The sequence below is a fragment of the Peromyscus eremicus genome, chromosome 10 (assembly GCF_949786415.1).
Source record: "Peromyscus eremicus chromosome 10, PerEre_H2_v1, whole genome shotgun sequence".
In the NCBI taxonomy this organism is placed as follows: domain Eukaryota; kingdom Metazoa; phylum Chordata; class Mammalia; order Rodentia; family Cricetidae; genus Peromyscus; species Peromyscus eremicus.
Genome location: NC_081426.1, coordinates 88717922 through 88862100, shown reverse-complemented (window position 1 = coordinate 88862100; position 144179 = coordinate 88717922). Strand labels below are relative to the sequence as shown.

General features: G+C 41.7%; 2 protein-coding genes and 1 non-coding gene across 16 annotated transcripts in view; 2 read left to right on the top strand and 1 right to left on the bottom strand.

Moving 5' to 3' along the window:
* The window catches only part of Cops4 (COP9 signalosome subunit 4), a 45178-nt gene extending 2481 nt beyond the window's left edge, over window positions 1–42697 (bottom strand). The window contains exons 1-10 of one of the 5 annotated variants that reach the window (XM_059274799.1): window positions 42404–42693; window positions 22542–22621; window positions 21901–22052; window positions 21048–21151; window positions 16943–17096; window positions 16544–16694; window positions 11277–11447; window positions 8016–8105; window positions 7308–7423; window positions 4333–4417 (exon numbers count right to left, since the gene is read on the bottom strand). In XM_059274799.1, coding sequence (XP_059130782.1) covers window positions 4333–4417; window positions 7308–7423; window positions 8016–8105; window positions 11277–11447; window positions 16544–16694; window positions 16943–17096; window positions 21048–21151; window positions 21901–22052; window positions 22542–22621; window positions 42404–42576 — 1276 coding nt within the window. In that variant the 5' untranslated portion in view covers window positions 42577–42693. Of the gene's footprint in view, window positions 1–4332; window positions 4418–7307; window positions 7424–8015; window positions 8106–11276; window positions 11448–16543; window positions 16695–16942; window positions 17097–21047; window positions 21152–21900; window positions 22053–22541; window positions 22622–42403 lie in introns of all 5 variants that reach the window. The other 4 variants (XM_059274800.1, XM_059274802.1, XM_059274801.1 and 1 more) reach the window with 4 other exon arrangements.
* A 20178-nt stretch (window positions 42698–62875) lies between these two features.
* Window positions 62876–135810, top strand: Lin54 (lin-54 DREAM MuvB core complex component). Of its 10 annotated transcripts, none has more exons than XM_059274790.1 (13): window positions 62876–63004; window positions 82593–83308; window positions 88225–88348; window positions 97594–97736; window positions 110911–111127; window positions 118862–118935; window positions 119252–119449; window positions 122037–122128; window positions 122793–122864; window positions 124192–124294; window positions 124444–124581; window positions 129582–129784; window positions 133007–135807. In XM_059274790.1, the coding sequence occupies exons 2-13, from the start codon at window positions 82625–82627 to the stop codon at window positions 133206–133208; spliced, it is 2250 nt and encodes a 749-aa protein (XP_059130773.1). In that variant the 5' UTR covers window positions 62876–63004; window positions 82593–82624; the 3' UTR covers window positions 133209–135807. The 10 variants fall into 10 exon arrangements, with proteins under 10 accessions (XP_059130773.1, XP_059130778.1, XP_059130776.1 ...); XM_059274795.1 differs by having other exon boundaries at window positions 62878–63004; window positions 82593–82645; window positions 133007–135806; XM_059274793.1 differs by lacking the exon at window positions 62876–63004 and adding an exon at window positions 63236–63690 and having other exon boundaries at window positions 133071–135810.
* LOC131921312 (small nucleolar RNA SNORA7) lies at window positions 109408–109547 on the top strand. The gene has a single exon (XR_009381940.1). It is a non-coding gene; the product is annotated as a small nucleolar RNA SNORA7 (small nucleolar RNA).
* Window positions 135811–144179: the final 8369 nt, after the last annotated feature.

Below are 144179 nucleotides of genomic sequence, written 5' to 3'. Positions count from 1 at the left end.
TGTAGGCAAAACACCCATTCACATAAAAATAAATCCTAAAAGAGAGAGAGATTCTTTTGCTCAATTTAAGTAAATGTATGTGTGAATGTGTGTGTGTGTGTGGGGGTGAGGGCATGCACACACAAGTGTATGATGAATGAGGCAGGGCAGCTCTGTGGCGTTTTCTCTCCTTCCAGCTGTGTGCAGGTCCAGGAATGAACGAGTCTCCAGGCTTGCACAGCAAGTTCCTTACCCACCACCAATCTCACTAGCCTCTCCACCTTCTGGAGACAGGAGCTGATGTAGCTAGACTGTCTATGGCTAACTACCGCCCTGCCAGCACTGGATTACAGGCGCATGGCTGCCATGCTTCTTTTTTTATGGGTGCTGGGGTTAAACACAGGTCCTCGTGCCTGCATGTAAGCACTCACCTACTGAGCCATCTCCCTGGTTCTAACCCAATATAAACAGATGTGAATCCTCTTTTCTCTTGGTGACACCTTTGTCCTATTACTCATTACATGTTCTGCTCATCCCTTATTCCCAAGAAGCAGGACACTGACTGTTTGGGTACACCACGGAAAATAAGACAGAATTAATGCCTAAACAGGGAGCATGGTTTGTGAGCAGATGCACATGTTAGCCCCACAGTTAAAAATAAGATTATTCTAGGAGAAATTCGGGGTGACATAGGAGCACATGATTTAAAGTTACACCTAGTGTGCAGGGATAGGACGATCACCCATGAAGACTGCTGATGCAAACGGAGACCTGAGACAAAGACGGCAGCTAGACAGGGTGGTTGGTTTTTGTTTTGTTTTTGGTTTTTTGAGACAGAGTTTACTCTGTGTAACAGCCCTGGCTGTCCTGAAACTCGATCTGTAGACCAGGCTGGCCTCAAACTCACAGAGATCCACCTGCTTCTGCCTCCAGAGTGCGGGGATTAATGGCGTGCGCCACCACCACCCGGCTTTTTTTCTTTTTCTTTTTTCTTTTCTGAGGGTGGATATTTTGCACTACATGATGGGAATGGGAACCGCAATGCTGGAAAAACTAAAGAAGATCTGCATGGACTGACAAAAGAGAGCTACAAAGGACCTGGTGGGGATGTGGGGGCTTTTAGACAGGCCACGTGATGTAGACCAGGTTGGCCACAAGCTCAAGATCCTCTTGATAAGACTGCATGCTTCCATCACCACACTTGGTGTCTTTGTTTTCTTTATTGCAAAAGAAGACTCATTTTATTTTATGTGTGTGAATATTTATCCTCTATGTATGTATGTGTACCACGTCCATGCCTGGTGCCTACAGAGGCCATAAGAGGGGGTAACCAGGAACTGGAGTTACAGATGGTTCTGAGCCACCTTGTGGGTGCTGGGAACTGAACCTGGGTCTGCTGCAAAAATAGCAAGTGCTCTTAACTGCTGAGCTATCTTTCCAATTTAATTTTCTTTTTATTTTCCTGCTTTAGTTTGTTTTTAACTGAAATAGAGCTACATCACTTTCTGCCCCTCCCTTTACGTTTTCATTTTTTTTTTAAACACCACAATCACTCTGGCTACACTGGAAAAACTAGACTGGAAAGGAATTGTAGACAAGAGAAAAAAATCCAGAGGCTAGGACAGCAGTGTTCAGGTAAGCTAAATAGAGAATACAAAACTATTTGTATTCAGAGGGTAAAAGCACTTTCAGGTGAGCACGACTTGAATTCAGTCCCTAGGACTCACAGTGGACAGAGAGAACTCACCACCGAAAATTGTCCTCTAACCTTCACACGTTCTAAGGCGCACACACACACACACACACACACACACACACACACACACTAATAACAATAATTACATTTAACTTTTTTTAAATGTTTTTTTTGAGACAGGGTTTCTCTGTACAGCCTTGGCTATCCGGGAACTCATTTTGTAGACCTGGTTGGCCTTGAACTCACAGAGATCCGCCTGCCTTTGCCTTCCAAGTGCTAGGATTAAAGGCGTGCACCACCATACCCAATGGACTCCTGACCGTACTAGGAGCTATAATTATAGGTAGGGAAGGTGAGAGAGTTACAAATAAGAAATTGAAGAAAAAGTGAACATGCAGCTTTTGATGGCTAGCTATAGTGGACATGTGTTCATCCTAAATGCCTGTTAGGCAATCTGGTACAGACACCTTAAAAGTGAACTAGAGCCATGGGGTTGAGAATGGGGAGAAACTGGTCCATGTTAAATCCAGCCATTCCCACACAGATAAGCTGACAGAACCAAAGGGAAGGGATCACCCACAGAGACCCAGTGCTGAAAGCAGGAAAAGGCCTGGGATTAAGCCACAAGTCCCTGATGTTAAATCTAAAGGCATCAGCAGACTCCACAGAGATGACTGCAAAGGAAGCTGGACACACAGGGAAGAGTGTCAGGGCACAGTGGTTGTGCTGCTGTGCTCAAAGGGGTCGTGATCCACAAAGGAAGCTGAGATAGGAGGAGCTCCACAAGTCCGAGGCCAGCATGGGCTACACAGTGAGTTTAGGTCAGTGTGGGCTACAGGGTTGCAGACTCTACTTCAGAAGAAAAGGACCTTTGCCTACGTGGGAGGCCCCTGTGTATTTAAATACAATGGAAAGGAGTCAGCAGAAATGTAAAAAGCTGAAAACAAACCAAGTGTTAATTCCAGTCTTCTAAAGCAGTTCTTTTTGGTGAGTGTGTGAAGAGGAGGGTTAGAGAAGCGGCCCTAGGGACAGGTGAAGGGTGGGTGGGGCTAAACCCTTCTTCAGTGTACAGTGGTATCGGTCTGGTTCCTGCCTCTCCACCAGCGACACTAACTGAAAACATGAAGGATAAGGAAGGTTTCCCTGGACAGCTGGAATAAAAGGTCCCTAAGTTCTACTGGTGTCCCAGGAATGCCGAGAGCTGGAGAACCAGTGTTCGCAGGGAAGAGCACACCAATTGGTTATCCAATGCCGAAAGGTCAGCCCCAAACAAACATGTATACAAGTACATTATCGGACCGAGCAGATTATATTTAAAATTATATATGTATCTGCATTTCCATATACAAAAATCACAGCAATTAATGAAAAAAAGAAGACATGAACTTGAAAGAACAAGGAGGGTATATGAAAGGATGTGGGGGGAGGAAAGGGAAGGGGGACTGTTGTAATTATATTATAAAAAAAAAGGTCAATAGGCAGGTTAAATGTCCTAGGGAACCAGTGAAAACAGAACTGAACAAGGGGATCACAGGATCCAACCTAATCAGAAAGAGAAGGCAGAAAGGCCAGCACTTGTTGTGGGGTGACTTTCTGTACACTGAGTATGTGTTGCTCTCACTGGTTGATAATAAAGCTGTTTGGCCAATGGTGAGGCAGAAAAAGGTTAGGCGGTACATTCCAACTGGAGACGGAGAGGAAGAGGGTGGAGTCAGGCAGACGCTGAGAGCCACCGCCAGGAGAAGCAAGATGTGAGAGAACAGGTAATGCCATGAAGCCACGTGACAAAACATAGATTAATAGAAATGGGTTGAATTAAGTTATAAAGTCTAGTTAATAATGAGCCTGAGCCATAGGCCATACAGTTTGTAATTAATATAAGCCTCTGTGTGTTTACTTGGAACCGAGCGGCTATGGGACTGGGCAGGACACAGGAAACCTTCTAGCTACAAGCAACACTAGAAAGAAGTAGAGGGTTGGGCAGTGGTGGCGCACGCCTTTAATCCCAGCACTTGGGAGGCAGAGCCAGGCAGATCTCTGTGAGTTCAAGGCCAGCCTGGTCTACAGAGCGAGATCCAGGACAGGCACCAAAGCTACACAGAGAAACCCTGTCTTGAAGGGAAAAAAAAAAGAAGTAGAGGTCAGCACACCAGTGGCCCTCCTGGGTCAAGGAGGAGTTGTACAGAAAACAGAGTGACAGAAGTGCACTACCAGTGCCCACAGCCGACCACATCCATCTGTGCTGAGAAAGGTCTCTCAAAGGAAAACCTCACAAGTGAACAATGTCCCGGCCCCAGATGTAAAGTGGGACTAAGAGCTGGAAGTCAAGGGTCCACTTCCCTGCCTACCTACATTAGCTCACTGAGCTTGAGGAGGAAAGGCAGTTGTCATGCCATGTGCCTCACACATGGTTTGAGTTCAACAAAGGTTGGGTGACTAAATGTGCAAACTGATACAATCTCAGTTAAATTTTTCTTGGCTTAGAAATGTCGAGATAAATATATTCATAAATATAACCTTTAAAATTATTTAAAATTATTTCTTTTGGAATAAGCTCATTGAGTAATAGGTTTCTGGGTCAAAAACAATTCAACATATTTGAATCACAAACAGCTCATTGCCATTTCACTGTAATGAGAATGCACAAAACATCTTACTTTCAAAATGAACTATTCCATCAATCTGGTCAATAAATCCATTCATACGTCCTTCTGTTATCATTTGAGATGCTATCTTTTCTGCCTATTAAAAACAGAAACAGAACAACCTCTCAGAAACTGAGATATCACATAGAACAACCATTCACATATACTCAAGTAAAAGCCTCTGGCTTACCTCCCTGTCACTGTGTGCTTGCCTGTTATTTGCAGGGCAACATGTCTTGTATTTCTAGTTTCTTACCCCAATGCTTAAGTTAAATGGGACCTATTTCACTGTGTTAGGAGTTATCTGTCTGTTTTGGAAACAAGGTCTCACTATAGAGCCTGGCTGACCTAGAACTCATGATCCTCTGGTGTCAGCCTCTCAAGTGTGGAGAATATAGACATGCCATACTTTTGCTGGGCAAGATTCTAGCCATTTTTTTTTTTTTTCAAGACAGGGTTTCTCTGTGTAGCTTTGCACCTTTCCTGGATCTCGCTCTGTAGACCAGGCTGGCCTCGAACTCACAAAGATCCTCCTGCTTCTGCCTCCCAAGTGCTGGGATTAAAGGCATGCGCCACCACTGCCGGACAATTCTAGCCATTTATATCAACTTTCTCCTCTACTTAAAATCAAAATATCAAATTTTCTTTTCTTTTTTCTTTTTCTTTTTTTTTTTTTTTTTTTTTTTTTTTGATGAGGAGTCTCATAAATCCCAGGCTGGCCTCAAGTTGCTATGTAGCTGAGGATGAACTTAAACGTCTAATCCTCCTGCCTCCACTACTCAAGTGCTAGCATTACAAAGAGTGTACCATCAGTCTAATTTTTGCAGGTAAGACTGACTCCAGAGCCTTGTGTATGCTAAGCAGACACTCTACCAACATAACTGCAAAACCAGCCTCAAAATTTCACTGAGATCCAAATCTTAAAAAGATAAAAAAAAAAAAAATGTTTAAACTGCAGGTACACAGTTCTGCTACTGCCTTTGCCCAGTGCTGCCTTCAAAGCACTACACAAATGAGCTCAGTGGCTGAGCGCTCTGGCTGCTCTTCCAGAGCACGGGGGTGTGATTCCCACATGGCAGTTCACAACAGTCCGTAAGTCCCAGGGGGTCCAACAACCTCTTCTGACTTCTACAAGCAACAGCATACATGTGGTGCAGAGACACACACACACAGGTAAAACACCCATACACATGGGGCTTGAGAGATGGTCAATGGTAGAGAGGGTCTGAGTTCAGTTCCCAGCATCCACATCAGTGGCTCACAACTGACTAATTGTAACTCCAGTATATCTGAAGTCCTCTTCTGGCTTTCATGAGTATACACAAACATAAGCAGAGCATACATATAAATAAAAATAAATCTTAAAAAATCCATACACATAAGATAAAATAATTAAACATCCTAAAATAAATAAATAAATAGTTCTGGGGGGAACAGAAAAACTTGTTTTTCTTATATCAATTTCTGTGTATTCATTACAAAACACTTTGGTGTTTGGTCTATGTAGCCAAGACAAGCTTACTACCTTCCTGTCTCCTCCTCCTGAGTCCTTCGATCATAAGATGTCCCATATTCAGCTATTGTTTAAAAAGACCAAGAACCAAACAAAGATACAGACGTTCATATTCACAAAGGAAATGAAGAGGATTCTAAAAGATAGAGAGGCAAAAGCAAAATGCTCTAAAGCCAGCTCCTATTGCCACAGTTAATGTTTAGTACACATGAGCAGATTAGATTGTGACTGGTCATTTTGTTTTGTTTGGTTTTGAAATGTGTACGGATGTTTTGCTTGCATGAATGTCTGTGCTCCGCATGCATGCCTGCTGCAAGAGGCCAGGAGAGGGCATAGGATTCCCTGGAACTGGAGTCACAGATGCTTGTGAACCACTGTATGGGTCCTGGGAATCAAATCCAGGTCCTCTGCAAGAAAAGCCAGTGCTCTTAACTGATGAGCCATCTCTCCGGCCCCTGACTTGCTCATATTTTACAGACATCCTCACAATCAATACTACATCATCCTACTGACTGATTATAATCTATTACTAACAATATATTCACTTCCCCTAGTCTCCACAAGAACCATCCATCAACCCTGAGAAGAGAGCTTCTTTGTCTTACTCTGTAGCCATCTTCCTACCTCAGTCTCTAAAGTGCTGAGATTATAGGTGTGAGCTACCATTCTTGGCTAAGAAAACATCTTTTAAATGGCAACTGTAGTCTCAGTTCCCAAATCAATCCACTTTCTTTACCAAACGTGTACATGCAAAGAATTGTCAGAAAATCCTGAATTAAGCCTGGTATACACACACCTGTAATCTCAGTAATTGGGAGGTAGAGGCAGGAGGATCCAGAGTTTAAGGTCATCCTTGGCTTCAGTCTCTTACTGAGTTTGAGACCAGTCTAGGCTGCATGAGATCCTGTCTCAAAAAAAAAGAAAATCCTAAATTAAAACTTCACAATTATATAAACTGCATGACTTTACTCTCAGTATTATTTGAAATTAAGATGATGTTTCATACACAATAACACTATAAATACATTTGGCACTGTGTAGGGATTTGTGTATGACCAACCAAATCCAAAAAATGAAATAAGATTCCCTAGTAAGTCAGTCAACCCCTTAAATTAAGCCAAATGCAGAAATCACAATAGCACATCTTGGGGTCAGAGTCAATCCAGGGCAGAGAAACAAGGACGCACCATCTCCATCTCACACTTCAGAAAGATGTCCTTATGGACAGAGTGTAACTTGGGACTTCTCTAAGATGTCCATTCTAAGGAACTGTCATGAAACAGTCTGAGAGCTAAAACCACTAAGTTCATGACAACAGTACTTCACCATTTAAACAGTCTCTTCTACTTACCCAGGGCTTTAAACACGCAGCTTTTGTTGTGCTGGCGAACATTATCAATTATGCATTTTTTCCATTACTTCAATAGTTTTGGGTTTCAATTCCCTGTTATAAAGTATCGAATTAATAAAATACCTTAGCTGCAGGGATCTCTAAAAGCGCTCCAAGTTCTTCAAAGGTGATATTGTTATACAATTTGCTTGCTGACAACAAATTATGCTCAATAACAGCTCTGTCCAAGATGCTGGAACCTTAAATAAACATAAATAAACTCATTAAATGTTTGAAACTATTTTATGCTTTAAAAAGATATACCTTTATTTTTTTTTAATTTCTAGGCATGTAATAAATCATTAAAGTCAGTGTTACTTCTCTGATCAAGACATTACTAAATCTTGCATTTGATATAATAATAATAATAATAATTATTATTATTATTATTATTATTATTATTATTATTATGGTTTTCCCTGACAGGGTTTCTCTGTGTAGCCCTGGCTATCCTGAAACTCACTCTATAGACCAGGATAGTTTCAAACTCAGAGATCTGCCTGCCTCTGCCTCCCGTGTGCTAAGATTAAAGGCATGCACCAATATGCCAGGGTACATTTACCATTTTAGTTTGTATACAATTAAATAAAATACAGTCTTTAGAAAAGCAGTGTGACAGCTAATCTTCAACAGCCAATCACACATGGAAACCCGTCTCTGGGCATGTCTGTGAGGGTGCTTCCAGATAGGTTTCACTGAGCGAAGGACCGCCCTGAAAGTGGGCATACCATTCCCTGGGCTGGGGCCTGGACTGAATGAAAAGCAGAAAGCCAGCAGAGCGAGCATCCTTACTGTCGACACTAGGTGACCAGCCATCTCCCACGCCTGCCATCATGCCTTGCACACTATGGTGGTCTGTATTCTCCTTCCTGTCTTCAGCTGCTTTGGTCAGGTATTATGTTGAGGAAAGTAATACAGTGAGTAATTAGTAACTACCAAGGATGGATTTAGCCCTTTGCACTGGGGCTTTGCTTCTAGCTGACAAATCTATTACCTTATCTTTTTCTGCTTCAAGCACATACTTTTATTAGCAAACAGCAGTATAACAATCATGCAATGTGCTCTGGGAGCCTCATAAAATCCCTCATCCTAATTTTTTAAGGTTTATTCTTATCTTTAATTATGTGTATTCAGGGGCATCATAATCTCTGTGGCTGAATTACAGGCAATGTGAGATGTGGGTGTTGGGAACTACCACAGGTCCTTGGGAAGGACAGTGCACACTCCTAACTGCTGAGGCATCTTCCCAGCCCCCCATCGCATTCTTTTGGTCACCCATAAACACCTTACTGTGAGTCAAATGTGAGACATGTCCCAGGGGCAGGATCAGCTACTTTTACCCAGAGCTCAGGAAGAGAACCTCACTTTAAGTTAGGGTTCACTAGTGCCTTGTGAAGCCCTGGCCTCAGCCCTGCCTGCCTCCCTGGCTCACTCAGCTTTTGTGTCTTTGTTGAGCGTTTACTACAGATCAGGAGCTACAGCAGGGATATTCAGAGACCTCCAGGGAAGTAGTCTACAAAACCCTTTCTTACAATTGCCCACCATCCCTGTCACAATAAAGAAAGGAGGAAAGGAAGAAAGACAAAAAGACGAAAAATGATCACACCAAGGCTGGGGATGTAGACTGGTACAGTAGTAAAATGTTTGCCACTGAAGGCCACGAAATCAACCCCAAGCCCAAAGAAAGGGAAGGAGGGACAGACAGTGGAAAAAAGAGAAGACTGTACCTGTACGTGTACACACACACACACACACACTCACACACACACACACTCACAAAACAAACAAACCAACTAAACAAAAAACAAAAAACAAAAGCCTTGTACACAATAGCCCCAAAGTGGAAACAATTTTCTTGTCCATCAGCCCACAAATAAGTAAAATGGCACATCCACATAATAGAATATTATCTGGCAATAAAAAGGATCGAAATACTAATAACATGGATGAGTCATTACACTAAATGAGAAAGCCAATTATGAAAGGCCATAATAATATTATTATGATTCCATTAATATGAAATGTCCAGAACAGACAAATCTATAGGGCAAAAATATATTGGTAGTAATGCTACATGACTCTAGAGAGAGAGAGAATAAACAGAAATGTTCATGAAAGGTAGTTAAAGGGATGGCTCAAATAGAAAGCCACAGACAAGCATGTTGTCTCCTGCACAGACCCAAGAGTCACTGCTCTTCAGGGATATTTGAGTATACCGTGGGGGTTTGAATAGGAATGGCTTCCATAGACTCATGTGTATGAATGCTTGGCCCATAGGGAGTGGTACTATTAGGAGGTGTGGCCTTGTTGGAGGAAGTGTGCCACTGTAGGAGTGGGCTTTTGTGGTCTCTTATGTGCTCAAGTCATGCCCAGTGTGATAGTCTCCTTCTGCTGCCTGTGGATCAAGATGTAGAACTCTCAGCTCCTTCTCCAATACCATGTCTGCCTGCACACTGCCATGTTTCCCACCATGATGATAATGGACTGAACCTCTGAACTGTAAGCAAGCCCCAATTAAATGTTTTCCTTTAAAAGAGTTATCATGGTCATGGTGTCTCTTCACAGCAACAGAAACCCTAAGACAATATTTTTCCACTTACCTTTTATGACAAGAAAGCTCAAATTCAAATCCAAAGATCAACTATGTTAATTCTGGAAACTTTCTATCTAGCTTTTAATTAATTTATATATCAGGCATTTTTTTGAAAGAAACCATGGCTGTTTAGAATATACAGAGGGTTAAAAATTCAAAAGGTAAAAAAACCAATCAAAACATGAGGAATAACTTCAATTAAAGCACATACATATTACTCATAGTTGGGCTACAAATTTAATTTTAATATTTCTAGAAGCAAAGCAAAATACGAGAATTAATTTATTAATTCACAATGTGTTTGACTAAGATAAAAGCTAATTGCTTAGAAGTACCAGAAATAATCCTACAACCATAAAAGAATTTTTCTGAGATTCCACATAGAGAAAATAGCGTGAAAAAGAAAATCTTGGGGTGAGACATACAACTCAGTATGTTAAGGACCTGAGTTTGAGTTGCCCCACAACCACACTGGGTGGATTACAATGGTTTCTAACACTAGCTGATCCAACATTATTTTCTGGCCTTCCCGGACATCTCCACATACCAGGCATATACTCATACTGACACACACATATACACATAAATAACAACAACAAAAAAGAAACCTTAAAAAAGTCATTAAAAGAAATGTCTTTAAGTAGAATGAGGGGGAACACCTGAGTGCTTCTTAAAGTAAAATCAAATACAGAAAATACAACAGGTCACTCATCTGGCTAAGTTCCAAGGAGTAAAGACTGGATAAAATGTCACCTTTCCACTAGCCCCAGTGTAAATGACTCCTCACAACTAATTTCTCTTTGGTATAGTGACAGTGAGTCCAAGTCAGTGGGTCTAGCTGACATGAATGTTGAAACTGTTCTTTGCATGTTTCTCCATGTTTACATCTATATGTTTAGTATCATGGTCACTACAGCAAGTACTTTAAAACATCTGTAGACAAAGGTACATAAAATAATTAATATTAGGAAGAAAATATTTTAAAAAAATTTTCCTAGCAAAGACATTCTGATTTAAGTAAACATATCATTTAAGCAGAAAATACAAAGGAACTCTATACTAATTAGTGAACTCTGACGAAACTTAGGCAAGCCACTGAGCTAAATTTTGCTCTTAATCAAGAATGGATAATTATGCTCTATTACAGTCTGTTATTTAATGTTATTTACTAGTGGCTTAAGCTTTTTAAGATCCAGGTGCCATAGGTATTCTCTATAATTTTTTAGTTTTCACAAAAAAAAAAAACAGATAAAAAAGAAAAAGCATTATTTCACAAAATGCTCTCTAACAGGGACTATTTTAGAATATACCACAAACCTATGTCTGTGTTTAACATCCTCATCCGTCAACAGTCCTCCTTGTATGAATCAGGAAACATTACTTGAAATACTAATCTAGCGTACTCCTACTAGTCTGTACCTAAGTGTCCACCGCGCACACACGTAAGACACGGCCATTACCGTCGGCTGTAGTCGCTTTCTGGTGAGGCATCAGCATCGCAGCAAACTCTTGAAGCTGGTTCCCTCGGATGATTCTGTCTAGGTACATTTTCTCTAGGATCCCATACGCAGCAAGCTGCTGGCACCGTTCATCCTTAAAAAGAGTAGCGAGCATCCGAGAACGTTGCTGTCCTGGGGAAACACAGGACTATCAAATATTCTGTTTCTTCAATGACAAAATCATCACATTCTACGACGCCACTTCTGCCTGCTAAAATACAATCCCCGTTACAGATATGCAGTATAACATACAGAATGTTCTAGGAAAGTCACTGCACCACTTAGTTAATGCTCAGCTGCTGCTTCTATGGGAGATACAGAATTGGGTTCTTCTAAGCCCATAGGTAATTTTTTGTCAACCTTAATCAATCTGCAACTTTGTTTCATGTTTCTGTTTAGAATCTTACTTAACATATACTGTTAATTCATTAGCCTTGAACTCACAGCTGACACTAATTCTGCCAAAATAAAGTTTACAGGACACTATTTTGTGACACAGAATCTCTACATCAGACTGCCTCTCCTTAGGAACACTAGAGGGCAGGGTAGTGCACGCCTGCAATCCCAGCACTCGGGAGGCTGGAGAACAAGGACGGCCAGAAGATGGAGGCCGGGATTGCAGGCGTGCACTACCCTGCCCTCTAGTGTTCCTAAGGAGAGGCCGTCTGATGTAGAGATTCTGTGTGACAAAATAGTGTCCTGTAGACTTTTAAAAAAGAACTGAGAGTTTGGGTTACTTAAAAATAAATGTTAATGAATAGATATGTTCACCAACAAAAGACCACAAATAAATGAGGATAACTAAATAGTCACATAAAAACTATATACGCCCAGCATGGAACACCCTTCTGTAACCCCAGAACCAGTCTGAACTATGCAGCAAGTTCTGGCCAGCCAAGCTGAACACTAAGATCTTGTCCCAGAAACAACAATAAATTCTTCTCTGCTAAGAAACAATATTCAGTTTCAACTTCTACATTTAAGGATCTTTATACAGTTGATGACAAAAGTACCAAGTGAACAGAAATATTACTGTCAATAACCCCTTCCCTTTACAATATAACTCTAGGTTTGTAGAATAAGAATGTAGCCACAAGGACACCTACTAGCATCCAGTGTCTAAATCTTGGTATTTGTCCTGGCTAGCTTTACACCAACTTGACACAAGCTACAGTCATTTAGGAAGGAGAAACCTCAACTGAGAAAATGCCCCACTAGACTGTTCTGTAGGCAACCCTCTGGAGACATTTTCTTGACAGTGACTGATGGTAGGAGGGCCCAGCCCACTGTGGATGGGGCCCTCCCTTGGGCTGGTCCTCCTGGATGGTATAAGAAAGCAGGCTGAATGAGCAATGGGAACAAGGCAGTAAGCAGCTTCCTCCATGGCCTCTGCTTCAGTTCCTGGTCTCCAGGTTCCTGCCTTGGCTTCTCTCAATGGAATAGGACCTGGATATATAAGCAAATAAACCCTTTCCTCCTCAAGTTGCTTTTGGTCCTGGTGTTTTATTACAGCAATAGAAATCCTAACTAAGGGGCTGGAGAGATGGGTCAGGGGTTAAGCACACCGGCTGCTCTTCCAGAAGACCCTGGTTACATTCTCAGCACCTACATGGCAGCTAACAAAAGCCTATTAAATCCAGTCCCAGGAGTTCAGGTACCCTCTTCTGGCCTCTGTACACACAAAGTTTACATGTGGTATATAGGCATACATGCAAGAAAAACACTCATACACGTTAAATAAAATAAATGAGAGGAAATAAAAGGAATCCTAACTAAGATAGCATTCCATTAAAAGAAATAAAAATATTTATAAAATAGATCTTAAGGCATGATTTTTAGCATGTTTTTTGTTTTGTTTTCCAGTGCTGGGAACTGAACACATTCCTAATGTATAGTAAGGTTATTTTTTATGTTAGAATGTAGGGAAATATTGAGAGACTAGTAGGAACATGTCTAAGTCATACTGGGACAGTGGAGCATCAAAAAGTATAACAACTCAGGAGGCAGAAGAACTTCTGTGAATTCAAGGTCAGCATAAATAACAATTATAACACCATCAATGAATAAAAACAATCTCAAATATCTAAGAAAGACTCAGGCCTGGGGATGTAGCTCAGTTGGTAGAGAGCTTGCCTGTCATGCTCACCCAAGTGTGAGCCCAGAATTTCACAAACGAGGCGTGTAGTACATGCCTGTAATCTTGCCACATGTCCTCTTATTAGTTATTAATTTATTTGGGACAGTTTTGTATGTAGGCTGGCCTCAAATTTGTGATCCTTCTGTCTCCATCTGTGGGATCACACCACTGTACCCAATGAGAACATGTCTTACTACCTTGTTTGACAAAATAGGAAGAAATATCCATCAGGCAGTTCTGCGTGTACAACAGCTGTCCCAGAGAGGCACTGCAAGCTTAGTACTCTTACTGCACAGATCCTTGAGATAACCGAGGGACAAGGTATGACTAGTCAGGGGGTGTGTGTGTGTGTGTGTGTGTGTGTGTGTGTGTGATTCTGAGTGAGAGCATGAGTGTGCCACAGCACACAAATGTGGAGGTCAGAAGATAACTGTCAGGAGTTGGTTCTCTCCTCCACTAGGTGGGGACTAAACTTAGGCCACAGGCTTGCATTTTGGAACCATCTTGCTAGGCCCTGGTACTTTTTTTATAAATGAACATATAGGACCGGGTATGGGAGGGGAGAGCTCTTACAGCTCAGTAAGGGCGCTTGCCCACTATGTGCAAGGCCCTAGGTTGAATCCCAGCACCACAAAATACTTATCAAAGCAAAATGAGCAAAGTGAACCTGTCTGCAACAATAATAGAAACAAGCAGTGGTATTTGAAAATTAGAGTTTTCAAGTACAATTTAAAACTTATACTTGTTTCTATGAGCTTGATAGTTTTTTTTATACTTGAAAGTTTTTCTGATAAAATCAATAATAATATATTCAAATGTAATTTTTATAATGTCCACTAAAACGTGTCAATATTAGGAAGTTTATATAATTCAGGGAGCCAGTATTTTCCAAATCTAGTAAATGATGGTAAAAAATTCTGCCAGGGTAGACGCTTTCAAAGTGCGAGACAAAAAGGCTGGGTGAGGCTCATGGCTGTAATCTCCACGCTCAGGAGCCAGAGTGTAGGAGCAGGTCTAAGGTCAGAAGGTCAGCCTAGTCTAAGTAGGGAGATGCTTTCTCCAAAAAAAAAAAAACAAAAGGAAACAAAGAAGAAGAAAGAAAGAGAGAGCATACAAGGCAGACCAAAGCTCACCGGTGGTGTCTCAGATCCCACACAGCAATTAAAGTACAGGAAACTACAGCATTTGTCATGTTAAATACAGTATCAAAACAGTATACCCACAATAACCTTAAAAAGTCATTAGAATGTGCCTCAATTCTGGGCAATACACCTGGTAAGCTAGATTTCCTTCATGCACTTAAAATGGCTCATCGAAATAGTGCCTGGAGGAGTACCCAGCACAACTCATCTGTGCTCTACTAACCCAGCCATCTGACAGCTGCAGAACAACTGCAGAAAATCCTGTGATGTGCTTAGCATGCATGAGGCCCTGGGGTCCTTCCCAGTCTCTCTCTGTGTACATACACACACACACAAATAATAATGAACTTATGCATGGCAAGGTTTCACAAAGTCCATTATAGGCAATAAATTGGGGAAAAAAATTATCATTTTCTTTTATACGTGAAGAGCTTTTACAACTCAAAAAGAAAGAAAAAGGGTCAATGGACATGCAAGGAGCCAGGTGTGGTGGTGCACACCTTTAATCAGGTGGGACACTGACGATTGAGGCCTGCCTGGTCTACAAAGTACGTTCCAAGACAGGCAGGGATACACAGAGAAACCCTGTCTCAAAAAAAAAACAAAAAACAAAAAACAACAACAACAACAAAAAAAAACCTGTTAATACCTGTGAAAAATCAGGTACTCATGAACATCTTTGTTTGGAGTGTATTATCACAGCACAATGTACATTTTATATCAAAAGATTAAGAATATGTACCTTTGGACTTGGAAGTTTAACCTATCCATAAACTCATCCCTGTGCATAATTGCTGCTGCATACAGGTGTGTCCAACCTTTTGACACTGTGAAATGATGTTATCAACTACAAAGTTCACACCAGAGAACCATGCAATTGAGTTACAAAAACAAAAAAACAAAAAAACCCCTCATACTTTAGGTGAGTTTACAATTTCATGTTGGATCACAGTCATAGCTATCCTTGGCTGCATACAGCTTACAGGCCACAGACTGGATAGGTCTGGATGATAAAATAAAGCAATAGAAAATCAAAGTGAATTTATATACTAACATGTAACAATCACTGATACTTAGTTGAAAGAAAAAGTAAGTGGTGGCTTAACCCTTTATCCTAGCACTCTGGAGGCAGAGCAGGTGGCTGTCTGTAAGTTCAAGGCCAGCCTGGTCTATATAGGGAGCTCCAGGACAGCCAGGACTAAATAAAGAGACCCTGTGTCAAAACAGAAGAGGAAAATAAATGAGAGTTCTAAGTATGTCATGAGCTCTCAACTTATTAGAGTTCCTGGAGGATTAGAGAATGGTTAGAAAAGTCACAGCTTAGAACTAACATTCCTTCACAACAGTCTTTTCTGTTTAAAAGCTGTGTGCTTTATATGCCACACTTTAGTAAGTGTTGATGTGCAGAGGAAAAGAATGAATGCTAGGTCTAAAACTGAAGCTCAAAGGGTTGAACAACTCAAGGGCAGAACACCTGAGATTTTTTGAAGACTGTATTACATTTCTTTATTTTGTATGCATGACATGATACACCTGTGGAGGTCAGAGGATAACTTTCAGGCATGAGTTCTCTCCTTCCACCATGGGTCACCAGGCTTGGCAGCAAGCCCCTGTATTGGAGGGGTCATCTTACTCACCCAATCTCTAGATTTCATCTCTGCTTTCTCCTCAGTAGTTCTCATTTAATTCAGCAACCAATTTTTTCTTCAATGAAATTTTAGAAATAAACTGTTACCTCTTAACTATTCCTAACACGTGGTTTACAGGCTGATTACATTCACCTTAAATTTTTAAGATGAATCGTTTTGTTCCTGTTTTTGTTTACATGTTTAAACTCACCTTAATTGTACAAAGACACCCCAGAAGAAGAGTCCCTTGCTAACTAGTCCAACAAATACCTTCCGAGTCACTGAGCAGACCACCAACCTGTGAGCACAGCGCACGCGTACCTGCTGATGCCAAGATGGTGCAGTGCAGGGCGTGCTTCAAGGCCTCGAGTCTCTCACTCTCGTGGACTATGGTCTTGTAAGAGAGTTCATTGTATCTTTGGGCAGCTTCAATAAATTTTCTTCTGTAATCAAGGACACGTGCATAGCATACCTGCGGAGGAAAAATGCTCCAATTAGGGGAAACTGGAAAGACAAAGTGTCATAGTTAGGGGAGGAAAGGGTTCACTTGATTTCTGATGACTCTAGCTTGTGTCAAGTTGACACAAAATCAGACAGTACACACAAAGAAAAGAAGCAAAGGAAATTTCTCAAATTTATAAACATTCATCAGATGTTTTGAAACATCTTGGTATATAATTCATCAATACAAAATTAATTCCAAATTAGCTCATTTGTTACCTTATAATGTATTTGTAACTGTTCATTGGTGGATTCATTCTGAAGCAGGGATGCTCGATTTATATAAGCCTCAGCCTGAACAGGATCATCATCCTCCAGATACAGTCTAGCAATCTTTAGGTAAGTCTCCAGCTTATAATCTACATTGTACTGTCTAGGATAAATAAAAAGCAAAAACGGACAGACTGAGTATTTTGTCAAGAAAATTTTTAACAAATAATAAAATTATTACTGTATTACATTATAGAAAAAAGCTAAGATTCCTTGATCTTTTATATTTTTATCATCACTGGTCATATCATAGCCGCTCCTAATTCTCAGATAGTCTCATAGAACAAGTACACAAGTGCCAAGTTTCAGGCTTATCAGACATTGCTAGTGGAACTACACCCAGGCTCAGCCTGCCTGGACAACAATCTGGCATTAATTCCCCAGCTATCCTCTGAATTCTTTAAATTGTACGCCTTTAATCCACTATACTTTACTTCCAGATACCAAATCTTAAAGACAAAAGGGGATGTAACTACAATAAGTAACAAGAAGTAACTTGTAAAGTTACTCATAATTACTTATGCTAGGAAAAAATGAAAATCACTGTATCGGATTTATAGGAATGAAGCTGTGGTGTGTGTAAAAAGGTAGAAAAATACGTAGTGATAATCATTACTAGGTGCTTATAGACACCATCTTTTTTTTTTTTTTTTTTAAGTGAAAAGGCGGGCTATGGCTGGGCATGGTGACACACACCTTTTGTCCCAGCAATCTGGATGCAGAGCAGGCAGATCTCTTTGAGTTTGAGGCCAGCCAGGTCTACATACAAGCCAGGACTATATAACAAGACCCTACATCAAAAATATAAACTCTGGAATACAATAGTATGTCAAATATCATTAAAATGTATTTCTGCTATCCAAGTAAAATGCATTTTTATACAGACAACAAAATCTCATCTCGACTTGGGCAGTGGTAAGGGTACAGGTGGCTTTCAGTCCCTTCCTTCCCCACTGGTTATGTTTTATTCCAGGAATGAAGAACTGGAGACCTCACATAACTCAAAACTCATAATTCAAGATTAATACTCATAGAAAGGTAATCTTTTGCCAGGCGGTAGTGGCACACGCCTTTAATCCCAGCACTTGGGAGGCAGAGGCAGGCGGATCTCTGTGAGTTCAAGGCCAGCCTGGGCTAAAAAGTGAGTTCCAGGAAAGGCACAAAGCTACACAGAGAAACCCTATCTTGAAAAACCAAAAAAAAAAAAAGAAAGGTAATCTTTTCTATTTGCCAGCCAAAGCAATAATACCTTGTGGCAAGAAAGAAAAAAAAAGCCACTTAAGTCGGTAGAGCATGGGACTCTTAATCCCAGGGTCGTGGGTTCGAGCCCCACGTTGGGCGCCAGTTGCCCCGGCCAGCGGGGTGTCAAGGGGGCGACCCACCTGTGGGAGAGAATGAGAGGGATGGGGGAGACACGAGAGAACGACAGCAAGACAGAGTGTTCTGATCAAGCTGCAAATTTTATTCTCCTCAGCAAGGCTTATATAGCATGGGAGGGGGCAGGAAGGAGGGAAGGGGTGCACGATGTGCCGTACGTGCAGGTGAAGGGGGACGTGCAGGTGAAGGGCTACGTGCAAGTCGTGCAAGTCGTGAGGCTGCTAGGTGGTAAAGTCACTGGTCAGGGCCCATTGTTCTGTTGCTATGCTACCTGACCTGCCTGACCTGTTCCTTATCTTTGGGGGCATCCGGTTTAGGGTAGGGGCTTGTTCTCTGGCTTAGCTAGTACTTTTCCATGGTCCTTGTTTGGTCTCTGACAGACTCCCACCCTGAAATTAATTCTTGTTTTGATTGTTGTGGGGAAGGGACAGACGATGGGAAGCATGTCTATGAACTGAAATTGTTTGTTTAGCTTATTTATTATCAACAGTTTATGTTTTCCCACTCACAACTTAAACTGATATGAATTGTTATATCATGTTAAGCTTCTTTAATTTTTCAATTTTCTATCAGGTAATCTATCCACTACTTTAAACATCAAAATGAATAATGTTTAAGTTCCCGTTTATCCAAAGTCAGACTCCTCTCTTTCCTCCCTCTTCGGGTTCCCAGCCCCTCTGCAACAGCAGCTGATGACTGCACTTGACCTAACTGAAAAGCAATCCGAGGACTTGCACAAACTCCACTAGTACACGTGGCCTGTTCTCGGTGTTCCTCACATCCCTGCGACAAGTCTGCCCACCAGGGAACAGCTGGCATTCTGACGGTTACAACGAGGCATGGCAGTGCTGCCGCCCTGAGAAAGGAGAGCCAGTGCTGCTGACCTGCACAGGACAGCCCTAGACAAAGTGTGGCAAGCCAAGAGGATGCTTGTCTAAGACGCCCACCCTCCTACTAGATTCCTCTCTTTTATACTCTTCCTCGAGGTTCCTTTGCCAATTTCTCAACATCAATTTTTTGTTTTTTGAGATAAGGTCTCTCTATGTAGCCCTGGCTGTCCTGGAACTTGCTCTGTAGAGCAGGCTGGCCTTGAACTCACAGAAACCCGCCTGACTCTGCCTCCAGAGTCCTGGGACTAAAGGCGTGCTTCACCATTCAAATCTTAATTGGATCATAAACTAAAAACCTCTGGGCTGGAGAGATGGCTCAGAGGTTAAGAGCACTGGCAGCTCTTCCGGTGGTCCTGAGTTCAATTCCCAGCACCCACATGGTGGCTCACAACCATCTATAATGAGATCTGGGTGCCCTCTTCTGGGGTGTAGGAATATATGCAGACAGAACATTTGTACATAATAAACAACAACAACAAACCTCTAACCTTCACTGTGGTCTCCTACACTAATTATTGTCTCCTTTTTTTTGAAAACTCCACCAGAGAGCTGTCTACATTCACTTCTCCAATCAGGCTTCAGTTCTCCTCAGTCTCACCAATACTTCTCGTAGACTTGCCCGCCCCCACACCTGAAGAATGCTAACCCCAGCCAACGTTAGTCCACTCATCATCAGCATGGTCTCACGCCTACTCTTTCCCTCCTTTGGCGTCTAGGAAGGAGCACATTCTACTGTTCTCACCCCAATGGACAATCCTTCCCACTTGCTACGACTCCCTCCAGTCAATTCTCTCTTAAGGTCGGAGTGCTCCAGGCCACAGTGCTCACTCCTCTTCTCTAACTACATCCTTTACCTCCCCTGGAAAGGTATCAATCCAATCTAGTAGGGAGGCAACGGCTCCCAAATGTCTACTTGTAACGAAGAATGCTGCACTACCTGCAGACTAAAATACCCTACTCACTACTAGTTAACTTAACCTAGTTATCACAATACAAAATGTACACTTGAATGCCCCTTACAACCCACTCCCTACAGGGCACGGCAACTCCATGTTTCCAACTGCTCAGGACTTGACTATCTATTTTGTATATTCCACAGGGGAAACTAAGCAAAGCCACAGGCAATCTCCAGAATACAGCATTTCTCAGAACCTCCTCCTCAGCTGTGGCTGTGCATAAGCTTAATATCACTACTTCTACTACTGCTGCCAACAGTTTATTCTCTACCAGTAGTCAGTGATTCTGTAAGACAGCTCACATCATGTCACTTGGCTGCTCAAAATCATCTAATGGCTCACTCTCATTTTCCTTTTTTTTTTTTTTTTTTTTTTTTTTTTGAGGGAAGATCTTACTATGAAGCCCTGGCTAGCCCATTACTCACTGAGTAGACCAGCCTGGCTTAGAACTCACAGAGATCTGCCTGCCTCTGCCTCTTGAGTGCCCGGCCTTCTCATTTTTCTTTGAATCAAAGTCCTTACAAATGGCTTCAAGAACCCATCGGCTCTGATCCCTAGTACTGATTTTATTCTCGTCTTTCTCTGTGTTCACTCTACTCACACTGGTATCCTTATTCTTAAGAAAACACTACAAGTACGCTGACACCTTAAGACCTCTGTGTTAACAACACAAAGTGACTTGTCACACTCTGCCCTCGGACAGCTCATAGTCACTTCCTGAGAAGCACTTCCTACCATCTGACATACGTATTTGTATCTTCTACATTAGGAGTAAGAAAGAGTGTTAGTGAGCACTTCCACACGTCCATCCAAATCCACTCTTTACTATACTTTTGTCCTGTTTCCAGAGGAATCCCCACCAACACTTGGGCTGCATTTCTCCAGTCTTCTTCTTTCTCATAGATGGATGCAAGATGCTGTCTTATGGAAGCAACCTGGAATGAGAGAGATGTTACTCTAACAGTGCTCTCATTCAATACAGTAAGCTGATAAGAATGCACAGGTTTATGTAGATCATCCAACTTTTTCTGTCAAGTGTGCATTCACAGAATATCAAAATAATGAATTGAAAGGACACATTTCTACAATGTGGATTATGGCAACATTTTGTTTTCAGTATTAAATTTTGCTTTTGTGTTGCAACATACACGACGTTGGAGTTTCCCTATGTCTTTAATCTTAACTTGCAAATAATCTTACTAGGGCTACTGAGATTGCTCAAGATAAAATGCAACAAAGGCCTATAATCTGAGTTTGAGCCCCAGAATCCATAGGCAGGCCAAAAACAGAACTAATTCTACAGAACTGTCCTCTGACCTCTACCTGTGCATGGTGGCACATGTTTACATACCCACATATCACATAATAATAAATAAAATTAAATAAAAAATCTTTACTAGGGCTGGAGAGATGGCTCAGAGGTTAAAAGCACTGGGTGCTCTTCCAGAGGTCCTGAGTTCAATTCCCAGCAACCACATGGTGGCTCACAACCATTTATAATGAGATCTGGTGCCCTCTTCTGGTGTGCAGACATACATACAAACAGAACACTGTATACATAATAAATAAATAAATCTTAAAAAAAAAAATTTCTTCCAAAAAAAAAAAATTACCAGGAATTAGGAACTTCAGTCTCCTGATTCATTGAAACAAAGTAACAAAATCTCCAACTCTAGACTTTTACCTGTTCCTCAAAGGAAATGACTCGAGGCTGGATCTTCTCCAAGGTGAAGTGATAGATCTCCTTGGCTGTGCTGTCCGGCAGGTTAGGGAGGTGTGTGCAGAAATCTGTCAGCAGTTGCCGTGAGATCACAAGACTGACGTTCTCATTCACCACTTATTAAAAATAAGATGAGAAATATGAAACATGAATAATCCTGTTTCCATTAAGCAATTAAATTTCACTTAAAATTATCATTTAAAAACTCTACGAGGGCAGCTTTCAATATATTACTCAGAGACTTATCATCTCATGCTACATAATTAGTTTCCTTATGCTGGATTTTACTAATTAGATTAACGACCACAAGGCAGGAAAAATATAGTAACTTTTCTAAGAAATGGAGAGACTGGGGAAAATTTATTTCTTGAAAATTTTACACTTTTCCTTTTTCCTCTTTATTTTTGTACAAAGGGAAAGCAAAGAGCATCTATACCTTAATTGGGGTTTTCAATTTTGAAGATAATTCAATTGAGAAATAACCCAACTGTAAGCGGTTAAAAGTCTGGAATAAACAATCTCAAAGCACATTTACAACAGGCTGACGAGGCTTTCAAGAACTACTCAGTAACAGAAGACAAGCAGGACACTTCTGGTCTACTCACTTGCTTCCACAAAAGCTTTCAAAGCTTCTAGTTGTTCTGTCCCAGATAACTGGATGGCTTTTTCCAGAATCTGACGATACCTAAAACAGCATCACATAAAAATAACGAATGTTTAGTTCTACTTGTCAACTTGAACTGATCTAGGACCACTGATCTAGGAAGAGTCTCCATGAGGAGTGTCTTAGACTGGCCTGTGGACACTTCTGCCGGAGACCCCGACTGCACTAACTAAAGGTGAAGACCTTCCCCTGCTGGCAGCACTATTCCCTAGGCAGGGGATCCTGAACACAAGAACTGAGAACGGAAGCTGAGCACAATCACACATGCACTTATTCTCTCTCTGCTCTTGACTGTGATGTGGAGCAGCCTCAAGCTCCTGCTTCCTTCACTTCCCAGCAGTGATGAACAGTCACTTGGAACTGTGACCTGAAATAAACCCTTTCTCCTAAGTTGCTTTCACCGTATTTTATAGTGGCAACAGAAATGAAACTAAGACATTCACTGTCTAATAAATAAATTCCTAAGTTTGTTTATTCATCTTATTGTCTATCTGTTTCTGGAGTTCTGAGTCAGAGTTTGACTGTGATATAGGTTCAAGCTGGCCGTGAATTCTCTACATAGCCCAGCTAACTTGGCAACCTTGAGCTTCCCAAATGCTAGGATTGTGGGTGTGCCACCATGCCCTGCCTATTTATTCATTTCTACCACTAATTTTAACACGTACTCAGTATTTTCAATTTACCCTACTTTCCCTCATTAATCCATAGTTGGCAGTTTTCTTTACAGTATACTGAAAAAAAATCTATATTTTTTAAAGTTTCCAGCCCATCACAAGAAATACTAAGCCTCAGGACTGGTGAAACAACTCAACAGATAAAGTTACTTTCCACCAATTCTGACACCTGAGTTCCATCCCTGGGACCCACACACTGGAGAGAACTGATTTCCCAGAATTTGTTCTCAGATCACTACACACACACACAAACAAATAAATAAACAAACACAATCTTAACAATCTGGGGCATGAGCGGGGGATGGGGTGGGAAGTTGGGGTGCGGTGTGGATTCAAGACAGGGTTAGTTCTCTGTGTAGCCCTGACTGTCCTGGAACTCACTCTGTAGATCAGGCTGGCCTTGGAGATCCGCCTGCCTCTGCCTCCTGAGTGTTGGGATTAAAGGTGTGCATTACCACTATCACCCGACTGCAATCTTAACAATTTTAAAAATAAACACTAAACCCGTAATTCTAAGGTGCTACCTCTAGTTTTTAATATTGGGTACTAGATTTTTTTTAAATTTTCAAGCCCATCAGAAGTAAATTCATAACTCTGTGTTACTAGCTCTATATAACTGAATCTAACATGCCTTTTTCTTGAAAATTCTCATTTAAAATTAGAACTAAAACACTAATTTTGGGGCTGAAGACATAGTTCAGCTGTTAAAGGCTAGGCTCACAACAATAGAATACCAATTTTCTTTCAAGTGTCTTCTTTGTTTAGTTTTGTTTTGTTTTTGAGTCAGGGTTTCTCTGCATAGCCCTGGCTGTCCTGGAACTCTTTTTGTAGACCAGGCTGGTCTTGAACTCACAGAGATATGCCTGCCTTTGCCTCCCAAGTCCTGGGATTAAAGGCATGCACCACCACACCTGGCTCTTTCAAGTGTCTTTAAAAAATGAGCTACATTTTTCTTCAATTGTATGTTATACAGACACACAAGACCATTATTTGAGGTGACCAGCTTGTCAACCTCCTGAATCTAAGATCATCAACAATAAGATAATATTGACTAGACAGACTGAATGTCTTAGTATGTCCAAAACAAACTCCACCAAGCCCAATGCACTAACAGAATGATCTTTATGTTGTCAGATGTCTGCATTCAGTTCTAGTAACTGGTTTACTATCCATCACCACATACGGTTCAAATTGACACTATAATACAAGAGAAACGCTAAAAGTAAACAGTAAGGATTACCAGGCAACAATGAGTTCCTTCCTAAAACACAAGCCCTAGAGGACGGGAGCTTCACCACTGAAACACACTGTCTTGAAGGGTATGTGGTACCAAGTGAGCAGATATAACATTGTACTTCTTAAACTGAGTCAGTAGAAGAGGGCTAAACTTTATTATTTTCATCTTTCATCTTTTTATTAATGTTTAAGATTTTTTTATTTATGTATCTGTTGGTGTGAGCATCTGACACATCTGTTGATGTGAGCATCTGTCACATGAATTTGAGTGCCCATGGAGGCCAGGAAAGGACATCAGATCATCCCTGGAGCTGGTTACAGGTGGTTGTGAGCCGCCCAGTGTAGATGCTGGGATACTAACACCAGTTCTCTAGGAGTAAGTGACCAGCACTCTAACCAATGACCCATCTCTCCAGCCCTCTCTTTTGTCTTTTTAAAAACATTAACTGCCAGCAGTGGTGGTGAATGCCTTTAATCCCAGCACCTGAGAGGCAGAGGCAGGTGATTTCAAGGCCAGCCTAGTTTCCAGAGTGAGTTCCAGGGCAGTCAGGGCTACACAGAGAAACCCTGTCTCAAAAAAAAAAAAAAAAAAAAAAAAAAAACAAACAAACAAAAAAAAACCCCAAAACCAAACCAAACAAACAGAACAAAAAACAAACCATTTACTATTGAGCCTCGTGCGATGGCTCGCAGTTAGGAACATTGGTTATTCTTGCAGAGGACCAGGTTCACTTCCCCATACCCACATGGTGGCTCACAACATCTGTAACTCCAGTTCCAGGGGTCTGACACCCTTCCTGGCCTCTGTGGACACCAGGCACATGCACAATGCAGAAACACATGTAGGAAGAACATCCATACACATAAAATAAGTACACATAGAAGAGGACCACTTTGTTGAGCTGGTTTTCTCCTTCCCCTTTACGTGGGCTCTGGGGATCAAACCCAGGTCTCCAGGTTTTCCTAGCAAGCATCTTTACCCACAATCCAGTTCAATTACACCAATCTTTTTTTTTTTTTTTTTTTTTCCTCGAAACAGGGTTTCTCTGTGCAGCTTTGCGCCTTTCCTGGAACTCACTCTGTAGCCCAGGCTGGCCTCAAATTCCGCCTACCTCTGCCTCCCGAGTGCTGGGATTAAAGGCGTGCACCACCACCGCCTGGCTCCATTCTTTATCTTAACACATTATTTTTAAAAAGCACTAGTTAAAAACATTTTATTTGTTTCTGTTTTCTGAGCTAGGATCTCCCGTTATAGTCCACGTTGACCAGGAACTCAGCATCACCTTGGCTAACCTCAGAGACTCCTCCTTCCTCAGTTTCCCCAGTGTTTGAACTATAGGCACAAGCCAGCATATCTGGCTAGTTAAATGCATTTACAAACATAACAACATTTCAATAATTCAGAAAGTGGTTCAGAATGAAGCCTAGAAGAAAAACTTGCATAAATAGGACCTGAACTCATTCAGACTGGTGATATATTTTGTAAGGCCCATTTTCAAAGCCACCATCCAGTTTCATTCCCAGCTCATCCAAAATCCCCAGCCCTAGTTACAGAAAACCACAATGGAAGCAGGTGTGCTAGCAGGTGTAAGAAGGAAAGGTGTAGTTAGAAGATTTCCTGTGTCCTGGCCGGTCAAGACAAATCTCTCCCACTCACTTCCCCCAAGTAAACACACAGAGGTTTATATTAATTATAACTGATTGGCCATTAGCTCAGGCTTATTACTGACTAGCTCTTACACTTAAATTAACCCATAATTCTTATTTATGTTTAGCCATGTGGCTTGGTACCTTTTCTCAGTTCTGCCTTATCATCTTGTTTCCTCTGTGTCTGGCTGGTGACTCCTGACCCAGCCCTCCTCTTCCCAGAATTCTCCTCATCTGCTTGTTCTGCCTATACTTCCTACCTGGCTACTGGACAATCAGTGTTTTATTAAACCAGTGTACTAGGGCATTATCCCACAGCAGAAAGGAAACAGTGAGTCTTTAGAGACAGAAGTGTTACTTTATGTATTATTAAGTCTGACTCTTTAAGGGATAGGACTGATGTTAGAAAACTAATTCTTATGAATATCTCATCCTAGCTTTCTCACTTATAGTATGCACACACACACAAATTCATGTATACACAAATTATTTACATATTTATTGATCTGGGAACATTTTCATATAGGTTATGCTTAATGATGTGTCATTTATTTTTTGACTGATTTATTTTCAAATTCGATTATATTCTATTAAATCAAAGTTATAGCTAAGGCTTATATTTACATACTTCTAGAGTATTTTATACAAGCTAATATTCCAAGATGAGTTGTAGCTGGAGTATTCCCTGCCTGGCCCACAGTCAGGATAAATCTCCCTCACCTGCCAGTCCCACAGCCTCAGACCCAACCAAGTAAACACAGAGACTTATGTTGCTTTCAAACTGTATGGCCGTGGCAGGCTTCTTGCTAACTGTTCTTATAGCTTAAATTAATCCATTTCCTTTAATCTATACCTTGCCACATGGCTCGTGGCTTACTGGCATCTTCACAAGCTGTGGCGGCTGGCAGTGTCTCTCTGACTCAGCCTTCCACTTCCCAGCTTTATTCTCCTCCTTGCCCCGCCTACACTTCCTGCCTAGCCAACGGCCAATCAGTGTTTTATTGATTAATTAGCAACACATTTGCCATACATCCCACAGCAATGAGTACTTAGATAAACTTGCTGCCTAATCTAAAGTTAAAATTTTCTGATGCCAGGTGTGGTCACCCACACCTTTAGTCCTAGCACTTGGGAGGCAAAGCCAGGTGAATCTACATAAGTTCGAGGACAGCCAGGGCTACACAGAGAAACCTTGTTTCAAAAAACCAAACAACAATAACAAATTGAGATTTATTTACTTTTACTTTGTGTATGGATGTTTTGCCTACATAGATGTCTGTGCACACCAAGCATGCAGTACCCACAGAGGCCAGAAGAGGGCATCATGTCTGGAACTGGAGTTACAGATGGTTGTTAGTCAACATGTAGGCAGGTACTGGGAAATGAACCTGAGTCTTCAATAAGAACAGTGTTAACCCGAGCCATCTCTTCAGCCCGATTACTCTAAATTTTAACACACAGTTTCAAAACTTATTAGTCTGTACTAGTAATAGGAAGAACAACCAAAAGCAAATGAAAGTTTTCAAATAAAAGTTTTCAACTGACCCAAATGCCTGCTTAAACTAGGTGTGATGATGTGTCTATAACCAGCACTTGGAGGCAGAAGCAGTAGTAGGAACGTAAACTCAAGGCTAACCTGGGCTACAAAAGGGGACCCTGTCTCAAAAAAAACCCAAAGATAGCATGTAAGATTTTATGTATGGTACCAAAAAAATTTACAAATAACTTTAGTCTATGACAGTCTTATAGCAGAGAAGGTAACAGTAAAAAGTTTAGCAATGTGTAGTAGCACATGGCCTGTAATCCCAGCTCCTGGAAGTCTCAGGTAACAGGGTTAAGAGTTCAAGACCAGGGGGCTGGAGTTGGCTCAGCAGTTAGGAGCACTTATTGCTCTTCCTGAACTTGGTACTCATCACCAACCAGGTGCTCAGAGCTGCCTATAACTCTAGCTCCAGGAGATCTGATATCCTCTTCTGACCTTCCTGGTCACCTGCACACATGTGACATATACACACTCAGACACACAAACACAATACATATAAGTTTAAAATAATTCATTTTTAAAATGATTGGTACAAGTATGTACTATTGGATTTCCATTTACAGTAATGATGAATATGTGACTGGACCAACTCTCTGTTAAAAAACAACATGACTAGATTGGAGAGATGGCTCAGTGGTTAAGAGCACTTGCTGCTCTTCCAGAGGATCTAGGTTCAGTTCCTAGCACCCACATGGCAGCTCACAACCATCAGTAACTCTATTTCCAGGGGACTGATGCCTTCTCTGGCCTTCAAGGGCACAAAGCACACACACATATACCTAGATGTAAGCAAACACTAACATACATAAAATAAAAATAAGCATCCATTTTTAAAAAACACAGCCAGGGGGCTGGAGAGGTGGCTCAGAGGTTAAGAGCACTGTCTGTTCTTCCAAAGGTCCTGAGTTCAATTCCCAGCAACCACATGGTGGCTCACAACCATCTGTAATGAGATCTGGCACCCTCTTCTGGCCTGCAGGGATATGTGCAGACAGAACACTGTATACATAATAAATAAATAAATCTTTAAAAAAAAAAAAAAAAAACACAGCCAGAAAGGCTCCTAACCCCCCTGTGGTAGTTTGAAAGGAAATGGCCCCCAAAGAGAGTTGCACTATTAGGAGGTGTGGCCTTGTTGGAGTAGGTGTGGTCTTGTTGAAGGAAGTGTGTCACTGTGGATGCAGGCTTTGAGGTCTCATATATACTCAAGCCATACCTGTAGCATGAATTCTAATTGGTCTTAATAATCAAAACTCAGTGTCAGATATCGGGGTAAATGCTAAAAGATCAGAGAAGTAAAGGAGCAGCCAAAGTCACCTCTTACCTCCACTACTCCTTAGACTGAAAAGGGGGCCGAGCTCCTGTCTCTGCCCGTCTTATATTCCCCTGTATACTGGAGCTGCTTGTGCAGGGGTTAGAGGTGTCTCCCACCCGAGTCACCACCTTGCCATCTAGGTTTTCCTCTCTTTTTTCCCTAAGCCTCTGAGCGAGCTTGAGACGTATTCTGTTGCAGTCTCTCTGCAACAAACTCCACAGGTGCTTGGGCTCAATATACTGCCAGAGTGGCCCCTCACCACCAACCAGTGCTGCTTTTAGGCAGTTCCTGCTGCACATGTTTCTTCCTCATGATTCCTTGTGTGCCTTTCCATACAGTGGGTTCCCTCTCCCGGTGGGTTATGGGTTTTCCCTGGACCCCCTCCTCGGGCTGCTGCCACACAAGGTAGCTGCCTTGACACCCGCTCCGGCTTCTACTGTTCTAAGCAACAGCAGTCAGCCTGACACTTCATCGTTATCTGAGTCGGCAGCAGATTTGGGGAGACAACTGGGAATTCTTAAAGGGAGGAATTAGTTAAAAGAGAGAGATTTTTCCAACATTAAAAAATGGGAAATACAGCAGGACATGGTGGTGCATGCTTTAATTCTAGTACTCGGGAGGCAGAGGCAGGCGGATCTCTGGGAGTTTGAGGCCAGCCTGGTCTACAGAGTGAGTTCTAGGGCAGTCAGAGCTGTTACACAGAGAAATCCTGTCTTGGAAAACCAAAAAAAAAAAAAAAAAAAGGGGGGCGGGGGAGACACTATTACAATGAAGGGAATTAGGTCTGATAATATGCTGGATGATTTGAAAATAGAACAATTAAATGACAGCATAATTAATTTAGATGGGATTTATGTAATGTCACTTATAAACATTATTGGTTTTATCATTTTTTTATCAATAAAAAAGTTGGTTAATATGAGTGCTAAGATACAAGTTTTAGAAAAACTTATTTAAACAGATCATAGAGATAATCAGACCCAGACAGAGGAATTTAAGGGAGAACCAATCTCAGTGTTGCATTATAAGGTTAGAGAGAAAACAGCCTAAGGTTTTCAAACAACCAACTTTAATTTATCCAGCAACCTTACAGGAATTGTCAAATGATAGATATCCCTAATGCTGACTGAGTAAGAGCTGAATGGACTCCTGTGGAAATGTTAGATCTGAGGAGATTCAAGGAAGCAATAGTCTCATATGGCATGCAATCACCTTTTGTGAAGCAGATGTTAAACCATGGTCAATTTGTAATAGAATTATTATCTCAAGATTGGAGAGACTTGGTTACAGCAGTCTTGGAGCCTGGTCCTCAATTACAGTGGAGGACCTGGTGGAAGGATGAGGCTAAGAGCCTTCAACAATGAAGTAGAGCTGGGGGTATGGAAATGTCCCAAGATCAACTTCTTGGAGAAGGTGATTATGCTAATGTAGAAAGGCAATCTCTATATGATGACCACATTCTGGCTTTATGCCACGCAGCAGCCTTGAATGCTTGGGACAGAATTGAAGAAGCAGAAAAGAAAACTGAGTCATTTACTAAAGTTATACAGGGCCGAAAAGAAACTTTTACTGATTTCTTACAAAGATTGACTTCAGCAGTAAATAGAATGATACCAAATTCAGAAGCTAGACAAATAATAATTGAATCTCTGGCTTTTGAAAATGCTAATACACAATGCAAAAGGGTAATTAGGCCATTAAAGGCAAAGTCAGCACCCTTGGAAGAATGGATCCGAGATACAATTAACATTGAATCTCATAACCATGATGATGCTTGGATAGGAGAGGTGATTTCCAGAGGTTTGAAGAAAAATCAAAATGTCAAGTGTTTCAATTGCAGTAAACAAGGCCACCTAAAAAGGGATTGTAAACGGGGCATTCCTAGAAACAATGTTCTTTCTAAGCAAAATCCAAACAGAACACCCCTCCCTTCTGGATTATGCCGAAGGTGTGGCAAAGGCAAACATTGGACTAATGAATGAAGATCAATGAGGGACAGTCAAGGTAACCTGTTGCCATCAGAAAATGCCTTGAGGGGTCTCTCGCAGGCCCCCATGTCAAATTCAGTTCAGTCATTTCCTGTCATCATGGAGGAAACTCCTTCCCAGAGCAATTAAAGAACCTAATGCTTATTGTAAGAAACCACACTGCTCTGGATGATAGACCAGCTATAGAAGAGAGAACAAAAAATTCAGGAGAAACCATAAAGCAAAACGAATAAAGATTAGATTTGAACAAGAGAGATCACTTACTTAGAAGAGATGATAGTTCATCAAACAGCCTGGCTGTTTAATCTATACTAACCTATAAAACTAACAAATGCTTTTCATTTGATCAGATATAACTTGCCAAAAGGGAACCTCCCCAAAATTAGGGTTGAGGAAGGGTTCTGTTTTTGTCTTTCAGAAGAATGAAGGCATTCAGATAAGGAATCTGAAGAACACTGAACAAACAAGACGTGAAGAAAAAGGACAAATTATCCAGAAAAAAAAGTCCCAAGAAAAAGAGTAAATTGGCCTAATGATGTGTCACATATCCAACAGGAAAAAATTTCATAAATCTTCCCAAATGTTTGTTTCTGCTATTCTGTACAAATACAAAATGCAAATGGTCTTTTTGTAGTCCCAGTTCAATTGAAAATCAAAGCTGGCTTTGAAGTTGGAGCATGGTTCTCTCCTTCTCTAAACCCAAGCATGCTTGTTAAAGTAAATCCAAAATCTCTGTCTCAAGTCGAAGAGCCACCTGATATGGGACAGAAGAAAAACCAAAATTAGGGACTATTCTATTGCCACTAATCTCATGATCCTTTGGTTTTATTTCAACTCTGTAAAGCTTTTCTTAAGGTATATTATCTCAAAATTTATAAGATTAATATATATATATGTATTTTAAAAATTTTGTCATGACACTAATAGTCATATAAAGTACTAACTAATTCTAGAAAAAAGCTTCATCTAGTTTCCTGTACATGATTTCAGGTTTGAGTCTCTATCAGGTAACTAGGAATTAAGTTTTTGTACTCTGGATGTACATAACAAATATTCATCCTTTAACCTCTTTGAAATCTACTGCATATGACATTTAAAATGTTTAAGTTTTCTGCAGTGAACCATGACCACACCTAACATCGACCTATGAAGTCTCCAAAAGGATCATGGGGCCCCACAATGACAATTCCACCTGCACTGTGATAATGCCACTAAGCTGACAAAAGCCACCTAAAGATCGGCTTTAGAATACAAACTGCTCAGGACAATTTTGAGGTGACTAGCTGAGATGATCCAGCCTCACAGACTACTCTAGCCAGGACTTGAGACAAGACCTGCACTTTTCTATTACCCAGAGAATGGACAACAAATAATAAGGTTACCTCTCCCAGGACTTGACAATTAACCCAAATTTTTCTTCTCAGGATCCCCTAAAGATGCCATCGCCCCAAGCAGCAGGAAGTAATTTTAAGAAAACAACACCCACATTCCCAAGAGGTGGTGTAGGTAGTTTTTGGTCTTTCAATGGGTTATGGATAATTGTCATTGTTTAGGGTGGTTGGCTACAAGTTGTATTGGTAATGGTCAGGAAAAAAGCTGAACAAAGGAGATTAGATTCAGGGTTCTTGTTTTGAAAAGAAAAAGTGGGATACAGATATGATAGGATAAAAGGATAGGTTATTAAATCTACTTTTAAAAAGCAACTACTTGTTTTAAATATTTTACATTGATATGGATCTTTGTATATTGACACAAATTTGAGTTATTTTTGTTAGAACATACTGTATATACATTTCTACTGTTGTTTAAAATATTATACCTATACAACTCATCTAATAATGTAATGCAAATTTCTAGTCCTTGAAAGTTATTATTACAAACTATTTAGAATAATAAAGAAATGCAGGTTAATAGTCACCTATTACAATCAAACTTGTAGTCATGTTAGGTATGTTTTCAAGGTTAAACAGATATATTTTAGATAAACAAGTGGTCTTCAAACACTTCAGAGATCTACAGAATATGGCATTTGAGATGTTTTATGCCGGGCTGTGGTGGCACATGCCTTTAATCCCAGCACTCGGGAGGCAGAGCCAGGCGAATCTCTGTGAGTTCGAGGCCAGCCTGGGCTACCAAGTGAGTTCCAGGAAAGGCGCAAAGCTACACAGAGAAACCCTGTCTCAAACAAACAAACAAACAAACAAACAAACATTCTGGGTTCAGTCCTCAACTCCGACAAAAAAAAATGTTTTAATAACATAGGTTCTTTTTGTTTTTTAAATGACAATGAGACATGTCTACTCCTGGCAGCACCAATATACTTCAGAGAAGATGATGAGTATCGAAGAAACTCCATATGCAGTTTACTTTCTTTATGGCAAAAGTTAGCCACTGGGCAAAAGAGCACTCTTGCCTCGACTGCTGACAGTATGCTGTCCAAATTGGACAAGCAGGACATAAAAGAAAGTGACTGCCAAACTTTGCTAAGACAATATGAGACAGCCCTTCAAAAATCCTGCTTCACAGATAAGTCTGTCAGATATGTTAGGCCTGTAGGCCGAAGATGGATGCCCCAACGTTGCAGAGGAACCTTGGGTGACTATCCAGGCCCCCAGCTGTCTCTGTCATTTCTCACATTTTTGGAAGTCACTTGCTTGCACTTCCTGCTTACTCAGGTAATATTTCCTTCTCTGGTCTCTGATGGAGTTGAAGACTAGATAGTTATAGTTATGGTTTTCCTTGTTAACAAATTCAGAAAAGAAACTCACTAAAGAGGTATAAATGTTTTAGGGTTGAGAGGCATTAAAAGACAGTTTTGGTGATGTAAGTTAGAATAGAAATTGAATTAGATACAACTTTTTGGACTCACCAAGATGGAATAGATAATGAAGTACTGTCTCTGAATTTGTCAAATGTTTATGGACTAGACATTGTTGATGCATTTATTGCCTGTGTATACTGTATACAGTTATTGTACTTACTGTATATAGTTTTTCTTATATTAATTGTAACCTTTTATTTTAGACAAAAAGGGGGAAATGTGATATTTTGTTTGTGCTCTACCAAAACTTGCCTGAAGATCAGAGGGTGGGGCTGGCCATTAGTTAACCACAGAGGTCTAGAGGTCTGTATAGACAGGAGACAGGAAGTGATAAGGCAGGCAGAGATAGGAGCTCAGCTCCCTTTTTGGTCTGAGTGTTGGGGATTATTTTAAGGTATGTTACTTTTGTTTATGTTGCATTTGTTTAACTCTGTGAAACTGTGTTACTGTGCCTGTCTAAAACACTTGATGGTCTAATAAAGAACTAAACAGCCAATAGCAAGCAGGAGAAAGGATAGGTGAGGCTGGCAGGCACAGAGAATATATATAAGGAGAAATCTGGGAAGAAGGAGGACCCAGGGGACAGCAAGCCAGAGTAAGAAACAAAAAAAGGTATACAGGAATAGAAAAGGAAAAACCCAGAAGCAAAAAATATACAGAGATAATTTAAAGTTAAGAAAAGCTGGCAAGAAACAAGCCAAGCTAAGGCTGGGCATTTATAATTACAAGTAAGCCTCCATGTGTGATTTCTTTGGGAGCTGGCTGGCGGGGTCCCCCCAAACAGTAAAAAGCAAAAACAAACAACAACATCTGAGGAGTTGTGGAGGTAGGAGGTGACTTTGGCTGCTCCTTTATTTCTCTGATCTTTCAGCATTTACCCCAATATCTGACTTCAGGTTTTGATTATTAAGTCCAATTGGAATTCATGCTAAGCATGCCCAGTGAGACAATCTACTTCCTGTTGCTTACGTATTAACATGTAGCAGCTCTTTCTCCGGCACTATGTCTGCCTGCATGCCACCATGTTGCACCATGATGATAATGGACTAAATCTCTGAAAATGTAAGCCACCTCAATTAAATGTTTTTCCTTTATTGAGTTGTCTTGGTCATGATGTCTCTACAGAGCAACAGAAACCCTAACTAAGACACACACACACACACACACACACACACACACACACACAACACAGGCAATTACCATTGCTGTGGTTTCTCCACTAGAATTAGATGGTAAGGTGCTATTGCTGAAAATCACACATGCTCTGGTTACAAGACACAGATATCAAGCTGGGCTGGAAGCTTCCACTCTGCTGGTTAACCCTCACCGTGACAGAAGGTACTGTTGAAGAAAGAATTGTCAACAAGTCTAACTTAGCTGTGGACCTTGTATTCAACACTACTGACTGGCCAAGCAAGGTATGCCCATTGGCATAATAATGCCAAGTCAATAATGGAGATAACCAACCACCTTCTGATTGGATTTTACTTTTGTGGAGGGAATTCATGTCTGATAGTGTAGACTGAGTCAAAAGCCCATGGCTGGAGAGGCTATAGGCCCTAGTAAGGAAGCTGCTATAGGCATTTTGCAGACATATGCCCATCAAACAGCCTTCAAAATAATTATGCTTATTCTATAGATAGTGCTACTATCATCTTTAGTCAGAACAGCTTCTTTTTACAGTGGGTAGTAGTAATTTATAAAGACTCACACCTGGTTATAGAGTGATTAGGATAAATGACTGTTGAATATTCATCAATGTATGGGATTTCTACACCACCCTCTCCAAGGCTCAAGGAACACCCCAGTAAAGGGAGTGGAAAGACTCTAAGAGTGCCAGTGAGCTAGCTCAGTGGAAGAAACACCTGCCATGCAAGCCTAATGTCTTGAGTTCTATCCTCGAAACCATGATGGAAGGAGAGAACTGACGACTTCAGAAATTTGTCCGCTGATCTCACGTGCACCTGCACACATGTACGCACGTGCACACAGTTATAAATAAGTAAATGGAAAAGACATGGGGAACAGGGAAAAAATAAGAATGTAAAGGTGACCCACAGCTTCTTCCTGAAGGCATTTTCTAGTCCTCAAAGCAATGGAGGGAGAAGTGAGGTGGTAAAGACACTTCCAGTACAGAGAAAAGGGGGGCTCTACTTTGGAGCACTCTGTAAGTCTGCGGGAAATAGTGAAAAGCAAGTTGCTGTTTCTGGGAGACTCATTCAAGTTCTTTGTCTGCCAAACAAGGAAACGTAAGCACCTTGAAATAAGGTACAAATTCAATACCAAGGATTATCTAGAGGGAAAAAAATCTGAAGCCCTTTGTCTTAAGACTGTTAGGTGCTGAGAAAAGGAAATGAACATTTTTTGACACACAATTCTGGATCCAAATTGTCTCTAAAAATAGCTTTGAAAATAACTTGCCAAAAGACAAAGATTAGTAAGGCACATGATAATATTAACAAGCATCAACAAAAGTAACAATCAATGCAACAACTAGGAACTTATGCTGAAGCCAGAAAAACTGTAATACAATTACACTAGGGAGATAAGGTAAGCTCTGAAGCTCAACAAGGAAGTAGGAACTGTATTGTGTCGTTCGGAAAACAAACCATCAGAAATTACAGAACTGAGAAACACTATAACCAACTTAAATACTCAACAGCAAATGAGACAGCCGAAGAACTTATCTAGAATGAAGCATAGAAATAAAAAAATACATGAGAGAGAAGATATACAAGTTCCAGTACATTGTTCTGAACAGAGGTTTCACTGGAGTCTAGAGGAGAAATAAGACAGAACAGAGGTAATGAAGAGGTATTACTTAGACCACAAATAGTGGCTAATGCCTATAATCGCAATACTTGGAAGGCTGAGGCAGGAGGATTATAGTGAGTTCAAAGTCAGTCTGAGCTATACAGACACTGTCAAAAAGGGGGGGGGGCAGGCAGACAGGGAAACAGATAATCCAACAAACATTCTCAGAACTGCTCACAGATCTAACCCATTGGGCTTCCCAGTGAAGCTCAGCTGAGTAAGTTTGAATATTTTCAAAAGGTGGCCACAATTCTTTCACTCCCAGTATCTATGTCCTTTTGCAATTTGACTTTGTAGTTTTTCACATAAATTAAAAAAAAAAAGGAGTTTATTTCCCCACCACATTCTAAACTTAACCAAGAAAATGTAGCAGAAATGAAATGCCCATTCTGTCTTTGAATGTGTCATTATCTTTGGAATCTTGTTGTCACATATTAGCTAAGCAACTCACAAAAGCAGAGCAGTGCACCTGGTCTGCAGCTCGCTGTGGATGCAGTCAATGCACCTGGTCTGCAGCTCGCTGCGGATACAGTCAGTGCACGTGGTCTGCAGCTCGCTGCGGATGCAGTCAGTGCACCTGGTCTGCAGCTCGCTGCGGATGCAGTCAGTGCACCTGGTCTGCAGCTCGCTGCGGATGCAGTCAGTGCACCTGGTCTGCAGCTCGCTGCGGATGCAGTCAGTGCACCTGGTCTGCAGCTCGCTGCGGATGCAGTCAGTGCACCTGGTCTGCAGCTCGCTGCGGATGCAGTCAGTGCACCTGGTCTGCAGCTCGCTGCGGATGCAGTCAGTGCACCTGGTCTGCAGCTCGCTGCGGATGCAGTCAGTGCACCTGGTCTGCAGCTCGCTGCGGATGCAGTCAGTGCACCTGGTCTGCAGCTCGCTGCGGATGCAGTCAGTGCACCTGTTCTGCAGCTCGCTGCGGATGCAGTCAGTGCACCTGTTCTGCAGCTCGCTGCGGATGCAGTCAGTGCACCTGTTCTGCAGCTCGCTGCGGATGCAGTCAGTGCACCTGTTCTGCAGCTCGCTGTGGATGCAGTCAGTGCACCTGGTCTGCAGCTCACTGTAGATACATGCAAATGCTACTGTTTTAAGTCACTGGGTGACTATATATAAAGTTAGGAGTTCATAATATCGGGCTATATGCTGGCTTGACTACTATGTGACTTCAAAGTTTCTTTGTATGTGTGTATTCCTCCCCCTGGAGTTCCTCCCACTCTCAGAAGTCCTTTCTCACTTTTTCTAAATAAAGCTGTTTACTTTGAACAAATAAAAAGTACATTTTCTGCTCTTTCCTCCATATATAATGCTAATAACATTATCTACTTGCTCCATAGTGTTTGCACACAAACAGCATTTATTCTGGACATGGGAATCACTAAAACTGTCCTGGAGGATTAACAGAGAACCAAAGAACTTGAGTTAGAAGGGCCTTTGAGGTTACTGTCTCTCTGCCACTGCAGACACTCATCCATATGCTCATTTTGACACGTCTATTCCATTATTATTAAGAAAATTCTAATCCAAAGTCTACCTCGCTGGAGCAGAGTACACTCTTATTTTTTTCGTCTGAAAAAGTCTTCTCAGAAAGCAAAGGCAACTGAGAAGTCTTCTATTACTAATAACTTCTTTAAAATGAAATGTTAGTTGGTCCTGGCAGGGCACATTTGTAAACCCAGTTTGGGGGAGCCTGAGGCAAAAGAATCAGGAAGGAGTTTGAGGCCAGCCTGGGCTACGAGAAACCCTGTCTCAAAACAACAACCAAACGAACAAAAAGAAATGTTTAAACTGCAAACACCTCCCAGCCTTCTCTGGATTCCTCCCACACTCTAGAACTGGAAGGAAGAAGTTTTAAGGGTTGTATTTTCATAAGGTTGATTCAACAAAGACCTATAACCCATGCCCTGATATCTGACCTCAAAGAAACAACATTTTAAAAATAAACTATATTCTGGGAAGTGGACAAATGAACAAACAATCTAATCTATGTCCAAATAAAGGTAGGCTATTGCTGGGCCCAGGCAGACCAACTAAGCAAGCTCAGTGTGGGGATGGGTGTGAGTATGTGAGCAAGCATCCCGAAGTCACATCTAAATCAAATGTTGGAGACCAAGTAGGTTAGTCAATTGAGTTAAGACAGATCATCACAACAATTATCTTCACAGGGTCCCTTTCCAGTACCTCTTTCTCTTCTAAAGGTTTTGACTTTTGGAGTTTCTAAGATAGGGTCTCATTATATAGCCCTGGCTGTCCTAGAACTCAGAGATTGATCTGCCTGCTTCCAACCCCCAAGTGCTGGAATTCAAGGAGTGCACCACTACCCCTGGCTTCTAAAGCTTTTCTTGAAAAGAGATTTATTTACTTTTACGTGGTGTGTGAGTGTTTTGGCTGCATGTATGTCTGTGCACCACATACATGTCTGGTGCCCTTAGAAGTCAGAAAAGGATCCCCTAGAACTGGAGTTATAAAGGGTTGTGAGCCACCATGTGAATGCTGGGAACTGAACCCAGGTCCTCTGCAAGAACAGTAAGTGCTCTTAATAGCTGAGACATTGCTCTTCCAAAGCTTCTAAAGTAAGAGGTAATAAATATGCATGTTATATGAAAAGAAAAGGCAGCCTATATCTGCAACAACAACAATAAAAAATGCTTTTTATATGGCCAGTTTCTTATACTAAATTTGGATAATTGTTAATTCAATTGTCAGAAAGCACTTCTAATTGAGTTTTTGTTTTTTGTTTTTTGTTTGTCCGTCCGTCCGTCGTGCCCCCCCCAAAAAAAAACAGGGTTTCTCTGTGTAGCTTTGGTGCCTGTCCTGGATCTCGCTCTGTAGAACAGGCTGGCCTCGAACTCACAGAGATCCACCTGGCTCTGCCTTCTGAGTGCTGGGATTAAAGGTGTGCACCACCACTGCCAGGCCTAATTGAGTTTTTAACAAGAAAAGCAATATAGTCTGGTTGGTTAAAAGCGAGCTTTTGAGACAAACCTGGGTTCAATTAGTTCTGTCCCCTCCTGGCTATTTACTGATTTAACAATATTTCTTGAACAGCACACTATATGGGAACTGAGGGCATCAGTATTAGAAATCTTGTACTTCATAATTCCTTAACGTGGAAGCTTTTGTTTCTCAGTTCCCAATATAAAAACCTTAGATGGACAGATGTCATAGTGCTTCACAAAGGTATGTGGCTGGTAGAACTGTTTTTTAGGAGGGTAAACATCCAAACACATTCTTTTTGGTTTTTCAAGACAGGGTTTCTCTGTGTAGTTTTGGTACCTGTCCTGGAGCTCACTCTGTAGACCAGGCTGGCCTCGAACTCACAGAGATCTACCTGGCTCTGCCTCCCAAGTGCTGGGATTAAAGGAATGCGCCACCACCGCTGGCCCCTAACATATTCTTACTCAGATAGTACTGGGTAAATACCCAGGGCAAGGCCAAGAATATTCTAGAAAGCAGCACTGAAGGCTGGAGAGATGGCTCAGTGGTCAAGAGTGCTTGCTGCTTTTCCAGGGACCCTGAATTCAATTCCCAGCACCCCTGTCAGGTGGCTCACAACCACCCGTAATTCCAGGTCCAGGGGATGACGCCCTCTTTTGGCACCCATGGGCTCCTGCACACAGATGGCACTCACACTCACGTACACATAAATAAAAATAACAAAATGCATCTTAAGACAAGAAAGAAAGCAATATTGAGGGAGGACGCCCTAGCTAGCTAGGACTGCATGGCCTACCATTTACCAAGCCAATTACTTAAACTCACGTGGTAAACTGCCACAGTAACAGTGACTCACACCATCCTTGTCCATATTCCTTTGCAGTATCACTTAGCTACTAAAAAGTTAGTGGTACATTCCATTTCCTTTCCCCTTGAACTCCGGGCTGGTTTTGTTATTGCTTTCATCAGTCTTACAGAGTTGATGGGAAACTTCTTAATTAGCCTCAAGCCTTGCAGCTTCCATTCTCATACAGGTAGATCACTCTGATGGAGGAAGTCCCAGAAGAAAGCCAGAGCCAAACTATGGAATGAGCATAAAAGACCCCGCCAACAATCAGATATCTACACGAGCCCAGCCCTAACAGAACTGCCAGCCAAATTAATCTGCATAACTGAACCAGGTAAGATCAGGGATACAACCCAGGCAACACCAGAATCCTGAGGGGAAAAGTACTTTTACACCACTAAACTGTGAATTGATTAAGCAGCAACAGACAAAAGAAACAATCCATTGGAGGCATACTGCTGTTCATCTCCACTTCAGAGCTTATGAAGTAAATAGTAAGTTGAAGTTCCAGAATTCTTTCCAGTTGGAAAAGCTGTGTCTTATCTGATAACTAATTACGTTTTCTGTAATATAATGGAAGAGCAAAGGAAATACAAGAGAATACACAAGCTAGCTTTACTTTCATCCAAATCTATAAAAAAGTATTAATATACGCAAAAAAAAAAGACTGAACAATGAAGACATAGTCAACTATTTCCAACTCTTGGAATAAGTCTGTTTGTATTTACCAAATGCTTAACAATAACAATTCTATGACGTTTTCTATATACCAGAGACTGAATCAGTTATTTAAGTGTGGTAAGTACATAGACACACTCATTTTTTTGAAATCAGATAAGACTAAGTCTCATTAGATTATACTACCATTTTTTTTTTAAGCAGAAAAATGAAGCATAAAGTAGTTAAACCCAGGGTATAACTAAATTTACCAGCGAAAAAGCAGCACAGCCGCCACACAACATACACAGCATTTCAGGCCTGAGCAAGAGTATTCCACCAATTAGACCAACGTGCTCTCAACAGAAAGAGCCGGGCACGTCCTTAATCCCAGGACTCAGGAAGCAGAGGCAGGCGGATCTCTGAGTTTGGGGCCAGCCATGTCCACAGAGTGAGTTCCAGGACAGCCAGGGCTACACAGAGAAACCCTACGTCGAAAAACAAAAAAACAAACGAACAAAAAACGCCTTTCCGCAGAAAGCAAAGCTGTGAAATCTACCAAAAGAGAACGACTTAAACGGTTCTACAACTACGTGGGGGAGCTGACACGTCTCCAATTCTGACGTGGAGCAGACCTTAGCATTCTACGGTTTCACAAAATTCCTAAGCAGCCTATGGAAACATCACTGTTCCTGACAACCGAGGCCTAGGACAGTCTGCCCGTGTTCTCTTCGACGGAGCTGGTGGCAGACTGAGCACCCAGACCAGAAGGACCCCCACACGCTTATGAACTTGAGAAGTGCTGGACGGTATGACAGCGGCCATACCTCCTCGGCCCCTGTCATCCTGGAAAGCCTTCTCGTAAAAACAAACAAACAAACAAACAAACAAACAAACAAAAAAACTCTGCCTCGGATCCTAGAATATAAATTTATCTCCAGCAAGGCGAGGGCGGAGGCGGCAGCCAACCCAAGTCAGACTCGGTGTTGCTGGGCTGGCCAGAGACGCTAACGAAGGCGGCCACCGCCGAGGGAGCCCGCCGTCATCTTTCTCGCCACGCTTCCAGAGGCCAAAGGAACCCACAGAGGACGTTATCAAGGACTTGAGAAGCTGGCGGCCGGCCCGGGGCTCAGGGCGGTCAGGACCCAGCACACGGTCCCTTGCAGGGCTCCGCTGCTCCCAGCATTTACCGCCACAGCCGACTTGAGGCCCGCCCCCCTGAGCCCGCAGGCCTACCACCTCGGCCCCACGCCCGAGAGCCTCCGCCACCTCCAGGAAGGTAGATGGTGGCTTCCCTCCCACCTCTGGACTCCTAGGAAATACTCACTTGCCCGCCAGATCTTTATGAGAGCCGCTCGAATTCATGAGCTGGGCCAAATCCTGTCGCACGGCAGCCGCCATCTTTCTTCCAGCGCAGCCACGGCGGCGGGACCTCTCGCAGCCAAAAGGGAAACGAGTGTGGTCCTCCAGAACGCAGACAGAGGGAACCCGAGGTGCCATAGAGTAGCGTCTTTACGGGCCAGAGCGCCGGGTAGGGGGAGCCGGAATTAGCTCCGCCCTCGGGCTTGAGTGACACGAACCTTCTCTCCTCCCGTTTGAGACCCGCCCAGGCCTCTCGAGAGACGCCGGCTCTCACGCTCCGACCTGGGATTGGCTGAAGAACCTGAAGGCGTGTACCTTGTGCAACTGCAGTAAGGGCCCGGCACGTTAAAACTACGGCGTTGTCAGTTCCGGGTCCAAGGATTATCGTTCTCCCCTTCTTTCTTTAAGACCTCTCTTAAACTACCTGTGGTAAAGAACGAGCTGTGTGTAGTTTTTATTTCCAAGCACTGTAGTCCAACACTGAAAAAACAAACAAACAAAAACCCCAACACACCCTCAAACACACACACAGATAATTTACCTGGGAGGGAATACACCATGATTAAGAAAATGACCCTTCCAGGACAAGGCTCCACCATTTAGGTGTGCCGGTGTCTGCGTTCCCCCTCCTCCCACACACACCTGTGAGAAATTCAGCCTGCATACTTTGTGATAATGGTGGACTTTCAGCTCATTCCCCTAAAAAAACAAACAAACAACAAAACAAAACAAGGCCAAGCTGTAATACCAGAGCTCCAGAGGTGGAGGCAGGAGAATCAGGATCAGGAGTTCAAGGCTATGTACCTGAATTTAGTGAGTTCGAAGCCAGCTTGGACTACGAGAGACCCTGTCCCACAAAAGTCTAAGATATAGATTTCATGTACACACACTCCCTTTTCTCTGTTACACCCTGTATCTTTTAAAAGTATTGGTCACATATCCCACTTTGTTCAGAACAATGCTATTTTCCTGAAGTAATTATTAGTAATACTGCCTTCGCTTTAGAAACTGTTACTTGAATAACAAGTTATATGGTCATCTTACTTTTACATGAGACTGCGTTAGTACATTATTCATGTATTCTTACAAAACTTTCCAAAAGTACAATCAAATTAATGTAAGACTTTGTATTCTCTTCTTTTCACAATATCACAGCTTGTTGGTCTGCCTTTGGTGTTTTCGCTTTTCAGGCGATCTAGCCATGTAAGTCCAGTTCTTTTTTTATCATTATCCTTAAAAGTAGAGATGATAAATTATATTTAGTCCTTATTTTTAATACAGCAACAATGATGCAGTGAATAAACTTATATATGCATGATTTAAGATAGCTGCAAGTAAAATATACTCCCGAAAGTGAATCGAGGTACACACAGTTTTCGGCAGATATTGCCAAATTGCACTTTGCCAGGAGGATTCTAGTATTTTGTCCTCCAGTCAGATATATTTAGGATTGCAATGCAATTTCTTTTTGTTTTTTGTTTTGTTTTGTTTTGAGACAGGGTTTCTCTGTGTTCCCCTGGCTGTCCTTGAACTCCCTCTGTAGACCAGGCTGGCCTCGAACTCACAGAGATAGGATTGCAATTTCTTACAGACTTACCTACAACAAATACTAAACTGAAGCATTTTACCATCCTGGTATGTTATAAATGGCATAGTCTCTCTATTGGAAAGGGCACAGAACAAGGGAAACAAAGGAAAGTAGAGATTATCCACACCAATACAATCATGTTCTTTTGGCAAGGATGCCTAGCATCACTGAGACTGGAAACTTACTTCCCAATAAGGTTTTTAAAGGGGGGCTTATGCCCACAAAATGGTAGATCAACAGAACTCTTAAGGACTGCCTAGAGAACTTAGTGGGACCCTGTCTAAAAATAGAAAGTAAAAAGAAGGCTAGGGCTGTACTTTATACCTAAGTGGTAGAGCATTGGCTTACCATATATGAGGCCCTAGACTAATTCCCAGTCCAAGAGTGAGGGAGAGGAAAAAATGAAGGAAGAAAAAAGAGAGAGAGATGGACCCAGGGGATGAGGGATGGAGGAAATTGGCAGGCTCTACTACAACCTGTCCATCTGACCACCTAAATATCTGTGTGTCCTTTTCACAGTAGAATAGCTTCCTTCCTTCCCTGAGGAAGAGAGTTCAGCTTCCCACACAGTGTTAGAAGAAAAAAAACCTACAACAATTTAAAGATCTTCAGTTGGATATACTTTTTATTTTAGAATCAGGCACTTTTCAAAATAGAGTAAATGTTCCAAGAAGAGGCACATAGTTGTATAGAAACCACCACTACCACCACCCCCTAAAAAAGAAGACACAAGGAAAAGTGAGCCTGGCATAGGAGCTGGTGCCTGCAATCCCAGCACTCAGGCAGCTGAGAGAAGGGGACTCACACAAGTTTAAGGCCATCCTGGACTACATAGTGAGTTCCAGACTAGTCTGTACCACACACAGACTGAGATCCTGTCTCAAAGGGAAAGAAAAAGTGGTTCGGCTATTTCAAAGTTGTTTTCTTTGTAAGACAGGACCAAAAATATAATTTGAAAAGTCCCAAGTTACTTTGGGTTGATTTAGTTTTTTGTTTTGTTTTGTTTTTGAAATTGGGAGGAGGGTTGTTGTTTTGTTTTTTTGTTTTGTGAAAGTATAAAATATTGAAGGAGTTTCATCAATATGCTAATTGAAATTGTTTGACAATCTCTTTAATTGTATGTCTCTGAAGGTGAAATAAATAGCTTGATGATATACAATTCTGTGAGTCATTCTATTTTTGAATTATAGTCTAGTCTTTAGGGGCAAGAGTGGGAGCTTGGTCCAAAGCAATGGGATTCTGTGATTTTATGTGACATGTTTACATCCGCTAAAAGTCTAGGATGTTAAAACGAAACAGAACAAAAAGGTCCCTGAGGGACTGGAGAGATGATGGCTCAGTGATTAAGAACACTTGCTTTTCTTGCAGAGAACCTGGGTTCGATTCTCAGCATCTATATGGTGGCTCACAACTGCCTGTAATTCCACTTCCAGGGGATCTAATACCATTTTCTGGCCTCTGGAGCTCCCACACAGAAGTGGTACACAGAAGCTCATACAAGCAAACACACATACACATGAAATAAAAATAAATCTTTCAAAAGTAATTTTTAAAATACCGGCTGAGGGGCTGGAGAGATGGCCAGTGCATACAGAGTTTAATAAACAAAGAGTTTGGATTCCTAGCACCCACAAAAAAAAGTTAGTCTATGAGAGGTAAGTCCTGAGGGCTTGCTGGCCAGACAGTCTAACAAAAGAGCAAGCTTGCAGTTTTGTGAAAATAAGGTGGAGATGGATGTAGGAAGACCACTGGCCTCCACATGTGCACGCATGGGTGAGTGCACATTCACACACTAGTGTAAAATCATAACAACACAGACTCACTCTCAAAGTTTCTAATTTACTATACAGCTTATCAATCTCCACCTGATTAATTTTTTTTTCCTTTTTGAGAATGCTCACCTTTTCACTTAACCAAACCCTCTTTGGCATATTGGGATTGCCAGTATCATTGCCTGTTGCACTCTGGGGGCATTTATTAAGTAGAATAAAGATCACTTGAATGCAGGGAAGTGATAGTAGAGCTGATAATCAGGACAGCTACTGAATGATTGACAGAAGGGTGGCATACACATTGCCGACTCACTGAGCAAAGGAATGATTCATTCCCCAAGTGGCACTGAAAAGAATGGCCAGAGAATTTATCATACTACTTAAAACAGTGCTCAGCTTAAAACCTAGGGATTGTTTGCTTTTAGAATTTTCCATGTAACATTTTCAGACTGAACTACAGGTAATTGAAGTCTCTGAAAGTAGAATCAGGAAGGTGTGGCACAAACCTCGACCTTGTCGTACCTCAAACACGCCTTCTTGATCTCATTGGGATCAAGCGTGTATGGTGTAGTGGGTGTGTAAGGTGTAGGATGAAATTAAGAGTTACTATAAGTAGATGTTGACGTTCCTTAGGGCTTGAACAACCGAGGTCTTTTCTGTTGTTTTTTTAAATATATATTTTTTTACATTTTATTTAGATTGTATGTACGAGTGGTGACGTAATAGGTGGTGACCGTGGTTGTTCTGCTTCTCTGATCTTTCAACTTTCACCCTGATATCCGGCTCTGGGTTTTTTATTAAAAGACCATCTAAGATTCGAACAACATATGAGTGCTCTGTATGCCAGAAGAAGGCATATAGATGGTTGTGAGCCACCATGTGGGTGCTGGGAATTGAACTCAGGACCTCTGGAAGAGCAGCCAGTGCTCTTAACCTTTGAGCCATCTCTCCAGCCCCTCTGAATTTGTTTTTAATATGGTTTCTTTGACTATTCAGAAAGCTCTAATAGTTTGCTTCCAGACAGTCCTGATGCCCAATGTTCTTTCTAAAGATAATTGTTAAACCTGCCCTAGTTGATTCATTCCATACTCACATTCCCTCCCCCTCTTCCCTCCCCCATCCTACTTTAACAGTTTCCTTTGTAGTTAACTGTCTGGGCATTCCATTGCACTGATGCGGATCTCCTTGACAATATCATAAGGGTAGCAAACATCAGCATTACAAACCACAGATTTGGCAATTTCCAGAATCTACTGGTTCCTGAGAGTTCTCTGGCTAAGGATCGGTACCACATCTGTCAAACAAAGTTGACAATCCTATCAAAAGTGACAGTTCCAGGGCTGGAGAGATGGCTCAGCAGTTAAGAGCACTGGCTCTTCCAGAGGTCCTGAGTTCAATTCCCAGCACCCACATGGTGGCTCATAACCACCTATAATGAGATCTGTTGCCCTCTTCTGGCTTGCAAACATACATGCAGGCAGAACACTGTATACATAATTAATAATTAAATCTTTTTTAAAAAGTGACAGTTCCTCTGTGTTGAATGTTTTCTGTTTATTTCTACCCATTGGTTGCTCCTTGAGGGAATCTGAAGATGGTTGCTGAAGCAGGAGGTGTGACTTCCATGTGGGCTCCCGTTAGAATGGCCAGTCCCCCTGTGCTTTTCAGACTCACGCAGTCACCGTTTGGATGACACCCCAGGATGTTTTCCCCCTGAAAACAGACAAGGGGAGGGGGAGCTGATCTCGGAGAATCGGGAAGATGTGGCACAGACCTGGACACTGGTGTGCCTCAAATACACCACTTTGATGTCACTGCGGTCAAGTGGAAGTGGTATAGTAGAAGTATCCGGTACTGAATGAGTCCAGATTCTGAAGAACATTGCATCTAAGCCACAGATCAAAACCAACATTGTGTGTGTGTGTGTGTGTGTGTGTGTGTGTGTGTGTGTGTGTGTGTGCAAGTGTCTGTGCAGGCGTGTGTGTCTGGTGTCTTCTACCAATCTCCACCTTACTTTTTGAGGCAGGGCCTCTCACTGAACCCAAAGTTCACCAAATGGCTTGACCAGCCAATTGATGATCCACCTGTCTCTGTTCCCAAGGGACTGTGGATTTGAACTCAGGTCCTCATGTTTGAATGTCAGGCACCTTACCCATTAAACAATCTCACTAGCACCAATATATTCTTTATTGTTGTTGTTGTTGTTTGAGTTAGGGTTTCATGTAGCTCAGGCTGGCCTGGAATTTGTATGTAGCTGAGGATGATCTTGAGGTTTTGATCCTCTGGCCTTCACTCCCTAACAGCTGGAATTATATGCACATGACACGACTCCTAGCTAGGCAATATACTCTGTGTGTGTGTGTGTGTGTGCGTGCTCACAAACACACTCATTCATTCGAGGACCCACCTACCAAGGCCAGGACATGTGTACATACTCAGCTTTTACAAGGGTAGGGGGTCCTAGCATGTGAACTCAGGTCCTCACAGGTACCCAACTGAGCTGTCTCCTGAGCCAGAGCCAATGCATTCTTGTTTTTTAAATAATTTATTTGTATTTTATGTACATTGGTAGTTTGCCTGTGTGTATTGAAAGAATAAAAAAAAGGAAGGTGAAGTGAGCACCTTTCGGCGGACCCTGCCAAGGTACGCCACTAAGCAAACACTCCAGAGTTAGTGCAAGAGGTTTATTGGGGGGGAGGGATGAAAGAACTAAAGGCCGTGTCAGAGTGGGGACATGAGAGAGGCAGACAGACAGACAAGGAAGAAACAGGAGGAAGAAGAGAGGATAGAAAAGGCAAGAGAGGGTTTGGGATTTAGCTCCTAGCAAGTGTAAGGCCCTGGGTTCAGTCCTCAGCTCCGACAAAAAAAAAAAAAAAAAGAGGCAAGAGAGCAAGCACGGGGGGGGCACTTTTAAGGGGGTGCACATGTCACATAGCTAACGGTGGAAAGGCACTTGGCCACAGGTGATGCCATAACTGCTTTGGCAGAGGCAGGCTGCTGCCGGAGGAAACTAACATGTCTGTTTGTGGGAGGGTGTTGGATCCCCTGGAACAGGGGTTACAGACAGTTGTGAACTACCATGTGGGTGCTGGGAATTGAACCCCAGTCCTCTCTATGGTTAACTAATGGCTAGCTCCACCCTCCTTCAGGTAAGCTTTGGTAGAGCACAAACAAAACATCACCACATTTCCCCTCTTTTTGTCTAAAATAAAATGTTATAACTAATATAAGAAAAATTATATGCAATAAGTACAATAACTATATATAAATATATACAGTCAATAATTACATTAACGATGTCTAGTCCATTAGCATTTGACAAATTCAGAGAAAATACTCCATTTTCTACCCTATCTTGGTGAGTCCAAAGTCCTGTACCTAATTCACCTTCTGTCCTAACTTGCATTGCCGACCTATCTTTTGATGTCTCTCAACCTTATACACTTTACACCTCTTTTGTGAGTGTTTTTTCTAAATTTGCTAACAATACTATAATTATAACTATGACTATCTAGTCTTCAACTCCATCAGAGACCAGAGAAGGAAATTGCAAGCAAGCAACTTCCAAAAATGTGAGAAATGACAGAAACAACTGTGGGGCCTGGACAGTCACCCAAGGTTCCTCTGCAATGTTGTGGCATCCATCTTCAACCTACAGGTCTAGCACATCTGACAGACTTATCTGTGAAACAGGATTTTTGAAGGACTGTCCCATCTTGTCTTAGCAAAGTTCAGCAGTCACTTTCTTTTATGTCCTGCTTGTCCAATTTGTATAGCATACTGTCGGCAGTTCAAGGCAAGAGTGCTTTTTTGCCCAGTGCCTAACTTTTGCCACAAAGAAAGTAAATTCCATATGGAGTTTCTACAATGCTCATCATCTTCTCTGAAGTAGATTGGTGCTGCCAGGAGCAGACATGTCTCAATGTCATTTTTAAAAAAAGAACCTATGTTATTAAAACATCTTAAATGCCATATTCTGTAGATCTCTGAAGTGTTTGAAGATCACCAGTCTATCTAAAATATATCTCTGTTTGACCTTGAAAACATACCTAACATGACTACAAGATTGACTTGTAGGTGACTAACTACTAACCAGCATTTCTTTATTATCCTAAATAGTTTGTAATAATAACTTTCAAGGACTAAAAATTTACATTACACCGGGCAGTGGTGGTGCATGCCTTTAATCCCAGCACTCAGGAGGCAGAGCCAGGCGGATCTCTGTGAGTTTGAGGCCAGCCTGGTCTACAGAGCAAGATCCAGGACAGGCACCAAAACTACATGGAGAAACCCTGTCTCGAAAAGCTAAAAAAAAAAAATTACATTACATTATTAGATGAGCTGTATAGGTACAATACCTTAAAGAAGAGTAGAAATGTATATACAGTGTGTTATAATCAAAATAACCTTAAATTTGTATCAATATACAATGATCCATATTAATGTAAAATATTTAAAACTAGTAGTTGCTTTTGGTTTAAAAGTAGATTCAATAATCTGCCTTTTTATTCTATGTCTATATCTCCCCTTTCTTTTTAGAATGATGTCCCTGAATCTAATCTCCTTTGTTCAGCTATTTGCCTGACCATTACCAATAACAATTTGTAACCAACCCTCCTAAATGATAACAAATATCCATAACCCACTAAACAACCAAAAATCACCCAACACACCTCTTGGGAATGTAGGTGTCATGTTCTTAAAATTACTTCCTGCTGTGTGGGGGTGATAGTATAATTTAGGGGACCCTGAAAAAAACTGAGTTAATTTTCAAGTCCTGGGAAAGCTAGCTGTATCATTTGTTGTCCAGTCTCTGTGTAATGGGAAAATGCAGGGCTTGCCTCAAGTCCTGGCTAGAGTAGTCTGTAAGGCTGGACCATCTCAGCCAGCCACCTTGAAATTGTCCTGTGCAGTTTGTAGTCCAAAGCCAATCTTTAGGTGGTGTTCGTCAGCTTAGTGGTGTTATCATAGTCCAGTTAGAATCATTATTGTGGGGCCCCATCATCTTTTTGGAGACTTCAGAGTTCAGTGTTAGGAAAGTTTATCTTTAACTGCAGAAAACTTAAACATCATTAATATCAAAACAGAAAGTTTAAATTTTAAGATAGTACTGTACCTAAAGAAAAGTTTTAAAGAATCAAAATAAATTTGAGGGATAAGAGATTTGTGACAATAATGGTCCCTCAATTTTGGTTTTCTTCTGTCTCATACCAGGTGGCTCTTCTGATATGAAATCAAGACTCTGAATTTTCTTTTAACAACATGCTTGGGTTTAGAGAAGGAGAGAGCCATGCTCCAACTCCAAAGCCAGCTTTAATTTTTAATTGAACTGGGACTACAAAAAGACCATTTGCATTATGTGTCTGTAGAAAACAGTAGAAATAAATATTTAGAAAGATTTATGAAATTTTATTTTGTTGGACATGTGATTTATCAATAGGCCAATCTACTCCTTTCCTTGGCACATATTCTCTGGATGATTCATCCTTTTTCTTCAGATGTCTCATTTGTCTTCAGTTTCCTTAGCTGGATGCCTTCATTCTCCTAGAAAGACAAAAACAAAACCCTGCCCCAACCCCAACTTTGGGGAGTTCCTCTTTTGGTAAGTTACATCTGATCAAATGAAAAGCATTTGTTAGTCTTATAATTCATGCTGGTTGATACATTAAGTCCTTTAATTGCTCTAGGAAGGAATTTCTCCCACAGTGAATGATTGAACCAAATTTGACATGGTGGCCTATGAGACATTTCCCAATGGAAAAGGGTTACCCTGTCTGTACCTTGTTGATCTGCATTCATTGGTCCAATGTCAGCATTTGCATACTCCAGAAGGAAAGGGCCTTCTGTTTGGATTATTCCTAGAAAAAACTTTGTTTCTAGGAATGCCGTGTCTACATTCCCTTTTTAGGTGACCTTGTTTGCCACAATTAAAACACCTAACATTTTGATTTTTCTCCAAGCCTCTGGAAATCACCTCTCCTATCCAAGCATCACTATGGTCATGAGATTCAATATTGACTGTATCTCAGATCCATTCCTCTATGGGTGCTGATCTTGCCTTTAAAGGCATAATTTCCCTTTTGCATTGTGGATTAGCATTTTTTAAAGCCAGAGATTCAATTATTATTTGTCTAGCTTCTGAATTTGGTATCATTCTATTTACAGCTGAAGTCAATCTTTGTAAGAAATCAGTGAAAGTTTCTTTTGGACCCTGTATAACTTTAGTAAATGACTCAGTTCTTTCCAACTTCTTCAATTCTGTCCCAAGCATTCAAAGTTGCTGCACAGTATAGAGCCAGGGTGTGGTCATCATATAGAGACTGTCTTTGTATATCAGCATAATCACCCTCCTCAAGAAGTTTGTCTTCAGAGATTTCCATACCTCTAGCCCTACTTCATTGTTCAATGGTTGTAACCTCATCTTTCCACCAAGTCCTCCACTGTAATTCAAAACTAGGTTCCAATATTGCTGTGACCAAGTCTCTCCGGTCTTGGGGGACAATTCTGTTACTAGCTGACCATGAATTTAACATCTGCTTCACAAAAGGTGAATGTACACTATATGAGACTATTGCTTCCTTAAATCTCCTCAAATGTAACATTTCCACTGAAGTCCAGTCAGCTCTTACAAGCCTTGGGGATATCTGTCATTTGGCAGTTCCTTTATGGTGACTGGATAAAGTAAGGTTGGTTGTTTGAACACCTTGGGCTGTTCCTCTCTAATTTTATAATGCAATGCTGAGATTAGTTCTCCTTTAAATTCCTCTGTCTGTGTCTGTATTATCTCTATGATCTGTTTTAGTAAGTTTTTCTAAGGCCTGTATCTTGGCACTCATATCAACCAAGTGTTTTAGAGATAAACCAAGAATTATCAAACTGATAATCTTTATATTCCTGTTTCCTCCTCCCAAGTGCTGGGATCAAAGGCATGATCCTCCTAGTGCTGGGATTAAAGGTGTGATCCACCACTGCCCAGTTCTGTTTCTCTTTTAGACTGGTTCAATCTGGTTTAGCCCAGGGTGGCCTTGAACTCCTGATATTCCTGCTTCTTCCTCCCAAGTGCTAGGATAAAGGCGTTTGTCACCACTGCTGGCCTCTATGGTTAACTAGTGGCTAACTCTGCCCTCTGATCTCCAGGCAAGCTTTATTTGTCAGAACACACACACAATATTCCACAACCATTGTTACAATTGACGACAGCCAGAGTGCTAGGGATGCTCTTTCTATTGTATCAGTGATTTTGTCCTTTTCCTTGGACAGAACTAGAAAACATGTATTTTAAAGGTGAAATAATGCATGAGTTCATACAGATACTTCCAATCCTAACCTTGTCATGTTTACACCAGTATCTTCTAATATTCACAGCTAGAGTCCCAGTTAACAAGTATATTAGGAAACCGAGATTAAGGATACCTCATAATCATTCATTATATTTGCCTCACACTAGACTTCCAACAGCCTCAGAGTATATACTAATACTACTACAGAAATATGATTAAGAGAACTATTGAGGGGGTAGTGGGATGCCTCAGCAGGTAAGGGAGCTTGCTGCTAAGCCTGATGACCCGAGTTCAATTCCAGGGACACACATGGTGGAAACTGAAAACCATGGCATGTGCATACTCTCACACATACACACATAAAATAAGTAAATCGGGCCGGGGCTTTGGCTGAGTGGTTCAGAGCACTTCTTCTTGAAGAGGACCAAGGTTTGAGTCCCAGCACCCATATGGCAGCTAACAAATGCCTGTAACTCCAGTTCCAGGTGATCTGATGCCCTCTTTTGATCTCTACACTATATGCGCATGGTACACAGATATACATGCATACAAACACCCATATACATAAAATAAAAATAAATCAGTGTAAAAAGAAATTGTAAGTTATTGTTCAAATGTAAAGATGTGTAGCTGTTTCACCTTGCCTGCCTAAGGCACCTGATTGGTCTAACAAAAAGCTGAATGGCCAATAGCTAGGCTAAGGAGGGATAGGTGGAGCTGGCGGACAGAGACAAAAGAGAAGGGGAGAAAGAGAAAGAGACCCCAAGGAGCAGCCAGAGGCTGGCTAGCGAGGCAGGGGCCAGACAGACATGGAGGAAACAGAAAAGTAGGACATACAGAATGGAAGAAAGGTTAAAAGCCCTAAGCCAAAATGTAGATGAAGAGAAACAGGTTAAATTAAGTTATAAGAGGTAGTGAGACAAGCATAAGATAAAATCGAGCATTCACCACTAATAACAAGTCTCCATGTCATGATTTGGGGGTTGGTGGTCTGAGAAAGCCTGCTACAGTAAGTATAATTTTTAAAGAGTGAAATACTTTCCTGTAACCTCCCCTCCTTTCCTTTGGTGCTCATTGGCTCTCACAAACAATCAAGTGGCTAGGAGAACAGACTAGCATTACCGCTCCCAGGTTCCCATTTTAAAACTGAATTATAGCTACTACTATGAACTGTTCTGCTCTTCATTTTTGTTTTAAACTGGGTCTTGCTGTGTCCTGAACTAGTAGCAATTCCTACCTCAGTCTCTTGAGTGTTGGGATTACAGTGCTTACCACCCATCATGCCCAGGTACTTTCTTCCTTCCGATTTGTATGTATTCTTAGGTCTACAGGTGGTACGTATTTAATGCTTACCATCAGCTCATATATTGGTATCTCTCTAGTCATTTTAGTTTTCTGAAACAAGTTCTTTATTTTATGTGCATAGGTGCTCTGCCTGCACGTGTGTCTGTGCACTACTTGTGTGCCTGGTGTCTGCAGAGGCTCGAAGAGGGTGGTGGAACTGTAGTTACAGACAGTTGTGAGCTGCCATGTGGGTGCTGGGACCTGAACCCCAGTTCTCTAGGAGAGCAGCCAGTGCTCTTAACCACTAAGCCATCTCTCCAGCCTGAGACTAGCTCTTTATTAGAATTCTCAGAAAGACTCATGGGGAAATATATTTTTCCATGTTCTTGGATGTTGTTACAGCTAGTGTCTTATCTATTTGAAAGTCATATGTGTTAGGTACTATAAACTGACACACTTTTGTTGAAAATCTGAAGGTATTTTCTTCCTGGAAAATATCTGATGAGGGTCTAATTTCATTGTCACTTGTTTGTTTACTTACTTTCTCCTTAAATGGTCACAGGCTCTTTTCCTCTGAAGTCCAGGAATTTTACTAAACAATGTGTCAAAACAAGGTTTCTTTGGTTACTTTGGTTTTGGATTTTTTTGTTTGTGGGTTGATTGCTTTTGCAGACTCTGGTTATACACCCCAGGCTAGACTTGAACTTTCAATCCTCCTACCTCTGGCTCCCGAGTGCTGGGGCTGATTACAGACATATGCCACTATGCCTGACTCTTTGGGTTTCTTTCTTCAGAAACTATTACCATCTAGGTTAGTTCTTTATCTTTCCACTTTTCTTCAAAATCTCTCAAGGATATATTTACATGTGTATGTGTGTGCAGAGGCTATAGCTGGATTTACAGGTGGCTGTGAACTGCCTTAGTTCACTGAGTACTGGGACCTGAACTCACGTCCTCTGCAGGAGAAGCATGTTCTCTTACTGAGTTCTCTCTCCAGCCCTTACTATTTCTCTTTTGGTATTACTTGCTTTGTTATTTACTCTTGGTTTTCTTCAGGTTTAATCCTTAATTTTTTTTTCAGTGCTAGCAATCTGAACGTAGGGCCTTGCATATGCCGGGCAAGTAGCTAAGTCTTGGCTGTATCCTCAACACTAATCTTTAACTCTAAAGTGACATTTTAAATTATTTTCCAAGTCCTGCCTCTCATGTAAGTCTTACTATGTTGTTACAGTCAGTCCCACATCATTTTCTTATCCATTTTGGTAGTATGGAAGTAGATTTAAAAAAAAAAAGTTTGCGGGGCTGGCAATATGGTTCATCAGGTAAAGGCATTTGCTGCCAAGCCTGACAATCTGAATTCAATCATTGGTCCCCAAGGTGGAAGGAGACAATCTACCTCTGAAAGTGTCCTCTGGCTTCCACAGGCACACATTCACAAAATCAGTGCAATGTGAAAAACTGGGCTGTCATTTCAGTTTCTTGGATGATTACTATCCATCTTCTAACACTCACGAGTAAACATTCTCTGGTATTCAACACAAGGCTCTGCTACTTCCTCCTTTCTAGACCCTCAAAACATTGCTGTCTCTTAGATTTAAACATTTATCTTTGCTATTTTTGTTATTTGTGATTGTGTGTGTGGGGGCTGGGAGGCAAAGTTCACAACAACACTGCAGAAAATCTACAAAAGCTGCATCCACTCCTGCACACGCCAGATGCAGCTCAGCTGGCCTCAGAGTCTCCTTTCCCAAGCAACTGTTACTGTATAAAATCTTGAGGGAGGGGCCTTGTGAATCTTGTAAGTTTCAGGAGCTTCCTGAGACCCAAGAATGTTATTTATTTCCTGAGATTGGTAAGTTTCATTTACTTTCTGAGCCTTAAGCAGCCTACATTCAAGAAATAATGTTTCAATTCGAAGGAAGTAGTTGCAACACGTGGTCTGTGAGGCCCCATGTAGCCTCACATGATTTTCAGGCCTCAAGCTCCAGAATTCCACAATTACAGCGTGTCCCAACTAGGGTTCCTATTACCATGATGAAACACCATGACCAAAATCGAGTTGGGGAGCAAAATGTTTTGTGGTCCATCACTGAAGGAAGTCAGGACAGGAACTCATCAAGCAGGCCAGGAACCTGAAGCCAGGAGCTGATGCAGAGGCCACACAGACGTGCTGCTTACTGGCTTGTTCCTTGAGGCTTGCTCAGTCTCCTTTCTTATAGAACCCAGGACCAGCAGCAGCCCAGGGATGGCACTACCCACCATGGGCTGGGCCCTCCCTCATCAATCACTAAGAAAATGCCTTACAGCTGGATCTCATGGAAGCATTTTCTCATGGAGGTTCCTTCCTTTCAGGTGACTTTAGCTTGTGTCGTTGACATAAAACTGGCCAGCCAGCACAGCTGTCACTCTTGTTTTAGCATTCACTCTTATTGATCCCTAACAGGATTTCCATGAGAAGCGTGCTTGTGAAGGTTTGCGTGTCCACCCATCTCTGTCACCCTGACCACTCAATGCAACTTTCCAGTTTTTAGCTTCCAGGGTTTCAGAAGAAGCCAAAGCCACCCAGTCCCAGTGCTGTGCTGCCTCTCACCTGTCCCTTCTCTTCTCACATCTTAGTAACTTCTGTGTTCTAATATCAGAAAGCTCTTCTGTTTGTAAAGACTTACCCAGGACATGCTTAGGTGTGTCCTTTTTCATCCATCCTGCCTGGAACACAGACAGGTGTAAGTCTATATTTGAGGGACAGACATTTCCTAGAAGCATTTAATTGTCACCGTTCTGTTTTCTGTTCTTTTTTCCAGATAACCATTTATTGGTCTGTTTAGATTTGCCTTCTTAGTGATCTGTATTCTTCACCATAATTTCTACCTTATACACACGTCTGCTTTGTGTCTTAGGATATCTTTTGCAGGCAGGTGTGGTAGCACACACCTTTAATCCCAGTACTAGGGAGACAGAGGCAGGCAAAGTTGTTGAGTTCGAGCTCAGCCTGATCTGCATAGGGAGTTCCAGGCCAGCCAGGGCTACATATTATGACCATGTCTCAAAAAAAGAAATCTTTTCCATGTCTCCACTGTGGGGTCTCCCTTTTCCTCACGGTCCGTTGGCCGCCAGTCTGAGAGGACAAAGGGAGCAGAGGCAGCGGGCAGGGCTTTGTAGGGTTGTGAGTACAACAGAAATAGCCTTCCAGGAGTCAGCTTCGGCGAGACAGCTCAACTTCATCCCAGAGCGAGGGGGATATACAGGATGGGGACAGCAGCGGGGACCTCACCTGATAGGTGCTCATATATGCTTCCTTTGCACTTGGCAGCAGGGTCCCATCATACTGATGGGGGAACACCACCTAATTATCACATGGGCAGCAGGGGAGAGCATTTACAGGGACCTGTGTCAAAGGTTACACTTAAGTCAGACATCCAAGCTCAGGGAGCTTCCAGAGAAGGTCAGGCAGAGAGGAGGAAGCCCCTGCAGGAGGAGTCTTCCGTTTTGTGCCTAGCTCGGAGAGCCGTCCAGACCTGGTGAACTGTAACCTTAAGCAGCAGGGCCTTCCAACATCAACCTAGTAAAGAGAATTCAATAATGTAATAATTCTCCTTCAACATATGAATGTAGTTTTCCTTAGAAATCCAGATTTGGCCAGGCAGTGGTGGCCCACGCCTTTAATCCCAGCACTGGGAAGGCAGAGGCAAAAGGATCTCTGAGTTCGAGGCCAGCCTGGTTTACAGAGTGAGTTCCAGGACAGCCAAGGCTACACAGAGAAATCCTGTCTTGAAAAAAAATTACTAATTTTATGTCACATTGAGCCAATTTTTACCACTAAATGAGTTTGTCATAAGCTTCCAGAAATCTTCCAGTCTTCAAAAAATTTGCTAATAAGGGATTATCAGGTGTTGTATTAAACAGGGTAATATGCTAAGGCTGGACATGGAGGCACATGCCTATAATCCCAGCAGCTGGGAGGCTGAGGCAATGAGACAGGCACCAATCCAAGGCAAGCCTAGGGCTACACAATCAAGAGCCTGTTTCAAAAAAAAAAGTCAAAGTGGAAGGTAGCATGTCCCTGTTGACTGCGTCTGTAGAGACTTCTCGGACTTCAGACAGGGGCTGTCACAAGCCAAGGACATTCTTTTTTTTTTTTTTTCCAGTTTTTCGAGACAGAGTTTTGTTATGTAGCTTTGGAGCCTGTCCTGGAACTCGCTCTGTAGCCCAGGCTGGCCTCGAACTCACAGAGATCCACCTGCCTCTGCCTCCTGAGTGCTGGGATTAATGGCATGCACCACCACCGCCTGGCCGCCAAGGACATTCTCGATAATCTTTTGGAACTGACCTGTGGTAAGGACATTTTATTAACTCATACTTTGTAACTAGTATTACATCTGGTACAAAATAGGTACTCAGTAATATTTTGTTGTTTGTTTTTACTCTTTTCTGCCACCCAGCTTCCAAATAAATTACAAATGGAGGCTTATTATATTACTTATGAATGCCCGGCCTTAGTTTGGCTTAGTTTCTAGCCAGCTTTCCTTATCTTAAATTATCCCCTCTACCTTTGGCCTCTGGGCTTTTCCCATTCTCTAACTTCTGTAAATCTTACTCTTACTCTGTGGCTTGCTGTGTAGCTGGGTAGCTGGCCCTTGGAGTCCTCCTCCTTCTCTGGCTCCTACATCTTAGATTCCCAATCCCAGTTTTCTCCTTCTATATATTCTCTCTGCCTGATAGCCCCGCCTATCTTTTCTCCTGCCTTGCTATTGGCCAGTTCTTTATTAAGCCATCAGGTGTTTACACAGGCACAGTAGTAACACAGTTTTACAGAGTTGAAACAAATGTAATATAAACAAAAGTAACACACCTTAAAATAATATTAATATATTATTATATAATAAATTAATATAATAATATACAGTAATATACTTAATTTTGTTTTCTAATAATCCTACCCAATGCTTACCTATATATTCCTGCTTTTATTTTATTTTTTTCTATTCTATTTTCCTCAGAATTGCTTTCAGTTGGACCTGAGGGTTTAGCTGAGGGGTAGCATACTCCCTAAGCACTCAGTAACTGTCCCCAGCATCAGTTGTTTTTCTTTTTCTAAAAAACTGAAGATCGCTTACAATGTTTCCCCCAAGAATTGCAAAGCCATCATAGAAAGATCAGCGTAGTTGGCTATCCAAGTCACCAATCCCAACGGTGGGCTGCACAGCGGAGGAAACGAATACATGGTTCACCTGCATGCTTTATTTTTGTTTAAGTAAACCACAAAAACTGCAAAGAGAAAAATAACTGAAAAAACAAAACCCAGAAACCCAAGAACCGGGGGTGAGGACACTGAGTCCTCCGTGGACAGTAGCTGCCTAGTCCTCACAGCTACCAAATGGCAGGCCGGGATTTCAGCCCAGCCAGTGGATCCAGACATCAACTAACCTGAGCTATTTGTGATTATTTTTTAATAAATCCTATTAGTCTCGACAATATTTATATTTCTCACTTAAATTTTTTAGCTTAGTCACTATGGAAAATATTAAATAGCTGTTATATCTCTGCATTTTAAATTTTACATTAATTCATTTGTGGGGGGGCACGTGTATGCCACAAAACACATGCATATGTCTGAGGACAGCTTGAGAGAGCTGGTTCTCTCCTTCCTTGGGAGTTCTAGGGGTCGAGCTTAGACTGTCATGCTTGGTAGTAAGCAGCACACCTGTTGAGCCGTCCCACCAGCCACCACATCTCTACTTATTTATCAAGTACTTTTTGTGGATGTTAGAGACACGGTCTCACTGTGTAGCTCTGGCTGTCCAGGTGTGCTTTAGACTCACAGAGATCTGCCTGCCTCTGCCTCCCACGAATTCTGGCGTTAAAGTTGTGTACCACCAGGCCAGGCTTAATTAAGTTCTTGGTAAGAGTACTCTTGAAATAACGGGGATGCCACTGCCATTTTGTTGTAATAGCTGATGTTGCTGCTTTTAGCTGTAGTCTTTTTTTTTCTCTCTATGTAGTTTTGGTGCCTGTCCTGGATCTCACTCTGTAGACCAGGCTGGCCTCGAACTCACAGAGATCGACCTGGCTCTGCCCCCGAGTGCTGGGATTAAAGGTGTGTGTCACCATCGCCAGGCTTAACTGTAGTCTTGATCCAAGGAAGGAAACATTGTCTCAGTGTGTGTGACAGGGGTGGTGTCTCACTAATTAATCCAGCCTGAGTGCTGGGTTCAAACTCCCAGTGTTCTTGCCTCAGCCTCCAAGAAGCTAGGATATGGGTGTGTGCCACCCAGCCCAGCTAAACGCTTTGCTTCTTGGTCTTATATGAACTTCATTTACTTATTTTTAAGATTTTATTTTTATTTTTAAATTATGTGTATATCTGTGTGTGTGTGTGTGTGTGTGTGTTTGTGGTATGTACGCATGAGTATGGGTGCCCTTGGAGGCCAGAAGAAGATGCTGGATTCCCTGGAGCTGGAGTTACAGGTAGTTGTAAGCCACCTGATATGGGGCGATGGAAGATATTGGGTCTTCTGCAGGAATATCTGGTCCTAACCATGGAGAGCTCTCTCCAGCTCCTTCTAAGAATTGTAATAATCAGCATATTTGCTGAGTGTTACATAATGCATCCCAAGATATCATGTTTTTTCCTTTTAATAAATTGCACCAGTCTATTGACTAATGGAAGACTATCATTCTCCACATAGACTAAATACTTTGTCATGGTGTGCGCTCTTTTTACTACCGGATTGGTAACACTGATAGAATTGTAATAGTCACCTTAGTCTTTGTAACAAAATCACAGTAAAACCAGAAATGTTTCTCTAATCTTTAGGGTCTGTTTTATAGTAGTGATATCAGAATTGTGCTAGCCCTGGTGGAAGGGACTCAGAATTTTTCTATCAGGGTGCGTGTGTGCATGGTGGGGTAGGGTGGGATTTTCTCCTTAAAGCCAGCCAAATTTGGGAACTCCATCTCTGCCCTCTTCCTTCCAGAGATGCCCCACAGTACTGCTAGTCTCTTGACCAGGATTTCTGGCTAGTTCTCAAGGTTTCTCATAAGCTGAGTTCACATTACTGATCCCCAATAAAACCTGTGTGTATTCTCCAACATTCTCACTGTTGGAGAATTCTCTCTAAGCCTGTGCTAATTTCATCCCACTGGGTTTGCTAAAGTGTGGTTATAGCCTAACAGTTCAGGCCAGTATCTTGTAGCTGCTCCACACTGGTAGCAAGAATTCTACTTATTTAACTGTCTGAATCCTGGGAAGTTATTTTTATTATCAGGAATATTTGGTTTTAAAGTGATAGCTTTAACATAACTCTCACCTCCTCCATGCTGTTCCGCAGGTACTCATGTTACCTGCATGGCTTCCATAGTCCTTTAGCGACGCACCTCACAGTTGTACATTTACACACTTAGGTTTTCCGTTCTTTCTTCTGTGTAGTTCTTGTCTGGCAGAGAAGCTTGCGGAATACTCTCAAGGACTTTTTTATTTCTTAGAATCATATAAATATCCCAGGAAGTGAAGGAAAAGATGATTTGTAGTTTTTTTTTAAACTCTTTGCTCATTGGGGGCCCAATACCCAGCTCCCAAATAAATACACAGAGACTTACTCTTACTTATGAATGCCTGGCCTTAGTTTGGCTTTCTAACCAGCTTCTCTTAAATTATCCCATCTACCTTTTACTTCTGGGCTTTTATCTTTCTCTATTCTATATACCTTTCTTTCCTTCTTACTCCATAGCTGGCTGGGTGGCTGGCCCCTGGCATTCTCCTCTCCTCTTTGATCTCCTTCTCTCTCTCATTTATTCTCTCTGCCTTCCAGCCCCGCCCATTTCTCTCTCCTGCCTCGCTATTGGCCATTCAGCTCTTTATTAGACCAGTGACGTGTTTTAGACAGGCAAAGTAACACAGCTTCACAGAGTTAAACCAATGCAACATAAAAGAATGCAACACAACTTTGCATCGTTAAACAAAGATTCCACAGCATAAAACGAATGCAACACATCTTAAACTATATTCCACAATGACTGAATACAAAGAATCCATACTGTATTCGTATAAGATGTGGACTGTCTTGCAAAACAAAATATCAAAAACTCCCTTTCTAAATAAGTTTAACTCTGCCTGCTCCTCTCAGGAGCTTTTTGGCGCTCCTCCCAAAATTCATGTCTAAACCCTGAAGAGATTGGCATTCGAGAAAGGATGTCGACTCCCGCCTCACTCAAGCTCATCCCCAAGCGGGGGCCCCGCTGGAAACCGCACCTACTGTGGTCTTGTCACAGAGCCAGGAGCCTGAACCTGGGGGTGTTCCCGGCCTTGGCTTTGACAGCGGCCCCAGGAGGAGTCACGTGGAACGCGAGCGCGCTCCCCACCAGCCTTGCGCAATGACGCGGCTCGGGTTGCCAGGGGGCGGGGCGGCGCGCGGAAGGGGCGGGGCGGAGGCTGCCGGCGGAGGCGGGGCGGCGCAGGGGCGGGCGGGGCGGCGCGCGGGCGGGGCGGGGCGCCCGGCGTATTATGGGATGCGGCGGTGGAATGGCGCTGGGCGCGTGATTTTGAACAAACCCGGGTCTGTGTTTCGGAGGCGCCGCCGCCGCCGCGGCTGCTGGGAGCCCCGGGAGCGCGGCGCGAGGAGGAGGCGGCGGCGCCGCCGGCTCGGGTGAGTGTCAGCTCCGGAGAGCCGGGGCTGAGCGGCGGGGACCGGCGCCGGGCCCGCGGGGAGGTGGCGCGAGCCGAGAGCGCCGGCCGGCTCCCGGGCAGCTGGGCCGGTGGGCCGCGGCGGGCGGAGGGTCGTCGGGGCGCGGCCGCGAGCCGCTGGCGCCCGAGAGCGCGGCTGTCACTCGGCGGGGTCGGCGCCGCCCGCTCCGCGCTCGGGAGGAAGGGCCGGGCGGCTGTTGACAGGCTCTCGGCGCGGCCCGGGAAGCAGCCACCGGCCCCGGGCTTCTGGGAACCGGTTTTGCTGCTGTGTCATTTCGTACCAGCGCCTCCTTTCGCTGCTGCCCGCCGCCGCGTTCTTCCTACGCCCCTTTGTATGGACTCCTCGGGGTGTGTGTCCGTTTCCCTCGCGAAGCCCACCAGCCAAATGTCATAATGTCCCCGCGGTGCACGGGGGAAGGGAGCGGGCTGGGACTCAGCCTGGCCAAGCAACGGTAAACAACCATCCGAGTGCCGGTGGACCCGGCTGTTGGTGGGGGAATAAAGTTGAAAGATGAGGAAACTGGGAACCCTTTATACGCTCAGCCTCTAGCGGGCTGTATATAAAAACGCGCCGGGAGTGGGTGGGAGACAGCACTCGATTAAGCCAGAGCCTGCTGACTTTTTATATGGAGTTGTCATTCAAACAAGGTAGGGAAATGAAATGGCTTCTGCTTCTACCTTATTCTTAGGTAAACTTAAGACAGTAGAATAGCCCTGTTAACAACCCTGAGATTCAATTTTAGAGCTTATGTTCTAGCTGAATGATAAAGGAATACAGCTTTTGAATTGGCAATTATTAAGACTTTCTGAAATTAAACCGCTAATTTTTGGAGAATGCTGGTCCCATTAAGAAGCTTTGCAGCTTATGTGTTCTTATTCCTTAGATGAATAAGCATTGCTTGTATCCTCTTTTGGCTACTTATTAAACTAAACTAGGAGAGGAACTGGAAGGGGTGGATAGGTCATTCCGGAATCTTGTTCTAAAGCAAGCTGTTTATTTTCACTGCATTGAACAAGTGTATCAGCAGCAGATGGTTCTTAATTTGGAAACTTAGATCCTAAAACCATTTGGCAAGGGATTCTAGCGAAGAGCTGTGTTTCCTGTATGTTAGAAGGCGATCATTCATGTTTCGTTCATGTCTCCACAGTTGGAATTAATCACTTTAATTCAATACACTTTAAATTTAGTGGCACTTGTACAACTTAAACCAACGACAAATTGACGTAATGGTGTTGTTCATGGACAGAAATGGCCACAGTTAAGTGGAGAGGGAAATAGTTCAGAACTTTATTCTCTTAAAAATTAAAAAAAAAAACAACAAAACACTGTAGGAACAGCACCTGTAATTAAGGGATGCCTGAGAATCAGACATGCATATGGAAATAGCTATACTGTCAAAGTAGTTCTGTGGGTGGAGTAGAATGCCAAAGTTGGTGAGTGACGTTAAAGGTCTCCGTCTCCGAAATGTACACAAAACACGGTCTACCATCTCAAGTGTTTTTCTGGAAATGAAAGAGTTTGGGGTCTTTTCTGTTCTTGTGTCAGATTCCACATGGCTTGCCCTCTTAACAAATATCTAGGACTTGGAATCTCGCAGGTATCACGACTTCCATTGGCGTTCCTGCGGGGCCCGCAGGAGCTGGGTGTCTGGTCCTGGGGTGCTGGGTCTGGCTCGGCTCGCCGGTGAGCCCTAGAACCTCCGGTGCGCGTTTGAAGGTTGGCGGGGCGGGCGGGAGGTTTCCCCGGATATGTGGGTGTGTGCTGCTCGGGAGGGCGGGCCGGGGCGGGAGCAGGAGGAAGGGGGAGGTGACTGGCGGCGGCGGCGGCGGCGGCCGGGGCTCGGCTGTCGGGGGAAGCTGCTGAGCTGTGATGGTGATGACGAGGTGAAAATGGCGGATCTTTCGAAATACAATCCCGGCCCCTGACATACCAGAGGCGGCAGCCGCGGCGACATCGCCACCCCGGCTCCCTCCTGGGTCCCCGGGTACCCTGTAGTGCTTCTTTTCGGGGAAACTGGGAAAGGAAGCAGCTGGACAGAGCTACCGTGCACTGGCAAAACAAGCACTGCCCGGGCTCGGAATTGCCCGGGACCTTCTGGAGCCCGCTCCTCAGAGCCGGAGGGTGGAGAAAGCAGCAGCCTCTGGAGGTAGAGGAGAAGGGGGGTACCCGGGGGCTCTCTGTCTGCAGAGCTCTTTATTTGGGAGCTGGGGGAGGAAATGCGTTGCCGATCAAGAATGACTTGTCCGGAGTGCAAAGAATCAGTAGCCTCCTAATGACATCAACATTATTTTTTTGAGTATCAAGAGCTGAGTTCCCTTACACCTAAGGCTGCTGCTGAGGCCTAGAGGAACCGCTAGTACTTATCATGATTTTCTGATAAGATACTTAAAATATCCACTCAGTGGGGGTTGGCTGATGGTGTTCAGCAGTTCAGGGAGTTGTGTTTCTTTGGGGGAGGCAGAGCATTGGCATTTTCTTCCACATTTAATGTTGGTGACAGAGCATGGTCTAACTTGTTGGGGTGTGGGTCCTCACCTATTTTTGAACATATGGACCACTGTTGTAGCAATCAAAAAAAAATTTATATGGCGCTGTCATTCTTGGGGTGGCACCTTTGAACCGGCCACTTGGCAAATAACAGTTGATACTGTAAATCATATTTTCTGCTCAGTTTTAAAGGGAATTTCTTCTCTGTCTCCATCTAATTTCATAAATTCAGAGAGCAAAGTTATGGAAGATTTTATAATAGGCTGTATACTAAAGTGAAATTCCATTCTGCTTGTGAGTTAACCTTTACTGTCAGGGACATGAGGCTTGATGCAAGCCTTGAGCACGTTAACCTGATAAAGATACGGAAGCCTGTTAGAGTGCAGATGCAGCTTCTTTGTTCAGGTAACTAGAGCACTGTCACCTCGATCTTAAGGCTTGATTGACCTTTATAGTGGCCCCAGCTTACTTTTGTCACCTGAGGGTCCTTACTGTCCTAAGTGTGCTGCTGGGTCCTTAGCCAGTCTCCTTGCGTACAACAGGAATGATACTGAAATTTTATACACTGATTTGGGGTCCTCCTTATTTCTTCAGCTTAAGTGGTAGAAGGTTGGGTCAGTGACCTTGAATTATGAGAGTAAACAGGTTGATATTTAAGAATTGCCTACTAGTTATATTTATGAGTAGCAATGGATTTTTCTTTCTCAGGTTGTCTACAAAGTAAAATGAAGTATTTCATATATTAGCATATGGTATATTGTGTATATACAGGGCAAATATCTTGTCTGAATGTGTGTGCATAGTTTGGACTTTGGCTTTCTTCACTCACTGCAAGAATGAGAAGCCAAAGAACGTTTAAAGCAACTATTTGAAAGGTACTTAGAAGATTTAATGATTGTTGTTCACTAAAAATATAATTTGAGGGGCCAGCCGACGGCTCAGCATGTAAAGGCACTGGCCATGTTAGCACTCCTAAACCTGAGTTCAGTCCCCTGGGATGCACACGGTGATAGGAGAACAGCACTTTCCAAGTTGTTCTTTGACTTCCTCATGGCAAGGGTGCTCCCCCAACAAATAAGTCAATGTAAAGACTATGAAAATTGTGCCTGAAGACATAGCTCATCTCTTAAGAGTGTTTGTACCTGTCCCAAGTTCCCAGCACCCATGTGAGGCAGCTTCACAACTCCTTTGAGCTCTAAGCTCCCGGGAATCTGATGCCTTCTTCTAACTTCCTTGGGAACCTGCACACATGTGGCATATACACGCATACATAAAAAATGAATCTTTTTTTAAAAAGAAGAAAACATTACACACACACACACACACACACACACACACACAAAGTTTGATCTTGCATTATTCAGTAGAAATCTGTTTTGTTTTTTTTTTAATTAAATTATGCTGCAATTTTTTGGTCCACATCAATTAGCTTACTTAGTGAGAGTAAGTATTTTTAAAACTTAAAATGCTTTGTTATTTTTAAATGGGGTCTTGCTGTGTAGCCCCAGATAGCTGTGTGTGTGTGTGTGTGTGTGTGTATATATGTGTGTATGTGGAGGTGTTTTGGCTACATGTATGTCTGTGCATCGCATTCATGCAGTGTCCTCAGGCCTTGAATACTCTGGAGCTGGGAATACAGACAGTTGTGGGCTGCTGCCATATGGGTACTGGGTCCGTTGGAAGAGCAGCTACTGCCCTTAACTGCTGAGCTCATGCATGCTCAGGCTAATTTTACCTACCAACTCTGTTGTCTTTTTTGTTGATTCTTAGTGATTATCCCCCATCCCTCTTCATATTTAGTCTCTTTCTGTAGCTAGGTTGGCCTGAAATTTTTATTGGCACAAACTAGCCTCTAACTCAAAATGGTCCTGTCTCCCAAGTGCTGGGCTTACAGGTATGAGCTGCCATGTCTGGTTTGTGAAACCTTTAAACTACCTTTTCTTTGAGACAGGGCTTCTCTAAGTAGCTCTAGCTGTCCTGGAACTCACTATTTAGACCAGTCTGACCTTGAACTCACAGAGGTCCACCTGCTTCTTGAGTGCTGGGATTAAAGACATGTGCCACTATACTCATCTGTGATTACCTTTAAAATTTTTTTCTTTTTTTGAAATTATAATATAATTACATCATTTTCCCCTTATCTTTCCTCCCTCCAAAACCTCCCGTATACCCCTTCTTGATCTTTTTCAAGTTCATGGCCTTCTTTTTCATTAATTCTTGTTACATAGGTGTGTGTGTGTGTGTGTGTGTGTGTGTGTATGTATGTGTGTGTTTGTGTATTTCTAAATACATAAGTACAACCCACTCAGTCTATATAATAATTATAGTTATTTGTATGTATATGTTTTCAGGGCTGACCTTTTGTTTTGGCTAACTAACTGAACTGGTATACTGTTCCCTAGGGAAGACTATTCTCCCTATCTCAACATTCCTTAGGTAATTATCTTTTTTTTTTCTTTTTTAGTTTTTTTTGAGACAGAATTTCTCTATGTAATAGCCCTGACTGTTCTGGAACTCTCTTTGTAGACCAAGGGGTAATTACCTTTTAAAGCTCAGTGTGTGTTGGCTTTTTGTTTGTTTTCTTTTGTTGTTGTTTCTCAAGACATGGTTTCTCTGTGTAGCCTGGCTGTCCAGGAACTCCCTCTGTAGACCAGGCTGGCCTTGAACTCACAGAGATCTGTCTGCCTCTCCCTCCTAAGTGCTGGAATTAAAGGCACTCGCCACCACTGCCTGGCACTAGAGCTCAGTTTTTAGATCATTTTAGTAAGGAAAATTGCCTATTAGTAATTTAAGTGTATTTGAATGTCTGAAAGTAGAATTTGCCTCTGGAGAAAGTCAGGTATCTGTTTTGTTTAGAGAGGAACAATACAGATGTTTTGCTTGTTTGGGTTGGTTGCTTCTTTTGGAGACAGGGTTTCACTGTAGCTCAAGCCAGTCTGGAACTGGAGATTCTTCTTGCCTCAGTTTCCCCAGTGCTAGGATTATAGATGTTTGGTATCACACCCACTTTAGAGTTTCATCATTATTTGTCAAACTGGTGAAACATCCCTAATCTGATCCAAAATGTTCACTCAAAAACTTTTAGGTTTTAGAGCATTTGGATATTAATGTAGGGTAACATTAGAAGGAAGAGCTATACATATATCCCCAATGTGAAACTTGAGAGTCTAAAACACTTCTGATACCAAGCATTTTGGATAAGGAATAGTCAGCCTTTATTAGGGGTTGCCTATGAGTCCTATACTATGCTAGGGATATAGGAAAAACTAATTTAAATATGACTGATTGCCCAAGAGGGCTTTCGGTTTAAGAATTGTTGAGGTAAAGTTGAAACTATAGGCTAAAAGGGGCCTTACTGAGGTAGGCTCTGATCGCATACGACTTTTGAGTAGAATGGCAGCCTCACGAATATACCTAGGGACATAAAGGAATGTTTATGTAAGATGCACTGGAGCTGAGAGGAGACAAGTCGAAACACCATAGTGTACTCCAGGCTGGGTGGAGTAACGCGTGCATAATCTGCATTGTACATACTACAATACAGACTAATATTTCTATGGAGGTGTGTCAAAGATTAAAAGATCTATTTTTAAAAATTAATTTACTGTTTGTGTGCGAACTCACATGCTATGGTCCACATGTGGAGATCAGAGGACAGCTGGAGAGTTGGTTCCTCCATGTGGATCCATGGATCAAACTCAGGTCATCAGGCATGGTGGCAAGCATCTTTACCAGCTGGCTGCTGAGCCATTACTCCAGCCCCAGATTAAAAGAGCTTAAGCTTTTTTTTTTTTTTTTTTTTTTTTTTTTAGCATCACATTTTGGCATGCTTTATTGAGAAATATAGAAAACTAATGGCCTAGAGAAGAAAAACATGCAAATAAAGAGAAAAATGAGAAAAGATATACAATGAATGGCTGAAGAAATGAATGTAATTTAAAGGAGATGGTATTTAGCTGGATATGGTGGCACTCACCTTTAAATGCAGCACTCAGGAGACAAAGGCAAGTGGATTTCTGTGAGTTTGAAACCAGTTTGCTCTATATAATAAGCTGTGGGCCAGCCAGGGGCTACACAGTGAGACCCTGTCTAAAATAATAACTTTAAAAAGATGTTTGAAGAAAAGTTATTCGGAAACTATTGACCAGTGTTCTTTTCCTTTTTATTTATTTAGGACATAGTGATGACCTTACTGGGTATCAGTAGGATATGAACATGGGAATCCAAGAGGCTTGCTTAGCATCTGTCTTGGTCTGGATTCAGGTCGCTGTGATAAGATACCTGACGAAACCGTTAATTCTAACTCACAACTCCAGGCTTCAGTCTGTCATTGCAGGGAAGTTAGGGTGGTGGGAACCTGAAGCAGCTAGCCATATCGTCCAGTATTTGGGGTAGGGGTGTCACTTCTCAAATTGGTTCATGCTATCTTCTGGACATACCATGGCCATTGCACTCGTGACTCAGCAGCTGTGCTTACCCGCACGAGACTGTTCCAGAACGGAAACAGTCAAGCATGGTGAGGAAAGCAGGGTGGCAGAGCACAGGCGAGGCCGGCTAGCAGTCTGGAAGCAGAGGCAAGTGTTGATGAAGGAGTATTAAATGCATGAAAACAGAACTTAAAGGGAGAAGCAAGAAAGAAATGTGGAGTTACAGTGCACCCATGTCTTCATAATGACCTTGTGAGTGAGTGTGAGATTACATGTGTAATGGCTGGTTTTGGGTGTCAACTTGACACAATGTAGAGTCATCAGAGGGGAAGGAGCCTCAGTTGAGGAAATGCCTCCATGAGATCCAGCTGTAAGGCAGTTTCTCAATTAGTGATCAGTGGGGAAGGGCTGAGCCCATGGTAGGTGGTGCCATCCCTAGGCTGGTGGTCCTGGGGTCAATAAGAAAGTAGACTGGGCCGAGCAGTGGTGGCGCACGCCTTTAATCCCAGCACTCTGGAGGCAGAGCCAGGCGGATCTCTGTGAGTTCGAGGCCAGCCTGGGCTACCAAGTGAGTTCCAGGAAAGGCGCAAAGCTACACAGAGAAACCCTGTCTCGAAAAACCAAAAAAAAAAAAAAAAAAAAGAAAGAAAGAAAATAGACTGAGCAAGCCATGTAGAACAAGCCAGTAAGCAGCTCCCTTCCATTGCCTCAGCATCAGCTCCTGCCTCTAGGATCCTGCCCTGGTTTGAGTTCCTGTCCTGACTTCCTTCAGTGATGGACTATGGTGTGGCAAGTGTAAGGCAAATGAACCCTTTCCTCCCCGGCTTGCTTTATTGTCATGGTGTGTCATCGCAGCAATAGAAACCCTAACTAAGACAACATGATAAACATTGAGTAGAGCCAAGATTGGAAAATAGGTCTTCTATGTGGACTCCTAATAGAGAGTGTGTTGTCTGAGATGAGGTCCTCTACATAATCCATGCTGGCATTGAATGCATGATACTCCTACCTCAGCGTTCTGGTGTGTTTCCTCTGTGGTAACACTCTGTAATAAGTTCTTTAAAATGTAAAAGTGTAGCCTTTTATTTCCATCTATATTATTTTAAACTTTTAGATACAATTTACATTGTCACTGTGCTAAATCCAATCTGTTTATCTCTGCTGTGGACTTTTTACTGTAATAACCCTTTAACTGTCCGTTCAATATAATGCGGAGATGAGATTACCTCTCCCAGGCTACAGCTATGGTGGTTCTGTTTGTTGAGTTTTATGCTCTTCAGGGCTTAATTTCCCAAACTTTCTCAAAGTCAGAAAGCAATAAGCACCTATTAGTTAAACTACTGATAAAACTGTAAGTTAGTTAAAAGTTAAGGTTGTGGGTTTTTAGATAGTATTATCAGAAGATATTGTTGAAAATTTACTTGAAAATAATTTCTCATTTTGTTTAACATGACTTATGGTGGTGTAGATTTCTTATTTAAAGTGCTGTAAAGTCTCAGAGTAGTATATAAACCTGCCTTACACAGTTATTTGCAAAGCTCAGTATAAATAATGGTAGTTTTTATGGTACTCCTTCTCCATGGTTAGTTTATTCATTCTTCACATTTCTACTGAGAGGCTATTGTTTGCCAGCTCTGTTAGGCCCTAGGATAGGAGGGGATTTTGGTGAGGAAATCCAGTAAGTCCTTTTCCCCCGTAACTCACATTCTAAAGAAATGAAAGGGTAACCAAGTTATAGACAAATAGACAAGAATTTTGTGATGGCTGTAGATGCTATGACGAAAACTAGGGTGTAGGATGTAGTGCCTGGTGCTGATGAAGGTGGTATTTAACAAAGGGCATTGAGACAGAGTCAGAAATCATTAGACTTTTTGAATTGAGTGACTCTGATTGGACTTAGAGCAGTCAACCATTTTCAACTGTGAGGGGGTAAAATATTGACTTCCAGGAGTGTATTTTTGCCTTTAGATGCTTAGAACATCCATGCTATGAACTGTGAAGCTGCTGGAGGCAGGGGGATTGCATTTTATGTTCTGGTTTCTGCCCCTCCATACATTGACTGGGAATAACTATTGTGTAGGTTAGCAAACTGAAGCTCCTTAATTTCCTTGGCCTTTGAAAATCCTCTTTCCTTGGACTCGACTTCAACATTGATGAAGACACATATGCTAGCACATAGCTTCCATTCCTAGGGATAAAATTAGGTGATGAATCATGTAACTAAAGGGCCAAACCCTTTTCCTGCCATGCTCACAAGCTCTGGAGGATTTGTTTTAGTGAAGGTTAGTATGCCCTGCATGTGACCCTAGTTGAAATATGTAATGATATAAGATGCTCTAGAGACTTTTGAATGGCTTCTGAAGGTAGCCCTGGCTCTAGAACTTTGTGCAGTCCCTGATTACTTACAGACTGACCAAATCAATTAAGCGTTTCTTATTAGAAGCTTGAACTCCCAGTTCAAAAAGGCATACACGGCTTCTAGTCCTCTGTATTGCATGTGAGTCTTCGCTGTCTTGTTCCCCTGTCTTTCCTCTTTTCCTTCTTCCTCCTCGGCTTAGCCCACTCTGGAGTCTGGCTATGTGACTCAGGCTGGCTTTAAAATTGCCTCAAAATAAAAATCCTCCTGCCTCCCAAGTATTGGGATTTCTAGCATGTACCACCATTCTGTGCTATTCCAAATCTCTTAACAGGATGAATGTGGACTTAGTTTTTAATAGCGGAACTTTAAAGGATAGGACCACAATCATATTTAGGAACCTCAGTACACTCTCTCAGTGGTTATTAAACAACAGAACAGTTGGTTTTATATTTTTTATTCGATAAGTTGCTTTCCTTTTTTCCTTGCTATATACATACAGTCCAGGCTTGCCTGAGACCCGGCAGTCTCTCTTTTGGGGTTAGAGGAGTAAGTGTACAAATACGGCTGACTGAACATGAGTAAGGATATGGACTATGCAAATAATACTCAAAGTCAACTTGACCTAACATTTTAGAACACTACCTTTAGTTTATGTGTTCAAGTGCACAAGGTGAAACATTCACCAAGATAGATCATAACTCACTCCCAAATCTCTTATTTCAAATTATGTAAATACTAGAGTTTCTGTCTTCATTGATACAAGATACATAGAAAAATCTCCAAATGTTTAGGTATTAAATGCTATCTATTATCCGTGTGTCAAAGATAAAATCACAAGGACTATTAGAAAATATTTTGAAGTGAATAAATGATAGTAGAAATTGATCTTAATGGAACGCATTTAAAGTAGTGTTGGTATTCTTTGGTTTGTTTTTGTTAGTTTGTTTTTTTATGTCTTAATGGCTTATTGTAGGTATAGAAGGCTTGGGAATCAATCATCCTGCCCTTGAGAACTGTAACTCTGGGAGCCAATGTGGTCTGGGCTGCACTATCCCTTTGCTTTTTAGTAATGTTTTCTTGCCATTTTGAGGAAGAAACAAAACAAAGCTTTGTCAGTGATTTGAACCACAGCTTGAAAAATTATGTTTTTCTGGAGAAGGACAGATAGCAAACATTTAAAGTTTTTCAGGTATAAACTTGCTCATATATATTATCCCTCAATCATCTAGAAATTTAACATACAATAACAAAAATATCCTTAGGATGAGAGTGATGTAGATAGATCAACACTGTGGGCCTCCAGGCTGGGCTTCCTAAGCCCTTGACTCTTGTTGCCATTTGAAGATTCTGGAGAAAGGAGGTCAGATTACACCTGAAGCACTCACAGGGGAGAAGGGAAGCATCAAAGACAGCATTGAACAAGGCTAAAAAGGACAACTGAAATCTCCAACTAGACTACCAGTACGGAAAAAAGGGAGAGAGCCAAATACCAGTGGGAGGAATGGAGAGAGGACTTTTCTACAGAGCCTGCAGATGTTGAAAGGAAAGAATATTATATATAACTTTAATTATATATAATTAAATATAATTATATAGTGCTAATAAACTTGGCAACTTAGAGGAAGTACACGAATTCCTTCAAAAACACAAACTATCAAATATCAAAGTGACTCATAAAGAGTTTATCAAAGATATTAAATTTATAAGTTTAACAAAAAAAACCTTTTTTGTAAGCCAGGCACAGTGGTTCCTTTCTATAGATGTTTGCCAGGTTGAAGCAGGATCACTTGAGGCCAGCCTGTGTGCATGTAAGACCTTGTCTCTAGAACAAAAACAAAAGAAAGCTTCCTATGAGCTGTGTGTCTCTATGTGTCTTAGATAAATTCTAAGCAACATGTAAGGAGGAAGTAGACAATTCTGTGCAGACTTTTTCTGAGCAGAGAATGTGCTCCACTTCATTTTGTCAGGCTAGCATTATTCCCAGGCAGATGCTACAAGAAAAGAAAACTACAAACCAATACATATCATGAATATAGACAAAAATGCTTAGCAGAATATTAACAGTAGAATTCGGCAGTTTATACAGAGTGTGATTGAGAATGTAGAACTGGATTGGTAATAAAAGTCAGTTTAACTTGCAGACTAAAGTAGAAAACCATCTGATTCTCTTTTTGATAATTTTAGAAAAAGCATATGGCAGAATTGTGTGTGTGTGTGTGTGTGTGTGTGTGTATGTTGCTGGAAATTGGACATTGGGCCTTATACATTCTAGACCAGTGTTCTACCAGTGAGTTCTGTTTTCACCCCTCACCCTTCTGTGACTGCACCTTGATATGGACATTGGTGGATTAGTTATTTTTTCTGTGCTATGATACAATACCATGACCAAAGAGCAACTTAAAGAAGGATGTTTATTTTAGCTTACAGTTCCAGATGGCGAGTCCATTGTGACAGGGAAGGCATGGCATAGGAGCAGGAAGCTGGTTGAACACATTTCTCTCCATATACAGGAGGTGCATAGAGCAAGCAGGAAGTAGATGAGGCTGTTAACCCTCAGAGTCCTCTCCCAGTGATGTACTTCCTCCAGCAAGGCTGTATCTATCAAAGTTTCCATAACTTCCCCCAAACAGCCCAACAGCTGGGGATTCATTATTCATACCTGAGCCTATGGGGGCCATTGCTCATTCAAAATCCACTACCCAAGTTAGCCCTGAACTTACAATCTCTCTGCCTCATCCTCCTAAGTCCTTGGATTATATACAAGAACCACCATTTTTCATTTAAATTTTTTAATTATTTTTACTTCATGTATATGGATGCCTTGCCTGTGTGTATGTCCATGTACCATATATGTACAGTGCCCTCAGTCCAGAAGAGGGCATTGGATCCCGTGGAAATGGAGTTACAAATGGTTGTGAGCTGCCATAGGTGCTGGGAGCCCAGCCCTGGTCTTCTGCTAGAGCAGCCAGTGCTGAGCCAATTCTCTAGGCTTGTTTGTTTTTTTTAAACGATAGGCAAGATGGCTTAGTAGATAACGGTGCCTTTGGCTGTGCCTCATGACCTACATCCAGTCCTAGTGATTCCCATGGTGGAAGGAGAGAATCAGCTCCCTCACTTTGTCCTCTGATCGCCACACTTTCACCATGGTACTTGTACACTCACCTCACCACCACACAAATAAATATAATAATAACAAAGATCTTTGAAAAAGTCAGAAAACAGAATGGAAGCTAACATTTTCAACTTGATAAAGGAAGTCTGAGAAACCTACAGATAAACAAATAAGATTGGAAAGCAGGCAAGGATGTCTGTTTTAATTCCCCTAAGTCATCATTTTGTGTGATGTCACAGCAAATATTGTAAGGCAAAAGAAATAAAAGGTGTGCAGATTAGAAAGGAAGACTTACAGTTGTTACTTGCAGATGATATTGAGCATTTTAAGTAATCTACATTGAAAAGCTACTACAGTAAGTGGGCTTGGGATGCAGGATCCATGGACAGCACACAAAAACCAATTGTATCTCTGTATTAGTGACAAACATTTGGAAAGCAGGGGAAAACCATTTACAGTAGCTTAAAAACATAGAGTACTTAGGGCTAGGTTAAACAGTATGTAGCAGATGTATACACTTGGAGTATAAAACATTGCTGAAATAGATACCAGGAGAGGACTCTGTGGGTCTTTGCATTTCTGTACAAGTTGCAAAGAAATCAGAGACAGCTGGACAGCTGTTTTTTTCCCCTTTTATTATTTATTTATTTATTTATTTATTCATTCATTCATGTATTTATTTATTTATTTATTTATTTATTTATTTATTTATTTATTTATTTATTTATTTATTTATTTATTTATTTATTTAGTTTTGAGACGGAGTTCTGCTGTGTAACAGTTCTGGCTGTCCTGGAACTTGCTTTGTAGACCAGGCTGGGCCTCAAACTCATAGAGATCCGCCTGCCTCTGCCTCCTGAGTACTGGGTTTAAAGGCGTGTGCTACCATTGCCCAGCATCAGCTCTTGTTTTAAAAGATCTTTTTATGGTGGTGCATGTCTGTGATCCTAGCTAGTGGGTGACTGATGCAGAAGGATCCCAACTTTCAGATTAGCCTGAGCTACTTAACCAAACCCTGTCCAAAATAAAATAAAGCTAGGAATGTAGCTCAGAGGCTATATTTGCCTGTCATGCACATGAGTCTGGGTTGTTTCCACCAAAACCAAAAGCAAATGGCCTTGATGATACAGTATCCCTCGCTCCTGTAGCAAAGGGTAGCTTTGCTTATTGTCCAATCTAAGAAAAACACTATCTCCCTCTGCGAGCAGTAGGGATGCCAACTTCCTGTATGTTGGGCATCAGCCTGGGCAACCCCTTTGTCTTCTCAGTGGGCCTGGGGGTCTAGAGGAACTGGCTTCCACATGATTCTCGTGCTTTTCCTCTTACTACTAAAATCAACAAACAAACAAACTTTGTCTCAGACTCAGGACTTTATGGTTTCTGCCTCTGAAGCAGTAACTGGTTACTTTGTTTCCTTGCTTGCAAATTGCCTATTTAAAAAAACAAATCTCCCACCTCAGTTTGGGCTGTGGCTCCTGGAAAGGAAGGGAAAGATAGGCCCTTGTGGGCTAAGAGAAGGATGAGTCTGGTAGTGAGTGATGTCATCTGTGAGTTAGACAAGAACAGCCTGGACGGAGAGGGTTTACCTGTTGAGTAATCCAGGCTCAGCCGAGGAGTGGAGCTCACTGGATGGTGCTTACTCACTGTACACACTCAACTCCATGCCCCTAGCCGAGGAGTGGAGCTCACTGGATGGTGCTTACTCACTGTACACACTCAACTCCATGCCCCTAGCCGAGGAGTGGAGCTCACTGGATGGTGCTTACTCACTGTACACACTCAACTCCATGCCCTTAGCCGAGGAGTGGAAGCTCACTGGATGGTGCTTACTCACTGTGCACACTCAACTCCATGCCCCTAGCCGAGGAGTGGAGCTCACTGGATGGTGCTTACTCACTGTACACACTCAACTCCATGCCCCTGGCTGAGGAGTGGAAGCTCACTGGATGGTGCTTACTCACTGTACACACTCAACTCCATGCCCCTAGCCAAGGAGTGGAAGCTCACTGGGTGGTGCTTACTCACTGTGCACACTCAACTCCATGCCCCTAGCCGAGGAGTGGAAGCTCACTGGGTGGTGCTTACTCACTGTGCACACTCAACTCCAAGCCCCTAGCCGAGGAGTGGAAGCTCACTGGATGATGCTTACTCACTGTACACACTCAACTCCATGCCCCTAGCCGAGGAGTGGAAGCTCACTGGATGATGCTTACTCACTGTACACACTCAACTCCATGCCCCTAGCCGAGGAGTGGAAGCTCACTGGATGATGCTTACTCACTGTACACACTCAACTCCATGCCCCTAGCTGAGGAGTGGAAGCTCACTGGATGGTGCTTACTCACTGTACACACTCAACTCCATGCCCCTAGCTGAGGATTGTAAGCCCACAGGATGACACTTTAGTTGTTGTACACATTCAACTCCATGTAAGTTAAGGAGCCTCCAAAACTTGTTGTGTGGGGACTTCGGCAGGTGGCAACGAGGACATGGAGCTTTGTGTTGATTGAAAACCACAGGACTTTGGTTGGGCTGCAAGAGTGAGTTCTTAGGATTGAAAGAAATGCCAACTTTGCTTATAAATGTGGAGTCCCAAGCTTCATCTATATCCTGATCTGAAGGAAAGAGGTGGATGAAGGTTGGGATGAGGTGTCCCTGTCATTAAGAAAGACCAAAGTCCATCCCTATGTGTCTACGCCCCATTTTAAAGTACATTGTAAAGAAGAGACACAGTTGAACTACTGTGAGTAGTTGTATAGTGTGCCTTTCCTTGCAACATGATTTGAGATTGATCTTTACTGTTGCACTCATTACTAGTTCTCTTCCTTTTAACTGTTAAATAATACTCTACTGCACAGATCTCCCACGCTTTGTATATCCATCCACTTAACACTGGGCATCGGAACTTTCTCAGTTTGAAACTGTTGTGGATAACCCTGCTGTAAACATTAATTAAGTTCAAGGTTTGATGGCTGCGACTTTCCATTTCTTTTGAATAAATACCTAGCGAGAGTAAAGAGTCAAACTTTTATGGTTCTGTTAGATGCAGGCACTCTGATTACCTCATTCAGTAGGGAGGGAGGGGTAGAGCATCCAGGTCATGGTAGGATAATGGAGAGCCTGTGTGGCTGTGGGTGGGGCCCTCTGTTGTGTGTGGTAGGGGCTGTGGCTGTGGGTGGAGCCCTCTGTTGTGTGTGGTAGGGGCTGTGGCTGTGGGTGGGGCCCTTTGTCATGTATGGTTAGGATTTTCACTGAAACATATGCCATTGGTGTTGGTATTTTGTGAGCCTGTACTGTGAATGCCTGTAAACCTGTCAGTGTTCATGGAGCTGTGTTCAATACTCAGAGTGTTTATGGCTCTGGCTGTGTTAAAGTACCCAGTTCGTGTACCATGCCTCACTTCTCCACTTTCCCCAAAGTCTGCAAACCCTAGTAATTACTTTCAGCTACAAATTATTTGTGACTGATGATTTTCCAGCATATGTAAAGAACTCACTCAGCTCAATAAGAATCCTAAAAGCTAGCATCTCCCCAAAACAGGTCTTAAGGCTGGTGTTGCTGAAATTACAGGCATGTGCTACCATGTCCCAGCTATTAACAAAGCGCTCTCTTCTCTCTCTCTCTCTCTCTCTCTTCTCTCTTCTCTCTCTCTCTCTCTCTCTCTCTCTCTCTCTCTCTCTCTCTCTCTCTCACACACACACACACACACACACACACACACACACAATTTGCAGGTGAAAAGATGATCAGCATTGTTAGTATTGTTGTCAGTGGTAGAGTATATACAAGGCAAGCACAGAAAAAAAAAACTAGATTCCTCATTTGCAAGAAATGTCTTTCTTTTTCTGATTGACTCGTTTAATGTGATGATTTCCAATTACTGAATTCTCACCTATAGAAACAGGAAACAACACTTTAGGAAAACATGCAGAAAGGATTGGAGCTGTAACTCTGTATTAATAGCTCTTGTGTAGCCTGTGCAAGTTCCTATGTTCAATCCCTGGTTCTATTCTTTAAAAGAAGATAGAACAGTCTCAGTACATTGTTTAAAAATACGGAGGTTGGCCTGATGTGGTAGCCCACACTTCAAGCCCAGCATTTGGGAGGCTAGTGGATATAATAACATAGCCAAATTTCATGCCTAATGAATTGTAACCCAAGGGCTGGTGAAGTAGCTCAGGACAGAGTGCTTGCCCTAGAGCTAGTCCCGAGAACCACATAAATCCAGGCGAAGAAGCACATGCTTGGAATCCCAGTACTTGGGAGGTAGAGGCAGGATTCGAAGTTCAAGGTCATTCTTGTCTACAAAGGGAGTTCAAGGCCTCCCTTGCCTACATTTAAACCTTTCTCAAAAACTCAGCCTTTTTTAAAAAAAAATATAGGCTTTGAAAATAACTGACTAGAATGCTTTCCTAGCCTTCATGAAGCCCTGGTGTGATGTCCAGCACCACACAAACCAACATGGTGACTCAAACCTGTAATCCTAAAATTTAAGAGATGGACGCAGGAGGATTAGAAGTTCAAGGTCATCCTTGGCTTCAGAATGTAAGCTAACCTGAACTGTGTTCTCATGTCTCAGAGAACAAGCCCGCACTCCTGCCTCAGTGTGGCTGGAGAGATGGTTCAGCAGTTCAGAGCCACTGGCTGCTTTTGCAGGGCACGTGGACTCAGTTCCCAGCACCCATGTGTTGCTCACAACTGCCTCCAACATTGTCTTCTGGCCTCCACAGCACTCATGTACACGATGCAATTACATATATGTAGGCAGAACACGCATACACATAAAGGTAAATAAGCTTTTAAAATACAAAATCTTAGCAATTCTCTATTTAGATATTTATTCAAAAGAAATGGAAAGTCGCAGCCATCAAACCTTGAACTTAATTAATGTTTACAGCAGGGTTATCTACAACAGTTTCAAACTGAGGAAGTTCCGATGCCCAGTGTTAAGTGGATGGATATACAAAGCGTGGGAGATCTGTGCAGTAGAGTATTATTTAACAGTTGAAAGGAAGAGAACTAGTAATGAGTGCAACAGTAAAGATCAATCTCAAATCATGTTGCAAGGAAAGGCACACTATACAACTCCGTGTGTCACGGGGATCGAGCACACAAGGGCCCCGACTCACAGTAGTTCAACTGTGTTGGGTTTTTTCCCTTTACAACAGTGGTTCTCAACCTTCCTCATGCTGTGCCCCTTTAGTTCAGTTCCTCATGATATGGTGACCCCAGCCATAAAATTATTTTTGTTGCTACTTCATGACTGTAATTTTGCTTCTGTTATGAATAGTAATGTAAATATCTGATATGAAGGATTCGAGGCAGCTGTGAGACCCACGGGTTGAGCTTTACCTACAGTGCTAAGGGGGAGCTGGAAAAAGGGCTCAGCAGGTAAGGTTAGGAGTGCCTATTGTTCCCAGAGAACTGGAGTTCATTCCAACACCAGTATGGGGTGGTCCACAACAGCCTGTAATTCCCTCCAAGGGATCTGACACTCTGCTGTCTAGTGGTTTGGGAGGTGTAATATATATTTGACTTAGCATTTTATGATAGTTTTTCTGGAACAGCATCGTATGCTGAGGAACATCTATGCACGATTCCCTGTACATGAAGTTCTAGTGTGAGCAAAAATGCAAAGCTTTTCTGATAGACAGCACTTATGTAGTGTGGGCTTTCAGGACAGGGAGTTAATTGTGAAGGATTAGGCTTATTTCAGTCTCCATTTAAAAACACCAGTGGTACAATGTTTATGATAGTATAATTTTTCAATTAAAATGACTAACTTTGGAACCATACAAACCAGAGTTTGAGTCTTGTCTCTAACATTCACTAGTTGCCTTGGGCAATTTTTTTTAACCTTTCTCCTTTTTTTTTTTTTTTTTAATCTGTAAAATAGGGATGGTAATGCTACACACACACATCAGGTTTGGGGAGGAAAATTACGCCATTTTTGCCGTAATAAGATCTCTCTACTGATAGCTTATTTTGGCAGCAGCAATATTTGCCATGGCTACTAAGTAGTTTGCTGTTTGTATGTGTTAGTCTTCTTTTGTGTAGCACAGGCTGCCCCAACTGTGCTGTCCCCAGACCTTGCTGCAGTCCTTCTCCCTCAGCTTCTCAGGGCTGAGGTTACATGCATGATCCACGCCAGCTGTGTGTGCCAGCTACTCTTAAGTTTTCAATGCTTGTCGTATATTTTAAAGAAAATAAGGTGAGTGTGGCCATGCCACCTGCGGTGCTAGCACCCAGGAGGCTGAAGGGTTAAGACAGCCTGCTCCCAGAGGAAGAGGAAGAGATGCTGATTGGGTTCTAAAGGGTTTTGAAGTTCTCTGAGCAAACACTTCACTGCTGTCTAGTCTATCTACATATACTGGGTTGTCTTGAATACATGTTGATACCGGAATTCACTCATTTTTTGAAAGTTCTGATTTTTAGCTAAAAGCATTACAGCTGATTTGTCCATAATCTGGACTTATTTTTTTTCCCATTATGGGGACTGGCTATATATTCTTTTTTATATATATTTTGTTTTTATTTTATATGTATATGTTACCTGCATGTATGTATGTTACCTGCGTGTGTGTGCTTTGTGCCTGTGGAAGTCAGAAGAGGGCCTTGGATCATCAGCAACTGGAGTTCTAGAATGTTGTGAGCCACTATGTGAGTGCTGGAAACTGAACACTGCCCTCTACAAGAGCGACAGTTGCTCTTAGTTGCTGAGCCATCTATCTAGACTTGTACATTCTTAAATAGTTCCCCTTTGACACTTTAAATGGCAGAGGACTGGAAAATCTTTCCAAAGAAAAATTCTCTTAGTATGAAGCTAATTGATTAGACTTAGGCCACGTAGTCCATTTGATCTCCATTCATGAAGTAGAACCATCTAGAAACTCCTTTGACATTTAATGGATGTTTATAAACAGGGTATTGCTATACATGTATAGGACCCAGACAGATCATTGAAGATTTAAAGATATTTCCATATCTTAGATTCTTAAAAGCTATGATTTGTGAAAATGGTGAAATCTAGATAATTATCAGGAATGTCCTTCATTTAATTATTTGCCAATTTCAGCACTGTTGGTTTTGTCATTTACGTTTTTCTTGAATGTATTTTTAAAAATCTGCTTAAAACCTGGTAACGATTTTCCCCTTTTCTTCCAGCACCTGGGCATCTTCCTAGAAGCAGAGTGATCATGGAGGTGGTGCCGGCCGAGGTGAATAGTTTGCTTCCAGAGGAGATAATGGACACTGCTATAACTTTAGTGGATGAGGATAGTATTGAGGCTGTAATTGTGTCATCCCCAATTCCCATGGAGACAGAACTGGAAGAAATTGTCAACATAAATTCTACTGGTGACTCTACAGCCACGCCCATTTCCACGGAACCAATCACAGTGTACAGTAACCACACTAACCAAGTTGCAGTGAATACCACAGTTACTAAAGCAGATTCTAATACCACAGTGAAACCAGCATTTCCAAGTGGCCTTCAAAAACTTGGTGCTCAGACTCCTGTGACTATATCAGCCAATCAGATTATTTTAAACAAAGTATCACAGACATCTGATCTTAAACTTGGCAATCAGACCCTTAAACCAGATGGACAGAAGTTAATTTTAACAACTTTGGGCAAGTCTGGTTCACCAATTGTTTTAGCACTACCCCATAGCCAACTACCCCAGGCTCAGAAAGTTACAGCTCAGGCCCAGCCAGGAGACGCTAAGTTACCACCGCAGCAAATTAAAGTAGTTACCATTGGAGGGAGGCCAGAGGTGAAACCTGTCATTGGTGTCTCAGCACTGACCCCAGGAAGTCAACTGATTAATCCTACAACTCAGCCCTCTGTGTTACAGACCCAACAGTTAAAAACAGTACAGGTAAAAACAAAAAAGGGGGCCTATTGCTTAAAGTGCATGTTAAAAAAATTAAACTGACTCAAAATTGTGTTTATAGGGTTGTTAATTGTATAACTTTTAATGAATTCTTTTGAATGTTTTAAGATAATTGTGTGGATTTGTTTTGTTTTTAAATTGGATATGTCTAATGCTCATGAAATTTTTTGCCAGAAAACTTACAGCAAACTAAATTTTGGTTAAATTTCTGAATTGTTCATTTATAGCCTTTTAAGCATTTTATAGATAGTGGTAGTTTGGCTACAGGGGTATTATTTTGCTGGCATAAAGGTGCCCAACTTACTGCAAAGCCATGAAGTAATCAGTCTTTCTTTTTTCTTGGTTAGTTCATGACTAAAGGCTAGGACAGCTTGGCTGTCCTGAGAACCCTCGGAGGCAGCAATAGCTGATGCTTGCAGCGTTTGTCTCTTACTGGGGACTCACTGTCCGTCACCATTGTTGATGTTTGCAGTCTGAGGAAAACAGTGAATATAATGGAGCAGAGCACAGGGGTTGAGTCATCCCTGTGCTGTCCTACTGGCTGTGGAACTGTGGGTAGCTTGCTCTCTGAAGTTTTTAACCTTAGCTTAAGATGGCTACTTGATCATTTAACAAAACAAAGCAAAGCAATATAGTATTACACAGTTCTCCAAACATTGAGGATCCTTCAGAATGGTACTTAATAGTATGACTAGTGCCCTCAAATAGAAGATTACCAGGTCATACATTGAATGTTTTTCAGTGTTTTTTTTTTTTTTTTTTTTTTTTTTTTAATATGGCCAAAAAAAGACTCTTTACGCTACCTTCAGAGTGCTTAGAAATACAGTGATTCTCTTAGAAGAAGGAGACCACAGTACATTCCATGTTTGGAAGAGTTGTCTTTTAAAAGAAACCAGAAGGCAGTCCGTTGTTGTGGCTCCCACCTTTAATCCCAGCAGAGGCAGGTGCATCTTTGAGTTCAAGGCCAGCCTGGTCTACAGAGAGACAGCCAGGACTACACAGAGAAACCCTGTCTTGAAAAACCAAAAAAAATAAAAAATAAAGAGAAAAGAAACCAGAAGGCATGAGTGAAGCAATGTCACGGGAGAGAGTGTCAGGAGAATTGAGAGAGGCACTTCCTCATAGCTGACACTGACATTCACCTTTTGGTTACTGTGTGGGGAAAGCTTAGAAACTTGACTTCTCAGGATCTGTGCATTCAGAAGCTTAAGCTTTCTGGAGCCCTGTGCCTTGCTGTGTCCTTTCTGCTGCTGTTTAATAGTTGATGCCCCTGCTTCTTTGTCATTACCTCTCGCTGTAATCTATCTATTTTGCTGAGGCACTCTTGAATGAGATAGCCTAGCCTGTCACTGTGAAGTATCCTGTCCTTAGTGTTGAAACCTGTTTTGATTGGCTTTGGAGGTGTGGATCATCATGATCTCAAAGAACTAATGATAGAAATCAGTGTACAGATACTGTTTCAATAACTGATTTATTTCTATCCACTAATTTCTTACTTTAGTTTTCTAAGTATTGACAATAAAAGACTCCGGCCTAATACTCACTTGTTTTATTGTCGTTGGTTTTATAAAACCAGATTCCATTTGTTTTAAAAACTTTATTTTTTAAAAGAGCATATAATAGAGCCGAGCATGGTGGAGCATGTCTTAATCCCAGCACTAAGGATGTAGAAACAGGTGGATCTCTGTGAGTTTGAGGACAACCTGGTCTACATAATGAGTTCCAGGACAGCTAGGAGGACCATAAACCAAAACATAAGTAAATTAATTAATTAAATAATTAAAAAAAACAAGGAAACCTATTTAGAGTATTTTCTAAGTATCCAGTTGATTTTAGGTAGCTCAAATCTTTCTAACTCAGAAGCAACTTATGAACCCCTAAAACACTTCAAAAAAAATAAGTAACTACACATTTATAGTTTTCTACATTAGGCCCCATAATAATGAGGTTGTTTCGAGGCATATATGTATACAAATCTGATTTTTTCCCCAGAATGTCCACAGCATCATTTTAAGTTTGCTGTGGGTACTGAGGTTGTTGAGTGTGAGCAGCAGGCAAGAATGAAGGAGACCCATGTTCAGAATTAATGAAGGTAGCTGTGGCAAGGTGATGGTAGGTGTGTAGTCATACTTAATTCCAGATAGCTAACCGTTGTCCCGGATCTGCAGTGCCTAGTATGTGAGAGCAGTAAGCAGCGAGCAGTCTGGGACAGCATAGCCCCTTAGTGGCTCCTGAATGTGTCCAGCCTGATGCTGAAAGTTATTTGCATGAGATATTGGCTTACTTTTCTACCTTACTTGTAAATTTTAATTTTCTTTTCTTTTTTTTTTTTTTTTTTTTTTTTGGTTTTGCGAGACAGCGTTTCTCTGTAGCTTTGGAGCCTGTCCTGGATCTCGCTCTGTAGACTAGGCTGGCCTCGAACTCACAGAGATCCACCTGCCTCTGCCTCCCGAATGCTGGGATTACAGGCATATGCCACCACCACCCGGCCTCATTTTTATCTTAATTTGCTAATTCCATAAATTTATTGAAAATAATTCTTTAAAAAAATTTAAGGTTGTCTTTTTGTTTAAATTTATGTGAATGAATGTTTTCCTTGAATATGTATGCATGTATGTTTGTATGTATGTATGTATGTATGTATGTATGTATACCATGTGTGTACCTAGTTCCCACAAATCCCAAAAGGCATCAGATCTTTTGAAACTGGACTTACAGATAATTGTGAGCCTTCATGAGGGTGCTGGGAATGGAACCTAGCTCCTCTGCAAGAGTAGTAAGTACTCTAAACCACTGATGAGCTTTATGCATGCCAGACAAGCACTCTCCAAATGAACCTAGGCCAGGAATCATCCCTTTTTCACTTTGATTCCTAAGCTACCCTAGAACAAAAGTATAAGTAAAATAAAACTTGAATAAAGAGTCATTTTCAAGAGCATGCATAAAGCCCTGCATTCCATATACGCAACATAAAGCCAGGTATGGCTCATGTCTGTAATCCCCATGCTTGGAGGTAGATGCAGAAGGATAAGGAGTTCAAGGCCAGCCTAGGAAATGTGAGGACTTGTTTCAAAAACTAATTATGGTTCCTTAATGGATCTGGGAATTGTTATTTTGAGCCGTGCTCCACTAAAGGAATACAGGCCATAAGAGCAAGATGAGATCGTTTGTTTGAATAATTAACTTGCTTTTGGTTCCATTGTTTAGACTTTTTCCTGTTTGGTAAGCATATAACATATAATGGTGAAGGCCAGGAAAGGAGGAAGTACTTTCAAGTCTTACTTTTAATAGCTAAGGTTATGTGTTTCTAAGACTGTCTACCTCTGTGGTCACTAGTACTGTGTGTATATGTGAGATTCCATTTTGCTTTAGAGCCTTAGTAAAGACTGGAGGAGTGCTTCCCTTCATGTCTCTGGATGGCATCAACTTTCTAAAGTATAATTAATTTACTCAGATATGTCATGGCTTGCAAGCTGTGTCTATTGTTATACACTAATGGATTTCCTTTTTTTGAAAATATGATTTTCTGTCAGAGGTACTTGTGTCTCTAATAGGTTCTGAGTGTAAGAAAGTAACATTGTGAGTGTAAGATAGCATGCTATGTAATCTGAGCACATGGAGCTGATATGTAACTGTGATCAATATTATTTCTGATAGGTTGCTGTTATTCATGTTGGTCATGTTTATTCATTTGAGTTATCTCCAGTAATAAATAATACTTTAGGGTCTCATTATGCGTATCTGCCAAGAGGTAAAGTATTTAATGTTCTTCACACACTAAACTTTGAGTTTTATGCCAGGTAAGTTTCTGCTCCTTCCTTTTATGTCCTTGAGTTTTGTGACAATTTCACTGTAAAAACATTGATCTTGAGTATAGTGGCTCACACCTTGGGAATTTGAAGTCAGCCTAGTCTTCTTAATTAGCTTCACGAGAATGACCCTGTCTCAAAAAATGAACAAAAAATAACTGTACCACACTGGTACCTCTGTCTTCTTTGACTTGTGGCAAATTTTAGTTCAGGTCAACAATGTGCCCATATTTTAACTTCATGTTGGATATGAGTTATAAATAATGTATGGATAGTCCCTTCAAGGAGTTTAAAGTACAATAAGTACTATTTTAGTAAATATGTTTCAGAGCCTTTTACAAATCTTTGTTCTACTAAACATGTCTCTTTGTAATTGACTTCAGCTGGTTCAGTTCTTCCTTTACTCTTGGTGTGTGTGTGTGTGTGTAGCTGAAAGTTTGCTAGGCATGGAGATGTATGCCTGTAATCTCAGTAGTTGGAGGCTGAGGCAGGGAGATTGCCATGAGTTCAAGGTGAACCTGGGCTACATAGTGAGCTCCAGGCCAGCCTGAGCTGCTGAATAAGATCCTATCTCAAAAACAAAACAAGTGAAAAAGAGAGAAAGTGAAAAGAAAGAAAACTATTGAAAAATTATTACAAATCTGTAATATGTAATAATTTACATCTTGGATCATAGGTGAATGTAGCCATGCATATGTGTGCAGCGATACTTCACTGTTTGTATTGTATGTTTTGAACTCTGTCTTTTTGTTACTGGATAGCTTATTTGGAAAACTAACATTGTGCATAGTGTTTCACTATTAAACATTATTATTATTACTAAACTTTACTATTATTTTCTCCATCTGCATGTTTCAGAGAGACTAGGGATTTACCCTGAAACTAGAGGTATTAGGACACATGTGATTGCAGATATGATCATACTAATATTTTGGTGAATGGATTTGTTTTAATTGTTTTATACATTAATACATAGATAAATTTGCTAAATGACCTGACTTTACGTGTACTACTGTGTATGAATCTTGTCTAACTTTTACTGCATAGATTTTTATGGAAACAGATGTCTTCATAGTTATTTATATGTTTCAGATCGCTAAGAAGCCTCGAACTCCAACCTCTGGTCCAGTGATCACGAAGCTGATCTTTGCAAAACCAATTAATAGTAAAGCAGTCACAGGACAGACAACTCAAGTGTCACCACCAGTCATCACAGGTTATGTTCCTTTATAGTCTATCCAGCTACATGGATGTCTCTCTTAGAGTTAGAGAAAGCTGTTCTGCCGCCTCCTTCAGATGTTTTCAGTGCAGCAGTCGTACCTTAGGCAGTAGTGTTTTTGCATTCTTTTTTATTGAAAGTAAAGTTTTTCATACAATATATTCAGATTACAGTTCCCCTCCCCCAATTCCTCCTGGATCCTCATTCCCCTCCAACTCCTCCCAGATCATCCCCACTTCCCCCAGATCATCCCCAAGCTCCCCCATCCCAGTTTCTTTCTCTTTTAGAAAACAAATAGCTTAACAAAAAACCAAATAAACCATACATACATACACACAAAAACAAAATTTATGAAAAGCGAGATGGGAAATCATAACCCAGTTCCTCTGGCTAAACCACCTCTCCAGCCCCCACATGCAGTTCTTTATGAATGTTATCAAACAGTAGTTACTTAAATAATAACAGAATTTAAGCTGTATTACATTTACCAGCACTCTCCTTAGTGTGACCCAGTTCCTTATTTTTTTTTTTTTTTTTATCTTCAAGACAGGGTTTCTCTCTGTAGTTTTGGTGCCTGTCCTGGATCTCGTTCTGTAGCCCAGGCTGGCCTCCAACTCACAGAGATCCGTCTGGCTCTACCTCCTGAGTGCTAGGATTAAAGGCGTGCGCCACCACTGCCCAGCCCCAGTTCCTTTTTATTATAGACTTAAAATGTGTCATCACCAGTAATCATTTTGGATATGCAAACTTCAGGTGTTTTGTTAGGAATGTAGTTAAGATAGTAGAAAAGTTGACTATGCCTAAGACCTTGGTATCAATTCTCAGTAATACAGAACAACAAGAAAATTCCAAATAACAGCTCTGCCTGATTAGTATGGATACTACTATGGATGCTATTGTTCAGTTTTTGGGTCATTTATAATATGTTACAACTTAATCACAGATTTGCCTTGTAATTGCAGACAAAATCCATAGAGATAGATATCTGTTGTGTTATTAGAATTATTGGTGCTAAGTTTAGTTTGCAGAGATAATTTCATATTTGGGGAGGGGTGCAGGGGTAGGATCTTGCTAGCTACCCTGGCTAGCCTGGCTAGCCTGGGTAGCTCTGTAGCCCAGACTGGCTTTTGAACTCAAAGTAGTCTTTCCTCCGTAGTGCTGGGATTATAAGTATTCATACAGTGCCCAGCTTCATTCCTTCTTTTGATTAGTTCTGTATAGCCTTTAAATTGTTTTATATGTCACATTTTAAGCTACCAAAGTAATTGTCCTGTATTATAAGTAGTAGTAGGTTATATCATTTTTATATTGCAACTAATGCTGTTTCAAAATATGTTAAGATTGTTTTTAAATGGGGAGTTCTCATTGAAGATGGATTTACCTATGTATAGCTGGTTTCTCTAAAATACAAATTTGATCTTGTCACATCCATGCTTAAAATAGTCTTTGCTTTGTTCATTTCTTGGCTTTGACCTATTCAGATGCCGGTGTTGACGTAGCTGTTAGGACCTATGGATGATAGCCTTTTCCCTTTGCCCCCGCAGCCGAGACCTGCTGAACTTGTAATAAGAGATCTCGGCACTGGGCTCAGCAGCAGCTCCCTTGCACTGACTTGCTCATTTTACCTCTCGGCCACTCCTCTTGGAAGTCTCCTGGGGTTTAGTGAGGCACCTTCATGCCATCGTTTTCATATGTGTCCCCTCAAGTTTGATTATTTCTATCATGTATTTACCTTTCTGTTGTAGTTTGTTTGTTTTTGAGGGTCTCACTATGTAGTCCTGGTTGGCCTGGAACTCACTCTGTAGACATGCTGGCCTCAACTCACCTCCCAAGTTCTGGGATTAAAGGTGTGTACCACCACACTTGACATATACTTATCTTTAATTAATTTTTTTTAAACTGGCTTATAGTCTGTCCCCTAGTTATACTCTATTATGATACCTGGTTTCCTTTTTTGTCTCCCCTATGCAGTTAGGATTTTTCTTGATAGTAATTTTCTCTCCCCTCTCCACCCCCCTTTTTATATCGAGACAAAGTTTCTCTGTATATCCCTGGCTGTCCTGGAACTCACCCTGTAGACCAGGCTGGTTTCGAATTCACAGAGATCCACCTGCCTCTGTCTTCCAAGTGCTGGGATTAAAGGCATGCACCAACATTGCCTGGAGATAGTAATTTTTTGTTTCTTTACCATTTAGTTCTTTAAGAATTACTTTATTTAAAAACTGTTTCCCAGTAAGGGCCCAGTGAGATTACGTAGCAGGTAAAGGTGCTTGCTGCCAAGCCCAGCGACCTGAGATCAACGTTGCTAAAGGAGAGAGCCAGTCCTAAAAGTTGTTCTCTGACCTCCAAGTGTGCACCATAGCACATACATGCACATACATGCATGTCTGTGTGCATATACACAATAAGGAATATTAAAATTTTCCCGCATTTAGTGACTAGCTCAGTGGCATTGAGTATATTCACATTATTGTGCAATGTGTTGTCACCCTTTTTCATCTCCAGAACTTTTCAACTTGCAAAACTTTAAGTCATTAAACAGTTATTCCTCATTCCTCCCTGTCTCCATCCCTGGCATCCACTGTCCTGTTTCATGTAATTTTAAGTATGCTATACCCCTGTCCAGGTAAAATCAAAGAACATTGATCATGTGATCTTGAGTATCCTATACCCCTGTCCAGGTAAAATCAAAGAACATTGATCATGTGATCTTGAGTATCCTATACCCCTGTCCAGGTAAAATCAAAGAACATTGATCATGTGATCTTGAGTATCCTATACCTTTATAACATTGATCGTTTTGTCCTTGGCTTCTTCACATACTGTAATGTTTTCAAATCCGTCTGTGTTAGGGTGTGTTTGAATTTACTTCCTTTTAAAAGGCAGAACAGAGTATAGTGTGTATGTACAAGATTGATGGTAGTTCTTTTTTGTTTGTCGTTTTGGCACTGAAGCTGTTGAGGTCGGTGAGTGTTACTGAGTGAGCATGTGTATCTTAAAGACAGTGTAGTAATATGTAAAAGCTATTGGAAGATTGGGCTTTCATTCTTGGCTCTTGAGTTGATTTTCTCTGTGATCTTGGATAAATGTATCATTTGTTCATCTTGTGGGAGAGTGGTGTTCACACATAGTCTTCTCTAGCCCAGGTGGGGCTCAAAACTTACTGTGTAGCTGAGGCTGACCTTGAGCTCCTGATTCTTCTGTCTCCTGTCTTCCAAGTGCTGGGAATGCAGGTGTGGGATACTATACCTAGTTTTGTTTGTCTTATTTCTTTAAAATATGAATATCATCACCTCACGTGATCATTGAGATGGTTAAATGAGATTAGCGAACCCTGTTACGAGAGCTTCTAAGATGGTGGGTTACTTCATGGTAGCAATCTTTATTGTTGTGTGAAAACATCCACTAATGAATTGATCACTCTTAGAATGTGGGCTGAGCTGGGCATGGTGGCATGTGCCAATATTCTCATTTGGAATGCTGAGACAGGAGGATTACTGTGGGTTTGAGATCATTGAGTTCCAGGACAACCTGGGTTACAGACAGACCTTGTCTCAAAAAACCAACCAAACAAAAAAGTCTTATAATTTAATTTCAAGGTAAAATTATATTACTTGTATGCTTCCTTGAATTTGCAGAGTTTAAGATGAATAGTGTTAAGGGTTAGATTAGAAAATCATAAATGCCCTGAATATGGACGTTCATATCTCTAATCCTCACATTTTGGAGGCTGAGACAGGATGTTTGCTGTGGATTCTAGGCCAGCCAGAACTCAACAGCATGATCCTGTCTCCAAGGAAGAGAACATGACAGCAGCCGGCATGATACCCAGTGGGCACAGGCTCCTGCCGCCAGGTCTCACCACGTGGGCCTGGTCTCTGAGACCCACATGGTGGAAGGAGAGAGCTGACTCACCCAGGTGTCTTCTGATTTGCACAAGCACATCATGGCCTGTGAACAACCAGACGCATACCACTAAATGAATAATCCAGCAGATTCCTCAAAAAGAATAACTTGAGTTTTAAAGTATATCATGAAATATTCAAATATTTGGCCAAAGTTATGCATCAAGCTGGATTTGCCCTTGTGCTGTATCACAGATTTTCAGAAGGGACCTCTTTCCAACCACAGCATCAACAGCTCATTTGTGTTGTTCATCCTAGGAGGGCGGGACTTCCCCCCCAAGAGAACATCAAGGCTTTATTGGCCAGTTATGTGGCAGCCCCACACTGCCAACTAGGCACCAGGATTTAAAGAGCCTGTGATCTCTTCCTGAGGCTTAAGAGCCAGAGAGTCAGTCTTGGGTGTAAGTTTGATGTTCACAGCCATTAGGAGCCAGCGTGGCACCTGGGAGCATCTATGCAAACCTGTAGTTTCGCACTGTTGGAGAAAGGTGAGGGCTCAGGTCATCCTTGGTTATACTGTGTAAAATTCTAGGCCAGCCTGGGCTACCCAAGAGCCTGTCCTGGATTCAAACCCTAAAGTAGAAACCCGAAATTCCCTTTGTAGCTAAGGGTCTTTCTTTTCAGGGTTAGTCTCCATTTAATGTCCATCAGGAGTGGTACAGGAGTAGGAGGAATCGGATTCCCTCCTACCCTAGCCTGCCTCACACAGGGAGGGCAGTACACCAGGACCCACACTGTAACACATGTGCTGATCTTCGCCTTGAGTTGCCTGTGAGACCAAGCTCCTGGAAGGCTTGTTGGGAGGGAGGTGTACTTCCAGGGCCCTCAGAGAGATAGGAGAACACACATCTTCACACTCATGTTGTGGCATGTGCACATGTGCAATAATAAATCCTATTTTACAAACAAAATTGTACACTTCATAGCTTACATTAAATCTTGTAAAGAGTAGCCATTTAATATAGGGTTTGTAGGCTGGGGCATAAATAACTTGGTGATGGAACACTTGTCTGAAGTGCTAGAGCCTAGGTTTGTTCTACAGTAACCCACACCTCTATCCCAGAAGGTGACATCTGTGAGCAGGAGCATTGCGTGGCTACTTGTTCTGAATTCCTACTCTGGGACACAGGTTATAGCTGCTGAAGCGGTCTGACGGTGTGCCCATCTTGCCCAATCCCTGAGGTGCTTCAGCACCTCCACTGACCTCCTGGGTAACTCTCTGTGCCCAGCTGCTGTCAGGGACTTCCACTCTCACTTCCCTGTCCCTTTTCCTGTACCTGAGCACAAGGGGACGACCTCCAGTTGGTGTAAAGGGGCCCAAGAGCACTCTCCACAGCCTCATTTCCCAGGAGAGTGCTGGCTCTCTCCCAGCAGCAGGCCCAGCCCAACACTGGAGTTGCTGTCCTAAGGCAGGGATCTGTGAATGGCACAGTGGACTGCAGGAGAGAGGAAGCAGACTGTGGCTTCTGTTTTCTTTCTTACCTGCAGTTTGCTTTAAATTTTAAAATAGTATTGTGTCGGTAGTGTGGGTGTGTGGAAATCAAGGACAGCTTTTAGAATAGGATTTTCTGGTTTTTCTTTCCAAAATAAAATGAGAATTGAACTCAGGTCATCATCAGGTTTGTGTGGGAAGTGCCTTTACCCACTGAGCCATCTTGCCAGTCCTCTGCAGCATAATTTTTGCCCTGTGTTAAGTGATTTTCCCCTAGAACTAGTTATCTTTAAGATCTGAGATTGTCTATGAGTGTGTTTTCTGAGGGGCTGGAGAGCTGGTACAGTGCACACTGCTCCAGTTCGGCTTCTGCACCCACACAGGCTGCCCACACTTGCTGTCCCTCCCGCTCTTCTGCACCTGGGGCAGTCACTTGTGTGCACAATGCATACTTAGACAAACACAAGGCTGGAGGTGTGGCCTAGTGGGGCAGCAACTCTGCCTACACACACACACACACACACACACACACACACACACACACACACACACACACAGTTTTTTTAATTTTTAGAGAAATTAGCTTGATGAAATTTAATTACACTCTTCAGTTAAGCAAGCATTAGATTTTGACCAATCTTACTTTATAAACCCTCTATCCCTTCCATCCATGTATTGTTTTAAAGCAATTTCAGGTACTAAATTTTTTCCTGTAAATTACCTAAATCTACAACATAAATATGTTTATAAAGCCAACCATAACAATATCAATATTCATAAAAACAAGTGACCTTAACGGTAGGTTCTAAATATCATAAAATACCACTACCAATTTCAATTTAATGAAATCATTTTGATGTTAATATTTTCAAATACTTAAAGAAATAGTGTTTATTATTGTTGGCTATGCTGTTTTCAATTTTTTAAGTTTTAAAAAGATTTTTACTACATTCTTTATCATGCATATCAAAACTCAGGCTGAACAGTGTTCTGTATTGCAAAGAGGATTTATTTTTGTACCCAGCTTTAAGTCTTTGGTTACAAGTTCAATAAAAACTCAGACAAGCCAGGTGGTGATGGCACAAGCCTTTAATCTGAGCACTTAGGATGTAGACAGGTGGATCTGAGTTCAAAGCCAGCCTGGTCTGCAGAATGAGTTCTGGGACAGCCAGGACTACGCAGAGAAATCCTGTCTGAAGGAAAAAACAAACAAACACCAAAAACATCATACAAATGCTACAATATGTACAATTGTTAAAAAATAATAAAAATAAAATCTTTTAAAAAAATGAATGTTTCCGGAAAGATAATACCCATTTAATATGAAGTATTAATACCTAAAGCAATGAGCATTTTTACCAAACTGTATTGCTACAATAACTTTATAGTGATGGTTGTGGGCTTATTCCTCAGACATTCGCTTTGCAAAGCACACACAGAAAAACATTTAAAAGTAACTCTAAATAGTGTTAAAATTTTAAAAATCACATTGATTGGTTGGTTGGTTGGTTGGTTAATTGATTGATTAATGGGGTGGATGTATGGAGGTCAGAGGACAACTTGTGGGAATTGTTTCTCTCCTTCCCATGTGGGTCCCAGGAGTCAAACTCGGTGTTTTTTCCCACTGAGTCATTTCATAGGTCCTAAAATGTTTTTAAATTAATAAATTATGATAAAATTCGATTCCCTTTTTAAAACTCTTTCTGCTGAGTGCTGATGGCCCCTTTCGGGTAAAGGAACCGCCCTTGTAATCATCTCCCTCTCTGCCCATGCTAGCCGAGGTTTGACCCCACACCTGGGCTAGAGGAGTTGCAGAGATCATTCCATTATGATCTCCACTACTTTTTACATACTTAGACCTTCCCTCTGTGGCAGAGCATTTGATCATCCTGCCCTCAGTGACTGCAGGCTCACTCATGTTGAGAGAGGATTCTTTTTTTTTTTTGGTTTTTCGAGACAGGGTTTCTCTGTGTAGCTTTGCGCCTTTCCTGGAACTCACTTGGTAGCCCAGGCCGGCCTCGAACTCACAGAGATCCGCCTGGCTCTGCCTCCCGAGTGCTGGGATTAAAGGCGTGTGCCACCACTGCCCGACGAGAGAGGATTCTTAATAGAAGATTTTTTTGTCAGAAGTTCTTTCATAGTCCTGGGCTTAATGGCTTTTTTTTTTCTTCCTACTTCTATTCATTTCATGTGGCCAGTTGGTTTTGATTCTTCAACTTGGCAGCCTGAGTCAGTCAGGATACTCTTGATTTTCCTGCCAAAATAATCTCCAAATTGTTTCAAAGAAAAGTTTTTTTTTAATTACTCATACTTCAGAATTATCTGAATGTCCATTTGTAGTTCAGAAGAATCTTCTCATGGTCGCTACCACCTCAGACACAGTGGAGGAAAGGGGTCCAGAAGGGCTTGTGTCGGGCCGTTCTGGCCCAGAAATGACATTCCCAGTTTATTCATAACTCAGGTCATGGTAGTCACATGACCCTAATTAACCTCAAGACTGGAAAGAGCATCAGGTCAGAGGTGCAAGTACAGTGTGCTCCAGATGGGAGAATCAGAATCCTTGGTGAGCAGCAGCAATGATTATTCCATGGACTCCTTCAGGAGTTCAGAGCTCCAGGGCTGGGGCTGACCATAGGTGAAGGCACGTGAGGGAAAAGAGGATCAGACCTTTGGAACTAGAGGTCTAGAACGGCTTTGTATTCTCTTCTCACCCAGGATAAAACTTCCTGATATTTCACTATTGAAATATGGCTTCCAGTTCCCTAAGTCATCCAGACACCTTGCATTTCCCCAGGGTTGTTTCAGAAGAGTTATTATCCAAGACAGAGCGAAGTGTGGGATCTGGCCAGGGCAGCTAGATGAAATTTTTCCTTCCCTTTTGCTGCTCTAAAATCAGTGTCCAGGTTTGTCCATTCAATTATAGCTTTTATTTTTACGTGTGTGTGTGTGCGCGCGCGTGTGTGTGTGTGTGTGTGTTGTCATATTTGTGTGGGTACCTTCAGAGGCCAGAAGAGGGAGAGCATCGGGTCCCATAGAGCTGAAGTTACAGGGAGTTGTGAGCCACTTGATGTGGGTATTGGGCTCTGACCCTGGTCCTCTGGAAGAGTAGCAAGTACTGTTCACAACTGAGCCATCTCTCTGGTTCCCAGTATCTTTTTTTTTTTTTTTAAGTGTCTGTATGAGTTTTGTTTTTGTTTTTTGAGTCTGATGTATTCCTGGCTAGTTTATTTCTATGTAGCCGAGAATGACCTTGATCCTCAGATCTCTGCCTTCCCAGTAGTGTCCCATCTTTCCTGGATTATGAGGTTCTAGGGAGAGATCCATGGCTTCCTGCATGCTTGGCAAGCACTCTGCCAACCAAGCTGCGTGCCAGCAGAACTGTGGATCTTAATTTTGCCCTGCAAAATTAAGTTCAAAAAGGAAGACAGCTGTGGTACAGGTAAAGTTCAAATAGGAAGACAGCCATAGGCCAGGTGAAGTTCAAATAGGAAGACAGCCATAGGCCAGGTGAAGTTCAAATAGGAAGACAGCCATAGGCCAGGTGAAGTTCAAATAGGAAGACAGCCATAGGCCAGGTGAAGTTCAAATAGGAAGACAGCCATAGGCCAGGTGAAGTTCAAATAGGAAGACAGCCATAGGCCAGGTAAAATTCAGAAGCAGACTCAGGGCATAAGTCCTGAGTTGTCTCAAGCTCGCTCTCTGATGGATATAGCTTAACTGTGTTTTGGAGCGTGTTCTTAGGTAATCCTTAGGTTTACTGGAATTCATTAGGGTCTCACTAATGTCTCTAAAGTCATATATTGGTATATGTGAAACTAAAGCCCTTGTATATGTAGGTTATTATCATGTAAGTGTTTATAACTATTACTAAATCCATCAACTGATGGGCTGCCTCTCATTTGCAGGTAGGGTTCTTTCACAGTCTACCCCTGGAACTCCATCAAAGACCATAACAATATCGGAAAGTGGCGTTATTGGATCAACTTTAAATTCTACAACACAGACACCAAATAAGATAGCCATCTCACCTTTGAAGTCACCAAATAAGGTAAAAAATAAAATCAGTCACAAATGCCAGATATTGTGATTGCTGCCTTTATTGTTTTACAAGAAACTTCAAATACTTTAGTTTTCATATATTCCCAAGCGGATATAGTAACTCAGTGAATACAGGATTAATTCAGCAATCAAATTGTTTTCTTTCTTTTCTTGCTTATTGTTTAAGACTTGGTCTACTCTGTAACCCTGGGTGGCTGGCCTAGGACTCAACGTCTCCTGCTTCTGCCTCCCAGGTGTGGTGATCAAGGACCCCCCTCTTCCCCGCTCCTTTTCCCCCCTCTCTCTGAGCTATATCCTCAACCACAAGCAAGGAGTTTTTGCTAGTAAAGATTTTATCTTAAACGCTTGGTGCCAGGTGGTGGTGGCACATGCCCTTAATCCCAGCACTCAGGAGGCAGAGGCAGGCGGATCTCTGTGAGTTCGAGGCCAGCCTGGTCTACAGAGTGAGTTCCAGGACAGGCTTCAAAGCTACACAGAGAAACCTTGTCTTGAAAAACCAAAAACCAAAAGAAAACAAAAAAAACACTTGGTAACAGAATAATCATTGGTGATTTTTATGGGCCTTATGAATATAGATACTTTTTTTTTAAATAAAGTATATGATGTGGCTAGTTATTCTTCAGCTAGTATTTAGCAAAATTACTCTTGGGTAGTAATAAATATATGTAGTAAGCTTGTAGTTATAAAATGCTAAAGTAACCGTTTCTTTATGGATATGTGAGTTTTTTGCTAGATAATATTCAGTACTAGAAAAGGATATTAGATGTTGCTAAGCATATTATCGGTATATTTGAAGCTTAACTACAATTTATTCAAAGTATTTGAAGGCTTTTCATGTTTTGTTTTCATTCTAAGGTGGCAAGTATCTAACTTCTCTAAGACATACTGGTGTCATTATACCAATGTAGAAAAGCATACAAAACAGGTATATTTTAGAAGTCACTTGGGTGGAAAATGTTTTTTGTTTTTTTTTTCCCTGTGAGATGCCACCCTATGATTCTGGAAATATATTGTCTTTTGTCCCTGACTTTTTCCTTGATTTACAGCTCTTCATAAATTAAACAACATTGAATGTTTGCTTTATATGATATGTAAATATGGTATCATACAGCTTATTAAAGTAGGCATCCACATGCAATAAACAAAGTTTTCTGCAATAGAGTGGAGTCAGCTTATTGTTTCATGCATAATGGTAAGCCCTGGGGCTAAAACATAAGTAAGGGTTTTAACTTCAAGGAGTTCAGTAAGAACATTAGATGGAAGCATGAAAAGTTGTCTACAGAATTTTAATGATTACAAGTAGACTGGTTGTGTGTGTGTGTGTGTGTGTGTGTGTGTGTGTGTGTTCATGACTAAGGTTTAGACAGAGAAGGCTACTCTTGTTTTGTTTTGCCTTCAGTCTCTATAGCCTCGGCTGTGCTTGAACTCAAGGCCTCTCTCATAACTGTGAGAGATATAAATTGAGGAAATACACTCACAATTACAGAACAAAGTAGACAGCTGAACTTGTCCTCTGATCTGACCAGGAGCTAATCCACCTCACAGGCAGGAGCAGGGAGAAGGGGCATGTGACTCTTCTCCAGCTCCTTATTAAAGGTCATGTAATTGTGTAGTGGTATTTGCTCCGCCCATGACCTTGGGCTATACACAATTCTGCAGATCTGAGTTAATGCCCAGCAAGAAAAAGAAATAAGGGATTAAGGTGAATGTGCAAACTTATCACAGTTGACTCATTTACATTAATATGCACATATAAAATGTAAAGACCACACCACAGTTGAGCTGTTAGAATTAAGGATTAAGTTTAGCAAGATGACTGGACGTATGGCCAGTGTGTGTTGTTTCTTCAGGACTTGGGGTGCAGCCCGGTTGGTGCAGGTGCTTGCCTAGCATACATGAAGCCCTGGGTTTGGTTCCCGCAGTGAATAAAAGTGTACATGATCCCACACACCTGCAGTCTTAGTGGAGGCTGGTGGCCCAGAAGTTGGAGGTCAAGCCAAGGCTCAGTTTGACACCAGCTTGGAATCATGTCTTAAAAAAAAGTGTATGTGTGTATGTCTGGACCCCACCCCCCCCCCCCCCCCGTGTGCAAGACATATATATATATAAACTTCTGTCTATTGTACTATATTAATTTGCATTAGGTACCTACATATATATAATATATATATTATATATATATATATAATTTAAAAAATTATTTTGGTTCTGGGAATTGAACCAAAGTATCATACATTCTGAGCCCATGTTTTATCACTGAGCTGTATGCTCCCTGCTTCATTTAACCAGTGTTGTATAGTTTTTATTGTAGAACTTTGACTTTTCTGGTTGAATGTATGCATCAGTATTGTGGGGTTTGTGTTAGTTTTGGTGACTGTTGTAATGTGGTCGCTTTCTTGATGCTGTTTTAGAGAGCTTGCTGCTCTTGACCTGAGGCAGTACTGGCGGGTTTTATCTGCTGATGGCCTGTCCTGACACTGCTGCATTTCTCACTTAGTGTTCGCCAGGTTTTCAGGTTTTCTGGCAGAGCCATCTGTTTGCATGTGTAAGAGCCTGTCGTCTACTGACAGTGACAGTCTGACTTCCTCTCTGCTGTGCACGTGTTTCTTCCTCTTCCCGCACTACTCTGCACGGCACTTGCAGCACTTCATCGAGTGAAGAGTGAGAGGAGCTTTTTCCCCTTGTTTGAGATGTTTAGAGAGGAAGTTCTTGCTTCTTCCTCATCAGAAAACTAGCTGTTGTATTTTTGGGTATGGCCTTATGTGTTTAAGTATGTTCCTTCTGGTCCTTGAAAGCCCTATCCCAAAGGGTTACAAGGTTTCATAACAATCTTTTTTTCTTTTGTATCTGTTGAGATGATCACATGGTTGGTTGCATTACATTTATTGATTGTTGCTGTTTCTTCTCACTTTGTAGTCCAGGCTGTCCTGGAGCTCTGTGTAGCCCAGATTAGCCTCCAGCTCAGGGCAGTCCTCTTCTCTCCCTGAATGCTGTAGGTGATACTTCTAAGGTGCTTTGTTGTTGATGTCATAGTTACTGTTTCGTGGTACTGGGGACCTGGCTTAGGCAAACACTGTGTCAGTAACCCCTACCCCTTGCTCAGTTGGCTAGTAGTCCGTTGAGAATTTTTGCATCTGGATTTGTCAAAGATGCTTGCCCATAGTTTTCTTTTGTGGTTGTATTCTTATTTACTTTTGGTGTTGCAATAGTACTGACGACATAGAATATCTTTGGAAGAATTCTTTGATTTTTTTTTTTGTACTAATTTAAACAAATTTGGTATATGCTGTAAATGTTTTAGTTGAATTCAGCAGGGAAGCTGTCTGGCCCTGTCCTTATCTTCGAGAGGACTGAAGAAAGGATTTGGGAAACTGATTCAGTCTCCTTGCTTGTTACTGGTTTCTTCAGGACTCTGTGTTTTTCTTAACAGTTGTTGTATAGGTGTTCTTGGTCATTCCTGGTGATGACTGTATTCCTGGGATGGCTGTTGCAATCTCTCCCTTTTCCCTGCTAGTTTTGTTTTCTTTCCAAGATGGGATCTTATTGAGTAACCCAGTGGCCTCATGCTTACTCTAATAGCCAGGTTAACCTGGAGTTCGCAGTCTTCGTGCCTTGGCCTCTCAAGTGCTGGGACATGCATCCCAAAGCTTAGTAAGGCTACCTCCCCCTATGTCAGTCACACTTGTATGTGTGAGTAAACCAGGAATTGCTTCTCTCTTCTACCACATTGTCCTAGGAATTGAACTCAGGCCCCCAGGCGTGTGGTAAGCACCCTCACCCACTGAGCCATCCCACTCACTTGCCTTCTGGACTTTCCTTTCAAGTCTCATTCCGTAGCTCAGGCTAGCCTGGAACTCTTCCCAAATATTGGAATTACAGGTATGAGGCACTGTGCTCAGAAGTGCTTTTTTTTTTTTTCTTTCTATTGAGATAGGGTCCCTCTGTTAGTAACCCTGGCTGTCTTGCAGCTTGATATGTAGACCAGGCTGGCCTGGATTTGCCTCCTTTCTGCCTCCGAGTGCTGGGATTAAAGGCATGTGCCACCACACCCAGGGGTCTCCATTTTTATCTCTGGCTAAGCATTTATCAGATGTATTTTTTAGAAGAACTATGACTGTTGTAGCTTTAGTTTCTCTTGCATTTTTATTTTTGCTTATTTACTTTTGCTGAGATCTTTGTTATTATTTTCTCCTAACCTATGGTCTGGTTTGTTCCGTTTCTCGTTCCTTAAAATGTAACATAAGTTGTGTTTTGATATCTTTCTGGTTTTTGAAATGCTGTATTTCCATTTTCATTTTTTCAAGAAATTTAAAACATTTCCTCTTGGTTTCCATAATCTGTTGGTTATTTCAGAGTAATTAGGATGATGTGGTGGTACACACCTGTAATCTCTGTACTTGAGAAGCTGAGACAGAAGGATGGAGACTTCAAGGCCAGCCTGGGCTAAGTATAAGACCATCTCAAAAAAGAAAATAAAGAGATTGCTTTTCATGTATTTATATGATTTTCAAAATTTTATTATCATACCGATTTCTAGTCTTGTTGCATTGAGATTGGAAAAGACATGAGGTGTGATTTCAGGATTCAAATTTTGTTGAGCTTTTTCCCATGACTATATGATGTGTCTTGCAAAATGTTGCACATGATAATGAAAAAAAAAGTATAATTTGTAAGGATTGGATGGAGTGTTGTGTTGGTGTTTTTAGGTCATTTGGTCTAGGCTGCAGCTTGAGCGATGTTTCTCTTGGTTTCTGTCTGCATGGCGTTGCTGCACTGGGGTGTTGGGGTCCTCACTGGGACTGGGGAGTCTGTCCCTTCCTGCTCTGACACTGTATCTGTGTATAGCTACAGTTGTCCCTTTTTCCTGATTGCCTCGTTATCCTTCTGATGGTTTGGTTGTCAGACAGCGGTCTTCCTTAGTGCCCCTTACTGTTGGTGAGTTGAAATCTGTTTTACTTCACAGAAATATAGCCGCTCCCACTTCTTTTGGATTGTTGGCTTGGAATACTCCTATTCTGCCTCTTTGTGTTCTTTTGTGTTCGAAGTGAAGTCAGTTTCTTACAACAGTGTGTGCTTGGGCCTTGTTTTTTCATCCAGTTAGTTGGTGTGTCTTTAATAGGAGAATTTCACATTTAAGGTTAGTACATGCAGGTAATGTGTTTTCTCTTTCTCTCTCTCTTTCTTTGTTTGGTTTTTCGAGACAGGGTTTCTCTGTGCATCTCTGGCTGTCCTGGAACTCACTTTGTAGACCAGGCTGGCCTCAAACTCACAGAGATCCGCCCACCTCTGCCTTCTGAGTGCTGGGATTAAAGGCGTGTGCCACCATTGCCTGGCATTTTGTTGTTTTATTATTCTTTCTCTCTCTCCTACACTCTTCCTTTATGGTTAAGTAATTTACTATAGTAATGTGTTTTGATTCCAGATTATTTTGGTCTCTATTGAAAAGTATTTCTTTATGGTTACCATTAAGCTTACAGTAAAACTTGTTTTGATTTTAACAAACTATTTTGAAATTATTTCAGCGTAAGCTTATCAAAAGTCATAAAAAGAAATACAGAGAGTATATATGCTGTTACAAATTGTGTCTGGCATGGTGGTGCATGTCTTTAACCCCTGAGTTCTTGAGGCAGAGCAGGGGGAGCTCTGTGAGTGTGAGGCCAGCCTGGTCTACAGAGTGAGTTTAAGGCCAGCCAGAGAGGCTCCATAGAGAAACCTTGTTTCTAAATAAACAAGTAAATCTTGCATCCATAGGGCAGGGTAATGGTCCAGCAGGTAGAAGTCGTTGATGCAAGCCTGGTAGCCTGAGTTTGTTCTTCAGGACCACATGGGAGAGGAGGAGAGAACTGACTTCTGCAGGTTGTCCTCTGCCCTCCATACTAGTGCAGTGGCATCTACATGTGTGTGTACATCACACACATAAATAACTACACATAAAAAACAACACAAAATGGCATTCTAGTGCCTGGGAGGCTGAGGCAGGGGGATTGCCACAACATCAAGGCCAGGTTAGCCAGGGCTACAATTAAGACTCATCTAAAAAACAAAGAAGGTATAGAAGTACTATAGAAGAATTTCAAGAGTATAAATATAATAGTCTGTCTCTCTCTCGTTGTCTTTGTTTCTCTCTCTTTCTCTGTGTGTGTGTGTGTCTGTACTTGAAACAGTCTCACTGTATGGCTGTCCTGAAACTAGCTATATATGAAACCATACTGGCCTTGAACTCAGAGATTCCCTGCTTTTGCTTCCGAGTGCCGGGATTAAAGGTGTCACCCTCTTTGCCTGGGTAGTAAAAAATTTTAGATGCTATGGAATTCAAATACAAGTTTATAAAAGAAAAGATAAAATACAAAATTTTCACTGCTATACATAGTCTGTGTTTCAAAGTATACAGTGGATAATCAGTTAATTATCAACAATATCTTACGATACCAACACAATTACCCTGATGCTCCTGGAAGATTGAGGCACGAGGATCCTGCATTCAGGGCCAGTCTGGGCAACTAGTGAAACCTTTGTCAGAGAAGAGGTGGAGGAAGATGGCTCTTAGGTTTAATGGAATGCACTTTCAAAAATGATATAACCATTTATTTTCACATGCTACTATTTAATAGACTAGAAGATGGCATTAGGCTGGAATTTACAATTGGCTGAGTAAAGCTTCAGTCTTCCACTGGGCTGAAAGAGAAGAAGACACAGAAAAAAGGCACATGAGGGAGGCTTTTACAGAGCACACCAGAGAGTAAGCACTTTACTGGGTAAAATTCAGTTGTATCACTTTATTTTATGCCAAGAGGAACGAAGATATGTCTGACTTTATGCTTAAAAAGCAGAAGTACAGATTTTTAGTAAACAACGAGTGGTCTTTAATATTATAATTATTTGTATTTTTTACACTGAAGTGCTACATTCACATGGGTAATTGTCCTTAGCTAAGCAGAGGTTAGCTGGGAGGTTAAACAATGGTAAGGGCTTCCTATTATAAGGAATTGTCATGCTTAGTTGTCGGTGGCTGTTGAGGTCTGCGGTTTTGTGTGCCCTCTGCTGACACCATGGCAGCCACTGAAGAGCTTGTGGTAGGTAGGTGACAAAACTGAATGCAAGTAAAGCAATGTGTCTTGAAAGTATTGATGTTGTGGTTAGAGTAATTGATGCAGAGGTACAGGGAAAGAGGGAGAGATACTGACTAAAGAAGCAAATGGAATTCTTAGCCCAGAGTGTTTGTTTGCTAGAGTATATTGCAGTTGGCTTGTTTATACACTTTAATAATTGCCATTTCTAAACTAAACATATTATTTATGAAATTTTATTTTAGGTTCGTTTATCTTATTTTATGTTTGTGATGTTTTGCCTGCATTTATGTATCTGTATGTCTGGTGCTCTCAGAGCTCAGAGTAGGGTGTTGGATCCTGTGCTGGCTGATTTTGTCAACTTGACACAAATCTAGACAGATGTGGGAAGAGGGAATCTTAATTGAGAAAATGCCTTTGTAAGATTGGCATGTAGGCAAGTCTGTAAGGCATTTTCTTTTTCCTTTTTCTTTTCTTTCTTGCTTTTCTTTTCTTTTTTTTTTTTTTTTGGAGATAGGATTTTTCTGTGTAGTCTTGGCTGTCCTGGAACTCGCTCTAGACCAGGCTGGCCTCGAACTCAGGAATCCACCTGCTTCTGCTTTCTCTAGGTTTGGGTTACCATGCCTGGCTATAATGACTTTTCTTGATTAATGATTGGTTTGGGAGACCTTGCTCCCTGGGGCAATGCCACTCCTGGGCAGATGTTCCTGAGTAGTTTAAGAAAGCAGGCTGATATCATCAGAGAAGCTTCCTCCTGCAGCAGATGGGAGCAAATACAGAGACTTGCAGACAGACATTACACTCATCCCTAAATGGCATGACTCCATCAAATCCCTCCCCTCAGGGCTCAGGGAACCACATGGAAGAGGAGGCAGGAAGAGTGTAAGAGCCAGAGATGGGATGGTGGACATCAGGAGAACAAGGCCCTCTAAATCAATGTGAACAAAGCTCATATGAACTCACAGAGACTGAGGCAACATGCACAGGGCCTGCACAGGTCTGTGCCAGGTCCTCTGCATATGTATTATGGCTTCCAGTTTAGTGTTTTTATGGGATTCCTGAGTGTGAGAAGGAGTGGGTCTCTGATTCTTGTGCTTTCTCTTGGGCTCTTTTCCTTCTGTTTGTCTTGTTTAACACCAATATGATTGTTTATGTTTTATCTTAATTATATTTTACTATGTTATATTTTATTTTTTCTCTTAGAAGCCTTTCTTTTTAAATGAGAGATAGACAGGAGGTAGATCCAGATGGAAGGGAGATGGGGAGAAACTGGGAGTAGAGGAAGGGGAAACCATAACCAAAATATATTATGTGAGAAAAAATATTTTCAATAAAGGGAAATTTAAAAAAAATAAAGGAAGAAAGCAGGCTGAGCAAGCCATGAGGAGCAAGCCAGTAAGCAGCACTCCTCTGTTGTTAGTTGTTTTTACTCTTTGGGCGGCCTGCCACCCAGCTCCCAAATAATCACACACAGAGACTTTTTCTTTCTTATGAATGCCCGGCCTTAGCTTGGCTTGTTGCTAGCCAGCTTTTCTTAAATTATTATATCTCCCTTTTGCCTCTGGGCTTTTACCTTTCTCTATTCTATATACCTTTCTTTACTTCTTACTCTGTGGCTTGCTGGGTGACTGGCCCCTGGTGTCCTCTCTCCTCCTTTTCTCACTCCTTCGATCTTCTCTTCCCAGATTTCTCTTCCTATATATTCTCTTTGCCTATATATTCTTTTGCCTTGCTATTGGCTGTTCAGCTATTTATTAATTAGACCAATCAGGTATTTTAGACAGGCAAAGTAACATAGCTTCACAGAATTAAACAAATGTAACATAAAAGAATGCAACTTGCTGGGCGGCAGTGGCACACATCTTTAATCCCAGTACTCAGGAGGCAGAAGCAGACAAGTCTCTGAGTTCGAGGCCAGGTGGTCTATAGAGCGAGATCCAGGACAGGCACCAAAACTACACAGAGAAACCCTGTCTCGGAAAACCAAAAAAAAAAAAAAAAGAATGCAACACATCTTTGCATCATTAAACAAACGTTCCACGGCATAAACAAATGTAACACAAATTAATATTCCACAATACTCCTTCATGGCCTTTGCTTCAGTTCCTGCCTCCAGATTCCTGCCTTGAGTTCCTGCCATTCTTCCTTTGTTGGTAGACTGTGATGTGTAGTTGTAAGATGAAGTAAACTCTTTCCTCCTCCAGTTGCTTTGGTTATAGTGTTTTATCACAACATTAGAAACCCTAACTAAGATGGATCCCCTGGCCGGGCGGTGGTGGCGCACGCCTTTAATCCCAGCACTCAGGAGGCAGAGCCAGGTGGATCTCTGTGAGTTTGAGGCCAGCCTGGACTACCAAGTGAGTCCCAGGAAAGGCGCAAAGCTACACAGAGAAACCCTGTCTTGAAAAACCAAAAAAAAAAAAAAAAAAGATGGATCCCCTGGAGTTGGAGTATGGATGATTGGGAGCTGCTGTGAGTTCAGGGAACAGAACCCAGGTTTTCCTCAAGAGCAGACAGTGCTCTTTGCTGCTGAGCCATCTCTCTAGCACCCACAACTAGTTTTCCAATACAAGGAAGGAAGATGTGAAAAAGAAAGAAAAAGAGATAGGTAAGTCCTAGTGTTCATTCACCACTTAGAAGTATATATTGAATGCCTACTATATGTTAGGGCAGTACTCTTTTTAGGGGAAATGTGGATATATGAAACCTAAAGTTCTATGTAGGATAAAGAAAACATTATTTTAAAAATGAGCCAAATAATTGTACAAACTTAAAATTTCAAAATCAAGAAAAGATAAAAGCGGTGGGTAGATGGCTCGGCAGGGAAAGGCTCTTCCTGCCAAGCCTGAGGACCTGAGTTTGGTTTTTGGGACCCACATAGTGGAACAAGAGCACCAACTCCAATGGTGCATCAGCTCCAATTGGGAGCATTGGAGAATGTATCCCAGAATGGGAACATTGCCCTGAGTTATGTTTTCGTATAGACGTGTTTCTGGGATAGACGTCAGCCAAAAGAGCACAGGACTGGAGATGATGAACATGTTACAACCACTGTGATTAGAGTTGGTAATGGCTTGGAATGGAGAGAAAATAAACAGGGTCAGGTGAGGAATAATCTACAAAACAAAGCAAATTTAGGACTAGTTGCATTCCTAATTAGAAGGTGGCATGCTCCTGCAGTGAGGTGCTAAAGTCAGAGAGAATGCTAGTCACTTAGTGTCTGACTGGCAGACTGGGGCAGGCGAAGGCTCCTGAAACCAATTCTGGATGTTCTACGAACATCTGGCAGGAAGTGATCTGAGCGGTGATGGTGCAGCAAAGCTGAAAGTTAACACAGATTTTGAGAAGTGGCCCCAAAGTTGGTTACTTATGCTGTGAAGCCTCTATGTAAATGAGTGATGGTAATGAATGTAATTTGAAGAGAAAGGATGCTATTTTCCTTGTGATCTGCTATAAGCCTAGTAAGAGTGAACTAGAGTAGGATCCTTTGAGTTCTCTGAATTTGTATTTTGTTTTTTGTTGGTGTTTTGTTTTAATTTTTATTACAATGTATTGTGTGTGTATGCTTGTGTTTGTGTTGGAGTGTGCATGGAAATCAGGACAGTTTGCTGGGAGCTTCACTTTTGTTCAGCAAGTGCTTGGCCGTTGAACTATATCCTTAGACCTGATAGGAAGATCTTCAAACAAAAAATTTTAAACTGAGATTAAGAATTCAGCAGTTTAGATGCATATTAAGAACAAAGCTCCTTCCTTCCTTTTTGAATTTCCTGTCAATAGACCCACATTTAAGAAAATCCCACAGTGAATTCTTGAGGCAAAAGGTAAAGTAAGAAACATAGAGAAAATAGGTTAGTAAAAGTAAATTTGTAGATGTGCAAAACTAGTACCGTAAGACATTTACGTGTGAGATGTCAGGATCAAGTCTAGGTCTTGTACATACCAGCCAAGTAAGGACTGTAGCACTGAGCAACCTTCCCAAAGCTCATAAAATATTTAGCCCCAAAGAAGACAAAAAAGGAGAGAAACAAAAAAAAGGTTGAATTATTTGAAAGGAGACTACAGTGACTGATTTAAGTAAAACATGTGACTGTATGTATGACATGTAAATAGACTTGGGCCAGCGATGGCTTAGTGGCTTAAAGTGCTGGCTGCACAGGTCTTGCAACCTGAGTTGATCACCAGGAAGAGAACTGACTCGAACCCTCTTTTCTATGACCTCCAGATCCATGTCACTCAGACAGACACATCATAACCACACATACATAGTAATAATAGATATGTATTTTAAAAATGGAGACAGATTTGTATACTGATTTAAAATGTAGTCAGATCCAACTTAGGCAGTTGAAAACCAGTTAGGTATAGCTTATAAGAGTGGTAGCTTCAAGCTTCAGATAAAGAAAAAGTTTAACAATTAAAAGGTCTGAGTTTCTGTTTTTAACATTTTCTTTTTATGTGTATGAGAGTTTTGCCTTTCTGTGTGTCTATGCACTGTGTATATACCTGGTACCCACAGAAACCAGAAGAGGGCCTCAGATCCCCTGGACCTGGAATTATAAAGGAGAGTTGTGAGCCAGGTCCTCTGCAAGTGCTGGCCTGTTGAGATTGCATCCGGAGAGTGGCTAGTATTCCGCCAGCTTCAGAAGCGGGAGGGAGAGCAAGCTTAGCAGAGGAACCCATTCCATTCCCAGTATGCTCAGTAGCTGGTGATTGGAAGACACCCTGCAGCATCACTTGGGGAAAAAAAAGAATAGAAAGTGCCTATGACTTAGTTATCTCCACCCCCATTTTAAAAAATTTGTTTTGTTTTGCAGTGCTGTGAATCAAGCTTGAGGCCCCTCAAATACTAAACAAGCACTCGACTAGTGAGCTCTGCCCTATGAAATAGAAAAAGTGTGAATAATAAGTGAATTTAGATTGTCATCTGGTGGTTGTCTGTGTGAGGCCTTTCTGTAGACTAACTAGGGGTATATGTAATCTTTCATGAGCTAATATATTGCAAGAGATTAAACTGCCTTTATTTTACTTATTTATTGTTTTAAGTAGGGTTTCAGTGTGTCACCGCAGCAGCCTTGACAGACTCACCATCTGGCCTCAGCTTCTTCACTGCTGAGGTTGCCAAGTGTCCACCGCCCACACCCAGTTCACCTTGGCTTGTGTGGACAGTGTGTTAGACATGAGTCACACGTAAGTTAGGGACATCTCATGAGACTAGTTGTTTTCTGGGCTGCTTCTGAAATTTTATTTGCTTCCCAGGAGGTCTCAGCTTACTATCTGGTAGAGAAAAATTATTAAAATGATCTTTAAAATTTGATTCAGATTTGTTATACCCAAAATTGGTTAGTTTCTCTAGACAACCATTAGTTGGAATAATTTTGAACTGTATTTGGCATCATGTCCATAGGTTTGTGTAGCAGGGTGGTGGGTGTTGTAGCCTTTCAAAATCCACTAAACTTCATACAGGAACAGAATGGTCCTTCTTTAGAACATATTAAAAAAAACCAATATAGTTAGTTTATTTGGTAAAAACATCTGTATTCTCTTTCTAATTCTGAGAGTCAAAAAAAGATAACTTTGTCATAAATGTTACCTAATAGCAACAAAATTGTGTGCATTCTTGCATTTTTTCAGTTTTTAAATTTTTTTTGTTTTTGAGATTATAATATGATTACAATGTTTTTCTCTTTCCTTTCTCTAAGCCCTCCCAAATCTCCCTCCCTGCTCTTCTTCAAATTCTTCTGAGTTTTTTTTTAAGATTTATTTTTAAAGTGTGTGTGTGTGTGTGTGTGTGTGTGTGTGTGTGTGTGTGTGTGTGTATGAGTGCAGGTGCCTGGGGAGGTAGAAGAGTGCATTTGATCCCCTGGAAATTGAGTAGCAGGGAGTTGTGAGCTGCCTCCCATTGAACTTGGGGACCAAACTCTGGTCCTCTGGAGAGTGCTTATCACCTGAGCCGTCATCTCTCCTTCTCCAGCTGAATGTTCTTTTTCTTTTCTTTCTGAACAAGTTGTTGAGACTTAAGAGCACACTCTGTCACCTTAGTGACTGTCGTAAGTTAACAGGTTAATGGTAGACATGTTGTTCTGTATTATCTGACAGGCAGTGAAATCAGCTGTGCAGACCATCACTGTTGGAGGGATGAACACGTCACAGTTTAAGACCATCATTCCTCTGGCGACTGCTCCCAATGTCCAGCAGATCCAAGTACCTGGAAGCAAGTTTCATTATGTGCGACTTGTTACCGCCACGACAGCCAGTAGTGCGGCCCAGCCAGCTAGTCAGAATCCCAGTGTAAACACTCAGCCTCTTCAGCAAGGTTTGTGACCGTGTTTCTCTTAACAGCAGTACATGCTCTGAACACTGTGAGAGAACATTGCTTCTGTTTTTACATCTGGCATTTCCTCCGACAGTATGAACAAGCAGTGGTTACAGAAGACAGTGAAGTAAGAGCATAGTTGTATGTAACTACTGTTTCATTCCAGGAGAAGTTAGTTGCTATAATACCAGATAATCATGAGTATTCGTTAATTGAGTAGCTATTTTACTGCTAACTAAACCTCTACTATTTATGTCAATGGGATAGCTTTGTTTACTCTCTGAACTAGACAGCTCTTTGCTAAAAGCTTGGGTCAGTTGACATGACAAATGATCAGTGTATAAATAAGAATGTGACCGGGCATTGGCGCACGCCTTTAATCCCAGCACTCGGCAGGCAGAGCCAGGCGGATCTCTGTGAGTTCGAGGCCAGCCTGGTCTACAGAGTGAGTTCCAGGACAGACACCAAAACTACACAGAGAAACCCTGTCTCGAAAAAACAAAACAAAACAAAACAAAACAAAACAAAAAAAAGAATGTAACAGCTTAATCTGTTTTTGAATAGTACTTACTTTAAGATTATCATTGGCACTCTACCAATCAGCTGATAGAGTGCTTGCCTTGCATGCACAGAACCTAGGTTTGCTCGTAACACCACAGACTGGGTGTGGCTGTACACGCCTTGTCAACCCAGCACTTGGGAGGTGGGTGCAGAAGGAGCAGAAGTTTAAGGTCCTCGTTTATGTGGCAGTTTCAAGGCCACCCTGCAATAAGACTCTGCCAACAGACAAGCATTCCTGTTACCTGATACATAGGCACACACGTAACTGTTCTCATGCTTGGCTACTTTTCAAAAGTTGAGCAGAATGGAAGGTTCAGAATAACTTAGAGCTTAGAGCCTGTTTTTCTTTGGAAAAGTGCTTTATGTTCAACAATGTCAAATTGAAGAGATTAGGATGTGGTTCAGTGCTGGAGTGCTTGCCTAATATATGTAAGGAGGGCTTTAGGCCCGATCCCAACACCACAAAACCCAGTGCAGAGATAAATGCAAGAATCAAATACCAGATAGTTATTTATTTTGAGTTCCCTGTGGAGGATGGGTCAAGTGTGTTGCACTCATGTGGAGGTTCTCTTGGGGAAGCTGGTTCTCTCCTTCATTATGTGAGTCCCAGGGATCAAACTCAGGTCTTTAAGCCTGGTGGCAAGCACCTTCCCTCCCTGAGCCATCTCCCTGGTCCTGTCATAGCATTCCTCTTCACTTGTTTGTTTGTTTGTTGATTATATATCAGTGCTCTCTCTGCATGTACCCCTGCCTGCCAGAAGAGGGCACCAGATCTCATTACAGATGGTTGTGAGCCACCATGTGGTTGCTGGGAATTGAACTCAGGACCTCTGGAAGAGCAGCCAGGGCTCTTAACCGCTGAGCCATCTCTCCAGCTCCTATCATAACATTCTTCCTTTTTTTCCTTTTTTTTTTTTCTTTTTTTGGTTTTTCGAGACAGGGTTTCTCTGTGTAGCTTTGCGCCTTTCCTGGAACTCACTTGGTAGTCCAGGCTGGCCTCGAACTCACAGAGATCCGCCTGGCTCTGCCTCCCGAGTGCTGGGATTAAAGGCGTGCGCCACCACCGCCCGGCATATCATAGCATTCTTAATGAAAAGGAAAATGAAACTTACATATCATGAACTAAAAGAGTCCTTTTTTTTATTTTCAATACTTACACTTAGTAGGAATGGATCCAGTGTACGTATATGTCATAGTGATATAAATCAGTTGTATTTTATGGGCGTTTGCATGTGTGTAGTGTGCCATGACTCCATTCCCAGTGTAACACTAGCTTGTTTTATTCATTGGTAGAGTAAAAATAGTGAACTGTAGATGCGGGAAGGGAGAGGAGTGGAACTGGACATCCCACAGTTCTAATGTGTTTATTCCTTCCAGCTTCCATCTCTTTCTGCATCTCTCTACTCCGTTTTCTTGTCCTCCTTACAGTCTCTGACTGACTCCTGCTTCCAAACTTCTTTGCCTCCCTCCTGCTTCCTCCACCCTACTCTGCCCTCTTCCAACCCATCCACATACGTATTCTGTGTATGCAGTTTCTCTCGTAGGCACCTGTATTTTTCTTTTCTGTCTTTACATAGAAGATCTACATATTTGTATTACGTAGTATTTTATAGGAATAGCAAGTTGAAATAGATGAGCCAAGAAGGTACTCTAGTTCATTAAATACATTATTGTAAATGTGGGTACCTAAGTTTTCCAGGAGGCTGTGTGCAGCACACATATGTGTGTGCATGAGGGGAGGAGGCGAAGACAACCCCATATTGATGGGACTGGGCAGGTCACAACCCTTCAGTATTATTTTTCTGAGCACCAGGGGATGATCCTATCCATGCTGCTTGCTCTATGTACTCACAGGAGGGTGACCATTCTCTCCTCTGTCCAAAGAGCAGGTGCTAGGGGTCAAGTGTACATTTGAACTTTCTTTTAAATCCAGTATTGCTAGCGCTCATCTGTAGTGGCTTTTTATAACTTTATTCATCCTTTGGTGTAACTGAGGAGAATCAAACTCAGAAATAACTTCAAATCCAATGTCACTGCACTTTATTTAGTCACTGTTCTGCTGTGAGGAGACACCATGACCATGGCGACTCTTGTAAAGGAAAATATTTGGGGCTGGCTTATAGTTTTGGAGGGTTAGTGCATTATCATCATGGTGAGAGCATGGCAAGCAGGTATGGCAGGCGTGGTGCTGGAGAAGTAGTTGAGGGCTGTGTCCTTCCAAAGAGTTCCATCCCCAGTGGCCAAGCATTCAGACATGAGCCCGGGGCCATTCTTATTCAAACCACTGCATACTGCTTATGCATTTTTATTGTAACTTTATTGAAATATTTTATATACACCTTCAAATTCTCTTTTATCTTTGTGTGTGCACACACTTGTGAGTTCAGGCTTACACTTGTCACAGCACATCTGGAGGTCAGAGGACAGACTTCGTGTCATTTCTCACCCTGTTGAGAACTCCTGCTGTCTCCTGCTCAGTACACCAGGCTGGCCCACTCCTTGAGCTTCCAGGATTCCCGTCTCACCTCCCATCCCACTACAGGAGTGCTGGAATTAGGCACTGTACAGCATCTGGCCCTTTGTGGGTGTGTGGAGCTCATGCTTAGGAGGCAAGTGCTTTCCCCACTGAGCTGGCTGTCCCAAGCCAGTCAGAGTTGTGCGGTCATGCTCACCGTGGCACTGGTGTGTGCTCCCTAGCGTGTGCTCCCTAGCGTGTGCTCCCTAGCGTGTGCTCCCTAGCGTGCCTTGTACCAGCCTGCTCCCCTTAGAGCTGTCTTCCAGGGCCATCAGTGTCTCTGCCTTTAGCTGCTAGCCTGCTGGTCTCCATCAGAGTCAAGAAGAGAGAATTCCATTGCTATCATGATGGCCTTTTATACAAAGAAGGCTTTTTCATTTATTGTTAAAACAGTTGTTTCCCTGTACAGTCTTTGAGACCAGGCTCCAAGCTTTACTTTTGCATAAATGAAACCCCAGGTGACATCCTTCCTGTCTTCCTACTCCCACTCCCTTCAAGGCTCTGGAAATGGCAGTAAGCAGTTTTCATAATTATACCTAATTGGCCCTGGACCAAGTTCTTTAGTCTGTTGCCAGCCTGTTTCCTGAGTTTATCCAGCGTTTCTCTACATCAGGTTTCTGTCCTCTGCAAGACAGCTCACCTTGAGTGTTTAGTCTGACAGCCGTCCTTGTTCGGATAGCTCTGCAGTGACTAGCCTTTTCTTCCCTTCCACCCTGTTCTGGCACTGAGGGTGGGGTGGTCATTTCCTTTCACCTCCCCCAGGTCTTTGGCATGCACTCTAACCGCCCCCCACCCCCACCCCCCGGGGCAGCACCCACTCCTTCACGCTGCGCTCTTCTGCTTTGTCTTGGTTCTTGCAGCTTGAGTTGGCTGTTTTGTTTCTCACACACTGCTGCCAAACAAATTTTCCTTTGTGCCGTTTTAATAATACTTAGGTACCTCAGAGTCCCTAGAAACTCCTCATTGCCTATAGAACTAAAAATATAGAATAAGAGTGGGCATGATGGCTCACGCCTGTAATCTTAGCACTGGGGTAGGCAGAGGTAGGCAGATTTCTGTGAGTTCAAGGCCAGCCTTGTCTATATAACAAGTTCCAGTCCAGTCAGAGCTATATGGTGAGACCCTGTCTCAAAAATTAAAATTAAATTTAAGAAAACAAGCCCTTGCCAGGTGGTGGTGGCACACGCTTTTAATCCCAGCACTCCGGGAAGCAGAGGCAGGTGGATCTCTGTGAGTTCGATACCAGCCTGGTCTACATAGCAAAGATCCAGGACAGCTAGAACTACATAGAGAGACCTTCTCTCTCAAAAACGAACAAACGAACAAACAAACAAAACACAAAATAAATATACACTTACTCTACCTTAGTATTCAAGGTTCCTCAGCATCCTGCCCCGTGTCCTCTGTGTCTACTTCAACCCTAAAGTCCGCCCAGACTGGCGTTTTTACTGACGTGTATGTGAGTGTGCTTTGTGGCTGCCACTTCTCAGGCTGTGTCTGCAGAAGCCCTGCCACAGTCCGTAGCTGCCTCCTGGCGGGGCCTCTCCTGGAGTCCTTCTCGTACTCTCCCGCGTTCCCAATTTCTGCCAACGAAGGTGTATATTTGTTTTCATTTCTTTGAAATCTCAAGGCAGTTTACCTTCTTAGTAGTAGTTTTTTTATTTCTTGAAATTTAAATATAATTACATCATTTTACTTCTTCCTTTTCCTCCCTCCATCCCTTCCTATGCATCCCCTCTTTGCTTTCTCTCAACTTCAATGGCTCTATTGTAGACGAATGTCTAAATAGTCTTATTAAATAAAAAACACGGAGTCAAATATAGGGGTGAAAACCCTAGAGAGATCAGGGAAATAGGGAAAGCCACTAGCCAACCTTACCTCACCAATTCTGCAGCTTCCAAAATGCCACGACTTCCTGTCTACCCACACACATAGGCCTTGCTGTTCTGTCATCTGATTTGCTCTCTCCGTTCAGCCACATCACTTCCTCTTCCTACCTAGCTCTGTTAATTCCTGTCTGTCTGTACAGACCTCCAGACCTCCATGGTTAACCAGTTTTGAATTTAAGGCATGTGCCACGACACCTGGCTCTGTTTCCAGTGTGGGCTTGAATATAAAGAGATCCTGCCTGCTAAGTGATAGGATTAAAGTTGTGTGCTAACATTGCCTGACTTCTGTGTTGTGGCTGGCTTTTCCCTCTGATCTCTAGGCAAACTTTATTTACTAAAGCACAAATAAAATATCACCACATTTTAGCACAAATAAAATATCACCACATTTCCCTCTTTTTGTCTAATAAAATTTTTTTTAAAGTTTTAACTAAGAAAAACTATATACAAAAAGTACAATAACTATATACAATATATACAAACAATAAATACATCAACAATGTCTAGTCCATTTGCATTTGACAAATTCAGAGAAAATATTCCATTGTCTATCCTATTTTGGTGAGTCCAAAATGTACCTAATTCACTTTCTATCCTATCTTGTATTACCAACAGAAAACTCTCTTATGATGTCTTTCAAACTTACACACTTAACACCTCTTAGTGAGTTTCTTTTCTGAATTTCTTAACAAGGAAATCTATAACTATAACTATCTAATCTTAAACTCCTTCAGAGACCTGAGAAGGAAATAATATTAACTGAGTAAAAAGGAAGTGCAAACAAGTGACTTCCAAAAAAATGTGAGTTATGACAGAAACATCCAGCAGTTTTCTCCAGTCCCACCAGGCCCCTGCAGTCCCTTGGCCTGCTCTTAAAATGATCACTCAGAAGCTTATATTATTTATAACTGCTTGGCTATTTGCTTAGGCTTATTACTGACTAGCTCTTACACTTAAATTAACCCATAATTCTTACCTATGTTTAGCCACATGGTTTGGTACCTTTTCTCAGTTCTGCCTTGTTGTCTTGCTTCCTCTGTGTTTGGCTGGCAGCTCCTGACTCTGACTTCCTCTTCCCAGAATTCTCCTTGTCTGCTTATCTGGCCTATACTTCCTGCCTGGCTACTGGCCAATCAGCGTTTTATTTATCAACCAATCAGAGCAACACATATTCACAGCATACAGACAACATTCCACAGCACTCTATTTCTTTAATTATTGTCACACACACACACACACACACACACACACACACTCACTCACTCACTCACTCATAACCTGCTCAGTCCCTATAAAGTACTTGTATGATTATGATTTCCGTTTTTCTGTGGGTCTGGAGAGGTGATTCAATAGTCCAGATAGCAATGCTGCCCTTGCAGAGGACCTGGGTTCAGTTTCCAGCATCTATATGGCAGCTCAACAATCGTCTGTAACTCCACTTTGATGGGATTTGACACACTATTAGAACCAGACATGCATGTGGTACACAGACATAAATGCAGGCAGGCAAAACACTGATACACATAAGATAAATCTAAAGAAATTTTAAGTAGTTTTTCTTTTCCTTGGGGTGCTTGCCTAATCTGTTCAACAATATGATCCTAAGAACAAATGCTTTATATTTTAGTTTCCTGGGGAGCATTGGCCAGAATATCATTTATTTAGTAGCAGTGGTTATTTATTTAGTAGTAGTGTTGATAACTGACGTTTATGGAGACTTGCTATTTGGTGGAAACTATTTTAGTCCTCTTTAATGAATTAACGTCTTTAATCCTTATACCCTGTCTGGGTAGTTACATTCAAAATCACAGGCAAAGAGACCACACATTTAAAAGTGGAAGTACTGGGGTTCGACCCACTGGATCCTCTGACTTTAGAACTTACTCTTTTCTAATTACTAATGTATGTGTGTATACATTCCTGTGAGTGTGTATGCATATATTTGAGTGTGTGTATGAGTAGTTATGCTCATGTATACATGTATATATGTTTGTGTGTACACGTGTGTGTATGTGAATGAATGTGTTCATGAATGTTGTATGTGCCTATATGCTTATTGGTGCATGAGTGTGTTGTATGTGCAGGTGTGCTCATGCATGTGTATGTGTGTGCATGAGTGCATGGCATATGCACACATGGATGTGTCAGAGTTGTAGGAGTTAGTTCTTCCCCTCCATCATATGGGTCCCAGGGACTGAAAGTCTTTACCTGCTGAGCCATTTTGCCAGCTCAAGAACTCAGGTTCTTAACCTTTTTGCTCTGTTGTCGATTTTAAATACTGAGTTGTACAAATAAGATCTTTTCTCTAGCTTGAATTCAAACACAGAAATTAGGAATAGTAGCATGGAATGGTGTACTTAGCTGAATTTGTAAATGGCAGACATTTGCTTGTGTGGTGAGCACGGGGAGAAGGAGTTTCAGCGGGTAGTCCTCAGCTGGGTGGATTACTCACCTTAGAGTAAGCAGCTTGGAAAGGGAACTCCCTTTTTTGTTTGTTTTGGTTTTGTTTGAGACTAGGTCTCTCTGTGTAGCCCTGGCTGGCCTGGAACTCATTATGTAGACCTGGCTAGCCTTCAATTCATAAGATCCACCTGCCTCTGCCTCCCAAGATTTGGTTAACTAGCTTGATTAAAGATTTTGCAAAATGAGAATCAAGTGGAATGCTTTAAACTGTTTCTTAAGCATGTCTTGAATGAGAATTATTCTTAAGTGTTTTGAGTACTGTTTTTTATAAATAAATTGTTCTTTTTTTCTTCCCCTTTTAAAAAGCAAAACCAGTGGTTGTTAACACAACCCCCGTACGGATGTCAGTTCCATTCGTCCCCACTCAGGCCGTTAAACAGGTGAGGATTGCACAGTTTCTCAGTTGTTCTCAAAGGGCAGTTGGAGTTTTAAGTTCAAAGTTCAGATTTGGTTATAAGAGGCTGGACATGGGGTTACATGCTTTTAATCCTAGTACCCAGGAGGCAGAGGCAGGAGGGTTTCTGCCTGTTCAAGGCCAGCCTGGCCTACAAAAGGAGGTCCAGGCTAGCAGGCTACACAGAGGGAAAAAAAAAAAGATTTATGTGTAGGAGATTTATACTGAATTGAGCAGCTTAATTGTTTTTTTATTATTTAATCACAAATTTACCTTTTTTTAAATTTTTAAAAAATTTTTAGGTTGTTCCAAAACCAATCAATTCAACTTCACAAATTGTAACTACTAACCAGCCACAGCAACGGCTTATCATGCCTGCCACTCCACTGCCTCAGATCCAGCCCAACCTCACTAACCTGCCACCAGGCACTGTGCTGGCACCAGCTCCAGGAACAGGGAATGTGGGCTATGCGGTGCTTCCGGCTCAGTATGTTACTCAGGTACGTGGGAGTGGAGGGACTAACGCTTCAGAACTTCTAGCTGGCGTTAGAGTGTCTAGCTCTGCTGTGTTGTAAGGCTAATATAAACATCAGCTCTGTGGTGAAATAGCTCTTCCTAAAAGTGGAAATATTCACTGAACATTTGAGTTTAGTCTTTTGTTTACAATTTAGAAATATACAGCACAAATAAGATTGGGCAATTTGGGACTGGAGAGATGGCTCAGTGGTTAAGAGCACTGGCTGTTCTTTCAGAGGTCCCAGGTTCAATTCCCAGCACCCACATGGCAGCTCACAACTGTCTGTAACTCCAGTTCTAGGGGGTCTGACACCCTTACATAGACACACATGCAGGCAAAACATCAATGTGCATAAAATAAAATAAATCATTAAAAGTTGGGCAATTTGAAATAGCTTGAGAGGGCAAGACTATAGATTAGAAAGCTAGTTGACATTAAGCTGGGTGGTGGTGGTGCATGCTTTGAGTCCCAACACTCGGGAGGCAGAGGCAGGAGGATCTCTGTGAGTTCAGGCTAGCGTGGTCTAGAGAGCAAGTTCCAGTATAGCCAGAGCTACACAGAGAAACCCTGTCTTGAAAATCTTAAAAAAAAAAAAAAAGAAAAAGAAAAAAAAAAAGTTAACATTAAAAATCAAATCCCAGTGATTTAGGAAAACCTGTGCCCACACTAATGTTCATCTGCACACACCCTTGAAAATAAGCTGCAATTCACATTTCTTGGCGACTTCTTTTGAGACAGCCTAGGCTGGCCTGGAATTCACCATGCCTCCACCTTCAGAGTGCTGGGAGGATAGGCATGAGCTACTGTTTTCAACAAAGGTTTCAGGAGCTGGAGAGATGGCTCAGGGGTTATGAGCGATGATGACTCTTCTTCCAGAGGACCCTAGTTCAATTCCTATCACCCACATGGCAGTTCACACCTGTCTGTAACTCCAGTTTCAGGGGACCCTGACACCCATGGCAAAAACACAAATGCACATAAAAATAAAATATAAAACAAAAACAAAAAACAAAGGTTTCATATCAGAGAGAGAGAGAGAGACAGAGACAGAGTATGGTGTGTATGTGCATGCATGAGGGGCACATGTCTGCAGGTAAGTATGTGTATCACATGTGTGTACTCACTTGTTCAGGCCAGAGGCTAGTGTTTTCCTCCATTCCTCTCCACTTTATATATCGAGGCATGGTCTCTGACTTAAACTCGGAATGTGGCAAATTGCTTAATCTAGCTAGCCAGCTGGCCGCTGGGATCCTGCACAATAATTTTGGTTGGGTCACCACAGCTGCTGGGCATTTACATGTGTGCTGGGGATCCAAACTCTGATCCTCTCTTCTTGTTTGTTTGTTTGTTTGTTTGTTATTGTTGTTGAGACAGGGTTTGTCTTAGTTAGGGTTCTCTTGCTGTGAAGAGACACCATGACCACAGCAACTCTTATAAAGGAAAACATTTAATTGGGTGGCTTACAGTTGAGAGGTTCAGTCCATTATCATCATGATGGGACATGGTACCCTGCAGCCAGACATGGTGCTAGAGAAGGAACTGAGAGTCCTACATCTTGATCCAGAGGCAACAGGAAGTGAACTGGTGGAGCTTGAGCAAAGGAAACCTCAAAGCCCACCCCCACAGTGACACACTTCCTCCAATAAGGCCACACCTTCTAATAATGCCACTCCTTATGAGCTTATGGGGGCCAATTATATTCAAATTATGCCAGCATTTCTCTGTGTAGCCCAGGCTATCCTGGATCTCGCTCTGTAGACCAGGCTGGCCTTGAGCTCAATAGAGATCTGCCTGCCTCTGCCTCCTGAGTGCTGGGATTAACGGTGTGCGCCTTGATTCTCTCTCTTGTATGGCAAGCACTTTGCCCACTGAGCCATCTCTACCCCTAAGATGTCGTATGTTAGTGATTTGTTCCTGCTCTCTGCCTGTCTTTGGAATGGAAGCCATGTATTACTTCTGTCAAGTTGGGTTGGGAGTGCTGGTGACAGGAAGCAGATGCAGATGCAGATGCAGGAGCTTTCCTTTGCTGTGTCTGGATCAAGCCAATGAGCACTGTGTTCCAAACCGTTGAATTGATGAGTTATGATCACAAGACAATGAAAACCCACATGTGTTTTTTGCTATTTACTATAGTTTGTGTGGCTATGATTTTAAAAAGTTCAGTATTTTTACCGTAACATTTTGTATGCTTACACAGCCTTGCAGAATAGAAGTTGTGCATGGACTGCCCCTTTTTTATTGTTTGTAATGTCATGAATAATACAGTACCTATCTTACAAGTTAGGAGATGTTATTTCAGTACTTGTAGGATGTTCACCTAGAATTTCCTGTAATCCTGACGTAGTCTTTTGTGAAGTATTTTTTTTTTATATCTGTAACATTCAATGCTGTAAAACATTCTTGCGTTTTCACTAGTATTGGTTGAGTTCTTCGGAAACACACCACGAGGCTTATATGAAATTCCCCACTGTTTTTCCTTTTTTGATTAGACATACTTCTTACTCATTGTTAGGTCTGAGAGTGCGATCCCTTTTTGCAAATCTTATATGAACTTATTTCTTTGCCAATAGTTGCAGCAGTCTTCATATGTATCTATAGCAAGCAACTCTAATTTGACTGGAACATCTGGTATCCAGACACAGGCAAGGCTTCCGTTCAATGGGTGAGTACTTTTTAAATATGTAAATTGAATTATTAAGTCAGTTTAAGCGCAGCATTAATAGATTTATTCCAAATATATTGCATTTAATTTTCCCTTTAAAGCTGTGTATTTGTCTAAAGGACTCTGTTTTGAAATACTTCAAATGGACAAGTTTGGAGACCATCAGTGAAGGACGCCCTGTGGCTTTGCCAGTTTTGCCATGTTTTCCCACTCACTCTGAACATTGTAAAGTGATGTTACCTGTTGTTGTTTTTCACTGGGTTAAGCTTTGGCTTTTTGTCAATGGTTAGCTGTTGGTTGCTGCCTTCGCTCTAGGAGCTTGTGAGCAGTGTGGAGTTAGTTAGAGGGTGTCAGTCCGTCCCTGTTGGCCTGTTCTTCCACATACCAGCTTCTCCTTCCTGCCTTCCTTTCATAAGTAAACCCTCGGAGTTTTTGAAGCTGTTTTCAACCTCTGTTCTTTTAGAGGAAAGAATGTGTGTCATGTATTCTTAAGCAGTTGTTGATCATATTTTTAAAATTGTAAATGGAACAATCTAGTAAAATTTTGCTAGAAATGGATGCATATATTTGTTTTACTTTAGGAGGAATTTATAGATTGAAGTTGTTTCTAGTTTTAAGTAATTATTTTAATTAATTGAAATTATTTTTTTGTGTGTCTGGATAGCATAATCCCATCAGAGTCTGCCAGTCGGCCCAGAAAACCCTGTAATTGTACAAAGTCACTGTGTTTGAAGTTGTGAGTAATTTATTATTCTTTGCTTGCTTGATATACCTAGAAATGTTCTTAAAATTAAATGAAGTTAGTTGGGCATGGTAGTACAAGCCACATAATCCTAGCACTTGAAAATGGAGTCAGAAGGATCCTCAGCTACATAGTGAGCTTGAGACTAGCCTGAACTTCATGGAACCCTGTAGGTAGTTAGATGACAGATAGCTAGATGGATGATATATGGAGAGATCTAATTACAAATTCCTAACAGACACATTTTATTAAGTTTAAACAATTTAAATAAACCTAAATGTGAATGGTTGAACACATGCTGTAGCATAAAAACTATCCTTCCATTGATTCAGAAGAAAATAATCCGGGCATGGTGGCCCATGCCTATAATCCTGGCACTGAGGAAACTGTGGCAGGAGGATGGACAGGAATTCAGGATCATCCTGGCCTATGTGTGGTAGTGAGTGTGGGACAGCCTAGATTATAGTGTAAGACTCTGTCTGTAAAAACAACAAACAAAAACAGAAGAAAATATATTAGAGTTCTCCATACACCAGTAGGGCCTAGGGACCCAGCAAAATGAGACCTAGGCTATGTCTCATTATTAACAAGTTTGGTCTTGTTTATAACCTTATGTGGTCCCCCAACCAGGAAATACTGTAGTTTTAAAGTCGTTGAATGAGGGCCTGAGAGTTGGCTCAGTAGTTAAGAGCACTAGTTGCTCTTGCACAGGCCCAACACCCAAATAGGTGCTCACAATCACCTGTAATTTCAATCACAGGGTATCTGACACCCTCTTCTGACTTCTGTGGGCATCAGGCACACACATACATGCAGGCAAAACACTCAAACACATAAAATAAATAAAAAGCAAACAAGTTAATTGGATGATTAATTTTCTCATTAGGATTAAACTAAAAGATCGGACATGAACAAATTCCTTAAAATGTACTGGATCTATTGAAGATTTGGGATCCCAAGCAGCACTATTCCAGTGCCTGCGAGTCTGTAGTAAGAATGAAGCCAGTCTCCTTTTGCTCAGTATTTTGAAATAACTCACTTCAGGGCACATCAAATCACATAGCTCTTGTGTTGGCATCTGTTAGTTTGACTAAGTTTTTAGGATGAAATTCCAGGAGTTGGTGGCTCAGACTTTGAGCTCTCATATGTGATTGACAATCTGTATGTGCGGTTGTTAATCCTGTGTCTAAGGAGCTCTGAGACCATTCCTAAAATGTAAGACATTTATCATAGAGGTAGAAGGTATGTGTATGTATAATTATTTGCTATTTTATTTAAAATGACTTTTTAATCTTATACTTATACTGGTTTTTATCTTCAGATACTGTGATTGCTTTGCAAATGGTGAGTTTTGCAACAACTGCAATTGTACCAATTGTTACAACAATTTGGAACATGAAAATGAAAGACAAAAAGCAATAAAGGTGATTCTTTTCATTTAACTTACAAAAATCTTTTACCTATTTTTAAAGAACTCAGTTGTTTTACAAAGGTAAATACTAATTCTTTACTTTTGAAATACTTAAATTGAATCTATGGTTTAACCTCAGTTGGTATTTGTTTGTTCCAAAAGGCATGCCTTGATAGAAATCCGGAAGCCTTTAAGCCGAAGATAGGGAAAGGAAAGGAGGGGGAGTCTGACCGGCGGCACAGCAAAGGGTGTAATTGCAAGCGGTCAGGGTGTCTGAAAAACTACTGTGAGTGCTACGAGGTAAGATGCTGGTGGTGGGAGGTCATCAGCCACCTTTTGGAAATGTTACTTCAGGACTGGCAACCCACTGTACTGTTAGAATTGTAAACATGCAGTTAGTGCAGGGCCCTTGGAGGAAAGGCTGGCACCTTCCAGACAGGGCTTGAGAAGAGCCATTCCTTAGACTCATTATTCCAAATGGGGTCGCTTTCATTATCTGAGCTACGAGTCTATGACTTAATTAATGGTTGTTACTCGAGAGTGTGTCAATCAGAATACCAGTATACTAATTTCTCACTTAAAATAGTAGCATTGGCACAGAGTGCCTGCAGCAGAACTTCTGGGTCACATACAGTACTATCCACCCAGCTCCCTCCGTGGACTTCTTAGATATGTGTGGACACCAAGTAGCCTGCATTCTGGGGTAACCCTGAAATAAAAGCTGTCTTGACTGCTGGTTTACCAGTAGGCCCTTGAGGAGGACTGCTATGCAGGAGGGAGCACACGGCTTGGTGTGGTTGAGTCACTGGTTACCGTGAGCTGCTCACTGCTCCCGTGGTGCTCGGCCTGCGGGTTTGTTTCTGGGCCTGCTGCTGTTTTCTCTGGAGAATGTATTTGCCGCTCTGTCTTTACAGGTCACGTGTAAAATCATCTGCTGCTTGCTTCACACAGGGTCTTAAACTTATTTTTTATTTTCAAAGCTTAAATGTAACAATCTGCCTGTGCCTGATATTAACCCTTTGGTTGAGTCATTCCTATAGTTTATCTCTTCTATATTTTCAATCTTTCAAATGTCATTTTCAAAGGGGAACTCCCCCCACCCCCAATTTTGACAGAAAGCCTATTCTTTCATTTGGCAAAATCATACTACTAATGGGTATACCCTTCCTTCGAAAAATATCTCCTGCATTTCCATTACCTTCTCCCCTATAAAACTAACCATATTAAGGTTTTGTGTGCTGTATTCTTTGTGAATTTACTATTTAAAAAGTCAAGTGCTGGTTGATACAACTTAGAGGTAGAGCACTTGCCCAGAATGTACAAGCCCAACTTGTATGTATTTGTCGAAAATGAATAATATAATTAAAAGGTCAGTTTCTCTCAAAGTAGGAACTAATGTGTTAGTCCCACAGTCAGTTGAAGTGGAAAGCATATGAACTTTTTAATTCTGTGACTTCTTGAAATCCAGCAAGCCAGTTTTTCAGCCAATGCTAGAATATTTTTACTTTTTCATTGGACTAACTCATAAAACATTTGGCTTGTGTATATAAACCATGTCATAGAAAACTTGGAATGAATATGTATGAAACAAGTGTACCATTTTGAATTTGAAAGCCATTAGAGCAAATCTACAGAAAAAAGAGAAGACAGACTTTGCTCTAAAGCAAAGTCCGAGGGGCACAGTCATTTGTGTCTATGGCACAGAGCAGTCAGGACAAGCTTGCTCATGTGAACCTCACAGTATGTGAACCTAATCATTCAGTTGAGCTGGTAACAGTCTATAGATTAGTAGAAGTAGAAAAAACAGTGGGGTGGTTAGAAAGTGTTAGCAACTATATCCTGACAGACATTCTGCTTAACAGCTGATTTGTCAATCTAAAACTCATTTACAAAAAGAACAGGAAAATGAAAAACTAGGAACATATCAAGCAATGAGTAGCAGTGGTTAATTGGCCAGTTGGATTGGTGATGTTTTCAGCAGTTTGAGGCTTTTGTTGATACCTTGACATACAGTTGAATTGGTTTTTGGTCCTGTTGGTTTACCTCTGGACAGCACATTCAAGTTTATTTCACCTATCCTCAAGGATTATTTGATTACGTGTGACTCTGCATGCTGTTTAAATGCTTCTGCCCTTTCTTGTGTTACCCAGCTCTGCTTTGACTTCTGGGGAGGCTGAATTAACAAAGCTAAATAGATAACATATTGTTTTTCCCATTGGCTCGGCGGCTGCACCTGAACCTACTGCTGTTTCAGCTAGTACTTGCGCCTCTGCAGTTACTGGCCTGCTTCTCAAGCAGCTGCCCAGAACTTTGACATCCTACAGGATCTGCCTCTGTCGCTGCCGCCATCTGTAGTTTTTCACTAAATATCAGTAAGACTCGAGAGTCAGAGGGTGGGGTGAAAACCTGCTAGCTCAGAGAGCTCAAGGAGCAACTAGCTTACCTTCCCTCTTCCTCAGTGTCTCGGAAAGAAAGCATCCTAGTGCTCTGCCAAACCAAAAAAGACTACCACACTCAGAGTCCCTCTCTACCACTTCTGTGTGTCTCTCTGTCCATCTTCCAAACTCCCTGTGGCTCTCTATGATTACTTTCTGTCAACTAGTTGCTGAGCCAGCAACTAGTGAGCCTTCTCACCAAGGTTGATTTTATTTAATTAATGCAAATGCAACTTGGGGTTCACAGTGTGATTGAACATCCCACAACAGCATATTGTTATAATTTCTTTCCTGAGCTCTGTTGGTGTCTTTCTAATTCAAATTTGGAGCAGGAGGGATGGTGCAGTGGATAAGAATGCTCCCTGCTCTTCCAAAATGATCCCAGTTTTGATCCCAGCACTCTCGTCAGACAGCTCATAACAACCACAGTGTAGCTCTAGGGGATCTGACTCCTTCTGGCCTCCTTCACGTGCGTGGCTACACACAAATGCACACACATAAACACAGAGAAAAAAACCAAAATTTCTACTGTTGATATGTCTCTGTTGAAAAGCCAAGGTTTTTCTTCTCTTTATCATTAGGTGCTTAATAAGTATTCTTTGGGGGAATCTGAGGATGTTGCTCAGTTCTCTAACTCTATGGGGTACATACCTCTAATCCCAATATTTAGGAGGTAGAGGCAGGTGGATGGAATTGAGGTCCAGGCCAGCCTGAGCTAGGACACTCTGTCCAGAAAACCCCAACAACAACAAAAACACCTAAAAGAAGAGCCAAGTGTGGTAATGCAAGCTTGTAATTCCAGACCTCAGGGGACTGAGGGATCACTGTGAGTTCAAGGTTAGCCTAGAATACATACTGAGGCTTGATTTCATGAAAAGAGGGAGTTGGGCAGTCATGGTGGCGCATGCTTTTAATCCCATTTGGGTCAACCTGGTCTACATAGTGGGTTGACCAGCCAAGGCTACATAGGGAGACCCTGACTCCAAGAAATAAAAAAGGAGGTGGGGCGGATGTGGTGGCACACATCTTTAATCACAGCAATTGGGAGTCAGAGGCAGGTGGCTTTCTAGAAATTCAGCACCAGCCTGCTTTATATTACTTCCAGGCCAGCCAAAGATACACAGTGAGACCTGTCTCCCAAAATCAACAAAGAAACAAAAGCCCTAAATCAGCAAAAGATAGGGAACTCCAGTTCCAGGCAGTCTAGTGCCCTCTTCTGGCCTCTTCAGACATCAGGAATGCACATGGTACATATACATCCATCCATTCTGGCAAAACACTCATGCACACTATTTGAGACAGAGTTTCTCTGTGTAACAACCCTAGTTGTCCTGGAACTTGCTCTGTAGACCAGGCTGGGCTCCAACTCACAGAGATCCACCTGCCTTGCCTCTGTCTCCTGAGTGCTGGGATTAAAGGCATGTGCTACCACTGCCCGGCTGCGCTTTGCTGTTTACACCCTCCACATCACATTGGAAGCCCAGGATGGTGGCGCACGCCTTAATCCCAGTACTCAGGAGGCAGAGGCAGGTAGATCTTTGTGAGTTCAAGAACAGCCTGGTCTACAGAGTGAGTTCTAGAGCTATGTAGAGAGACCCTGTATCAAAAATAATCAAAAAAATTCTTTTGGATAATAGTACAAAGAGTTACAGTGCCTGTGTTGGTAGAAATACTGGAAAGCCTTAATGTACACATTGGTGGTGAGGTATGAGAATCAGCCTCACCACTTCACTTAAAGGACACATATGCTTTGACCTAGAGTCTATTCTAAAAAATCTAGTTCAGAGAAATAGAAGTTGTACTTGGATACTCTGCCCTCCAAAACAAACAAACAAACAAAAATGCCAACTCTTTTTATGAATTGCTTTGTTCCCCAAGAACTGTAAACAAACACCCACTAGGGGATGAGTGACCCAAAACCGTGGCACATCATGCCAGGGTCAGCCCTGCTGGGTGGCTTGGAGGAGACAGAGTTGTGAAGTTGAGGAAAGGAGGCGCAGCAGAGCAGGCGGGGATTCTGTAAGACAAGCTGAAAGAGAGAGTTCTGTGTTTGTCAGCTGCTCTTTGTACCAAAGGTGTGGGTTTTCGGGGTGAGTTAGTTATTTGTTGTGTGTACGTGTGTTTTTGTTTTTTTTAAACAGGGTCTCATGTAGCCTAGGCTGGCCTTCAATCACTGTATAGCTCAAGCTGGCCTTGAGCTACTAATCATCCTGCTTCTGTTTTCCAAGTGCTAGGTTTATAGAGGTGGGCCATTACCTAGTTTCAGTCTGTCTTTATATAAATATACTTTATGTTTTTACATAGGGAGCATACTGGTTTATGGATTTGGATTATCCAAGGGCTTGAGACTGATTGAGCGAAGGAGGAAAAACAATGCATGAAACCCCCTTTTCTCCTTTTGTCCTTTTGAGACAAGGTCTCATACTTATAGCCTAGGCTGGCCTCAAATTCATGAGAGTCTTTGTGCTTCATCTGACCAAGCCCAGGCATGAAATCCCTTTAATGTGAAATTGTGAGTTTATCTGCATAAGTGTGAGGTCACTGGTGTGTTAATGGTGACATGATTGAGGTTGGATTCTTAGTGACCTTTTAAAAATGTTTTTGTGTGTTACGTATATTCATTCTGAAGAAAATGTTAGTCCTATCTGTAGTCAGAGTGGATGAGAGCCGAAGGCCTTGAGTGAAGCAGTGTTCTCAGCTAATCCTTGATTCATCCACAGATACAGCCTTTGTTAGCAGAGCATACTTCCATCTAAGCTTACCTCAGCTGACAAGATAATGCCAGTACTTTCCTGTTGTGGAACAACCTACTTACAGCAATTTTCTGCTTTTGATTTGGAAACTTCCCTTTTGTAAATCTTTCAGGCTAAAATAATGTGTTCCTCAATCTGCAAATGCATTGGCTGTAAGAACTTTGAAGAAAGCCCAGAACGGAAGACCTTGATGCACTTAGCAGACGCCGCTGAAGTGAGGGTCCAGCAGCAGACGGCAGCCAAGACCAAGCTGTCCTCTCAGATCTCAGACCTGCTGACGAGGCCGACCCCAGCTCTGAACAGTGGAGGAGGAAAGTGAGTCAATACTTCTCAAAGCCTTTTTATCTGGTTCTCAGATGGTCATTTTTAGTAAGGTTTCTTTCTAGGGAGACAAGGTTAAGTTCGGACTCTACGCTGTTGCCAACCTGAATTTTCCGTTTCCCTCCGCCTTTCCTACCTTGTAAGTGAGGTGAGGAGAAAGCGCGGTCAGTCTGTACTGCCGCACAGTGCACAGAAGCGCTGTAGTCTGCTGTGGCTATTGACAGGACCTCTCTGCTGACTTGAGGTAAGTATGTGATCTGAGGAACTCTGAAGAAAGCCAGCGTTAGCACTTCTTTCCTTGTTCCTCCTCACTTCCTTAGTTCCCGGGACGAGTCTGTGGTCTTAGACTTTCCCATCCTGCACTGGAACAGTGTGGTCTCATTATTTTCTGTTTCCCTGGACTCTGAACGCTGGAGTAAAGACGCTTAAGTCGGACAGTAGGCACAGCTGCTCAGGAGCTGAGGCAGGAAGCACTGGAGTTCCAGGCCAGCCTGTGCAACAGAGCAAGACCTCATCTCAGAACAAAACAGAAAAGAAACAGCCAGGCATGGTGGCGCACGTCTTTAATCCCAGCACTCGGGAGGCAGAGGCAGGCGGATCTCTGTGAGTTCGAGGCCAGCCTGGTCTACAGAGTCAGTTCCAGGACAGGCAGGGGTACACAGAGAAACCGTCTTGAAAAACCAAGTAAATAAAGCAAAATTAATTAGTTAAATAAAAATAAAGGTATTAGATATAAAGTATATAACATAATTACCTGCAAAGAATATATGCCAAAGTGTTTAAAATAAATAATAGAAAAGGGGCAAAAAATAGGCCGGTGGTGGTGGTGGTGGTGGTGGTGGTGGTGGTGGTGGTGGTGGTGGTGGCGGCGGCGGCGGCGGCGGCGCACGCCTTTAATCCCAGCACTCAGGAGGCAGAGGCAGGTGGATCTCTGTGAGTTCAAGGCCAGCCTGGTCTACAGAGTGAGTTTCAGGACAGGCACCAAAGCTACACAGAGAAACCCTGTATTAAAAAATAAGAAGAAAAAGAACAAAAATAGGTAGACCTGTGTTTTCTATCTTAGTTACTTCTTAGTTGGTGGGAAAAGCACTCTATGTATCTGGTTTCAGCTTTGTGGTAACTGCAGGAAGCATTTCTGTTGCCAGTGATTTTCAAGGTCTGCTGTTAACAAAGTCATTTGGACTTGGATTTATATTAGACAGTGTATTAGAGATTTATTTGAGAAATTATTAAGAGAATGAATCTTGTAAATGATCTGTTACAGAGGTTTTCAACATGTAGGTGGTGACCCCTTTGAGGGTTAAATGACCTTTTCACAGGGGTCACCTAAGACTATCCTGCATATCAGATATTTACATTACAATTCATAACAGTAGCAAAATTACAGTCATGAAGTGGCAACAAAAGTAATTTTATGATTGGGGTCACTATAGCATGAGGAACTGTATTAACGGGCCACAGCATTGGAAGGTTGAGAACCGCTGACCTATTAAATACTTATGTTGAAGAAAGGTTTAATATTTGTAATAGGGTAACACACTGAGCCACCACACCCAACTTACCTGTGAGTGTGTATGTGTGTGTGTGTGTGTGTGTGTGTGTGTGTGTGAGAGAGAGAGAGAGAGAGAGAGAGAGAGAGAGAGAGAGAGAGAGAGAGAGAAAGAAAGAGGAGAGAGAGAGATTGAGAGGAGATCAGAGGACTCTGGAGTGGGTTCTTTCTTTTGCCTTTCATGTGCCCAAGGATGGAACTCTGGTTGTCAGACTGGCTATCACCCCAGCCTCTTAAAACGGAAGTATCACTTACAAAATTTTCTTGACTGAAGTATGTAAAAAGGGGCAGATACCTAATTTTTAAAATATATTAGTGATACTTAAAGATTACTAAATCTAATCTCTGGATATTAAAGATATCACTACAGTAAAACAGTTCAGGCCTCCCCAATGTTCATGATGGAAATATAAACACAAAATTGTATGCTAAAGGGCTGGGGATACAGCTCAATGATAGAGCATTTGTGTGTGTGAGGAAGTCCTAGTTCAACCCGCAGAAATGCAAGCGCTACACACTATAATTAAAGCTGTGTTTTTGAAAAATTGTATAAGGCCTGGGAGATAGCTCAGTAAAGATGGACCTGAATTTGATCACCAGAACCACATTTAAAAACCTGGGCATTTTGTTGGGCAGTGGTGGCGCACACCTTTAATCCTAGCACTCAGGAGGCAGAGGCAAGTGATCTCTGTGAGTTTGAGGCTAGCCTGGTCTACAGAGTGAGTTCCAGGACAGCCAGGGGTACACAGAGAAACCCTGTCTCGAAAAACCAAATAAAAAATAAAAAAGCTGGTGTGGTGATGTATACTACTAATCCTAGCTCTGGTAGGTAGACAGAGAATCTCTGGGGCTCACTGACCAACAAGCATAATGTACTTGATGAGTTTCAGGCCAGTTGAGTCCTTAAAAGACAAGGTAGACTGCCCAAGGAATACCACCCAAGTTGTCTCCTGACCTCCACATGTGCATGTATGTACACATGCATGCACAATGTCACACACATAAACATACTAAGAAAAAGGCAGAACCGAAAAATTATGCCAAGTATACTCATTCGATTTTGTTGATGCCATACCCAAAATTCTTTCTTTCTTTTTTTTTTTTTCTATTTTTTCAAGACAAGGTTTCTTTTTTTAACAGTCCTGGCTGTCCTGGAACTCACTCTGTAGACCAGGCTGGCCTCAAACTTGAAGAGATCTGCCTGCCTCTGTCTTCTGAGTGTTGGGATTAAAGGTGTGTGCCAGGCATCGGGCTTTTGTTTCTTCTTTCTAACAATATAAGGGAGTGTGGTAGAACCTTGTTTTCAGTAATTCTTTTAGTTCACAGTAAGGTTCATGGAATTCCTCTGTGTGTCAGAAAGAGGACATGAGACCAGGGCAGCACTGGTGGGGCCTTCGCATCCTGGGAGATTGAGAGGTAGAATACCCAGGACAGGTTAGGAGTCCATCTTCTCTTTAGCCAGACAACATTGTCTTTTATGTTTAATGTATTTCCTGGTAAATCTTTTTTAGATAGCTCGCTGAGACCAAACCTGTGTCTTAGAGCCCTTGAGGATGTGTTTAACTCACAACCCTGATGTGCCTTATGCTGGTGCAGCATGAAGGTACCAGTGGAATCCCTGATCAACCCCGTGATCATCTGTGTTTCTCTCTCGAAAATCATTTCAGATTGCCATTTACATTTGTAACTAAGGAAGTAGCTGAAGCCACGTGTAATTGCCTTCTTGCCCAGGCAGAGCAGGCAGACAAGAAGGGGAAGTCAAAGGCAGCGGCAGAGCGGATGATACTTGAGGAGTTTGGACGGTGTTTGATGAGCGTCATCAACTCTGCAGGAAAAGCCAAAAGTGACCCCTGTGCCATGCACTGCTAACTCCTGCACAAAAGGCGGACGTGAGCTGCACAGAGAATTTAAGGTGCCAGGACATTGGATTGTCTAGAAGATAGTTAACAATTACTGCATTTTAACTCGGCCCTTGTTTTAAGAGACCTGAAACTCTAGTATTGAATGAGAAGAAAATTTAAATGAAGAAATTAGTACATTTTAAATCTTAGTTAATTCTGCCTCTGTCCCTTCTAAATTTTTTCTTTAAAATTTTTTCTTTTATTGTATTATATATTTTTTAATTTGCTTGGGTTTCTTAAGAATTAGATGTTCTGTCCTTCTGATTCTATTGACAAAGTACATTCATAAATTATTGTAATATCCTTTATAATGTATGGTGTTGTATGACTTTGTTCAGTAGACAGAGCCAAAGCAGCGTGGGTAGGACCCATTCTTTGGCTCCAGATCCAGAATATTCACAGGTAGAATGTCCACATAACCAGATTCTTAATGAAACATATAATATTTTGTCTAGAAAACACCATCCTTTTAAAGAACAATCAGCTTTTTTGGGTGGATTCTGGAATACTGTCTGTTGTCTTTGGGAAATTGGAAGGGGAAACAATCCCCATCACACTTTTCAGATATGAAAGTTGTATTTTCTTTAAAGAAAACAAAATATTAAGGGACAGTAATTTTCAGAGGATGGGCAGTATGTCTCTGATGAGGAATGGCTAACATGTTCTGGAATGTCTTCATTTTCTTTGAAGGAAGTGGTATATTTTATAATAATTGTTGAAGTCATTATTGATAACTTCTAAAATGAGAGATTGTGTGAATTGAAGTAAACATTTTATGCCAAGATAATATAGGACTCATAAGCATCAAGTATAAAATTTGACTTGGATGGAGAAGCAAGAACACAAAGCTGTGAGATCATGTATGATGAAGTTTTTATCCATACAGTTCTCTGTAGACTTTTGGAACTAAGTTTGAATCAATGTATTACCTAATTTACTGAAATGGGCTCCTAGCAGCTTTCACTATTGTAGTGAGCTACTTTTTATAAAGGCAGTTTAATTCAGCATTGTTTTTAGCCAATGATTTGGTAAGCTGAGGTATGTGTGTTCTCATAATTGCAAAAATAACCTAAATCATTTTCAGTAATTAAAGACTGTATGATCTTAAGAGCCTATTGTAGTAGGACTCTTGAGTTTATGACAAGGGGGAAACTATGTTGGAATTGAGGCATTTTGTAAGGTACCTTAGTCCTCGGTAACTATTAGCATATGCTTATTATTACCCTTCCTGCAAGGATTTTATAGTTGTATGTAGTATGTAAGTGTGTATATATGTTCATATGAACATGAAAGATACAGGCAATAGAAATTAATGAAAGAGGATTCCGTTATTCATTAAAGTATCCTCCTTTTAAAGTGTGGATTTATAAATTATAGGGCAGTGACTTTAAATGTAGATAATGCAGACATTCTTAGCACCTCAGTCTAGTGTGTCGAAGTAAACTTTGTATAAATGTAAATTAGTCTAAAAGGACAAAATAATATCTAATCAAGTTATTTTTCAAAAGACTGCAATAAGTTTTTGGTCTAAACCTGAACTTTGTTCATTTTGTATATATTATATGTTAATTCTAATTGCACCATTGTGATGTGTATTTATATACAGTGTGCAAAATGTTTGTGAATTTTTGATTATAATTGTAGATTATGTATGATGGCATTGCTTAAGAATGTTTTGCTTGTAAAAATTTGAAGGTGCAATCAAATGCTACTAGTTTTGATTTTTCAGAAGCTTCCTGAAGTATCACGCCCTTCCTCCTGTCTGGTACTCCCTGAACAACCTTTGTATTAGGCATTTGCATCACATCGCTGAACAAAGTTAATAGCCACATAAGTCACCAATTTTAAAAGATTATTTGGGGAGGGTTCGGTATATAATTTTTAAGCCCTATTTACATCCCAAAGTAGAAAGATTATATTTACTAGAGCTATTCAAAAAGTACACTTTTCTATATTGTAAAAACAGGACAGAAGAATAAATCATACAGAAAATAAACATTTATACTCTTCTGTAAGAAAAAAAAGGTTTTGCATTTTTTCTTTAGTTCAGTAATACCAGTTTTAACCATTTCCCATGCAATAAGCCTTTTTAGTCACCTAATTTTCAAATCCATTGGACATTACTTCTGAGAAAACCTGAAAGCTCCTCTTTGCACAATTCGTTAGCATGAATTGCATTGAAATGAGAATATGTCTATGCTTTTTCCACTTCTGTGGCAGAAATGCCGTCTACTCTCCTAGGTGCATGATGCTTTCACGACCACCTGCCTTAGTTCTGTGGTTCTGAAACAGTAAGAGCCAGCCACCTATAGATCTTACGTTTGAGATGGGAGCTTAGCGTGTGGATACTGAAGTGAGCAGAGCACTGGGTGAAGGAGGAGGATGGGCTGGCTTACCATCCCCAGTTTTTGATACTTCATAACTGACATTTTGCAATCTTATGTAAAATGTGAATAAAAATAGCTTCAGAAAATTTTTCTATTTTTGTTCTGTAATGCTGATTAGAAAAGGAATACTCACCACACCATTGAAGCTTACCTAGGACCTTCAGCTCCACCTCTGGGCAAATCAACTCTCTTAAGCATTCTGGTTTGTTGTTGTACTGAGGGAGATGAGCTCTGGGCCTTGGGTAGGCCCAGCAAGCACGCTATCACTGGCCCTGTCTTAAGCACCTTATGTTGTGTTTCTGGAGTATCTATTCAAAGCCCCCAAACCAGCCAACTAGAACCGTGCTATTGAAGTACTTCCTATTACTATATTAGTAATTAGTTTGCTTCTGTCAGGGATTGAACTTAGGACCTTGTTCAATTCATGTTGGTCCAGTGTTCTGCTACTGAACTCCATCCCCAACTTGGGAAGCTATTTTCTGTTACATAAATTATTTAAGCTTACCTCCTTGTTCTGTTACAGTTTCCTTAATGCTTATCTGTAGAGCCAATGTGAGTTTTTTATTGTGTTTATTTTGGTTTTTGGTTCCCTCTGCCCCTCTCTCCTTTCCTTCCTTCCTTTCTTCACACTCTCTCTATTTAAGCTAGGGCCTGGACCTCAGATTCCCATCAGTCCTCCTGCCTCAGCTTTTCAGTGTACTGGGAGGAATTGTAGACGTGAGTCGCTCACCTGGCTTCTCTGTTTGGTTGGTTTGGTATTTTCGAGGCATTGTCTCACGGAACTCAGTCTGGCCCCAGGAAGTGAGGATTGTGCTGAGCCCTGGTCCTCCTCTCTCCCACCTCCCAGTCTGTGACAAGTGTGCCACCACACTCATGTGTCGTGTGGGCTGCTGCTTTGTTTGTTTTATTTGCAAAGATTCATTTTTAATTGTGTGTATGTGGCTGGGGGATATGGGGTGAAATGTGTAAATGAGTATGGATGCCCCCCAAAACCATAGTTGTCAGGTTCCCTGAAGCTGGAGTTAGAGGTGGTTGTCAACTGCCCCGATTCAGGTGCTGACACCAGAACTCAAGTCCTCTGCAAGAGCAGTATGAGCTCCTAACCACTGAGTGGCCCCTCTGCCCCTAGCTGTGTGTGGTTTTGTTTTTCAAGGGGCTTTTAGAACCTCGATTGGATCCAGGGCTCTCCACGTGCTAAGCAAGCGCTTCACCCTCTGAAGTAGTCATCAGATTTTTTTTTTTTTTTTTTTGAGACAGTTTCACTATGTAAACCTTGCTCACCTGCAAGCAGCTCAGCTATGTAGACCAGGCTAGACTCGAACTCACAGACCTCTGCCTGCTTCTGTCTCTGCAATTCTGAGGATTATAAATGTGCACCACTATGCTGGCCAAGGCTTTTAAAAAAAGATTATGTATTTCTTAAATGATATTTTTTGTGGCAACATTTAAGACCTTCTTAACTGCTAAATACTAAGTAAATTCAAGGTGTTATTTTATTATAAGATCACTGTGACTTTTGTAAATTTGTAATAGGCAAATAAAACCTGGTAGTATATAAAAAAAAACATCATAATGCAATTCGCTGGATTAATATATATAAATGACCATAGCATCCTAAGTCCAGGAAATGATGGTGAACATAAGAGAATTCTGAACTGTACACTTCTAAAAAAATGAGTGTTATGGCATGTGAATTATATTCCATAAAATTTTTGCCAAAAATGCAGAAAAAAGAAAATTCAGCACCTATTTATAATAATAATAATAATTAAAAAAACCCCAACTCTTTAGCAAACTAAGACTAACCAGATAAAGAGAATTTACAGAATGCAACAGTGAGCCACACTCTTGGTGAAGTCAAGGTGTTTTCTGTGTGTGACTGGGAACAAGGCATTCTATGCATTATTTTGTAAAGGTTCTTTATTTAATAAGGCAAAGGGAGAAATAGGCCCACAAACTAGAAATGAGTAAGAAGCCTGTGGTTAGATTATGTGATTGCCTGCCCTGAAAAATCAAAGATTTAATGAAAGCTATTACTGAGTTTAGCAAGTATGCAAGAGACAGTTGTATTTCTACATAGAAATAAGCATTTAGAAATGGAAGTTTGGGCTGGAGAGATGGCTCAGCCTTTAAAGGCTAGGCTCACAACCAAAACTATAAGAAATGGAAGTTTTAGTTGGGCGGTGGTGGTGCATGCCTTTAATCCAGCACTTGGTGGCAGAGTCAGATGGATCTCTGTGAGTTCAAGGCCAGCCTGATCTACAGATGGAGTTCTAGGACAGCCAGGGCTACACAGAGAAACGGTGTCTTGAAAAAACAAAATAATAAAAAAGAGAAAGAAGCCAGGCGGTGGTGGCGCACGCCTTTAATCCCAGCACTCAGGAGGCAGAGGCAGGCGGATCTTTGTGAGTTTGAGGCCAGCCTGGTCTACAGAGTGAGTTCCAGGAAAGGCTCAAAGCTACACAGAGAAACCCTGTCTCGAAAAAACAAACAAACAAAAAAAAAAAACAAAAAAAAAAAAAAAAGAAAGAAAGAAAGAAATGGAAGTTTTAAAAATTACCGTTTATAATAGCACCAATTATTAGCCGTTAGGAAAATGAAGGCACAAGAACACACTGCTGCAGGGCACAACCCATAACCAGCATGTGCAAAGTGAGAAACGGGATGATGGCCTTGAGTTTTGGGCCACCTTGTTTACATAGATATTTCTGGGCCAGCCAGGGCTGCATACCAAGACCAGGAGTTCAGGGGTAGCCTGGGCCACATGAGTCCCCATTTCAAAATAAAACAGAATTAAAAAATAAAGAATAGGGCTGGAGAGATGGCTCAGTGGTTAAGAGCACCGGCTGCTCTTCCAGAGGTCCTGAGTTCAATTCCCAGCAACCACATGGTGGCTCACAACCATCTGTAATGAGATCTGGTGCCCTCTTCTGGCCTGCAGGGACACATGCAGGCAGAATACTGTATACATAATAAATAAATAAATCTTTAAAAAAAAAAAATAAATAAAGAATAAAAATCTATCTGAGCCGGTTATAGTGGCACATGCCTTTAATCCCAACACGGAGGAGGCAGAGACAGATCTCTGAGTTCAAGGTCAGCCTGGTCTACAGAAAGAGGACAGCTAGAGCTACATAGAGAGACCCTGACTCAAAACAGACAAAACTATGACTAGAGTTATGAGCTTTTTTTGGGGTAGTATTTTGCTTGTCCTTGTGTATTTTTTTTAAAACTATAAAATCTTGAATTATTTGTGAGGTAGTCACTATGGGATTTGTATTAGTTTACATATTACACCAATCTGATATTAAAAAAGAAATCTCAGTGGTCTCTACACACCCAATAAAGACTTCAGCCAGAATAAAGGCTAACTGTAATAGGAAATAGAACATTAGAAACTTCATATATGAAGAGTGGGAACTTCAGACATTGCCTAATAAGTATGGTTGTCACAAAACATGTCAACAGCTATGAATCCAGTGTGGCCTGACACAGCACAGTTCATTTGTTCACTCATCCTTCCATGATTAGTTCTGTTTTCCTAATTTCTGGTTGATAACTCTTTTGTTGTTGATTTTGCTTTTTTGAGACTGGGTCTCTCTGCATAGCCCTGGCTGTCCTGGAACTCACTCTGTAGACCAGGCTAGTCTCACATTCAGATATCCTCCTGTCTCTGCCTCCTGAGTCCTGAGATAAAGGTGTGCGCCACCACTGCCCAGCTGATAACTTTAAATTCCACGTGTATTGAGTGTCTTGCTGAATCTTGGTGTGTGTAGCATGTGCATGCAATGCCTGAGGAGGCCAGAAGAGGGCATCAGACCCTGGGACTGGAGTTACAGATGGTTGTGAGCCACCATGTGGGTGCTGGGAACTGAAGCAGGATCCTTTGCAAGAGCAGTAAGTGTTCTTAACCACTGAGCCATCTCTCCAGTCCCAATAACGATTTGCTTTTGTTTTTTAATGATATTTATGAATAAACTTTTTGTGTTTTCATTTCTCAGTTTTATGCCTAGGAAAATGGCCAGGTTGGAAGTAACTGTTTAACCTTTGGAGGAACTGCCAACCTGTTTGCCAAGCATATGTGTCATCCATACCGTTTTCCATTTTGAACAGCGGGGGAGCATGGGGGACCAGCCCCCACCTTTTACAGGGTTTCTATGAGGAAGAGAGAGGAATAAGTGATGTTAGGTTAGAATGATAGGCCTAGCCAAGAAGAAGAAAGACAGAAACACAGGATAGCTTCGGGAGGACCTGGATCCTTATTCACTGGCCCAGAACTTTATTCAAAAGGGCTTTTTTATAACAATGCCAAGGGGCGGGGCAAAAGGCCTCCCCCTTGCTAGATAAAGCCAAGTGTAGACCCTTCCAAACACCTGGTAACCAGGCCTGTTACTGGTAAAGCAAGCTCAGATCTCACTAGGAAACCTCTGTGGGCTCCCACAAGGGAGGTTCCCGGTTCACATTCAGGATTTACATGTGTGTGAGTGCATGTGGAGACCAAAGGTTAATACTGGTGTCTTCCTCTATCACTCTCCACTTTTTCCAAAAAAGTTTTGAGACAGGGTCTCTTACTAACCTGGAGCTCACTCATTGGCTACCCAGCAGACCCCAGAGATACTCTCCTGTCTGCTTCCTTGGTGTTGGGGTTGGAGATTATGGATGAATTTTAAAAGAGGATGTTTGGGGCTGGACAGATGGCTCAGTCAGTAAAGTGCCTGCCACAGAAGCATCAGGACTTGAGTGTTGGCCACAAAAGCTGAGTGCAGTGGCACATGTGGGACTCCCGGTGTGGTGGGGTGGGGACAGGCAGACCCTTAGATTCACTCATTGGCTATTCTAGGCTAGTGAGAGACCCCTTTTGAACACATAAGATTGAGAATAACATAGAAAGATACCTCATACTGACTTCTGACCTCCTCATGCACATGCATTTATACTGGCATGCACATGGATATGCAGCTATGTGTGCATACACGCCCATGAACATGTATGCACACCACACGTGCACACACATACACATGCAGCTTATTCAAAGGAAAAGAATAAGAGGCAGAATAGAAATTAAAACCAATTCCTCTAACCAGATCTGAATATTTCACTGTGAGTCATATTGACTAAATACAGTAGGGTCTGAAGCCATTCAGAGTTGCAAGAACACTTAACTGGGCTAAAAGCAACAATGGAAATATTCTCATCTTCAGCCTTTGTCTACCCAATTTATCCAGCGTTTAAAGGAATAATGCAAAACACTTTTTCAAATACAGAGTATATAAGTACATAGTCAAATGTAACAAAACACTAAACACAGATTTGAACCTTGTTTTAAATGTCATGCACAAAACTTAGATTTATTTAGGTTTTTTTTTTTTTCCAGACAGGGTTTCTCTATGTAGTTTTGGTGCCTGTCCTGGATCTTGCTCTGTAGACCAGGCTGGCCTCGAACTCACAGAGATCCGCCTGGCTCTACCTCCCGAGTGCTGGGATTAAAGGCGTGCGCCACCACTGCCCGGCAAAACTTAGATTTATGAAGGCAATAAACTAAAGGGTGATTTAGAAGTCCAGTAAACCCCACAGTCTTGAGCTTCAGTAGCATGTCACACGAAATGGAACATGACACTGACTTAATTTTTCAAAACATAAGCCCTTGTTGGGTTGGAATAAATAAATAACAAAAACGTGTTTAAGGGGAATTTCAACTTTTACATAGTTTTTTTGCATTTTTAGGTTTTCATGCTGGGATTTGCTGTAGTGTGCTAATATCCATCCAGTGTCAGTGACTTTTACACAATACCCAAGTGTATCGTATGTTTCTTCTTTATCCCTGAGCACACTCCCTTTTGAGAGCATGCACTTGTCCTTTCTCTATCCCTTCAAATGTGAGTGAGAGAATACTGTCCACTTGACAGTTTAAACTTCCAAATTCCTGCTGGGTTGAGGGGAAAAGGGTTCTAATCCATCCTCAATGACTTGTCTTTTTCCAGTTTATTAAGCACCTGGGAGGGCTTTATATGAATATGAGTACGTCGTCTACTTACTGTTCCTCATTTTAACCTCACAAGCAGGCCTCAGAGGCAGCAGAAGGTACAGACTTGGGCCTGTTTTCTGCTCAACACTGGGCTTTCTAGGAGTCACGTGAGTATTTGCTTGGTTGTATGTTTCAAAAGCGGTGTTCGAAGCCCGGGGCCTTGAAAGTAGAATTCACCATCCCTGTGTTCTGCATTCTCTGGTTTATCTGCAACACAAGGAAGGCTTCCTGACATAGAAGGCTTGCCTTCTGTCTGCTGCTATTTCTATTTTAGGCTTCCTCAGGACAAGGGGGTTTTGTGGTATATGAATCTGCACTTTTACTTAATTTTTGGACCATAAGAGCCTAAATTTTCTATTAAAGTAAAATTATACTTTAGCTTTCATAGGTATTTCACCAATATTTGATTGTGTAGGTGTATGATGTCTCTGTGTGTGACTGTGGGTATGGTTGTGTGTGTATAATGTATGTGAGATTATATTCATGTGATGTGCCTCTGTGTATGATGTGTGTGTGTGACACTATGCGTGTGATGAGTATGTATGCTGTGTGTGTGTGAGGCTGTTTGCATGTGATATGTCTGTGTATGATGTGTGATGTGAGACTATATATGTATGATGTGTGTGTTGTGTGTATGAGACTGTTTGCGTGTGATGTGCTCGTGTGGATGTTGTGTGTGTGTGAAGGTCAGATGGTAACTCTTCAAGAATTGCTTCTTGCCTTCCGCCTGTGAGAAGGGTCCTCGTCCCTGTCCAGATGCTGCATACCCAGGCTCGCAGGTCCAGGAGCCCCGGGGACTCCTGTGTCCCTCCCATTGTGCAGTGGCTGTGCTAGGATTACAGACGCATGCTCCCACATGCAGCTTTTCACAGACGTTCCGGGCTCTGAATTCACACCCTCAGATGTTTGGAGCAAACACTGTTAACCACACAGCCATCTCCTTGACCTCCAGCATCATCCTTTTTAAATTTTCCACTTGGATGTATGGTTTTGTCTACACATGTCTGTGCATCATTTGTGTGCCTGGTGCCCTCAAAGGCCAGAAGGGCTCATCGGACCGCCTGGACTGGAGTTACAGGTGGTTGTGAGCCACGGTGTGGGTCCTCTCTGGAAGAGCAGCCGGTGCTCCAAGCTATCTCCCCATCGTTTCCACTCGCATCCAGTCATTGAAACTGTCAACCAAAGCTTTTTCTGTATAGTCAGTGTTTTAGTTATTTAAACAAGTTAAAAGAAGGCCTAACATTGCATATGTGTATGAAATTGTAGAAGAGTGAACAAGGTTTTCTTTCATTTGCTTTTAGACAGGTTTAGCTGGGCACACACTTTTAATGCCAGCACTCAGGAGGCAGAGGCAGGCTGATGATCCCCGTTAGTGTGAGGCCAGTCTGATCTACACATCAAGGTCTAGGCTGGCCAGTGCTAACAATGATACCTTGTCTCAGAGCACACATTTTGGAAGGCTTTTGAAAAGATCTGTTCACACTTCTGTCTTACAGGAGTGACTTCACAAGCAGCACCTGGTGGTGTCTTTTCCTCCTTTTTGGAAAACTCATATTCCAAGCAGCCCATACCAAGAAGTTTGTCATATGCATAGGTCAGAAATACAAACTCATGCACTGAGAATGATGAGATTTTAAAATAACATGTGAACTTTATGGTGAAGAGAGACCGTCATGTCTAGGCATGCTCATCATGGAATATGTTTTTAGCAGCACACAGCCGCAGAAAACCCTGGGACAGCTTTCCTCCTGACTTTGGTGACCATCAAATACTAGTGTGATCATTCAAGCATAGTCCGTCCTCCGGAACTAAAGGTCGTGGGAACTTTTAGTTGGCAGTGGTGCCACATTGAAAAGAAGATGTCATATTATTGGAGAGAAAACAATTCAAGTAGGAACCCCTTAGATTATCTGTCCAGATCATTGGTAAATTTTGAGATTCTCAGAAATGTTTTTGTTATTTTGTCATAAAAATCATTCTAATATGGAAATAAAATTTTTGTTTTGTTTTTGTTTTTTTTGAGACAGGGTTTCTCTGTGTAACAGTTCTGGCTATCCTGAAACTCACTTTGTAGACCAGGCTGGCCTCCAATTCAGAGATCCACCTGCCTTGTCTGCCTCTGCCTCCCAAGTGCTGGGATCAAAGGCATGTGCCACACCACCTGGCATAATTAAAATTCTTAACCATTTAAAGGGAAAGCGAACTTTAAAAATGGCTGAGCGAGTGCTCTGAAATATCCTAACATAGTCTGCTGAGAACACGTCTGTTGTTATTTACTTAGCAAATACCCAAATTACTTGGTATTACCAAACTTGAACTACTGTAGTTCAAGAAAGAGAATTAGTATTTTCTTGTCAAAAACTTTTATTTTCATTCTTTCTGAATGATTTTTTTCTCATTTTAAAACAGGGTTTCATGTCGTCCACACTGGTCTCAAATTCACCATGTAGTTAAAGATGACTTTGAACTTTTCATTCTCCTGCTTCCACTTCCTGAGTGCCGGGGGATTACAGGTGTGTGCCCTGTG

Bases quoted from the DNA above. Each gene is read 5' to 3' on its own strand.
- Lin54 (XM_059274788.1), top strand. From the start codon at position 63,669: ATGGAGTTGTCATTCAAACAAG. The intron at 88,349-97,593 runs GTTATGTTCCTT...TCTCATTTGCAG, and splicing joins GTCACCACCAGTCATCACAG to GTAGGGTTCTTTCACAGTCT. The intron at 118,936-119,251 runs GTGAGGATTGCA...AAAAATTTTTAG, and splicing joins CCACTCAGGCCGTTAAACAG to GTTGTTCCAAAACCAATCAA.